At 36.6% G+C, this 144,179-nt stretch overlaps 1 protein-coding gene and 1 non-coding gene across 3 annotated transcripts; one reads left to right on the forward strand and one right to left on the reverse strand.

The window, feature by feature from the left end:
- Positions 1-9,383: 9,383 nt before the first annotated feature.
- On the reverse strand, positions 9,384-120,372 carry LOC149562872 (uncharacterized). Of its 2 annotated transcripts, none has more exons than XM_089826330.1 (7): positions 120,116-120,372; positions 16,407-16,537; positions 16,123-16,263; positions 15,463-15,554; positions 10,291-15,011; positions 10,005-10,199; positions 9,384-9,881 (listed from the first exon to the last, which is right to left on the reverse strand). In XM_089826330.1, exons 1-7 carry the CDS (start codon positions 120,259-120,261, stop codon positions 9,518-9,520), a joined length of 5,790 nt encoding a protein of 1,929 aa, XP_089682456.1. In that variant the 5' UTR covers positions 120,262-120,372; the 3' UTR covers positions 9,384-9,517. The 2 variants fall into 2 exon arrangements, with proteins under 2 accessions (XP_089682456.1, XP_089682457.1); XM_089826331.1 differs by having other exon boundaries at positions 16,358-16,537; positions 120,116-120,350.
- LOC149562873 (U6 spliceosomal RNA) lies at positions 85,950-86,049 on the forward strand. The gene has a single exon (XR_016364315.1). It is a non-coding gene; the product is annotated as a U6 spliceosomal RNA (small nuclear RNA).
- Positions 120,373-144,179: the final 23,807 nt, after the last annotated feature.

The raw sequence follows: 144,179 nt of genomic DNA on the forward strand, positions 1-144,179 counted from the left end.
TTCTTTCATCTTGTTACTCAGTGTAGGTTGTATAGCTCATTACATTACATTATTGTAAAAAAATCAAACCAACATTACATTATCATTGTCCCACTCATTCAAGTGCCCATTGAATACCATACAACTCAATACTTTTTTCGTCAACATATTTTCTTCAAATCATCTTCATCAATCAAATGATATGACACTATATTGAATTAGCATAATGTTTAATCAAGTAAGACTTGACATCAATGACAACATAACAGTTGATATGACTCTTTTATATACATTCATAGCATTATTGGTTACATCATCAATTGGGGGGCTAACAATCCCCCTTTGGCATTGATGGAAACACATAACATATGATTTTACATTACAAAAAATTGCATAAGATAATAAAATGTATGCATTAACAACAATACAACTATTCAACTCTTTGACTTCATTTGGGTTCTCTGCAACAGATTTCATGATCAGGTGTACTCGCTATGTATCTTCAGCAGTAGCAAACTTCTTCAACATTTCTCCCCCCTAGGATATGATCTTCTTTTGTTTAGCAACATTTACTCTCTTTGCATGTTCTCTCCCTTTAATTTAGTCTTCCTATACATACTCTCCCCCTCTGACAGCAATGCCAAAGGTAGCTATAAGGTCCAATGTGAAACTTATAAAACCTTGTAGTTATCCTTGTACCTTGCATGTATTATTTACATTAGTTTCATTCCAATCATTCTCACAACTTTGCAAATGCTCATAAAGTGTGAATACTTGCATAAACTTCACAAAGATATATCTATCATCCACGAATTGATGCAACATGAATCTCTACTTAGTGAATTTTTGATAGGGGCAAGACCCCCAACTTACTTCTTAGATACTCAAAAACATCCTTAGGAAGTGGCTTGGTAAATATGTCTACAATTTTCTCCTTAGACTTCACATATTCAAGCCTAACTTGTCTCTCTTGTACTTGCTCCCTCAAGTAGTGATACTTGATTGATATATGTTTTATTTTGGCATGCATCACCAAATTCTTTGATATACTTATTGGACTAGTGTTATCACATTAAATAGTAACATGCTTGATTATCTCTTCTTACATACCTTCCAACAGCTGTGTAATCCAAACAATATTTGAAAAATTGATTGTAGTAGCAACATACTCAGCTTCAGCAGTAGATTGTGAAATGAAGCTCTATTTATTGCTTAACCATGTTATCAATCTTTCTCTTTAAAAGAAATCTTCATCACTTGTACTTTTTCTATCATCAACATTACCAGCCCAATCAACATTAGTATAGACTTTAAGTGCCAAGTCATCCTCTTGTTTATACCATAGTCCAAAATCTTTAGTTCCTTTAAAATATCTGAATATCCTCTTGACAACAGTCATGAAGGTTTCCTTAGGATTAGATGAAAACCTTACAACAATTCCAACATGTGCAATATCTAGTCTACTGTGCACACCATACTATTATTTAGCAATCATTGATCTATATTGAGTCTCATTTACCTCTATAGTAGTACCCTCCTTTGATAATTTCATTCCAGTCACCATATGTGTACCGACTAGTCTAGACTCATCCATTCCAAATGTCTTCAAGACTTCCTTTACATACTTAGATTGAGTCACATATATACCATTCTTTGTTGATGAACTCGTAAGCTAATGAAAATTTTGATCTTACCAAACATAAACATCTCAAATTCCTTACTCGCTCTAACAACAATTGTTGGTTAACTAAAAGGTGGGGGGTGGGGGTGAATCACTTGTGTCCAGTTATCCTACAGTCCCTTCAAACATTTCAGTACCAAAAAAAAACTTCAAAACCTTCAATAGAAATAACTCAATGATCTCATTTAACTTCACAATTGACTTTTATACTCCATTTACACCAAATTGTTAACTCTTTGTTTCTATTATTACCAAATATCAGAATTATAACTTAATTGTTACCTAGTTGTTACCGAGTTGCAATAATAAGTAAATATCATGAAAAATAATTTGCAACATTCACACATTTGACTCCAAGAATTTTAACATGGAAACCCTATAAAGGGAAAAATCACCTGGGACCAACAACCCAAAAAATTCACTCTTCTGAAGTGAGCTTTGCTAGGAACCAACCTTGTTAAAGGTTTACATACACATTGTTAATGTGAACTGGCTAGAGGAATTACACCAAAAGATCATCTAGATTTTATCACTCCTTGATCATGTCTAAAGAGTGGTCTTCTTTAAAGGACTTACAAACATCACTAATTGATGTTACCATATAGGATTTCACAGACTTGTTAAAATCCACTCGGTTAAGAGATTTTTTTACTAAAATTGTTAGAAAGTAACACTTCAAATAATCTGTTAGGTTTAGCACTACCTTGCTTGTTCAAATCTTTGTTATGGTCGATCTCTTTTTTATCTCTTCCTTCTGGCTAATTTACACCTTTTCTCTTACACTTTGCACTAAACTTTTCTTGATCTTCCTTCTAATCTGGTTGGTTCTCCTTGCTTCTTTTAGCTTCAACAACTTCACACTTTAATCTTCTTTCTCCATACCAATTATCAACAACTTAATCAAAAACCAAAAACTTTCTCAATTATCTCTTTAAATAGTATCTCTGTACTTTATATTCTTCCAAAAAAATTCGCTTAACCACAATCGTCTATCTCAAATTTATACCAAATACAATGAATCTAGACACTCAAAAAATAGAACTTTCATCAAACTTTGTGCTCATCCTTATTCTTCTTCAATTTCCATCAACAAATCTTCATTGTACTTTTCCAGCCTTAGATCTTGTAACAAACTTTAACTTTAGCCTTCAAACTTCTCAAACATTCTTTATTTTCATCAAAAGTTGACCTCAGATTCCATCTTTATAAACTTTTTCTTCTAGTTGTTATTCAGTGAACATAACATTTCACTCAGGAAATACATCACTCAGTTAATATTAAACTTTCTCAGTCAACACTGATCTTTAACTTGCTTTGTCAATTGCTCGGTAACAACTGTAGTCATTCGATGAACATTGTCTTCCTTCTTTGACCTTGTTACTCGGTGTAGCTTGTATAGCTCATTACATTACGAGATTAAATGATTGTAAAACAACCAAACTGACATTACAGTATCATTGTCCAACTCATTCAAGTTCCCATTGAATACCATACAACTCAATACTATGTCATTAACATACTTTTTTCAAATCCTCTTCATCAATCAAATGATATTGCACTCTATTAAATTAGCATAATGTCTAATCAACTAAGACTTGGCATCTATGACAACATAACAATTGACATGACTCTTTTACATTCATTCATAGCATTCTTATTTACATCATCAATTGGGGCTAACATGAATGACTACAAGCAATATTGAGGCATTATAGAATTTGCTAATACAATGTGATTCTCTCTACTTGAACATACATGCCCATTTCTCTCATCTTATCATGAAGGTTTTACTAATGTATTGATTTTCTAATGATGTATGCAAGTTGTTCTGAATGAAGATTATGAGATTTTGAATGATGAAGGGGACTCCAACACAGGTAGAGGAAAGTAAGTGTCAAGCTCAAAGAATGACTTTGATACTAGGAAAAGGAGGGAAGGATTACGGCCAAAGAATTTTAAAAAAAAAAACACTTATTAGAGATCAAAAGTTATCTATTTATAATTATTTTTTTATTTTTTACTTTTTGGTTGTATTTTGAATTGAAAAAAAAAGCATACAAAATAAACATTGAGTAGTAATGAATTTCTATGACAAAAGTTTATCAGACTAGCGTCAAACTTCAGCATGTGAAAATGGAATTTAAAAAGATGAGGGCAATAAGAAATGGATTTTTCATGAAGGTTGGTGTTTGAAAGTGAAAATTCTAGAAACTTGAAGGAGATTCAAAAAAATCAAATTAGCATGAGTACCTAAAAGTTCCACTTGACATTTGGTAACCAATATCTCCACTAGTGTCAAATTATGCAAACCTCCATATGTTCCACACTTAGTGTCATGTTACGTAAACCTCCACCTATAATTAAAGTGGCCAAAAATTCTACAAGTGGAGAAACCACCACCTAGCACATACTTTGATTGCCTCTTTTTTTGTGTCTGACTAAAACATATCCACCATGGATTAAGATGTAATATTTTAATTGTTATTCAATGATTTAATGAAATCAAATTAAGCACTCAAGTGGAGAAAATTCCACATAATGCCAAATATGATAGTTTCCTCTACTTGGTGTCTATGGATGAAAGGCTTCATCATTGATTAAAATATAACATTTAATTTCTAACCAAAGATTGAAGACAAATGGGGCACTTGAGTTTGAGTTTTGGTGCCAAGGAAGGATGAAAACAATTTCATAGTACACAATTTGTCTATTTAGGCATGAACCTCCACTTCATACTTTGCAATATTTTAAGCTTCTTGCCAAGACATCATAAAGAGTTGCCATATCCAGTCTTTCGATAGGCTTGAGAGGAGTCATCCATTGCCTATATAAATAGTGTTAATGATTAAAGCTTCTTCTTTATCAAAAGTCCATGATACATAGTGGTATGTCATCATTGTTTTACAATAGAAATACAACTATAATACTTAAACTAACAAATTTTAACACCATTCAATTATATCCAAGGGAACAAGACAACGATGATGATCATTCATTATCAAATTCTTAGTCTATTTTATTCTTTAAGAAGAAAATTGATTATTTTTTATTTTATTATTCAAATTTCAATCCTATAAATAAAATAAAAGAAAAAAGAGATGGGGGGTTGGCAGTCCAACAAAGTTTTAATGTCTATTTCCTTTCAATTATTTCTATTAGTAACGATTCCATGCTTACCAAATCAATATTGCAATACAATGCCTATTAAATACTCCTTTCTAATTTGTTGTGATTTCCTATTAACAAAACCATTATTCCTAACCTTGATAGTGAAGGAGGGTGTTTTGAATTAGAGGAGTTATATGAACTTGAAATAGAGGTGTTTCATGTCAAGCATGACTTAAACAATATTCAACCAAAGTTAAGACAAGAATTAATCTTGTGCTAGAACCTCTTTTTTTTATTACTCTTATAATTCTTCAACTTTGGAGTTAATTATGAGATTATTCCACTTTTTGGTATATAGTGCCCTAAATATTCACCTAGCTCAAGTTATAAAAGTGTTTTTTTTTGGTGCAAGTGACAAACCACTAATATTTTATTAATATATAATCTAGTTTAAAGGTTTATGGAGGAAAGAACTGGACAAAAAACCTCCAATCGAATGTCTTCATAGCACATATTACAATAAGAGCTAGAAAGCCCTCCACAACAAGACAAGAATTAACCTTGTGCTAGAACCTCCTTTTTTTTCATTACTCTTATAATTCTTCAACTTTGGACTTAATTATGAGATTATTCCACTTTTTGGTATACAGTACCGTACATATTCACCTAGCTCGGGTTTTAAAAGTTCATTTTTTTTGGCAAAAGTGGTAAGCCACTAATATTTTTATTAATATACAAAATTTGGTTCAAAGGTTCATGGAGGAAAGAACCAAAAAGAAAACCCCCAATTGTCACCAAATACAAAAGCTACATTATAGAAATATATGAAGCAACAAAATGTCTTCATAGCACAGATTACAATAAGAGCTAGAAAACCCTCCATAGCAACAATTGAACCAAGATATTTCCTCAAAATAACAACACTGAACATTTATTCAACCAAAATTACTACAAGAATTAATCTTGTGCTAGAACCTCCTTTTTTTGTGCATTACTCTTATAATTCTTCAACTTTGAAGTAAATCTTGAGATTATTCCACTTTTTGGTATATAGTGCCCTAAATATTCACTTAGCTCAAGTTATAAAAAGTTCTTCTTCTTTTTTTGCGAAAGTGGCAAGCCACTAATATTTTATTAATATATATAATTTGGTTCAAAGGTTCATGGAGTAAAGAACCAAAAAGAAAACCTCCACTCGTCACCAAATACAAAAGATACATTATAGAAATATATGAAGCAACAAAATGTCTTCATAGTACAATAAGAGCTAGAAAGCCCTCCACATAAGCATTTGAACCAAGATAAAAACACTCTGATTTCTCAAAATAATGGCAATAGACATTTCAAATCGATAGCCTCTATATACAAACACCAAAAGTACGAAGCATCTGATAGCTAAAAACATCCTGAAACAAGTCTTCTTATTGGTCTATTGATATCAATAGAATGAAGCTGTCGACAAAAGTGTGTCATTATGTAATCCACCTTATCGATGCTCAAAACCCTTCTTATCATGAAGGACTAGCCAAAAACCCTAGTTGCTCTGAATAATCTTCCAAAAGACCCTAATCCAATAAGGAAAAAACCATACATACCCTATTTGGATGAAAGGAGCTACAAATAGGTAATGAAGGCCAGTAGCTCAGGAACCCCCAATTTCTTCTGAACAATCTCGCTAGCTCCAAGGTCACAATGATCCCCAAAAGCATTCCTTAACAGGCTCCTAAGCACATCAATTTTCCCCAAAATCCAAAAATATTGACCCAAATTGTGAAAGACAAACCTAGATTACTCCTCCATGGGATGGACATCCTCATTCTCAATATGTTCTAAGATATGCAACTGATAAATTGCCAATCTAGTTGCCTCAATTTCACCCAACACAACCCGAAATTCAAAACCAAACCAAATATATTGCTCCATATGATGTGTATTATCAAGAATTACTAGAATAGCAGATAATTTTGTATAAATATGTTTGCAAATGTCTAAAGGGAAAAAAGCAACCCACATTGTGTAAGACATGGAAGAAATGGCCGAAATCTTGAAGTTGTATCACTCTTTTCATTCTATCAAATACCAGTTTAAATTCCAATTTGTCTTTTAAAGGCTCATGAGGAAAAAAGACCATCAACCAAAGCATTCCCCTCCCATAGGTCATACTTTGTAATGTTATGAAGCAATTTTATATTAACACAGATTTCTTTTCTAATCATTCTGCCAATCATTTCCTCTAGAATAGACCTAGACTGCACTATATCCTTTATATTAGAGAGAAAAATCAAAACCAATTGCGAAGGAAAAATAAAGTGCCACCCTAATGGCGAAAGAACCTCATTATCAATAATCTTCTTAACAACCCATAAGTACTATAAACAAGAAGGAATGAAAACTTGAGCCAAATGGTCATCTGAGACATTGACTTCAAAGAGCTGCTCCCACTCACCAATATCCAACCTAACTCACCAATTCCTTGGATAATAATACATTTGTGAGTATTGGACACACTGGCAGATGAAACTAAATTTTTGAAAGCAACAATGACAACAAAAGCTTTAGAATGAAGAAACACCCACTTGGCACTGATACCTAGTTGAAGTACTATGGGAGTAAATGCAATTTCAACTAAGGCACATGAGAAAAGAAAGAGATACAAACAGAAACAAAAGTGAATAAATTAGCTTCGCAGAATTATCCCAGCTATTAGTCACTTTGCTAATCAATAATGACCTAAGCTTCACTCATATTTCCAATTTCTTTTTAATACATCCCTTACATAATATCCTCTCACTTGACTCTGATAAGCTCATGAAGTACAATAGGAGTAAATGTATTGCAAATGCACCAAGTGTGAAAATTGCGAACCAAAACATCAACTAGAAAATAAACACACCTGAATACTCCAATGGGCACCATGAAAGTATGTTTTCCTTGCCAAAACAAAGTGAGAAATAAAGAAAAAATGACACCCAAGTTAATAAAATGAAAGGTGAACATCAAATAAAGTGAAATAAAAGATAGAGGACAATCAGTTTGAGCCCTCCATTTAAAGTGATACCAAATATGAAGATATCAATATTTTATTATTTTTTGAAGAGATAAAAATAAGTTAAAACAAATCAAAAAATAAATTAAATGGATACTTAAGATCAAAAGCAAGAACATAAAGAAAGAAAGTATCACCTTACACTATTTAGAGGATAGAGATACAACTAACAATCACACCTTAGGGTGCAATGGGTACATTGAAGACAAAAGGTGAATTGGGGAGATTTTTCCTTTTCATGTATTTGTATAACTAATATGGTCATTTGGTAGACTTTTTAGTTGACAATGTTTGTGTAAGATTAGTTTGAATGGAGAAGTGATAGGTAGACAAATATATTAAGAAACCTCTCAAACAAGAAAATAATCATGTCCCATTACCTTAAGCCTTAACCTTAAATCTTATCACAAACATTAAACCATAATTGTAAGCATAATCTTATTGTAAACAAAATCATTACCAAAACTTTAAACACAACTCTAATCCTAATCAAGACATAAAATTAAACCATTATCCTAGCCTTAACAAAAACATTAACCATAAAATAAACCATATTCCTAAATCTAACCTTAACCATAACCCTAACCATTATACTAACTTTGATCTAACCCCTTATCCTAACAATAGTTGTAACCCTAGATATTATTGACAACCCTACTCTATCCCTAACACTAACTTTAACCTTAACATTAAATCTTAATCCAACTCTAATCCTAATCCTAACAGGGATGCCTTCAGCATAACTACTTTCAATGTATTTCTTTTCTATTATTTTTTAAGCTAAAAAAAACTGTAGCTCAAAATTATCAAAATGTGTTTTACTCAGTAGGGTCATGTTATTTAATACATAGAGTAAGTGAGAATACAATTTGTAGAACATAAGATACCAACACAAACTTCAAAGTATAAGTATGAATCCCTTGTCAGAAAGGAAAGATAAGCATCATTCCACTAAATTTGATATGCGTTGTTGACATGATAAATTACAGATGGTGTCCGACACATACACAATGAGTATATGTCATTTACAAATGCATGGAATTGGAGTTGATGTTAGAATTATGTTACTGAAATTGTAATTGTTCAAGGAAGAATCTAATTAATAAAATTTCTGTTAACTTTGTGGGACATCAATGTTTGAATCTAGGAAGTAACTCTGAATGTTTTGTGATAATTAATTGTCTTCATCCATTCTTCTGCTGGACGTTATTTCCTCGTGTTATGGTTTTTCATGATTAAATTATTCATTGATACAATTCCAAAGATATTTGTTTCAATATTACACGTGTTATTATTTAAGTTAAATCTAACAAAGTTGAGTAACCTCATTAGTGAAATAGGAGTTCTTCAAGTCTCGTGCTCCACCTCTGAGATTAAAAAAATAGGCGTGTCAAATAACTGTGTAAAATGTTTATATTAGTGGGCTTGTTTTTCTTCCAGATTTAAAAAATTAAACCAGGGAGCTTGCTTTGCTAATTTGAAAAACAAAGAATTTCCTCATGACAGTTAATATCTAAGGAATAGCACAACTTAGGCACCTCCATCCGCATGAAAAGTCTTTTCTAGAGGTTATTGATGCACAAGAAACTTGTTTATTATGTTCTCAACAAGAATCAACACATAGAAATGAAGTTTAATGAACCAAAATAGGATAGATGCATCATAAACAAAAACTGAAAAATTACCAGGGGTATATTTGACTGCTAACGCCTTCTAATGCTTACTGGATATAAACATTGTAAGTTCTTCTTCTTAAGAAGAGATTCAAGCTTGTTTCTATTCTTACCACAGGGCATGAAGTCTTCCAATCTTAATTTTGATGCTTTATACATATCAGTCATGGCAGCCTCCCCCCTTTCTTTCTTTACAACATTCAAGACTCTGGTAACTATGTCTAATGCAAGACCTGGTCTTAATAAATCCCCTCCTTCCTTAATTATCGTTGTGCATTCTGCAAATGAAAGAATTTCTGCTACCACAATTTTGCCAAGAATCCCTCCAAAGAAGTCAGGTACCCTGGGTTCATCAACAATAGTGTCTTCCAAGGAGGATAATGAGATAGCTATCCTGAAAATAAATTATGACTCAATTCATTTAGAAAAATTATATCACTTAACAAGTCACAGGAACATCAAAACAAAAATTTCTTATATTTTCTTTGAGATTTTTGGGGGAAAATTTAGCACTGACCCTCTTATGAGTTGGTCATGGTTTAGTACGGAAGGGTTTTTCTTGTTGAGGTGAACAAGTAACTTTGAAAGCAAATCCCTTTCAACATCTTTCCTGTCAAATGAATCTCTCATCCATTGGGACACCATATCTGAGTGAAATGATGCTGCCTTAAGGTTAGTCACACACAAAGCAGCTTCATCCATATCTCTCACGCTGCAGGCCAGAAAAATGCCAAACAAACATTATAAAAACATAAAACTAACGAATATAGCAACTATTAGTGCTCTTTCAAAAAATGGCATACCTGTAATACTCATTTATTGCCATATCTGACCTTTCTCTCAGCCCATGCTTGGCCATCAGTGTCTTATCTAGTGAATCTTGGAGTTGTCTTACATTATTCTCCATGACCTTAGAATTACCATCATAACATTCTTGCTTCCTAAATTTTTCACTCATGGAATTGATAGAATTTCTTTCCTGATCAGATGGCATCGAAGACGGCTCAAAGGAATTTGGAGTTGCAGCAACAGAACAACTGTTTGAGATATATTCATCCCTTTGGGCCAATCCCTCACAATCAATATGATTACTCCAACCTATCATTTGGCCCAAGTTTGCTTGTCTGTTATCCACAGGAGACACTTGGTAGGCATCTGCTGCTTTGTTCTGTTTGAGTGGAAAAGGATGCTCCCCATTTATGACTCCCCTGGTAAGACCTCCCTGAGGTCCAAGTGTCAGAGGAATGTCAGATGGTTTGTGTGTTGACTTCTTATGTCTGGACTTCCTTTCTGAAACAATCCTTCCTTCTAATCTTACATCTTTCCTGCCATAACCCATGTGGCGCTGGGCTTCCTGAATATTCTGAACTGAACCAATTGGTTGACATGAAGAAAATTCTGAAGATGTGAATTTCTGTGAAGCATGGTCATATAGTGAACGGACCTTTCTTCCTGAAGAACCACTTGCATGCCCATGTTTTGAGCGGACACTATGTGCTTGACCCTGTTGAACTGCATCTCTATGCACTTCTTCAATCATTTTTGGACCCTCTACTCTTGTCCTTTGTTGCCATCCATTCTTCCTAAGATCAATCACATCCTTCAACATGAACCTTAGCCTAGAAGGTAGATTTTGATTATTACATAATCTGGTCATTATCTCAAAGTAAACATCAATGCGTTCACGGGTTTTTGACTGATCAATCATGTGCCCAATAGTGCTCATCAATTTGCACAATGCTTCAACATCTTCTTCATCAGGATTCTCATGCTCCCTAAGTAACTTCTTGATGCATTCATGCATGATACGCTCGCTCAACATGCTTATTTTGTATAGTTCACCAATGAACCTTATATTTCCTAGCATCCGTCTCCGTGCTGTGATTTGCATATGTTCTCTGTATTCATTAGATTGTTCTACTTCAACATCTTCTTCAATCTTATCAGCTTCTTCGCATTCCCTTTCATCCCTTTGAAACTCTTCTTGGCACCTACTGAGGAGGACCCGCTTGAAAGTTATTTTTTCATTATTGTCATTAAATTCAGGTAGCTCTGCTGCAAGATTTAAACAAAACTTTGCATACATCTCACAGAATGTGGGCTCCATTAGAGCTTTATCAAAAATTTGAGATATCACTCCAGTAAGAGTAAATGCAGAATCAATATTCACTTCTTTAACCTGATAAAAAAGTTTGTCAAAATTCTGAGGTGTTAATTTGTTCAAAATTGCCTTAATTTGTCTTTGTTTTGAGTTTTCCTCGTCAGAAACTTTACCAATTTCATACTTTTTCTTGGCTCTATGTATTGCAGGTAAATTATTCCAGGTAGGAAAAAAATCCTCTTGGAGAGATACAGAAGAATGCTGCCACCTATCAGCATCACATGCGTTCCTTGGAATGCCACCCAAAGGAACAGAGATCTGCCTTACAGGATCTCCAGGAATACAAGCAGGAGTTGATGGCTTCACTGATGCTCCGTGCACATTCCTTTTAAGTCGGGGATTAAAACCACGCCTTTGTCGAAAGCCACAAGCAGGCAATGCAGGACTATCTTCCATTTGAATATCATGATGTAACGAAAAATATCCCCCTGACCTGATCTTTCTGTTATCAGTAACTAAATTATTAAATACATGTTTAGACTTATTACCACTATTAATTGGCTCATATGAATGCCTAGCAAATCCTGAAAATTTGAAGAGGTGCCCGGCTAAGTCAGCTTGAATTTCATAGTGAGAAGGAAGATTTCTGAATTGATCCTTAAATGTTAACAAGAAATCTCTTGAGTACTTCCTGTATTCCAGATTTCTAGCTTTTGGGACACCCACCTGCACCATTTTTGTTAAATTAACAAACCTATTTTCCATCAAATTGTTTTCAGTTGGAAGTTCATCTAGACCTTCTCTATCATCTAATTTCATTTGGATTTTCTTGACAAATCTAACTGAATGTTTGCCCTTAACAGAAAGCTTAGCAAAATCACACGTGTTTGGAAGATTAACACAATCATTCTGTTTTTCTGGTGCTTTGCACGCATTAGCCAAGTTATACAAGTCACCAGTTGAACAGGAAGCATCTTCTCTGGCTAGACAGTTCTTCTTTTTCTTCTTCTTCTTCTTGCTACCAGTATGCTTCATTCCAGAGCCAGATGAAGGCTGAGAATTGCTCATAAGTGGCACACTTTCAACCTTTGCTTTGCCACTAAGGGTAAGGCCGACAGGCTTATCTTTCAAATTGACACTAGCCCTTTTTCTAGCACCATCTGAAACTTTCTTCCTTTCTGATTCTGTGGTAAAGGGTGCCTCATGCATAAACATTGCTTCTCCCGATTCATGACCAAACTCACAGTGGGTCTCCACTTCATGTGCTGCGACTTCTTTCACCTGAGAAGAATCGCCTCGCTTAAATTGAAGAGTAGTTCCAAGACCATTTTCATTCTCCTTTATACAAGGCTCTTGTAATGTTGATTGTTCATCCACAGCTTTCAAAGAATGTTCTTGAGACATGCTTACACCTGAGTCTAGTTGTTTCCCATTTGGTCCATCAGTAATTTCACTTAAGACAACTGGTGAAATCAATTCATCAGTCTTTTCTGCAGCTGGAGGGAATTTTTCAAGGAAAGTATTAGACTTAAAGACTTCCCTAGATTTAGTAATGGTGTTGGAATTTCCATGCAAAGAGAAAGCAGCAGAAGTTGAATCAAACTTTGCAATGCCATTTCTTTGACATTCATATGCATCAGCTAGATGATTTCCTACTAGCAGAACACCATTGGAACTGATTATGGAGTTCACAGAAAAGTTATCCAGATTCACCATTTCAGCTGCTTTTTCCAACTCTAAATTTCTGGTACTTGCATCTAAATTAAAATTCGTTTGTGTAATTTGTGCCACATCCACAGGCCTCAAATGTTCAATGGACTCATTTACAACTTTATCATCACTAACTTGACAGCAATTAACATGTCCTGCAGTCGGTGTAGTTCTCTCTGCAGAAAGTTTTGAAGCTTCTGCATTGAATGGTCCCACTTCATTCAAGTTCCCTGATAATTGTAATACAGATGGTCTTCCATCACTGGGTGAGTTATTTACAAAAGAATGTGAGGAAATGACAGCAGAGGAAGTAACTAAAGCTTTCTTTGGGTTTTCACATTTTGATGCAGAAGATGACTTCCTCTGAATCTTTGTTTTGTTGCTTTTTTTTGAATGCTCCATTGTTGTTGGGCTCAATGTTATGATAGATTCTCCTTCCTCACTTCTATAGTTGGAGACTTTTGGTCCTCCTCTTGGTGCAGAAACTGGAGCATTTGATGAATCCATATCAACAGCTGGAGTCAATCTTATGGAAACAGCTGTAGATGGAATTGGTTGTTTAATGCCATAAGTAGCTGAATCTACTACAGATCTTTCTATATCACAGCTAAGGGTTGATGTTTCACTTGATAAAGAAGACAATAAACCACTTTGAGTAACTGAACTCCAGTTTCCTGGAGGAAGATTTTTTGATGAATCCAACTGTCCACTGCATGTGACATATGTACTGTTTGGAAGATGAGCATCATCAACCTGAATAAAAGATGAAGAGGCAATTATATTCTTTTCTGCAGGCAGAGGAAGAACAGATTGCACTCTATCATTATCTGTTGCCAAAGAAATTGGCATTACATGGCCATGAAGAGCACTAATCCGTGGAGTCCCAATACTAGTCGTATGAACTAGAGGTTGGGTGTTCAATGCAGAGAATGCTGTGTTTTGCTCAGGAACTCTCAGTGAGCCCATAGGAATAGGAGGCTTTAAATTCTGATAATATGCAGGAACGGCATGCCTATATGATATTTCCTGTGCTGAGTAAAAATTCTGAGTCTGAGAATGGACTGGAGGATACAACTGAGGAGAATGGGTAGCAGCTGTTCTCTGTGGCATGATTGGGGAACCTGGAAATGAAACCACACAACTATCCATATATGACTCAGACTTCTTACACTTTGAATCAAATCTCAACTCTTCATGATTCTCAGGATGAGTGATCTTAATGGCCTTGTTGAGATGCGGATTAATGCACTGATTTTCAAACAGAGGCCCAAACTGTGTACCAGGGATCTGACTAGGTTGCCCACTTCCAATACCAACACTGGTTCTGGAGCTCACAGGATGGGCTATCCGTACCAATTGTTGCATTGGTAATTGAAATGCAATGGGATTAAGATGCTGAGGTGCACCATGTGATGTGTGTAGATGCATAGGCTGTTGTAATCTTAAATATTGCCCCTGCATCATCATGGCCTGTTGTGAATGCAAGGCAGGCGGCTGTAATGATGACAATTTTTCCAGAGTATCACCTGAAATTTGTGCCTGTGAACTAGGTACTGAACAATGCATCTGAGCTGCAACAGACTGAGTCTGAGTCTGTTGAAACTGTACAAAATTTATACCTCCAGCTATGTGATAATGGTTTGACGAAGGGAAAGGTAGTCCATTTGGATGCCCATATATTCTTCCTTGAACCTGAGACTCTTGAAGTGGATTCTGCAAACAGGAGAAGAACAAGTAAAATTATAGAGATGCATTAATATAAGATATTAAGGCACTTGGAAATAGTGCAAAATCAATCTCAAATCACATTTGTGATTTAGAGAGGACCAAATGCTTTAGGGATGCAACATTTGCAGCATCATACTACGCCAGCACTAAGCAATAAAACATAATGCCAAGTTTAGCTTTCTAAATTCAGTAAATATTGAAGCCTTACAGTACAAGCCATCACCACTCAAGGAACTCACATGAAGGAGAAAATAATCAAAAGCCTGGTGAAAAAGCAACCTAAAAATCCCAGTTATATTTCCACTCACAAAAGTCATGACATGCTGAACTAGTTCTCATGGCTATCTGAAAGGCAAGAAAGGAAGAAAAACTAAAATGCATTTTATGCAATCATAATACAGAATAAAAATAAATCTTTTGCAAATTCTACACAAACCTGCATGCCATTCACAAATCCAGGAGATATGCCACCGAACTGAAATGCATGTAGTGGTTCATGTGTATCTCTGTAAACCTCTTGAGAAGTAGCTGTAACATAAACTTGTGCTGTTACATTAGTATTAACAATTATGATAATGAGAAAAACAACTTAGTAGCAGCTATCCTATAATGAATCAGACAGCTAATCATATTTTTTTAGTTAATTTAACGACACAATAATGGTAATGTATTACAAGGTCAATCACATGACATTTATATTTTCCTGAAGAACTTGGTAAATTATATTGCTGTCAAATTTTTCAACTAGCTGCTTAAAGTTCCACCAAAATCTGGCATCATCAGTCACAAAAACCAATTTAGCCTTAAAAAAAAAGAAAAAAAAAAAGTTACCGTAATTTAAGTTGGCATATTATCAATATTTTTTCCTTCAGCATATTCATAAACAGAATTTAGCAGTTTGCCAGGGTAAGAATCTCAAACTGATTTATTTTCATCAAGAAGAATGCATTTAAGTGAAGATTTACTATGAGAAAGTCCGATAAAAATATCATGATAGTGGAGAATGAATCCAAATAAAAAATTCCTTACATGGATCTCCAATCAACAATTTCAATTAACAGAAGCATAAGATCATGTGATAATGTAAACAGCTCACCTCCTATTAACATATGTGATCCTGCTTCAGAAATTTGACTGGGAATCTTTGAAAAAGCTGGCTTTGGGGAAACCCCAATGCTTCCAAGACCAAGTGCATTAGACTGCATTTCTGAAGGTGAAGATGGTAGCTTGAATGTCTCTGCAAAATTTCATTAATGCAAGTATGATGAACAGAAATGATTGCCAAATTGAACTAAAACAAGAAAGCTTGTCAAAATGGAAGGGTTCCACACTTGAGCCTCATCATGCAAGTTGAACTGCTATATTTGCATTAATTCAGACCTGATGATACTGCCAACTCATGCAGGCTTTGTGAAGTGATTTCAATTTGATTCTCGCAATTGATATAAGATCTATAATATCCATGTGAGCTTTCAAATGGTTTCTCCACACCTCTACTTGATTTAATAGCACTGTGATTAACAAATAAAAAAAGATAGCTTGTTAATGGTTCTAACACTGGCGTGTAAAAATATGTTTCCATGTATGCTCTCACAATGTCACACATGAGACCAGCAACAATCTTTTCTATACTGAAGAAAAACCTCCATAAAGCTTTATCAAATTATGCAAAGTTAACATACCCACTACAATTCTATCATAATTTAAACAAAATCAAGTCATTCAAATCCCAGGTCTTGTGCAGTTAACTTGATGGGTAGTTTGATTAGGAGACATTAAATTACCACATTGAAAAACCTATAGACAAGATAATTCAAATGAATTAGTGAATTTTCCAAAATTCTATAGTGAAATTTAGTTATTTTTTTCAGAACCTATATTTGGCAACTAGTGAAATTTCCAAAATAATGTAGCAAAATAATTATACATAATTTGCCTAAATTAATTATATATGCCTAAACTTTGACGTAGCCTATTCAATTATATTCTTTTACTTGAGTTTAGTTCATAACACATCAAGTTACCACAGCTGTTGAATATGTACAACTACAAATCAATTTGGCAAGTCCTAGAAGAATTGATGAGTTCATACTCTTTAAATATGAGTTTCTCACCAAATGGATGTTCTAGATTTTGGTGGGCAGAGAAAGTTTAACTTTTTTTTTTTTTTTATCATACAAAGAAATATTTTGAACAGTAATATTCATAGACCTCTGTGGTTTCTACTAGGTGTCCATGTTGTTGGTATCTCAAAACCAATACCATCCATCAATCTGCCATGTTGAGCATTTCAAATTGTCTCCAATTTCGTTCAGCACATTCAAGGGTCAGCTTTGTACAGCTAAGAGTAATATCCCACCAATAATGTGTTAAGAAAAATCACCACATTTCATATGGTGCCAAGATCTATCTTATCAAGTCTCTATCACCTCTTCAAATGCAATATATTTCCAATTGTGATGTCTACAGTGAGATCAAAAGAAGACATCATTTTCTATAAAGAGAAAAATTCGCTGTCCACTTTCTTCCATCTAATAGGAGGTTCCTATCCCTATCTCTTCAACAAGATCTCATTGTCAAAGCATAAATCCTTATAGAGGTCCCTAAAACCACTAAAGTGATAGCCTCTAAGCCTATCACATACATTGGAGGTATTACACACCCTTTATATTTTAAAGTTTGACACATAGATTGTAAAGTTTCTTACCAGATTTCAATATAAGGCTTGACTGATGCTCGATTTTGTTTGCAGGTTTAATCTCTGATGCCAATGAATTTGATTTGCTTCAGAATCTGTATATATTACTTCAGAAGTAACAGAGATGTCTTATGCTTGTGGTGCTTACTTCCTTTGATATGCCAGCTCAGGTAGATGTATTACATATACATCACGAAAGGGTGTGATTGTGAATGGCCATGTCTCCGAATGGAGACATGGCCATTCACGATCATACCCAATCGGAGTTAAACAAATAGTAATCAATAATTACATGCTCATCATCGATAATGATATTGATAACCAATAAAGTGAGATCACAGCCTGATTTGAAGTATTCAAAACAGTATTGACTCAAAATAAGGATCGATAAGTATGAGATATTACTGTGATACAATATATGATATCGGTTATGATACAAGACGTACAGTATCAATATATGTGTGCGTGTGTGTATCCATATGTATATATTCTGATATCGATTACAGATATTGTCTAACCAAAGCTACAAACTTTAACATAGATTCAACCCATTTGCCCAACATTCGTATTTTCTTGCTATCACTAAAGCATTCCTCTCCATCATTCTCATTTTTGGTTTTGTGGAGCTTATTCAATGGAGAGATCTGTCTAGTCCCTCTAGCCCACATCATGATGATGACTGTAAAATATATTTTCTGTTCCTCTGGAGAGGCCGGTCGAGATTTCTATAAAGAGAAAATTCTCTGTCCACTTTTTCCCACCTAATAGGAGGTTCCTATCCCTATCTCTTCAACAAGTTTTCACTGTCAAAGTATAACTCCTTATAGAGGTCCCTAAAACTACTAAAGTGATGGCCTCTAAGCCTATCACATACATTGGAGGTATTACATGCCCTTTCGATTTTAAAATTTGACACACAGATTCAACCCATTTGCCCAACATTCTTATTTTCTTGATCTCACTAAAGTGTTCCTCCCCATCATTCTTGTTTTTTGTTTTGTGGAGCATATTCAATGGAGAGATCCTTCTAGTCCCTCTAGCCCACATCATGATGATGCCATAAAATATATTTTCTATACCTCTGGAGTTCTTGGCCTTGAGTGCTGGTCGAGATTCCATTGAGGATATATTTCTTCCTTCAATTTCTTAGTTGATTTCCATTTGTCTTGCACAACCCCCACAAAAATAACCACATCTAGCATTGACCATTTGATGATATTGTTGATTTAATTGGCCCTAACTTTGTTATTGTATAAAAAAAAATCCACCTACTACTCTTTTGAGAAATTCTAAGATGTCAAAAAGAGAAGAGAAAGACAAGAATTTGTTCTTGAGAAAGATCAATCTCATCATGTCACTAATCTACTTATTTAAATCTAAAGGTAGCTAGAATTTTTACTTTTGTTCTTGAGTTTCAATAGCGAACCATCAGATTGATGGTTGAGAACTTATTGCAAGCAGCTTTGTGAAAGAGAAAATGATTCACTAAATTCACCTCCAACTTAATTGATGTCATACCTATTAATCGTGAACCTTTGAAGGCATTGCCAACACCCAAGTCAAATTTGATGTCCCCGTAGGTTAAACAACAGTCATAATTGCTATAATAAAGGGTGAGAAGGATCTCAAGGAATCACAAGTGGAAGATTTCAATCTTTTCTGCCACAAATCACAACCATCCAAACACTTATCATCTTTTCCATATGCCTATTCGATATGAAGAGTAACACAATAAGCTTCTTCAAGCAAGAGAATGGATAGTCTATGGAGAGGCCTTCAAGGGCCACCCTTCAACATATCAAACACAAATCGGTGTCCTTCTATCAAATATAAAGGATCACTCTTCTTTTACATCAATGGAGCTAATGGGCATTTATGCTCCCTAATGGCTTGATAAGTTGTCCAATTACTTTAAGTCTCTAGAACATCCAGCTACAATATTAGTGTGATCTTTGCTAGATCCACTTACATCCCTTCTTTGTAAAGTACATGACCTAATAGTGCTTTGAAAGGCATTTATAGATTCACTTCAAATTCAATGTAATCTGCTATTGTTACAATGTTAATAGTGTTGGTGTAAATATCCAAAATCAACAATCTACAAACACAACCATCTTCACAATGTGAGAGAAGCAATGAGGCTATTCTATCATTGAACATTAAATTGTAGTCGTACACTACAAAACATACCAACACCCTACATAAATAGTAGAGGCGTGATGAGGTAGAGACAAACCAATGTGTAACTACCAACTACATATGTTAAATGCACAACGAACAATATTAAATGGTATGCAGCTACTTGCAATGTGATGTTGGCAACCTAATTATAACTTAAGTGTATGTAAATGGGATAAAACCAAATTTACTCCAAGACCTCACCTCATAAGAGACTTAAGTCTTAGAGAGACTATTATGCAATATGAGATGCAACAAGGTCCGAACAATTGGGCCATGTTAGACACCCACACACAACTACAATGTAGTGTAATGCAGTCTCTAACAAGTGGTAAAAAGGAGAAAACCAAGCGGGAAAAAAAACCTTCCCCCAAAGAGAGAAAAGAAACAAAAAATATGATGTATGAAGGACTCAATAGTAACCCCCAAGGATGACATACATCATGTATATACAAGCAAGTACCCCCCATAGGAAGGAAATGTGAAACGTGATATCCCCTCCCCATAATGAAAAAGATCCAATGTCGATGAAGTATGCCTAAAAAGGGATAAAACAATGACTACAAGGAACACATCTCCCCTTAGGAAGAAACAAGTCCACCAAATGATGAATAAGCCACTCCATGTCCAATTGAAAGGAGGAAGGATGTCTCCAAATCTTTGAAAACTAAGGAGTATCTAAGCTCAAATAAGACATCACATAATCATGATCAGATTAAACCACAAATGTGACAAATCAAGTGAAGGAGGAAACTCATCAATGTCAATCTCCAAAGATAATGAAGATGAATAAACAGCCATACTCAAATGATTATCAAAGAGGATAGAAATCCCCTCAAGTGTGTCTCACAAATCTGCAAGATGAGACTCCAAAATCAAGTCCAAAATACTTGCCAAATACTCATCCTACAAAGTAAGATTTGGAGCACTACAACCAACCTGTTGAATAGAAGAACTCAGACCTAAAAAAGTAGGAGGTGGAGGATTAGGAAGCTCAACACTAATCTCAAAAATCACGACGATTCAAGTGACTGGCCGTCTCCTCACAAACACAATTCACCCTTGATGGAAGAGTGTGAATTGATCATCCAAAGGAACATCATCATGTCAAAAAAAATGAGAAAAATAACATAATCATGAAGCATGATACACCACACCTGTGGAAATGATATCTCTAGTCTCCATATCTTTAATGTATACATTTAGGAGTGAACTTAACTATCGTACCTTGTGCCCCTAAAGTGATTTGGTATACTGAAAGGAGATTAGTGGTCAAGGAGGGTGTTGGTTCCCAAAACCGCAGATTGGAAATCCAAGAGCCTGCCACTTCTCCAATAGGATTCCGCAATCAATTCTGGCCAATGAATGGGAATACTTCTTGATTCCCCTGCACTTCAGCCTCCACTACACGTAGGCGGGTAGACCTTCTCCTCAAACCTGATCACCTAGTTCAAAGCTTTTCTAAAGCGAATTGAAGCTTTGGAGTTCTCTGACTGGCAAGGTACTTGAACTCAATTAAAATGAAACTGAATGTTGAGTATGAGAGCAATGTTTCTAGATTAGATTGTGTGAGTTTTTTGAGCATGAACATTTTAGATCATACTACATGATCCATCATCAGGATGTAAGAATGCCAGAATGAAAATTATGCAAACCAAGAACCCTCAAGCACTCATAAAAGGAGGGTGGAGGGGGGGGCACAGAAACCAAGAAGACCAAAAATAAAGACAATACTAAAAAGAGAGAAAGAGAAGAATAAAAAACTAAGAAAGAGGAAGATAAAATATAAGTAATTATATAAGAAATTAGATATGCAATAATACAACATAAGTAAATGATAAAGCAATTATATTAGAAAAATAAAAATTAAATTAACAAGGAACAGGGATAATGACGGAAATAAATATTCAGAGTATGATGGTAACAATATATATATGTCCCCAATGTAAAAACACAAAAAAGGAAAAAGGTGAGAAAACGAAATTACAAATACAAACTAAAAATAAGAATAACTAATAAAAATAATCCAAGGAACAAAATACTGTGTATATATATATATATATACAAGAAAACTAATATATATATATATATATATATATATTTACAATATAACTAAAATATAAATATATATATATATATATATATAAACAACTATAAATGCCAAAGAACCATATAAGAATATGCCAGGCCATGTACATAAGAGCGGACCTATATATATAATGCAAATCGACAACAAAAACAATGAATAGGAAAAAGAGAAAAATCGGCTGTTGCAGAGCACTCCTCTTCCACTAAGCATCACATTTGTCTGGAGAACACCCAAATTCTTTCCAAGGAGGATAACTTCTTCAAAAGAAAACTTATGGAAGCTATTGAAATCTACCATCATCCCATCAACCTCAATTGGGATGATGGGTGGTCCATTAGCTTGTCGTGGCAACCTCTTCTGGGCTCGCTTAATAACCGTCGTCACCCTTGATGCTTCCCGTGTTTTTCTGCTCCCTTGGTGCATTTCTAGGTCTGTCCTCATCCTTCCCCCTTTCTAGTTTCTTCAATTTTTCGGGGGCCTTCCTTTGTCTCTTGTTTCTTGGCCCTGCCTTTAGTTTTCGTTCCGGTGCTCCTCTCTCCCCGGGTTCTCAGAGTTCTTTCTTTGGTTTGGTTCTTGTTGTTTCTCCTTTCTTTGTTTTCCATTTCTTTTCAGCCCTCCAGGTCGCCTCGCCCCTTTGCCCTTCTCCCTCTCTCCTTTCGTCCTTTTGTTGTATCCTTGGGCTCTTTCCTTTGCCGTGGTTTTCGGTCTTTGGGGTTCTCCACTTGGCTGCATTTAGCTGAGTGCTTGTTGTGGTGCATTTTTTTCGTCTCTTTTTTCCTGCGTATTTTCTTCAAGTTCTAGTCCTTTTCCATCTTAGCCCATCTTTTGATTCTTCGATTTTCTTGTCTAGTCTTTTAGATTTTTCTCTTTTTCCTATTCGTTGTTTTTGTTGTCGATTTTTGTTTTATATATATATATATATATATAGGCCAGCTCTTATGTACATGGCCTGGCATATTCTTATATGGTTCTTTGGCATTTATAGTTGTTTATATATATATATATATATATATATATATATATATATATATTGTAAATATAGGTAAAATATATCTATACGTACAATATATCTAATATATATATATATATATATATTCACGTGGTTATTTTGTTCCTTGGATTATTTTTATTAGTTATTTATTCTTATTTTTAGTTTGTATTTGTAATTTTGTTTTCTCACCTTTTTCCTTTTTTGTGTTTTTACATTGGGGACATATATATATATATGGTTACCATCATATTCTGAATATTTATTTCTGTCATTATCCCTGTTCCTTGTTAATTTAATTTTTATTTTTATAATATAATTGCTTTATCATTTACTTATGTTGTATTATTGTATATCTAATTTCTTATATAATTACTTATATTTTATCTTCCTCTTTCTTAGTTTTTTATTCTTCTCTTTCTCTATTTTTTGTCTTGTGGCCCTCCTCCCCCCTCCTTTTATGAGTGCTTGAGGGTTCTTGGTTTGCATAATTTTCATTCTGGCATTCTCACATCCTGATGATGGATCATGTAGTATGATCCGAAACGTTGATGCTCAAAAAACTCACACAATCTAATCCAGAAACATTGCTCTCATATCAAATGGATTGTGGAAATTTGATTATGTTAATTGATACCCTTCATGGGAGGGAAATTTGTTTCAAATCCAAGCAGTTAGAGATGCTTAGAATCAAGCTGATGAAGAAAATTGCAGACCTTGCCTTCCTCAAGCGTTGCAGAGACGAACCACCTTTGGAACGAATTCAACCAACATATCTTTCATCGTGTCGGTCTCTCCCTCCTCAAATCCCTCATTCAGTCTACCAAGCGAGACATCAACCTCCTCAACACCAAGTTGTTCCCCCTTCACCTTGAGCTTTCCGCGGTTCTTCATCCAAACCTTTAGTTATGTTTAGACACCTCCTCCTATGCCAGAGCAGTGGGGTGGTAGGCACAATGCAGCATAAGACAGAAAGCAAAGTTTTTTCGTTTGCTTCAGCAATCACATAGCTATTTTGCCTCCTCATCTCTCGACCCTCCTCCACTCTTTCTAGCACGGGGCTCCTCTCGGCGTTCAATCTCCACCTCAGCTGATTTTGTCTCCTTTGCGTCGAGGGCCCATAGTGGTCATTCTGTCCCTATGTGTAGCGACTTGGTGGCTTAGCTGGCTCACTTGAGTCCCCTTTACAGGGAGGAACCAGATCGGTCCGCGTCTTCTTTGCTCCATGCACACTCCTCACGCGTCGTCTTGTCTCCTCCGTCTATTGCTACTTCGCCTGGCCGTGGAGCTCCAGATCCTCGGCTCGTTATTCCTGCGCCTTCTCCCCTCTTGAGCCAACATGTCCCTCTTCAGGGCTCTTCCAGTCATGTTCCTAACCTCACGTTGGCAGCAGTTTCACGTGGTCAGCTTATCGGCCAGTTGGTCTTTCCTAGTTCGGGTCCCTCCAACACGCAGTTGCAGCAGTCCTCCTCCTCAATGCACCCAACCCGAGGTCCTCCCTCTCACAACAGTCTTCTTTTCTCAATAGGTCTCTTCCAGTTTGCGCAAGTATGCCTTCCAATCGCTCGTCCTCCTCTTTCGTGCAGGATAAGTCTAGCATTCATTGTTCCTATCTTGTTTTGGATTTGTTGGCGTGTCCCTCACATCTTGCCCCTTTGCTTATTCCTGCCAGTCTTGTCACCCGAGGTTGTGTTGACCAAACGTTGGAAGCCCCCCAAGCCAAGGCCTTGGGACTCGGTTCTTCCTCACCAACTTTGTCTTCTCTTAGGTTTGTGTCCCCCGTGCCTTCCCTTTCCGTTGAGCCCTCCTCTCTGATCTCCGTCTAGGATGTCTTGCCCAACTCCGTCCCTTCAGTTGCTCCCCCTGTTCCGTTTGTCCCCCTCGGTATTCCTCCTTCCGTCTCATCGATGCATGATTGGGAGGATAAGCTGGTGGTAAACTTGTCTTGTGCTAGCATTGACCCGTTGTCCTTTAATTTTCTAAATCGTGATCTTAATTTTGCGTGCACCCCTAACACCATCTCGTACGTTAAATTTCTAATTGAGATTGAGAATGCCATTAGTGGCCTCGCCTCAGATGTCGCTGAAGAAATTAGGCAAGATTGTGCGGTTTCCCTGAGGCATGCTAAGCCCCCCAAGCACAACATTCCTAAATCCGAGATGCCACTTGATTCGTAATAATGACATTGTTATTACCAAAGCTGACAAGGGTAATGCCACTATCGTTATGAATAGGCAGGACTACATGTCCAAAGTTCTTGACTTACTCTTGGATTCGAGCAACTACAAGCCTTCTCTCACAACCCTTGCCCGGTGATCCTTAAGAGAGTCATGTCCAGTCTGGCCAAGTCCTCGTTTGACGAGTCAACCAATAAGAAATTGTTGCCTTCTAAAGAGGTGACCCTGCGCATCTACAGGGTTCCAAAAATTCACAAAAGTGGCATCCCGTTGAGACCCATTGTTGACACCATAGGCTCTCCCACTTACTTGTTGGCATCCCACCTTGCAAAGATCATCTCGCCTTTGCTAGGAAAGTCAGACTCTTTCATCAAAGATTCCAACCATTTTGTCCAGTTCATTCAGGACACTAAGTTGGAACATAACGATATCCTGGTTAGTTTTGATGTGGTTTCCCTCTTCATCAAGTTCCCCATTCCTGACTTCGTCCATCTTGTCAAGCGCAAGGTCGGGGATGAGATCGCGGAGTTAGTGGAGCTTTGTTTAAGGTGTACCTTCTTCTCTTTCCAAAATGTCTTCTATGAGCAAGTCGATGGGGTAGCCATGGGTTCGCCCCTCTCCCCAGTCATTGCCAACCTCTTCATGGAGTATTTTGAGGAGATGGCCATCCATTCCATCCCCCTCAAACCCAAATGGTGGAAACATTACGTTGATAACACTAATGTTGGTTGGCCGCATGGGCATGCGAACCTTGAAAAATTTCACTCACACATCAATAGTTTGGTTTCCAACATCTCCTTTACCAAAGATCTCGAGTCAGACCATCAATTGCCTTTCCTAGACATCCTTCTTATCCAAAAGACTGATGGCACTCTTGGTCGTAAGGTTTATCGTAAGGCCACCCACACTGACTTGTACCTCCACGCATCCTCCCACCATCACCCTAGCCATAAGGTTGGCATCCTTAAACCCTCACCCTTAGAGCTTTTAGAATCTATGATGACGAAAACTTGAATGAAGAGCTCACCTATCTTCGTCATGTTTTTATGTTAAATGGATAATCGCACAAGCAGATCTCTAAGGCGATCAACCAAGCCAAGTCCTTCTTTCTTTCTGGGTGTAACCCCGTTCCGGCCCTCGGTCCACCTCCCCGGTTTGCCATCCTTCCTTTTGTTGATGGCATCTCTCAAAAGCTGGCCAAGATCTTATCTAAAAAAGGTCTTCACATTGCTTTCAAACCCCTTTCGCGGTTATGTAATCGAGTCCCTCCCCTTAAAGACTCCAAAGACTCTTTCCTTGGCTCGGGAGTCTACAAGATTGTGTGCTCTTGCGGGGCACCATACATAGGGGAAACAGGTCGCTCTTTTCGCACTAGAATCCGTGAGCATGGTACCAGATTGAACTTTAAATCCTCTGGTAGGGAGACAAACTAAACACAAATAAGGAAACAATTTTATATTTCACAATATCTGTGACGATCAAATTTAAAATGCTAAATGACCGTGTCCACTTATCCGACATTTAAATTGTATATAGAATTCCAAAAAATAATTATAAAGGACGAACCATTTGCAATTTAAATCTCCACGCCATTTAGTAATAAACAAAAGACATTTTATTTTATTATAAAAATAAAATAATAGAATTTATATTACAAAATCATAATGTTGCTCCTTATTCCTCCGTACAAGTAGATGTTAAATACTTCTTCAAAAAATATGAATATGTTCGGATATTGAATTGTGTCTTGGTTTTTAAATAATGGTCTATTTATATTTTGAAAAATAGAACCAACATGACTGCTCAGATTTTAAAGTTGTGCATTAAAAAATAAATCGCAGCCTCACATAACACAATTACTTTAGTCATAATTGATTTTAATCCTTTTAATATATCCTTCAATTGCCTATCATATTTTTTTAATAACTTGGCAAGGATCCCGTCAAGGCTGCTCCCGATGTTTGGTGTTTACCAGTTTACTAACTCTTATTATAGTGCACCATATTTCTCCTTGCCGCTTTATTCCTGCGTGATACATTCACACCTGCCCTATTGATGATATCTCAAAATCGATGACTTCACTGCCACCTCCTTCAGTTTGACTGCTTGACTATGTCGATAAATCGCATGTGTACTTGAGAAATTACAAAGACACCATTCCGTGACCATAAACAGTTACTCCTACACGTACAGGTTCAGTGATTCTCATCTTGCACATCTCTGTTCTGCTGCATACAGCTTCAATTTGTCTGACTGCTGCACATTCTCTTTGCAATGGTATTCATCCCTCATTCCTCCTTGTATATTTACTTCACGTGTCCAGGCTTTGACTTTGTTTTAATGTGATTTATTTCTTAGATGTGAGACGACTTTTGTATCAGCTCTTGATGGTATCATGCTTTACGTCTGTGTTACTGATAATGCCATGGAGATTTTAATATCTTGCTATTTACATTTGTTTCAATTTATTCAAATGTATGTAGTAGAAAACTTCATCAAAAAACTGCTATGAAATTCTGGGTTTACTATGCAACTGAAAGGTCTCTCTGTTTATCACTGATTTGGAATGTATCTTTTGTCACATATTTTGAATATTAATTTTTTAGTATGCAAAATTGGTTTTCTCATTCGACTAGTGACTCTAATACCTCCTCCTTATCAATAGTGTCAATTCATTATTTGACTTCATCGAATTCTTAATCTCCAATGATCATATTTCAAACTCCTTAAATAAATGAAGAATCAATATGTAGTTTTGCTGTATTATATATCACTGAATATTTTGTTATTGGCAGAATTATCATATATATCCACAGTTCCAATTTGCTTGATTGCTGCTGGAGTCTATGACACATCAATTGCTTGTATTTCCATTATGAATCTCCAACATTATTTCTCAAATGGAGACTCTAATCCTTTGCAGAAATTAGAATTCCATCAGAGGGTACACAAAAAACATTACTAAAATATTTCTCTCCCATAGCAATAGATGATTTTCCACAAACCTTCATCCCATCTAAATATTAGGTGAATGACAAGACACAAAAGAAGAAAACAGATCCATAGAAGATGCCATATGATGAGATGCACTTGAAACAAGAAATCACCTCCCATTTTCAAGAATAGTAGAGGCCAAGAGTGCTTTATCTTTCCTCCCATTTACAAATCCAGTGGTATATGACAGTTTGTGTCACAGCCCTCCTGTCTGCTGAAACTTTATTGTGTTTTGGTTTGTTATCGTAGACGTTTATATTTCATTGGAGCAGTAGTTCAGATTGTACAAGTGCAATGATATTATGCAGTGTTCATAATCTTGACTTGTTATTGGATTTATCGTACATATATTATGATAGAGGTGATGATTTTGAATTAACTATTATTCTTGACTTAGTGGTTGTAGGAGATTATCATCCTCTGAGGAGAGAGGGACAGTATCACCAGGTATGGGATGCAAACATGGTCATGAACTTTGAGCTATCTGAGTCTCTAAACTGGTACTTATTGGCTAGGTTGAGGTTGATGTCAACCCTAGAAAGTGGAGTTTAGTTAGTTGAGATGACACTTTTCTTTTGTTAAGATCATACATCTTGAACCTAGACCATTGTTTGAACTATTTCCTTATTTGGATTTATGGTAATAATATTTTCGGTCATAAGGTTCAATGATTATAAACATATATTCTTTTCAAATTATATACATATATGATTTGAAAAGGAAAAAATTTCAGGGTTTCACTCATTCTATAGTTGTCATATTGTATTAATTGTTGCATAATTACCAGATAGATATATTTTAACTTTAGCTTGAAGAATTAAGCTAAAACAATAACTCTGAAAAATATAATAGAGTTTGAGAGTAGAATCAAGAGAGTTATACTTTGAACTTTTTAGGGAATTTTGTACAATGTATGAGAATTCAAAATTCAGTGTCAGGAGTTACTATAGACTAGTAACCAGCAAGGAAAACTCATAGGAAATTTACTAGGGTTTTCCTATTTCCTTTACAACGGTAATAATACCTTTGTTCAAATGTAATTGCTCTTCTAAGGGTTTGAACCAGTCAATTTATTGGAAGTCATTAGAATAGTTTCATTTTATAGCTCTGTTACATTATTGTTGTATTGCCAAAGAAGCTGCAAACCATTTATAAGAGAAGCTTGTTTATGAATACGTCTCTAATTCTGGCAATAAATTTAGTGACTCAACTTAGATGGATAGAGGGTTACGTGACAGGATTGAAGATGGAAATATTTTGTAGAAGAGCAAAGTAGCTGATGCACGTATATGCATGAAGAGGTGCAAATGTAGCACATTTATGAGAGTATAAGTGAAAGAAATGCTTTTGTAACCCTATAGTCACCAGTGTTGACATCAACCAAATGTTTCATGGAAAACAAGCCTAAACTCCAAGTTAATTCATTTTAGAAGCTGTTAACAACAACCTATTGTGTTAAATAACCAAGAACATTACTTCTCTTTTGCATATAGTTACACTGCACACGGGGACGGGGGGACGAGGGGACAAGTTTCCGAGATGGAGGGATAGAGGGGCCTTGATTTTGGGACGGCAAGGGGAAGAGGTGGTGGCGGAGAGAGCAAGGGTGTATATACTATACATATGGTACTTAAAATGCTAGTTATGAAAAGATGTACTATGATTATACAATATAAGATACAGAGATGTAAAAAACTTAAACATTGAACATTGCATTGAAGTTTTCAATTGGAACATCATGATTCATGATCAAATGACAAACAAACAATGAACACTAAACATTGAACATCAGCAAATAACAAATATTAGTCTATATATCAGTCTTTAGATCAATAGTATGAGTATCTAGATTCTACTATCTAATAGTAATCAATGATCATATGAGTCATGACATAAAGATGATTACAACAAGTATCATGTGCCATGAATCATGATCTCAAAATAAGTATATAATGCAAACAAAAACTACAAGTCTCCAAGAGTCCAAATCAAAATGTCAAATCAATGATCAATGATCATCCCCTCGAGGCTGGAAGTTGGAACTCATCGCCACTGGAACTATCAGTCTCACCAAGATCAAGAGCCAAAAAGGGAACACCAACTAGCCCTGTGGCTGGATCTAAAACATCCTCCTCATCAATCTGTGATGGCTCCTTAGGCTCTACATCCCATCGTTATGTTGGACTCTCCTTGTACATAGTTGTCTTGCGGTCATCGATACACAACACACTATGTACAACCACTAGCTTCTCTGCTCTTTGAGAGGTAAGTCTATTCCTCTTAAAAGAGTGGATGAAGCTATATGTAGACCAATTCCTCTCAATGAAGGAGATGTCCTAGTGTCCCCCCGCAATGAAGGAGACTCCTTCGCATCCCCTCGCATCCCCACAATCAGAGACGTCCTTCTGTCTTAGAGACAATGAAGGAGACTCCTTGGCATCCCCCGCACCCCACAATCAGAGACATCTCCCCGTCTCAGAGACATCTTGCTATCTCCGACGGTGATGACGCTCTAACTGGCACCACCCGAAACGCCGAGATGTCATCCCCTTGTCCCGGGGACGTTCCCATCTCCAAGACGACCCAACTTTGGGGGGAGGGGGGGATGCGTCCCCGTGTTACACAAGTTTTGCATAACAAGACATGAGAGATTAGGACTAGTGAAGTTATAAATATTGCACAAATATGAACTAATTACACTAAAACCCATATGAGTTGTGCAACCCATGCTGAATGGGGTGATGAACTTTACTACATGTCTTTAACATGCTTGCAAATAGAAACCTTGGCTAGCGTATACTAAATTATGTTAGAGTTAGTCAGTTCAATTGCTCCAAATACATTATCTGGTCAGAGGTCATACTAGTTAGGAGTGGCTATAGTGTATGACTGGCTAGTTGTTTAGGAACATCCACTAGACTTAGACAACTTATCTCATCAACATGTTCACACCTTTGTGAAGGCTTGAGCTACTTCAAATAGGAAGTTGTGCACAGGGATAAGTAGATCCATGGTTAGATGAGATAAATGCCCTGGTGATACTTTCCCTTAATGTTACACTAGATCTCAAGGAAAATTAGAATAGAATCCAATGCTTGTATACTCACAATAAACTTTTGAACTTAATTCGTTTTTCCTTGTTGAGGTTAATTCGATAAAGATTATATATTGTCAAAAATCTTTTTCAAATTTGCAAATTTCTAGTTCGTTTTAAGATGCAAGTTTAAATTACAGTTATTTTGAAAAATATATAAATTGTTAGTTAATATTAGTTTGCATTGATTTCCAATTGTGTAGGGTTTTCTAGTTACATATTTTTTGTTTACTAGTCTAGCTTGTTACAATTTGGATGAAGATATCATCAATTGTGATACTAAGGGAGGAGACATTGATGAAGGCAGCGAGATATTATTCTTCTCAAGAAGGTGGGTAAGCTCATCAATCTTCTTACTATAACATCTAAGCTCATCATGTCTTGATCTCTTAAAATAGGCACATTTCGTCTTCTTCTTATTGGGCGATTCCACTTTAGAAGTGATATTGGAATCAAGGGTATGTTATGAAGAAGATTCCTCAACTTGCTTGTCACAAATTATCCTTATTTTGTTTCTTACCTTTCCACTTAAAGCCTTTGGATTTGGATCTCTTGTAAGAAGTGCTCGAGACCTTGGTGGTATCAATGTGCCCATTTGTGCCAACTTTATCATTCCCTTGTGAGCTGAGCTGCAAAACCATCAATAGAAGGCATTTTGTGTGCAAAACTAAGAGCATCCATGGTATCATGAAACAAGCTTAAAAAGAATAAATAGAATGAATTGTTCATTTTCTTTAGGAACCCCACATTTTGTTGACTCCAAGCTAAGAGAATTAAGCTTTGTGAAGAAGTCTTGGATATTGTTATAAGGATTAAGAATCATTAGTTCATTCTCCAAATGAAAATATCTCATCTTGTCTAACTAACCAAAAAGACCTCTTGCATAGTCCACATATCATTGGGATATGTACAAGATAGCCCATCATAAGAGGGCCAAGAGCTTCATCTCTTCTATCAAACCCTTTTCTCTTTTCTACAACACCTATGGATTAGGATTAGGCCTAATGTGATTCTCTTCAATTGTGATAAGGATATTGTTATAAGGATTAAGAATACAAGAAGTCTTGGATATTGTTAGAAGGATTAAGAATCATTAGTTCATTCTCCAAATGAAAATTTCTCATCTTGTCTAACTAACCAAAAAGACCTCTAGCATAGTCCACATATCATTGGGATATGTACAAGATAGCCCATCATAAGAGGGCCAACAGCTTCATCTCTTCTATCAAACCCTTTTCTCTTTTCTACAACACCTATGGATTAGGATTAGGCCTAATGTGATTCTCTTCAATTGTGATTTCAACAACAAACCCTCCAAATCAGATTTCCACTTATCATAGTTACATAGAGTTAGAATTCTAATTTAGGCAAATCCAGTGCAAAACAAGTGAATGCAGCAAAATATCCCTCTGTTCACATGAAATAGGGCAAAACCAAAATCGTACTTCAATGAGAAAGAAACCATCAATCAGAAAAACCAATGAAAAATACCTGTACCACCATGCAATTGACAAATCATTTTTTCATCAATAGATTGTTTGTCAATACCAATCAAAAAAAAAAAAAAATTGTTTGCCAAAATTGGCCTCCATTTGTAAAAGTTCTTGAAATACGAAAAAAGGCCTATATTAGGCTCTTTATGGGCCTCAAGAGAAAGCAATCGGTCCCCCTCCATGTGACCATAATGCTCATAGAAGTGGAAAAATATCCCTATTGTCTAAGATCTTGATATACAATATTTTGGTGGGCAACCCATGACACACAAATATCCATAACCCTCCTCGAGCATTAAGCCACACAAGTATCCTTAGCTAACAAGCTGCATATTGGAGTGAGCCTATGCAAGAACTCACAATATGTGAGTGAGTGCATAGATACAAAAGGAGTCGAAAATAGCTTCAGTTAGTCAATGTGGGACTAAAGTCTCAAGCAAATGCTCAAAATCAGCTTAGGGCTCACTAGTGAGTTTGACTTGTACAACAAAATTGAAACACTAGAATGAAATATTTGACTTATGCCATAGCCAAAATTTTAACACTGCTAAAATTCAATGTGACCGATTAAATAAGTAAAGGCAAACAAATTGTCGTGAATCCATGACCAACCGCAACTAATGCGAATGAGATCCTTGTTTCTCTTGTTCATAAATCGAGCGATGCAAGTTGAAACTGTCAGTGAATGTGGAGTTAGATGGATTCAATCCAACAAGCATGAGAAAAAAACTTACAAGCATTTCCCTTTCTGGATAAAAAATAATGAATGACCTATGCAAGAAACAACTAATCCATGAGTTGTGAATACAAGCTTGGAAAAAGTAAAAGACTATTTGGTCTGAGAATTCTTAATCTCAGACATGTTGATCAAATGAAGATCATTAGTCTCACATACCAATGTTGCAAAGACTATAGTAAACATAGTCGTGTCAGTCAGAATGAGATTATCATTCTCTCATCCAAAATATTAATCTCATTAAATTCTCTTATAACATCAAGGATTATATAAATATGAATATGAAAATAAAGATCATATAAATCATCTTTCCTAATTTGTATATAATATTTATTTATTTATTTATATTATAACATGACTCTTCACAACAATAATCTAATTCTTCATTTCTTTATAAAAATAGATAACATAATCATATTATGTAAGAAATGGAATAATAATAAATTTAACATATAGAATATACTCTCTCATACCTTTGAAATCTCGTGAGCAATGTTACCCTTCACTATATAATTGTGGGTCTTAGTTATTGACTAGGGCATGTGATCTAACTGTTAGATCACCCGATGCCCATAACCTTCGTTCGTTGTTTTGTCAAACTGGAACTCCACGTTCGATGGTGATTGATAGTCCAACTTTACAATAATTAGTGAAAATACCTTTGCTATATTAAACATCTAAATCAGGTGGCAAACCTTCAAGTTTGGTGCAGAAGTGTCTGATATTACCCTTGTATTCGTTTGGGTGGCGGTATTCAGCTCTAATTTTTGGTGGGTGTTCACTGCTCAATTAGTTATGTTCTGATGCCAAATGCACTCAATGAACTTTGTCAAAACCTTTCTAGAATGGGACAAAGACAAAACTTAGATAATTTGAATAGGATATAAAAATGATCTCATATAAATTCGTTAGAGGAAATAATGCCATTATAAAAGTTTCGCAACCCATAACAAGGGTGACTCTTCACCAAAAGCTATCATGCAAGAAAGGATGTTTGTGACTAGCAGATTGGAAGAATCTGTGACTAGCAGATTAGAACAGTCCTCCTCAAGCTTGTTGTCAGCAAATATCCACTTTCAGCAATTCTAAATCACAAACATAACATGATGTATATACAATATTTGTCAGCAATCTTCCTTCCAGATGAGTCGATAAGGAATTTAAAATATAATTTCAAGTCTATTACAGCACTCGCACTCATTTAAACTCGTTGCTCCTATGGAAGACAATGCTACATAATGCTCCATTATGAACTCCCGTATTCAAAATGGACAGAGACATTAAGATCATGGTTATGTTTTCACAACTCTTCATAATCACCTTTACCACACCATTTTAGTATTCCATGATCGTTAATCCTTATTATAGTCATCAATCAATAATCAATTATTTGTTTTGATTATTGAGTGCTAAAATGTCGATTGCTAACTATAATTGAAGGCTTCTTCTAATTGCATCAACTAAGGTGCTAGTATATCTCTATATACCCGTTTGCGTTGATCTTCAAATATGGAATCCGCTAGCGCTAAATTTATTAGTCCTTATTCCTTATTAGTCCATTACAATGCTTCAACACTCACGCAAGTTGATCCATCATAGTTCCACCTAAAGTCGCCACAACCAAGCCCAAGTAGATTGTCTGATCCATTTTGTACATCTGAACACACTCCCATTTTGTATTGGGATCTGCAACCCCCACAATATTCATAGGGAAAATCAACCCCTCTTATCTACCTCTGTGCATAATTCCAATCTACAAGGATCATAGGGCAAATCAACGCCTCTCATTTGCCTCTATTCTGACTTGCAAACACAAATATCTCTGCTCATTTAGTGACATTTAAACTAACATCAATCACACTGAGATAATAGAGATTCAACTCAAGAACAAGTTCGGTCCCTGCAATCATGAGACCCTTATTTCCTCATGTGCTTGGTTTTGCACCCATGTCGTGTCCTAATTTGATGACATCCTTTTCTCACATTCAATGTCAATTCCCATATTTGGCAATTCACTTCTTACATTTGCAACCTACTCTAATACCATGTTCAATTTTCAGAGGATCGCTGCAAATGTAATAACATTGCCATGATATTTGGTATGTATTTTTCAAATGCAACATCGTCTCAGATTTATATTGAGAAAAGGTCATGAATAGATTAATATTAATCATAGTTATATATATTATTATTGTTATCTCTAAAATTTGCACCCTAATGCTTAAGTCTTGAAACCTTCAGCAATTTTGGAGCAACATTGGATCAATCAGAGGTTGTGAGTAACCTATGACCTGATTGAACCTCCAGATTCTAGGTCGGTTCCTATCTGATATATCTTATCAACTCACCTATACTTAATAAAAGATGTAAAATTTGCATGGAAAAGGGGTAAAGAGATAGGCTGGTAAATGGAAAACCTAAATGATGAAAACTAAGGTGATACACCAAAACAATAATGGAGATTACTGTTATATTATGTGACACAATGAATGCTTTCAATGGATAACCACGACAACACACCTTGAAGGAAATGTTAATTCATATAAATATTTCAAGAGAAGACTAAAAGATGAATATTACGAAAGGAAATAAATCACAATCAAATATATCACCAAGGAAACACAACTCAAAACCTATGAATAACAGATATCAGACATGGAGATGTAAAATGAGACATTACCCAAAAGGTTTCTGAATAAAACACAATTAGATAATATCAATCACCAAAGACATACAACCAAATCTTTACTCTCAAAAGCTGAGTCCAATGAAAACTGTATTACAATCAAAAGCCCAAAGAACAATATATCGGCATGAAAACTAGAAAAAGATTCCAAGGACAGAAAATCACATATGCATTCCTTTTCCTCTCAAAATCTGAACCCCTTCTCTATCAAAAGGAGAGGTATATAACAACAATGACGCACCACCACCTTCCCACAAAATCATGAAGTGAGGGTCGAAAATAAATAAAAAATGCTTACAAAAAGAGTCTAAAAACTCCCAAATCATGCCACATGTGCTCCAAACTATGCCTTGATCAAATATACATGTTGACAAGTCAATAAGAGACTCCACAAATGCCAAAAATCTCTCCATAATTGACTCCAAAGTCGTGAGTTAAAGCTCCAAGTCTAAAAATAACAACTAATGGCAGTTATAACTTATCATCACTGACCAATTATAGAAAGCAACTCCAAATTTACAAATTTCAACTGAACACCTAATCCTTAAATCTAGGAAGTTGGAACTCCATCTCTCTTTGAAAAACCTAGTCAACTGATGATTTAAAAAAAAAATTATTTGAAAATAAATTCAAATCCTCTTTATTTTATTAGTTTGTTGCATAAAATTTATTATTACATAATTGATTTATGAGCATCAATTAAATAATAATAATTACAATAGAATTTGGCAACCAAAATAATAATAATATATATAAAATAATAATATAACCTTTTATTAAAAAGTCATGTATAAAATTATATTAATATAACAATATCAATTAGTTGAGGATGCAAAACACATGCCACACATTAGCAGACCTGAAATCTTATGAAAAGAAGCCTAATTTCCAAAGGCCAAAAAGGCAACGTGGCGATATTATCTCTCATTTTATTTTGAATCGATCATGCAAAGAGGAAAGGAAATAGGGTTTGTGGAAAACCCTGGTCGCCATTAAGGAGATTCTTGCAGGTTTTTTTTTGAGTGGAAGTGTGGATTTTCTGGTCTCTGGTTAGCCATATTCATGTTTTTGATTGCGGCTTCTCTCCATACTTATGTTGTACACGATGACTATCTCACATGCCAATCTGCTTCTTCTTTGGCATATCGTGACTGGATCTTTGAACTGAGCAAGAAATGTTCATTTATACTTTGCTTCTAGGCACTTGTCTTGTTGCCATGACTACTACTAATTCTTTCTTTGCTGCTTGGTATTGGTGGTATTTTGCACAACATTATGGAATTGTCTTCTTCATGTCGTGGTTGGGTTTCATCTAGGGCTGTCATTTTACAAAGAATGACTTTATTTTGCTGGTATTTGATGATGAATCACATTTTTTTGCCCTTATATGTTGTAGACCTCTCTTTTGCTAGAGATTTTGTGGCCGTAGATAGGTGTTTTGTGGCTGTGACATGAGAAAAGAAGAAGAAATTTTTTTGAGGAAACCCTTAGTCGCACCTTGGAGATCTATTTTTCATGGCACTTGATCTTCTCCACCTACAACAACAATTTGGGACATGTATTCTGAGCAAAATTTGTATGAATCTTTGACATTTTAACACCAAATCTGAAGTTTTGTTGCCTATAAGTGATCTTAAGCCTCTCTTTTTTTTCGTTTGGAGTTTTCATTACTATATTTAAAACCGAGATGGGTTTCCTTGCATATTGTTGTTCTGTCTTCTAACCATAATTTTGAATATGTTCAAAGCCCCAAGTGTCCCTTTTCTCTTGGCCTAAATCTATAGCTCCTTTTGCATGGGTTGTATTTTTCCAATATTTAAGGTGTGGAGGATGTGCATCAAAAATAACACCACAGTTTTATTGCTTCTCTTTTAACAAATCTGACCTGAATTGGATCACCACCTTTATCCTCAAAAAGTACAAGTACAATGCCAGCGGGATTAAACCAGGACCTTGGAACATGATACCATCTCTGTATAGGCTTACCACACTCTGTACTGCATTTATTTGGAGAGAATTTTCCTCTATAGTTGCATTTACTTAGGCAATCCGCAAAAGGAGAGCTAGGCATTGACCAATATCTTCCAATCATATGACCAGTTAACCATGCTTGGCCTTCACCCATAGTTAACATTTTCTATTCCACTTTCTACATAAAGAATCAATTGTTCACTTTTCAACCCAATCTGATACATCCACGCATTTATGGACAAGTCTATTGGTCCATCTTGAAAGCCTTCTATTTTGACCTTGGAAATGCCTAGTCCTACAAAGTCATAATGTGGTCCACCATTCTATAAACCCACTGTCATGCTCAAGAGAACAATGTCATTTTTCCTTGCTCTTAAATGAATAGATTTTTCATTTTTGAATGTGATATCATTGTTTACCGTACAGAGTAAATGGATGTTTATCACATTAAGATATTAGAATGTAACACAAAACAAGATACTTTATTCATATAAGCACATATGCAATTCCAATTACAATGATGACAATGATGATCCAATAGTCCATTCGAACAATGTACATATACTTTCCCGAAAGGGTGACTCAACCATCATGGGCCCTTTCGGATACCAATTCTACTCGTCGGCTATAATAGTTTTTACCAACAACATCATCCCCCCCAAAAAGTAAAGTCGTCTCCAGATGACAAAATAGAGACAAATAATACATCAAAACTCAAAAAATATGACTCAACCACTAATTATATCAGAAACAACTAAGAAGTAGAGGGTTGCGTCCCTAGTCCAGCTGGTGTGGTAGATGCCTTATGTGCTCTAAGCTCGTTCAGTTGTGCCCTCAACTCGTGTACTTGTTGCGTCCAAACATCCAAATTCAGCTTGGCTTGCATCTATAATTCCAGTGCCCTCTTCATCATGTCAACTATCTTTCGGAGCTCTACTTCCTTTGTATATGATTCTTTCTTTGCATCCCCCAACTGAGACACAACTGTTACCTTCTCAGCAATGAGTGTCATGCGCTCCTTTTCCCAAGCCGCCTGTTGAGTGGCCAAACTTGCTTCTACTGAGGCCAGTGTAGTAGTAGTCTACTCCCAAGCCTGTACTGCTGCTACCTGATCTACCTTACTCCTACGCAGAGCATAGTATGCCTTCAGATACACCTGTACTATCCCTTGCGTGAGCTGCACAACTCTGCTCTCCACCACTGGCTCCTAGGTATTCCACTCCTCTCGCATCTCTAGGATCTCTATGCTCGGCCATCCTCTCGCCTCGAAACATACAGAGAACTTCGTAGGACAACCAACTCTCATAAATGCCAAGACCTGCTCTAGCTCTCGTACTACCAACTCCAAGGCGCGTCTCTATGCCAAGAGTACTACTCGTCTACCTCAAATCAATACATCTGATAAGTATGTCTCCATGTCCTCCTCTATAGCTGTCGGAGTGTCAGAGGGTGTGGTGAGTTCTATGGCCATTGTTGTCTCTACGACTTCCAACATCCTCTCAATCATGCTCCCTGTCGGTGGTGGGGGTGGCGGTAGCTCCACGGTAGGATGATGACTTATTGCTAGGGCTGGACGATCTATCACTTCAGGTACCTCTCTCATGGGTGAGATAGTGACAAGTATCAACATTACGAGTCTCATGTTGAACCTGCTACCCAAATACCAACTTAGCTTATGCTCACTTAAGTCGTCCGCTGCAGCCTCTTCATTGGTGGCTAGTAGCGCATCATCTATGGTGACCACTGTGTCAGATCCTACTACCTCCAGTCTCCCCTGTGGTGTTCCCGAACTCTCAGGAATCTCTTGTGTAGGTACCTCCATCACTTCCTCCTCTGTCTCATCGGGTATAACTGCGTGTCTCAGCCCCTAACTCTATAACGACTGGCAAAATCTCTCCAACAACCCCTCTTGGTAACTCTATCGCTACCTCTAGAATGATTGTCGTCATCGGTGATGGATGTGACTCTGTCGTCACAACAGCTACAGCCTCCGAAATGGGTGGTCTATGTAGCTGGTTGCACCGCAACGATAGTCGGAGTCATCATCACTGATTACTTGAATTGACCAAACCCTGGGATATGTGTGCCGTGTGTACCCACCAGAACTAAGTGTGTTGAGGTGTCTCCACTACATGATAGGGGGTTCTCTTGGTGTGAGAGGCTCAAGCTTGGCCTCCAACCTGTCTTGAGGAATCATCCACGTTGTCGCCTCCAAGAACAATCTGACTGTGTAATGCGGCATGTAGAATGTCTTACACTGCAATGTCATAAATTCATACATTCTTTTTGCCAACAATGTTGCTCAATCATACACTCTCCTAGTCAAGATCCCATTCATCATCACGACCTGTGGTAATGAAATGTCGAATGCACAGCTTGATCCTGTGAGTGAACTTTTTACTAAGTCCATCAAACATCGCCAATGCCCTTCCTAAATATTGGATTTCTTCAGTGCTCTACGCTTCGACATGTCCATGAGAGCTTCTTTCTCTATTTGTGTCAAATCCCCACATACCAATTGTATCAGTTGTGTCTTCACCTCTCGACTCAATTTTTTCGTCTTGTTGTCAATTTTCTTCCCACCCTGTGCATGACCACGTATTCCAAATACCCGTGTAAAATCTAGTGCTCTAAATAAAATTACAAGGCCGCACCCAAGATAGGCAAACTGCTAAAACTGTAAATTTGATTATCATGCTAATCTGATTGTACAGATCACACAGATCTGATCTAGCATTATATATATATATATATCTTGCTTTATAGGCATTATCGGGATCTGTTTAGGGATATTGATTATTAAGGATAACCCTAACTAAAGTTAGTTAATGTCTTTACAAATCATATTCTTCATTGAGCACCAATTATGGGAGTTATATTATAGGGCTGACCTAGATAAGGTCACATCCCTTCAAGGGACATGCCCTTTGGTTACCTTATATATATGAGATAGAAATGTGGATAATGAACACAAAAGTAAAAAGAAGTTTGTTCATTAGCATTCTCTCCCTCATTCAAATTAGTAGCAGAATATACGTTATTGCAGAATTATCGTAACAAGGACTAATATTCATCTACAATTGATCAAGACCATCTCCAACATTATATAGGTTATACATTAGTTTGATTTGAAAGCAGAAACCACAAAAACCTTACACGAATGAACTGGTTCAAGAGAACCTATTATACGTCTCTATCATTGTGCACAGGAAACCTTCGTAATCTCGAATGCAAAATACAGGCATTTGTATTGCCCATTCAACATGTGCCTTCCGAATGTTGTTTTTCACCATATGGTTATTAGGTGTCTCCTGCCACCATTTCCTGCATTAGACTCCAGTCAAACCCTCAAACGAGACATTCTATGCTGTGAGATGTCGGTTACAGTTGGTTGTGCTATTTGTTTGCCTTTCTTTTTACTTGCTCCTGTGCTTGTGCCTCCTGCAACATGCACTCTTGATGACAAGGTTTTCACATTTCTATTGTTGTATCTTCCTTCAACTTCTTTTTCCAAGCCCTCTTTCCGGCTGACTACATAACTGTCACTTCCCTTGTCTTTTTGTGTGCAAAAGACAAAAAACAGTTAGGTCCATTGCTGGACCCCTCTGTACAACTTATTTGTTAAATGGTACGGGTCCACTTTAACCTCTCCTGATTGATGTGTTTAGAGAATATTGTTCTACGCACTTGACTCTTCTTAACGTATAGCCACACCTATGGTTTGTACTTCCCCTTATACTAACACAGCTTACCTTCCCCAGTTGTACAGTTTCTCCTTGTGCTCCTTTTCCCAACCCTTATGATATTTTAGAAGATCTTCTGGTTGACCATACAGTGTTCTCTCCCAAGGCCATACGATGTCCTAATGTTGTTCGATGTCCTCCTTTGCCCTGCATCTATACGGAACTGTTGTTTTTGCTTGCGGTTGTACGGTGTTTGCTCCTGTTTGCATTGTGTTTCCCCTACAATTCGTATGGTAGTGTATGTTTACTTGTTGCAACCCTTTATCCTTCCCAGCCATATGGTGGTAGCTGATTTCATTCACTTGCTTCCTTCCCCATCCTTACAGTGATGTTCCTGCTCAACAGGTACAGCCATACGGAGGCAACACCAATTTCTCTTTTGTGGTCCATACGGTATGCAATATTATGGAACTTGCGATTTCGTACACTATATGGCACTCTTTGATTTGATTGCGCCTTAATTCTTTCCTATAGTTGTACGATCTCCCCTATCCATTCTGTGCTCTGACCGTATGGTCAATTTAGCTCTTTAGCTTTTCCTCTAGGCTGTATGACACATGTGATAGGTTGTAAGTCGTAAAGTGAATTTCTTGTTCTTTCCCTTCAATAACATCAAAGTCGTACAATCATACGGTGGACATAGCTTTTTCTTTGCTAAGTTCGTACGGTGTTCAACTCTACACTTCTAACCGAACAATGTGTTTATCTTACAAACATTTTCCTCTAGTTTGTATGGTATTACGACATATATATATATGATAGGTTTGCAAGTCGTACAGTGCCTATATGTAATCTCCTGCTTGCTATAATTTTGTCATTGCTTTATTAACATATTATAATTTTCTCTTTGACTTCTTGACTGTACGGTATCTTTCTGCTGTGTGGCCATATGGTAAATGATATATCCTTCCGTCTTGTTCTTATTTTGTACATATTTATTATAATTATTTATATTTACTTATCTTACATATATACATTACTAATGATTTTTATACTGTCTCTGAGATGCTTGTCCATGAAGGCATGTTATTTCTTTCATGATAGACTTTCAACTTCGACCCATTCATTGCATCGGACACTTCCTTCCCATCGAGTGTCCAATAAAACAATTTTATTGCTCCGTTGTCACCTACTTCACAAATTTTATATGGCCCAACCCACTTCACTTTAAATTTCTCTAGTTTGATCTCATTGCGCCCATTGTACCTCAATACTAGTTGGCCTAGTTGAAACTTGTAGAGCTTTAAGTGCTTGTCATGCCATGCCTTATGTCTACACTGTGCTACTTCAGTGACCCATTGTGCCTACAATCGTCGTTCGTCAAGTTTATTTAAATTATACAATCTTTCCCTCAGACTTTCCATATCTCCTAGTTTGTTTTCAATCGCAATTCTTAAACTTGGTACCATGAATTCCGTCGGTACCATGACCTCCTGTCCATACATAAACTGAAACGAAGTGTCTCGTGGTTACCTTGTATGAAGTACGGTATGCCCATAACACCGATGACAGCTTTTCCTCTCAATCCTTTCCTTCAACCACGCAGGACTTGTAAATTACTGCAACCAAGATTTTGTTCGTGGCTTCCGCTTGTCCGTTTGTTCTAGGATACTATGGGCTCGATAGGGAATGGTATATCTAAAACTCTATGGTCAGTAGTCGGATGACGTGATTGACAAAATGTCCCCCACGGTCGCTTGTCAACTACAGTGGGATTTCGTACCTTATTATGATCTGTTCATAGATGAATCTTGTAGTGCTTACTGCGGAGTTGTCTGGTAGGGCCTGGCCCTCTACCCACTTGGTAAGGTACTTTTTCGCTACCACAATGTACCTGCATCTCTGGGTTTTACTTACTTTGAGGGGTCCGACAAAGTCCAACCCCCAACATTCAAATAATTCCTATGTGTGTGAAGAGTTCAAAGGCATGAAAGCCCTCTTCAGTAGTTTTCCATCCCTCTGACATGTATCGCACGCAACAACCCACTCCTTGGCATCGTTGTGTACAATTGGCCAGCATAACCCTGCCAGATTTATCTTTCGTGCAGTTGTATCTGGCCCCGTGTGTCCTTCTGCAAGTCCTCCATGTGCTTTCTTCAACACCTTTGGTATTTCTTCTTCTAGAACGCACCGTCGTAAAATCTGGTCAGGTCCCATCTTATACATCAACCCGTTGATCAACTGAAACATTCGACTCCTCAGCACCAATTTCCTCCTCTTGTTTATCGGCATTTCCTTAGGAAATTGCCCCGTTGAAAGATATTCCCTGATACTTGTGTACCAGGATGGTAGTACAGCAATCTGGAATAATTATGCGTCAGGAAAATTGTCGTTGACTCACTCCAGTGGTTCTTTCTAATTTGATCCTTGATAGATGGTCTGCATTTACATGGCTTTTCCCCGGTCGTACCACAATTTTGAATGTAAAATCTTGTAACAATAATAGCCATCTGCTTATCTGTCCTTGGATGATTGACTTGTTCACAAGACATAACAGCGTTCGATGATCTACATAAAATATGAATGGAGTCGCTAGTAGATAATGTCTAAACTTTTGTACAGTGTACACCATTTCGAGAGCCTCCCGCTCTGTTGTACTATAATTTTTCTCTTCTTTAGATAGTAACTTGCTCGCAAAGTACATCGGCTGATCCAATCCATGATCACCTGTCTATGTCAACATTGCTCCAATTGCATAGTTTGATGCGTCGACATGTACATGAAACTCCTTATCCCAGTTCGGATAAGCCAAGATAGGTGTTGTGGCTAAGCGTGTTTTTAGTCCTTCAAAGGCTTAATTCTGCTCTGTATCCCATTTACAAGGTTCTCCCTTGTAGGTTAGTTTGTTAAGCGAGTAGGATATTTTCGCAAAGCTCTTAATGAACCTTCGATAGTATTCTATGTGTCCCAGGAACGATTTTACCTCTGTCACATCCCTCGAAAGTGGCATTTCTAAGATTACCTGAACTTTGTCAGGATCCGTCTTCAATCCTGCTTTGCATAAGATGTGTCCCAATACCTTCCCTTGCAGTACCATGAATCTGCACTTCTTTGGGTTTAGTGCCAGTCTTGCTCGTTTGTATCTTTCCATGCATTCTCTAAGTGCGGTCAGATGCTTGTCCTCCGCACTGAAAATTGATCAATCATCCAAAAGTGCCTTGAAGTTTCTGACTGACATCTTATTGAAGATGTGCAAGATAATTCTCTAAAATGTTGTTGGGGCATTACACAGTCCATGTTGGTTCCTAAAACCGCAGATTGGAATCCTACGAGCATTGCCTGCTCGATGCTAGGATATCCAACCGGTTAAGGACTTGACGGGATTGATCGATGTGATCCAAATCCCCTACGCTTCTGGCTCTGCAAAGCCAAGGCGAGTGCACCTCATCCTGGAAAAAACACTTAAATTCATGATCCTTATAGCACATTAATTAGAATGTGAATGCAATGAAAGTCTTCCTACAGCAAGAATTATAGAAAAACTTTAAACTTGAAAATTATCAATTAATAAATAAGTGTGAATGTTTTAAATAAAAAATGAATGTAACAAATGAATATATTAATTCCTCAATAGAAAGAAATGAAACAGTTGCCAGCATATAGATTATGAATCAAGAGTAATACAAAGACCAGTGCTTGATTAAAAGGGCAATCAAAGTCAACATTATATAAGTTGAAATGTGCAACTTTATAAAGTTCAATGTATTTAAACTATAAACAATTTTAACAATTCAGATGCAACAAATCAATTATACAAACACAATTTTAAACTAGTCTAGGATGCGCTTTAACTCTTGTGATATGGAGACAAACTAGGCATAAATATGGAAACAATTAAATATTTCACAATATCTATGTTTATCAAGTTTAAATGCAATAATGGCCTAGTCCACTTATCAAAATTTTAAAATATTTATAGAAAATAAATAAAAATATTTATAAAGGACACAACAATAATAATAATTTAAAACTCCAAAATTTAAAATAAATAATTATGCCAGAAATAAAATCGCAAGAAAGACACTCCTTATAGATGATCTATCTACTGCATTTCAATTATGGAATCACATATAAATTTGCTCGGTAATTCAGAATTTAGGAGCTTAGTTCAAAAAATCATTTCTCCACCAATGAGAAAATAATATATCGTGCGCCGTAAACTTTTTAGAAATGTGTATGTCTATGAAAATTAGGAAAAGTATATCCATTGTAAGATTTTACATCTTATATTTATAGTGGACGGAGAGGTATGTCCTCAACAATTGCACCTCTTTTAAAAAAATAACTAACCTATGTAAAATACTTAATATAATTTAATTTTTCCAAAATACAACCGGTGGTGCCTATAGTTTCCATTGCACATTCTCCTATAGCCTCATCGGGTAGTAATATCCTTCCAAATGTATATTTTTTAACTCACGAGTGCGGGAAATACATGGACAATACAAGAATAAATATATCATTGCGTTGTTGAAATTTCATTCATTTCACCGGAGGTATTGTTGACGCATCTTCCTTTTTCCTTCCGCATAGGCTCTATTCCGTTCGAACTCCATACTTTGTCTCCCACATCATCTCCAAGTTTTTGTCTCATATTCAATGTGTACAGACTTGGTAGACAACAAATGCATGGCTTCCATTTACATTTGATATGGTATGAGGATATTGCGCATTCAATACCCGCACAGGTTCACTCCTAAAATCAGTCACAAGCCCTCTTTGCTCTCTAGTTATTATCTTCTACAAACGATGATGTGGTATCACTAAAAATCTCTTAACTCGGTGTATTCGGCAGATCATTTCAAGTCTTTACTAACTTTCATACACTCTGGCCAAGCGGTGAGACTGGAACAATATAACCATTTGGGTCTACTTTGTTCAAATTTGCATTTAAGCCGACACTCCATCTTTGTGTGTTTATTTATACCTGCAAGACACAAAGCATCATTTAGATACATATCATCAAATAATGATAGGTAAAACTCCTTTCTTGGAACATTTCTACAAGATACAACAACTTTAAAAATGGCAGAGTGTATTTGCTTGATGACTACTTCATCAAGATTCATGATATGTTTGATATCAAGGCACTTTGAATAGTTTTGAAATGTGACATCTGCACTTATATGAACTTCCTTTTCTATATTCTTCTAATCATAACCTTTAAGTGTTATGAAGCATATTGTTTGCATATTAGTAGTGGGTAAGATCTGTAAATTCTCTCTTTGCCATGGTGCGTAGGACTCTAAAATTTGCCAAAATTTAAGAGTTCCATCAGTGGCTCTTGCTAGGGACATATGCCCCTTGTGGGCATAATGAGATTCCAATTACCTCTGGAGGAGCAGACCAAGCATCCATGCTTAGCATGATCAAGGTGAAATTAGGTGGGCCCCGGCCCCCCAAAAAGTGAACATCAGTTCTTTCCTCTATCAAACACTCGATTCTGATTGTGTAACACTTTGAACCTGCAGAATATGATATTATATTGTTCCTTAATAAAATCTGATCCATTAACAAGTGTTAGAAAACAATCATTACATAACATGTGCATTTCATTCATCACTTGTTTAGACTTAAATCTTACCATTGCTTTATCAACAAGATCACTTGAAAAGAAATAAATTTCAGTGTCATTTAATCCTAACGTCTGACCTCTTACCTTATTGATTTGATCAGCACATAGAGAAGTAAATTTTTTAAATGAATCATAATGAAAATTTAAAAACATTTTACTCAGCATATTCTCAGTAAATATGACCATAGAACCATGAAGGATACTTACCGCGATATGCTGCTCGTGTTTCCTACTTGTATCAAATGCATCATCCTTATGAGCAATACTTACTAACTCTATTTCATCAATGCAATCTTTCGCATCTGATTTTTGTTTAGCCTTTGATAAGTCATTAAGTGTACTGTGATCTTTGCTGACTAGAGGATCCCCATGCAGTTGATTTTTTTTACCAGTATCTAGATTAACTTTCTCTGCTCAGACATCTTCTAGCACAAAATTTGCTCGATCTCCATACGCTAGATGTTCTTCCTCACAACAAAGAGGCTTTGAAGACTGCTCACAATCAGCAATTATTACTCCTCTTTTATCAAAAATCTGATCAAATATGACACTTGGAGAACTTTTAGAACCACTCTCATATGTTTGTACTTGCTGATCATAAGATGAACTAATACATATTTCATCTTCTACTTTCACATCATGAGTTTTATCCACTTCAAAACTGTCATCAAGTCTACTATGCTGATTATAATGCTGATATACTTGATTGCGTAAAAGATCTTCTTCAAGAAATGAATTTAAGAATATAAAGATCTCGGGAATATCCTTATGGGAACTTTTATCTAAAACCTCTTCATATTCATATGTTGTTTTGGATGTACTAAAAAATATGTCGCCCTATGAATGCATGCCATGAATTTTATCAATTTCAACATTATCATTAGGCACAATAGCTTCATCATGGTGCTGAGATATTTGTTTGCCTAAAATATCTTTTTCAAACAATGGACTCGAGAATGTAGAATGCTCGAGCATATCTCCATGGGATCCTTCATCTGACATTTCCTCCTATTCATATATCACATGCTGTTCTACTTCATCTTCACAAGATATTCTGTCAAGATTCTTTATTGCTTCACTGCATAACAGATCAGAAATGATTTTGTAGTCCTTCCTGGATGCATCTTCTTCTTCTTCCTGAATGTTCACATTTTCCTCAAGATCTAGAAGTGTACTAGAGCTATACTCTTCATTTTCTTCTGATGGATTATGGAATCTGAATATTTTTTGGAATTGTATCCAAATAAATCTCTTTCTATACTTAGACCAGAATGCACATCTTCAACCAACATGTAATCCTTTTGAGAAATGTATGCCCCTTTTGGTTCATTGTTTTCCTCCTCATGAAAGTGATATGGATTTGACAAGATGAACAGATTTTCTTGTTCATTAAGTGTTTCATAGGACACATCAATTTGTTTCTCCTTGTGTATGGGAAGAAAAATTTGACCACCCTTTCCGACGTACTTTTGATATTCCATATCTAACAAAGTCGAAATCTCATCCGCATTGAGAAAATCCTCATCATTTCCATTTTCTTCACAATCTAATTCCTTACCGGGCTCATCATGATCGGATTCTTCTTCGATTTCTTCTACATTTGAATCTGAAACATCATTATGTTCTTGAATTACTTTAGTATCTTTTTCTTCATCTTTAATAGCTTGATCCCATATCTGAAGAAGAAGCTTTACATCACGGTCCTTTGGAGAGATTCTCAATTTGACAATTTTGTTCAGAAATTCCTTGTAAGGAGGCTTGAAGTTTGATGGAATCTCATGATAAGTGTTCATCATCCTCAAAAACAAATGTGCTGAAGTCTCGCCCTCATATCTTTCCAAACTAAAAAAGGCATCGAGTGGAGACACGTCAAGATCCTCTTGCATGCTACAATTTTGATCTTCATATTGTTCATAACACATCTCTTCTTCATGGCTTGCATCATCAAATTCAGATAGGAACCATCCTTTAAATTCTTTCCAAGACGAGATACACTGTGTGGGTAATGATTTGTATGCTTGCCTTGCATTGTTCTTTAATGTTCTAGCAAACAACTTATTCACTTGATCTTCCAAACAAATCTCATAATCTTCTATAAATGTGTAGAATGCATCCAAATGTCGAATTGCCAATTCATCCCATTCTCCATGGAACTTTGGTACCAGTTGTGAAAGCTTTGGAGATAACTCGCTAAGTTCATAATCAAACTTGCTGAAATCCAATGGCCTGATGCCATCTAGAATAGAAGGCTTTCTTTGAAATGATCGATGCATTTGAAAAACTGTATAGCACTTCCTTTTGAGTCTTCTCCCTCAGCAAAGTCACTAATGATTCAGGCACTTCTTTTGTTAAAGTACCAATCAAAATACAATAGAGTCGCCACCTCCAAATGGAGGAAATGAATAGTCTTCCAGAATCTGAGTTCTTCCTTCTAGCAGAGTATACCTCACCAAAGATCGAATCTGCAGAAAAAGCTTAATGAAAAACATACAATGCTTCTACAAGACCAAATCTTTATAAAGCAATTTAAGATTTATATTAAAAATTATGAGAGATCAAAATCTTCAAGGAAATTAAATGCATTGTAAAAAGCTTATCAATTTAGAATTTCAAATATATCAAAATGTTTTAACAAATTAAATAGAATCTAACTCTTACTGATCTCAAAATTAAAAACTCTTAGGGTTTGTTTTACAACTTTTCCCTACTAGAGTCGCCAATCTATTGGTTCCCAAAACTGTAAATTGGAATCCTACGAGCTTTGCCTGCTCGATGCTGGGGTATCCAACCGGTTAAGGCGAACATGACAAGATTGATCAATGCGATCCAAATCCCCTACACTTTTGGCTCTGTAAGGCCAAGGTGGGTACACCTAATCTTGGACAAAACACTTAAATCCAAGATCCTTATAGCAAATCAATTAGAATATGAATGCGATGAAAGTCTTCCTATGGCAAGAATTATAGAAAAACTTTAAACTTGAAAATTATGAATTAATAAATAAGTGTGATAATGTTTTAAATAAAAAATGAACGCAACAAATGAATATACTAATTCCTCAATGGAAAGAAATGAAACAGTTTCCAGCATATAGATCATGAATCAAGAGTAATACAAAGACCAAGGCTTGATTAAAAGGGCAATCAAAGTCAATATTATAAGCTGAAACGTAAAACTTTATAAAGTTCAATGTAATTAAACTATAAACAATTTTAACAATTGAAACACGACAGATCAATTTTAAACTAGTCTAGGATGCGCTTCAACTCCTGTGATATGGAGACAAACTAGGCATAAATACGGAAACAATTAAATATTTCACAATATCTATGTTTATCAAGATTAAAATGCAATAATGACCCAGTCCACTTATCAGAATTTTAAAATATTTATAATGGACACAACAATAATAATACTTTAAAACTCCAAAATTTAAAATAAATAATTATGACGGAAATAAAATCACAATAAAGACACTCCTTACAGATGATCTATTTACTCCATTTCAATTCCGGAATCACATATAATTTTGCTCAATAATTCAGAATCTAGGAGCTTAGTTTAAAAAATCAATTCTCCACCAATGAGAAAATAATATATCAGGTGTGTCGTAAAATTTTTAGAAATGTATATGTATATGAAAACTAGGAAAAGTATATCCATTGTAAGATTTTACATCTTATATTTATAGTGGACGGAGAGGTATGTCATCAGCCATCGCACCTTTTTAAAAAAAATAACTAACCTATGTAAAATACTTAATATAATTTAATTTTTCCAAAATACAACTGGCGGTGCCTATGGTTTCCATTGCACATTCTCCTATAGCCTCATCGGGTGGCAATATCCTTCCAAATTTATATTTTTTAACTCACGAGTGCGGGAAATACATGGACAACACAACTTCAATAAATATATCATTGCATTGTTGAAATTTCATTCATTTCACAAGAGGTATTGTTGATGCATCTTCCTTTTTCCTTCTGCATAGGCTCTACTCCGTTCGAACTCCATACTTTGCGTCCCGCATCATCTCGATGTTTCTATCTCATTTTCAACATGTACAGACTTGGCGGAGGACAGATGCATGGCTTCCATTTACATTCGATATGGTATGAGGATATTGTGCATTCAATACCCGCATAGGTTCACTCCTAAAATCAGTCACGTGCCCTCTTTGCTCTCCAGTTATTATCTTCTACAAACGATGATGTGGTATCACTCAAAATCTCATAACTTGGTGTATTCGGAAAATCATTTCAAGTCTTTGCTAACTTTCATACACTCTGGCCAAGCGGTGAGACTAGAACAATATAACCATTTGGGTCTGCTATGTTCAAATTTGCTCCATATTGTTTGCACTTTGCATTTAAGCCAGCACTCCATCTTTGTGTGTTTATTTATACCTGCAAGACACAAAGCATCATTTAGATACATATCATCAAATAATGATGGGTAAAACTCCTTTCTTGGAACATTTCTACAGGATACAACAACTTAAAAAATGGCAGAGTGTATTTGCTTGATGACTGCTTCATCGGGATTCATGATATGTCTAATATCAAGGCACTTTGAATAGTTTTGAAATGTGACGTGTGCTTGTATGAAACTTCCTTTTCCATATTCTTCTAATCATAACCTTTAAGTGTTATCAAGCATATTGTTTGCATATTGTTTCCATATATCTTCCAGTAGTACATTCACTCCTGATCCTCCATCTAGAATTGTGTCTGTGAGGATGGTTCCAAGGATAACCATTTCTACTATTACAGGGTGTCTTCCTAGAGTGAGCGCAAGTAGCATTGGGTCTGCCACAGTCATGCCGGTTCCACCTGGTGTGTCTTTTCCTAGCTCTTCTATCGCCTTCGGGGGTGGTGTCATGTTCAGGATTGCAGTTCATAATTGAGGCATTATAAGAAGGTCATTCAACTTCATAGGAACCTCAATTTGCATTACCTGCCGTATGATGTCTTGTTTTGCTTGGTTCCTCCTTGAGGTGCCGACAGTGTCCTTTGTCTGTAATTTTTCAGCCTTCATTTCTTTTTCTAGTTCTACTCGCACTTGTTGCAACCTCCTCTTCTCCTCTTTCGGATTTGGATACGTTATCTTCTTTGCCTGCTCGCGAGTGATAGCTAATATCTCTTCATCACATATTTCTATACTTAATAGGTTCACCCTGGGCTTAGGGTATTTCAAATCCTCATGGTCTTTGGGACCACATCACTTGCACAAAAGCTGTGGTGTTCCCTTCGTGGTACAATCTCTGGTGAAGTGTTCCCAGAGGTTGTACGCACAACATTGTATCATCGGTCATCCACTTGGATCGTACTATATCCGGCTTTGGCCCCCATTATTGTTATTATTATTATTGTTACTGCCCCGTTCGCACCGGTTGTTACAGTACCCTCCCGAGGTTGTCGTATCATTGTTTGTACTCGTTCCTGTTCCTGAGGTGGATACTTCCTTCGTCAGTAATACTTGTTGATGTCCCTTCGTTTTCATATTGAATGGGCATTCCTTGCTGGAATGTCCCGCAATTTGGCAAATATCGCAAAATTATTTTTTCGAACAGGAGCCCTTTGTGTGGTCCTCCTTACAATCCGTACACCACAGTTCCCCTTCTCTCGCTGGCCCAGGATTTTTTTTTATGTTTTTGAATTCCTTCATCATTCGTAACATGTCCTTTTGTAGTGCTTGGACCTTCTTACTTGACTCTTTGTCACTATTGCTGCTTTCGGAAGATGAATCATTTGAGTCCAATGATTTGTTTTTCTTCTTTTTTCTCGTTTTCTACTCACTCTCCAGGTCCATTGCTCGGTTATATGCATCCACGTATGATGTTGGAGGTACAATTTTCATCTTCTTCTTCAGTGTTGGTCGAAACCTTTCAACAAACCACCTTTTCTTCAACCCGTCAACTGGTTGGCTTTCCATTTTTCCTACTAGCTCTTTCAACCTCCTTGCATATACATGGATTGTTTCATTTTTTCGTGCTTAGTATTGTAGATTTCCGCAATCTGCTATGAATTCTTTCCTGACATCTGGCCATGAAGTTAACTTCTATGGCTCGGTATCTAAAAACCAATCAATTACTACACCCCGTAGGGTCGCCGGAAACTGTCGGACCCAGTCATCCTAGTCCGTTACATCGTTCGCCGTCTAGATTGTTTCACATGTTTTACAGTGTCTAACTGGATCGGTCATCCCATCGCCATTAAACTTTGACAGTTTTCCCTTCGGTCTTGTCATTGTTAATTTCTTCTGAATCTATGGTACTTGTTGCGCACCCGCATTGTTCTGCGTACCCGCATTGTTTTGAGTACCCGTGCTTCTCTGAGTACTCGCGTTGTTTTGAGTACCCACAACTGCGCTACTTTAGACAACCGCCTCTATGGACAACCACATTATTCGTTGTAATGAGATCTTCAAACAAAGTTATTTGGTTCTCTACTTGTATCCGTTCGTCAAGTGTATCAGGAACAAAGACTTCACCCCACGCTCGTGCTCCTTCGACACTTCAAGCCGTGTGGTTTCCTTCCCTTTCATTTGGATTCTCTACCCTTGGCATATACAAGTTTACGAACTCCTCTCTTATCTCGTCCACCAAAGTCCATCTCTATCACGTTTCCTCAAGCAAGTCCTTGGCACTCCTCGGTCTGCTAGGTGAATTCACTCCCTTCATCAATGCTCCTTCAACCCCTCGATGTCCATCTATAAGCCGTTGAAACTTTTGTTTGCACTCTGCTTGTTGTGTGAGTATTAATGCTTCCCGTGTTGTGCGTATCTCATCCTCACCTTTTATTTTATTCCTATCCTTATTGAGCAGATTCGGCATTAATCTTCATAACACCTCTTGTATACCAGGTTCAACTGGCAACGGCACCAAATGTTTACTGTACAAGGTAAACGGATGGTTATCACATTAAGGTATTAGAATGTAAAGCAGAACAAGATACTTTATTCATATAAGCACATATGCAATTCCAATTACAATGATGACAATGATGATCCAATAGTCCATTCGAACGATGTACATATACTTTCACGAAGGGGTGACTCTACCGCCACGTGCCCTTTCGGATACCAATTCTACCTGTCGGCTACAATAGTTTTTATCAACAACAATCATCCCCATTAACTGATGCACTTCCATCTTGATATTTTGAGGCTTTCCTTTGCTAGGCATGATGCATTTATATGGAATTCATATTTTTAGATCTAATGACTACAACTGAAAACAATTTCTTTGGTTTATGTTCACATGTACTAAATGAAAAGCATAAACCTTTCCCCTTTTATTCTTTGCTGCTCCAACATCTGTGTTTGATACACCTACAATGCCTATAGCATATTATTGTCACCACTTTCCATATGATGCCTCCTGTGTATTTCTTTTCAGCTCATTCTATTATTCCTGATTTTTGTCTTCTCTGTTGTTGCATTATGAATAATATGCACTTAGCTGTAGCATTCATCAATTCATTTCTAATTCATCCTGTAGCTTTCACTTTTCAGTTTTCTAATTTGCTGATACATGTAGTATATCATACTATGGATTTCTGAAAATAATGCTTCATTTTCATACTAGCTGTATATTTTCTCTTTCAGCACACTTGTATTGTTCTTTGCTGCACTTGACGCTTTCAGCTCTGTTACTCCATTTGAAACAAAAGGTTTCAAGCCTAAAAAGACTTGTCCCTTTAATGTTTTCTTTTCTGCTATTGACAGCAAAAGATTTCAAATCAAAATGACTTGTCCCTTTAATGCTTTTGTCGTACTATTATGAATCAGCCACACACAAATGATTCGATGTGTTATGATCATGCTGCACAGGAAACAAACATGTTAGTAATAATGCATTGTGTCGTGATTGTTTTCCCTTTCTGCTGATATATGTTTTTATTTTGCTAAGATGAGTAGCATGATAGGAATATGAATGTGAGGCGAGGTGAGGCGTTGGTATTGCTTAGATCCATTAGATCTAACAACCTTTTTTAATGAACGCAGGGTTCGGATGCATGGAAGGGACGCGGTTCGAGGCAGAGAATGGATGGAAATGAGTGGATGCAACTCAACCAGTCATTACAGGCAATGACTGGTGCCCATGACCTTTCCTCTCTTTCTACTTCTTTCATGTTATTTATTTTGGTAGAGTAGGAATATATATCAATAGATAGGGACTACTCTCACAGTCAATTGTGTGAGAGAATTTCACTTTCAGCATCTTTTCATCATTTCATGCTTGTAAATATCAATTGTATTATCATGGTGAATAATACAAGAACATTATCTATTCTCTCAATATGATTGAAAAGTGTTTTTATTTTGCAATTCAAAGTATGACTTGAAAGTGATAAACATGTATGCTTTACTCCATTTGATTTTTCATTAATGAATTTTAACATGAGTTAAAATTAACAATTTTATATATATATATATATATATATATAACAATAAACTTATATCTCAAATATAATGAATATATATAAATTATATCTCTTATATAATTATATATATAGGTTTATCTAACCGAAGCTATTAAACATCAACAGTGCTTGTGAAAAGTGTAAGGGAACAAGAATGTCTCTATGCCAATCAATGAGAAGCTAAAGTAGCCTCCCCAAACATCAAAACTCTGCAGTCAAAATACAGAGGCTACAAATTTATCGAGGGTGTTATACATAGGCATGAATGAAATCATGAGCCACGAGCTAGAGGTACGAAGTACTAGCAATTTGGAAACTGATCCTACATAGGTTGAGGTCAATCATTGAAAATATTGTTGTGCCTATGACATACAAGTGTTTTGTTGATGAATATAGAAGACTGACAATGAAGGGCAATCAAATTGTGCCAAAGTCAAAACAATAAGGTTCATAGACCAATAAAAGAATCATAGCAGACAAAAAAAAATGGCAAATAAGACTATTAACATGCAGGAAAAAACTTTTAGGAACTCAAAGATAGACTCATGAAAACTTTCGATGAAAAGGGATGCCAATTGGCTGCTCTAATACAGTGTTGGTGTAACCACCTAGAATTGTTAATCCACAAACACAACCACCTTCATAATGCAAGAGAAGCAATGAGATTGTTTTACCAATGAACAATAAAATATATTGAGATACTACAAAATGTACAAACATGCTGTATAAATATGTAATATCCCTTGCTCATAAATGGTAGGAAATGAGTTTTCTTGCATATGGCTCTCTATCTGAGCTCTCCTTCTGTTGTTTCCACTTGTCACACCGCATTTATTGCGGGAACTTTTAGGCTAGGTTATAATGGCCCCGACCAATGGTGACCCAGTTGTTACTGGTGTTCATGCTGCTGCTTCGGATAGCCATGGCACCTCCTCAGAACAAATGCCCTCGCAAATTCGTTCTGAAGATTTTTCACGAGGTAATCCTGATATCATCCTTCTTTTACAAGAATTTGATGCTGCATGTGATTGGTTAGAACAACATACCTTGATAGGGTATTTTGTGGGTAGGACTCCTCCTGAAGCTATGCTCCGAGAATGGGTTAACAAGAGCTAGACTCCTCATGGAGTCTGCCTTGATGCTATGCAAAACCTTACCAAAGGTTTTTTTTATTTCGCTTCGCTAACCCATCACAAGTAGACGCAATTTTTAACAATGGCCCTTGGTTTGTGCGTTTGTCTCTACTTGTTTTTCAAAAATGGCCGCAAGACTTCACAGTCTCTGATGATAAAAAGCTTAGGGTTCCTGTGTGGGTCGAGTTCCCAAGTTTACCCTTGCCATGTTGGCCTTTTATTGAGTCCATTGCCAATACCCTTGGCAAAGTTATCACAAAGGAGCATGAGAAATTTTTTAACGCTCGCCCATAGAGACACGTTTGCATCGAGGTTGATCTTTCCAAGGATCTTAAGGATTCTATGGATAGCCAGATTGGAGCTCAAACCCTCTCTCAAAAGGTGCTCTATTTGAACCTTCCCAACATCTGCTATAGGTGCCAGTCAGCAGAACACAAGATCAGGGATTGCCCTTTGGCTGCACCTAGGGTCAAACCCCCGCCTAAAGAAGCTCCTGCCAAGCCAGTCGAAGGGAAAAAAGAAGAATGGGTTACTGTTAGGCGCAAGGGCAAGGTTTCCTTGACTCCTTTGGCTCCTAAACAATCATATGTGGCGGTCGCCACGGTTCCTCCTATTCCAACAGGAGCACAAATCCCAGCAAGCTTAGGGACACATGCGGTCTCCTCAAAATCTACTCCAGGTGTCTCACAAGTTTCAAACCCTACTAGTTCGTAAGGGATTAAGGAGGCCGCCAGGGCTGTGGTTCGTACACCTCTTGCTACTTCTTCCATAGTGCCACAGGTGGCCCAACTTCTCGCAATCCTCTTGGACGTGCTGAGAAACCAGAGGTGAAACGACAGGCTATAAGTCCAGAAGATTTTCCTTCTGACTTTAACCAAGTTTCTACCTTCTTGCAGAATAGCTACTCCTCTCTTAAGGATGAGGAAGATATGGAAGAATGAGGAGCAGGAGCCACTCAACCATTCTTCCCTATAGAATGGTAGGCCCACCTGTCTCCATCTTTGACCGGAAGAACCGTATTGAATGCCATCCCGGTCCCTCAACCCAGAGCACACTAAAGATACACCGAGGCCCAGGTGTTGATCGGATGAATAACTCCTTACCGGAAAGAGCAGTTGACTGATTTGATGAACCACCCTTGCTAGAAGACCTGCCTTTGCTCTGATTGCCAGGCATCCAACAAGGATCCTGCAGTGTCACGATTTGGAGGTAGGTACTCCAGCCTCGGCCAACATCTCTTCATGATCAAGCCCGGTCCTTTGCAAGTTCTCCATGATGTAACAACTTGCCTGAGGGTTAAGCCTATCTCTAGTTTAACTACTCGACCTATCCTTTCTATAGATTGTCCTCGCCCATAAAATAGTAGGGAGCAGAGGATCCAGAGAAAGAAGAAAGCAACATTCTTTTGCACCGGAAGGTTATTCCCTACCCTGTGAGTTTATGTAGTTGCAAGACTACCTGGGGGATGGAGCAAGCACCCAACTACAGGAGGGAGGTCCGCCACTTGTCGGGCAGATGCCCTTTTTTCTATAATTTCCTACCTGCTTGGAAAATGCCGCTTCATTTTGAGGCGGCAGGGAAAGGGGTGGAGAGCCTAACGAGAGTTGCCTTCCATCTAGCATTGCAGGCTCATAGAATTGTGGGGCACCCTGCTGAATAGAATAGTGGGGGGGCAGCTTCGTTCAAGAGCTGCCACATTTTCATGAATTTTTTATCATGGAATGTACGAGGTCTTACAGACCTCTCCAGAAAGTACTATGTCCAGGACACCCGCCATAGACTTGGTAATTTAGATTTTCTCTGTATGCAAGAAGTTAAGATTTCTGATTTCATGCTTTCCTCTGCATGTCGCGTCATATGGCAGGATGGCATTATGTTTTCCTCTCAACACAAAGCTGGCAGAGGTGGTGTAGTTACTCTCTTGTCACCTTGTCTTCATTCTACTATTATTTTGCACGGTTCTAACCCCATGCATAGAATTATTTAGCTGTTGCTTTCCATTAACAATCATTCTTTTGGAGTCGTTAATGTTTATGCTTTCAATGATGTTGTGGAAAGATTTTAGATGTGAGGCTGTTGGTGTAAGGAAACTCAGGTGCGGAAACAACTTCCTACACTAATCTCATAAGGAAAGTATGATGCAAATCCTATTAAAATCTTCTACACTTACAGATTCAGTATCATGTAAACAACAATATTGCAGCCAACCATGCATACAGAAAATAGACAGAGAAAGGAACACATAACACAAGGATTTTCCGGTGGGGAAAAACCTTTCGGTAAAACAACCCCACCCCTTCAGAACCTGCACAATGTATTATCTTCAACACGAGGTTACAATACACTTGCAATGCAAGTTCAACATCAACAACAGAAGACTCCAGTAGCTACTCGCAGTACCAACAATACATCTTTTTCACATTGCATCTCTTCGCAACCCTTAAAACGCTTATAACATGCGTTTCACTTTAGGGCTACTCCCAAAGGTAAACCGTATTAGGGTTTTACCATTCTCCGAGAAAATAGGAACCCCAAACCCCACTATTGGGGTAGAGTGTACAGTTCTCAAATATCTTAGTTACCACATGTCTTCACCTGTCATTGAATCTTCCTAACATAGCTCTTACGTGTCATAGGAATCCGTCATAACCGTTTTAGTCATGATCTCCTTACACACAATTCAAGATGTCGACACATCAACATTATTTGCAAGAAATACATTTTACAAAACAAATAATAAGAATAGGAATTATACAAGGTTGAGACACCTTATTCCTAACATTCTCCCACTTGTCGAACACCTTGTAAGAGCAATAGGAACACAACAGAAACTAACCGCTATAGGCCAAAAGGCCCATAGACTCCGAACACCATCTGAACTTCTCAATGCCCACTGGTTTCATTAATGCATCTGCAACATTCTTCACAGTCTCTACCTTTTCCAAATTTACCTTTCCATCTTCCACCATATCTCTGCACATCAATGTGCTTCATTCTGGCATGGAAAGTTGGATTCTTTGCAAGGCAAATAGCACTCTGTCACACCAAATATTAATCTGTTCTGCATCAACACCAACATCAGAACACAATCTCTTAAGCCAAATGGTTTCCTTACAAGCATGAGTAGCAGCCATGTACTCAGCTTCTGTAGTGGACAAAGCAACCACAGGTTGTCGCTTGCTCATCCAACTGATGTCACCACCAAACATAGTGAACACATAAGCATTGGTGGATCTCCTGCGGTCAATATCACCTGCCCAATTTGAATCCACAAACCCATGAATACAAACTGAATTCGGAGATCTAGAAGAGTTACCATGATAACATATGGAGTAATATGATGTACCCCTCAAATATCTGAATACTCGCTTAACTGCATCCCAATGTATCCATCCAGGATTAGCCATAAATCGACTCAGGACTCCCACTGCTTGGGCAATGTCTGGTCTAGTACAGACCATAGCATACATAAGACTGCCAACTGCACTAGCATAAGGTACTCCACTCATGTCCTCTACCTCACTAGGAGATTTTGGACAATCATCTACAGATAACTTTGTTCCCACAGGAATAGGAACACATAGTGGTCTACAATCTGCCATGCTGAACCTGTCCAACACAGACTTCACATACTTACTCTGACTCAACCAAAGTTTTCAGTTAGACCTATCTCTACTGATTTCCATACCCAAGATGTACCTAGCTGCCCCAAGATCTTTCAGCTCCAACTGTGCTAACAACTGAGATTTAAAATCAGAAATCATACCCTTACCCTTCCCAAACAGCAACATACCATCAACATATAATGCAACAATAAGAAGGCGATCATTTTCAATTCTGAAATAAACACAATGATCTGATTTCGATCTTACAAATCCAATTGACAACACAAAGGCATCAAACTTAAGGTACCACATCCTAGGAGATTGCTTCAAACCATATAGAGATTTCTTTAATCTACAAACTAAGGATTCTTTACCTTTAAAAATGTAGTGCTCAGGCTGTGACATATATAAATCTCTTCCTCCAAATCACCATGAGGGAAAGCTGTCTTCACATCCATCTGTTCTATCTCTAAATCATATGATGCAGCAAGAGATAACAGAAATCTAATGGATGTCAACTTTGCAACAGGAGAGAATATTTCACCATAATCTATTCCCTCTACCTGTGAATACCCCTTTGCAACCAATCTAGCTTTGTACCTTTCAACACTGCCATCTGCACAGAATTTCTTCTTGAACACCCATTTACAGCCAACAGATTTTCTCCCTTTAGGCAAAGGTACAAGGTTCCATGTTTTTTTTTTCTCTAATGAAGCCATCTCATCATCCATAGCCTCAATCTAGGAACCTGCATCTTCCATGCCCAAAGCCTCTTTCACAGATCTAGGCTCATCAGTGTTAGTAATCAAAGCAAAAGCACAACTAGAATCTAACATAGAATAACCAAACCTTTCTGGTTGCTTTCTTTCTCTTGTGGATCTCCTCAAGGGCTGAGGTTGAGGTTGTTCTTCCTCTTCTTCTGAACTATCAGAGCTGCAAGAGCTCTCCTCATCATTAGACCCAACATGGTCTCTCTGTTCAGTCTTCTCAGGGGTAGGAGGCAACTAAACAACATCTTTTTCCTTTTCTTTTTCATCTGGTTGTAGCACAATAGGAGAAGATGTTAGCTCTCTAAAAATAACATTTCTACTATACAACACCTTACTAGTCATAGGATCCCAAAGCTTGTATCCTTTCACACCAGCACTGTACCCGATGAAAATACATTTAACAACTTTGTTTTCCAACTTAGATCTTTTCTCCATTGGAACATGTGCATAAGCTTCACAACCAAAAACACGAAGATGTCTAATTGAAGGCTTCTTACCAAACCACACCTCCATGGGTGTCTTACCAACAAGGGTTGATGTAGGAGATCTGTTAACCAGATAGCAAGCAGTGGCCACAGCTTCGGCCCAAAACCTTTGTTCTAAACCAGCTCCACTAAGCATACTCCTAGCCTTCTCCATCAGTGTCCTGTTCATTCTCTCTGCAACTCCATTTTGCTGTGGGGTATATGGAGTTGTCTTATGCCTCTCGATACCTTGTTCTTTACAGAACTGTTCAAACTCTGCTGAGCAAAACTCACCACCATTGTCAGTTCTCACACACTTAATCTTCTTACTAGTCTGATTCTCTACAAGGGCTTTAAATTCCTTGAATCGACTAAAGACTTGTGTCTTACTTTTAAGGAAATAAATCCATGTCCTTCTACTGTAATCATCTATGAAAGATACAAAAAATACAGACTTGGAGATTGAAGGAACTTTTACAGGACCAAATACATCAAAATGAATAAGATCCAAAACATCAGAAGATTTGTGAGAACTAGAGTAAAACTGAACACGATTTTGTTTACCATATACACAGTGTTCACAGAAGTCGAACTTGAGATTGCAATCATTTAACCCCTCAACGAGATTTTTATTTTTTAGGGTTTTGAGACCCTTCTCACCAATGTGACCAAATCTCAAATGCCACAACATTGTCTTTTCTGCAAGAAGCTTTCCTTCCAAAGTGTTTGCACCCTTAGGTACACTTGTTGCACTACCATCAGAACCACTAACCACAATCTTCTTTACTGCTCGTTCAGATGGTGGAGATGAAGTGATAGCTAGTCTCTTCTTTGAAACAGAAGAACTATTACACTGAGAAATGTGTGCATCAAGCTGAAACAAAGTACCTCTCCTAGTACCCTTAGCAAGCACCATAGCTCCTCTCATCATCTTACATCCATCTTTAGAAAAAACAACTTGCACACCTACATCATTCAGCATACTTACAGATAATAGGTTTCGTGCCAAACCTGGAATGTGCATAACTCCATTGACTCCCTTTACTCGTCCATCAGGAAATTTGATAGTGACCCTTCCGCGTCCAACTATCTTTAGGTGAAAATCATCACCCAAGTACACCTTTCCACCATCGAACTCTTCATATCTTGAGAACCAGTTTCGATGAGAGGTCATGTGAAAAGATGCACTCGAGTCAACCAACCACACATCATCAGATGCATGGGCTGCCAAAGCTATGATGAATGCATCGCCATCTTCTTGAGATTTTTCAGAACCAGAATCTGAGGCTTTCTTCTTCTTCTTAGGCTCTTTACAGTCTTTATGGAAGTGTCCAGTCTTATCACAGTTCCAACATTTTGCCTTGGACTTATTGGAAGTCTTTGACTTCCCACGGGATTTGGATCTACCCTTATTGTCGGACTTATTGTCATTTTTCTTCCCTCTTTCCATGGATCTCCCACGAACAGCAAGGGCTTCTTTTTCCGAAACAGAAGCCTTTCTCCGCATCTCCTCTGATAACAGCGAAGACACCACATCATCCATTTTGAAGGTGACTAATGTGCTTCCGAGAGCCATCACAAGATGGTCCCATGAATCCGGTAAAGAACACAAGAGTGTGTAGCAACGATCCTCCTCTAACTTGACACCAGCTGATGTCAACTGTGCAGCCAGCAGATTAAATGCATTTAAATGATCCGTTAAGGATCCACCTTCCTCCATTCACAGAGAATACAACTTCTTCCTCAGGAACAACTTGTTCACCAAAGATTTGGCCTTATACACGGTCCCAAGTCTCTCCCACAAACTATATGCGGTTTTCTCATCTAGAACATTCAGAAGGACTGCATCGGTTAAACATAGTCTTATGAGACCCTTAGCTTTACGGTCTTTGATATCCCAATCTACTTGAGCTATAGTTGTTGGTCTTGTAGCGCTTGTAGTCGCTTCCCATAGGTCACGATCTTCCAACATGTCTTCCATCTTGAGTTTCCACAACTCGAAATTAGTGCCATTAAATTTCTCCACCTCCATTCTTCCATATGATGAACTTGCCATCTCAATCTGCAAATAAAATTCAGGATGCTTTGCACAAGACTCCCCACTCAACTTGAGATTAGCTCAAAAAACCCTACCCAACAACTAGGATCAAAAGTTGATCAAGCTCTGATACCACTTGTAAGGAAACTCAGGTGAGGAAACAGCTTCCTACACTAATCTCATAAGGAAAGTATGATGCAAATCCTATTAAAATCTTCTACACTTACAGATTCAGTATCATGTAAACAACAATATTGTAGCCAACCATGCATACAGGAAATAGATAGAGAAAGGAACACATAACACAAGGATTTTCCGGTGGGAAAAAACATTTCAGTAAAACAACCCCACCCCTTCAGAACCTGCACAATGTATTATCTTCAACACGAGGTTACAATACACTTGCAATGCAAGTTCAACATCAACAACAGAAGACTCCAGTAGCTACTCGCAGTACCAACAATACACCTTTTTCGCATCGCATCTCTTCATAACCCTAAAAATGCTTATAACATGCGCTTCACTTTAGGGCTACTCCCAAAGGTAAACCGTATTAGGGTTTTACCATTCTCCGAGAAAATAGGAACCCCAAACCCCACTATTGGGGTAGAGTGTACAGTTCTCAAATATTTTAGTTGCCACATGTTTTCACCTGTCATTGAATCTTCCTAACATAGCTCTTACGTGTCATAGGAATCCGTCATAACCGTTTTAGTCATGATCTCCTTACACACAATTCAAGATGTCGACACATCAACATTATTTGCAAGAAATACATTTTACAAAATAAATAATAAGAAGAGGAATTATACAAGGTTGAGACACCTTATTCCTAACATTCTCCCACTTGTCGAACACCTTGTAAGAGCAATAGGAACACAACAGAAACTAACCGCTATAGGCCAAAAGGCCCATAGACTCCGAACACCATCTGAACTTCTCAGTGCCCACTGGTTTCGTTAATGCATCTGCAACATTCTTCACAGTATCTACCTTTTTCAAATTTACCTTTCCATCTTCCACCATATTTCTCACAAAGTGATACTGCACATCAATGTGCTTCATTCTAGGCTCTTGGTTTTGGTCCCAATTTCCTGCAGTTTGTGGAGATGCTCTTTGGCGATGCTAATGCTTTGCATTACCATCAATAATTCTCAATCTGAGGCTTTTGGTCTTTTTTGTTCCATTAGGCAAGGTTGACCTCTGGCACCGGCGCTTTATGTCCTTGCTGCTGAAGGATTTGGCTATTTGCTAGCCCACTCTATGTCCTCTGGACTGGTTCATGGCATTTCTTTGCCAGAATCATCCTCCCAATTGGTCAATGGTCATTTTGCTGATGATTCCTTCCTCACTCTTTTGGAGGATGAAGAAAACATCAAAAATGCCTTAATTTGCCTAGACACTTCTTCTCAAGCCTCTAGATCTACTATTCAATGGCATAAAACGCTCTGCTACCGACAGTCATTCTTGCCAACTCCACCTTGGCTTAGCCAGTTTGATTGGAAATGGATCACTCATAGGGAGATTTTCTGCTTTCTTGGCATTCCTTTTGCTTTCCAGGCTTCGCCTGTTGAACTATGGAATGCTATGCTTGCCAAGATCACCAAGAAGCTTGATTATTGGCTTATGAAACCGCTCTCCCTTGCGGGCAAATTCCAATTTTTTTCAAAAGTTCTTACAGCCGCTCATGTCTATTATTCTTCTTGTTAGGCTCCCTCTAAAGCCTCCTACCAGAAATTGGAAAGACTGCTCAAGGATTTTCTCTGGGCTTCTAGTTCTGATCATCATGGCTTTCACAAAGTTGCTTGAGATTTTTGTTGTTTCCCAAAAGAATCTGGTGGCCTTAGCCTGCTTTCCACTCAGAAACAAGGCCTTTCTCTTTGTGCCAAATGGATCATTCGTACCATCATTGGAGATGAAGCCTAGAAGATTTTGGTTCAGCATTGCATCTCTTCTGGCTTTCTCGTCAACAACGCCACTTGGAAAGGGATTGGTTTCCACACCCTTCTCATCATGCGCGAGCCAGTGATCATACAAGGCTCTTTTGTTATCAAGAACATATGGAAGGCTTGGAAAGCTATCAAGCCTTGGCTTCGCTGGTCTAGTGATGAGTTCTGCAATGGCCTCTCCTTGAATCAGTAGAACATTTGGTGGTCTCCCCTGTTTGCCATTAAGGGTACTCCCCTTGCCAAGACTCAAGGTGCTAGTGCTTTGTGTTTTTTCAAATGAGGCGTCAAAACTCCCAAAGATCTTTTCTCTAGGGTTTCCATGAGTTTCAAATCCTAGGAAGATATGCAAGTCCAATACCATCTTATCCATTCAGATCGGCAGACTTTTGACTTATTGCTCTCTCCAATTCCAATTCATTTAATTCATAAAGTGGGTATTCAGTCTGTTAGACCTTGGTGGCATGATTGGAAGTGGTATCCTGCCACTCCTTTTTCCAATTACAAGCCAAGTCTAGGTTATAGATGGCTTTCTCCCCATCTGCCGATGGTGGATACACTCAATCAGAGATGACATTTGCAATCTTCTCTTTCTCAATGGAGAAAACGCTTTGACACTATATGGAGTGCTATTACAGAGCCCAAGATTGCCCATTTTGCTTGGTGTCTGGCCTTTCAAGGTCTTCTCCTTGGACCTTGTCTCAAGCATATTGGGGTTCCAAATCCTAGATGCCCTTTTTGTAGACAACCAGAGTCTTTCATGCATAATTACTGGTTTTGTAGGTGTGCTCAAAATTATTGACACTGGATTCATAACTTAACCCTTTTCTTGGCACATGGTTATATTGGGTGATTCCCCCAGAATCCCTCGAAAATTCACCCAGATTTGGCATACCTTCAGAATGGAGATTTTGTTCACTCTGTGGAAAGATAGGAATTTTGTTCTTTTCACTCACAATTTTCTTGATATTAATATTGCTATGTACACTAAGGCATGCATTTGTAATAATGTAACTATGCAGATTCAAGTTCAAGCTAACAAAGTGGCCTTGGAGGTGGCTCACCTGCAAGAGCTACTGAACCACTGGGCAATGCCCCTTGCACTGTTGCCAAAGTTCCTCCAGATGCTTTGGCTGATACCTCGACACCTTGAGGCCGCCATCCGCAGCACCATTCCTCAAGTTGCTACTTGCACACCCGGCGCTCCTAGGCTTCCCACCACCGCTCTCCCAGTGGTGGTGATGGTGGATGGAGGTGCCCCTCAGCTTCCCCACCCCTTGGTGGCTTTCGCTGGTCCCTAGCTCCTCCTCCTGGTGCTCGGTGGGCACTTTCTGGGAAATGGCCTCGCCTGGATCTGGTGATTTCTCCTCCGCGGCTAGAGATAAAAGATGCAGAGGCTGCCACTGATCCTGCTGCTGATGATGGTTGGACTGTCCCTAGCCCGCCCCCCAATCCCAAAGATGATTGAGGTTTTCATGATCATAATGAACCACCACCCTCAGCAGGCACTACATTGGCCGCCTGAGGTTGCTATTTATGTTTTTTTTTATGAATAGTGTTTGATTCCGGCTACGGCTGTGTGAACTTTCACGGGGTGATCTTTGTATCCCCCGGCCTTTTTTTGTGAATTGTAATCTTAGTATATTAATTATTAATAGAAAAGGACCATTCACCAAAAAAAAAAGGTAGGAAATGAAGAATTTGCACTCAAATAAAAAAGTCAAACACTTCGTATGCATGCTGGTTTCTATTACAACCTGATTGCAATTGATGTAGGGAAACATAAGACAACTAAACATTTGAACAATTTCACCCAAAATACACTCAAATTCTGAAGTAGACATTTCATCAAATACTTGCCATACATGCTTCAGAAAGTAGTCTGAAAATTCAATACTGCAGTCATAAATTTCTGATTATAACTTTAGACTTTGTAAGGTGCAAAACAGTATTCATTTATTCAATACAAGTGACACATGAAAGTACTCTAATCGTTGCCTCTAATTTTTTAACACATGTACTTCAAAAACTAATTACTTCAATGATAATTAGTGCTCAAAACCTGGTATAAGAAGTCAGAATGAATTGCGGACATAATCATGACCCTGCATGAATTTTTCCTGATTTTTGGGGGGCCCTCCAAATGCAAAAACCACCCTAGCATATGTCCGCTTCCTTAACCTTGAGTTGCAGATGTAGAATAAAATAAGCAGCCAGTAAACTCCTCTAAACCACCCTTGAAATGTTTGGACCGTTGATAGAAGTTGTTTGCACAAATACCCTGAATGAACTGATGCTTCAAAGTGAAGATACCTCAAAAAACAATTATTAACAACCTGATAATTCCTCCAAGGTACTCCAAAATGATTGTCATGTCCTTGGCAGATTAATGCTCCAACACCCATAAAGAAATAACATCTAAATAAAGCTACACAAGCAAAAATCTGAATATAGATAACCTCTATGAAAGATTCAGAAAATCTGGCCTTTGGCTACCAAAATAGCACAATGAAGAGACTAAAGTATCTCCAATCGCTGCAATAAGCTAAGCTAAGCTAATGTTTTCACAGCCTCAAAATTGCTTAACCTATGAGAGTTTATGTTCCCAGAAGCTCAATAAAAACTACAAAAACCCTTGGCTCCACCAAAGAACATAGAAAGCAATTGTCAAATCTGGATGCCCAACAATGAGGCTCTCACCTCTATTTATTCTTTTCTTCCACCCCTTCTAGAAGAAATAATATATTATTTAACTGCACTTTTTAGAGGATTCTCCTTTCCAGTATAATAATATTTTATATTTGTGCTTTAATAATATTAAAATATTATTATAATATAAAATGTAAATAAACATTTTTTCATTACAATATAATGTCATCCAAACCATATAAAACCAAGCAAGAAGCCAAAGTTACTGCACAAATGACCCTCAAATCGACTCCTTAGGCTACCAGGGTCCAATGATATGTAATGGTCCCATCTTTTAGCCTTCACGTTCTCCAAAGTCTAAGTGGAGCATAAGGGGAAATTAAATTAATTTCTTATGAAGTCATTAAATAAATTAAAATTAAAAAATTAAAAGGTGAATTTATATTTAATTAATTTAATTAATTATTGTATTACGAGGGAGAAGCTTCTAGAGTGTGTATTAATTATTGGAAAGGTGGAAGCCTCTAGTAATTTAATTTTCTAGAAGCACAATTAATTATTGTATTGCAAGGCAGGAGTTTCTAGAGAGTGCATTAATTATTGGAAGGGGGAAGCCTCTAGCACTTGCAATTAATTAATGTTTTAGTTCCTTCTAGAAGGGTGAAGGAAAAGGATAAATAGGGGTGAGAGTCTCAATGTTGATCATCGGATTTTTGTGCATGACATTTGATAAGAACTTGGATATGTGAGTCACATATCTTTCTTGGCAATAGAGGACGCTCATCCTCTCTTGTAACATTCTAGACGTCATTCCCTTGGGGTTTGGCCTTTGGAATACATGGCTTTGTACTTGATTTTATCATTTTGAGAACTAATATAATTTCAGCATCAGTTCAATCTTCAGTTTGCATAAAAAATCTATTTCAGCAATTGGTTCAGTTTTTGGGCATTTCTAGGGTGCCCATTACAGTGGTATCAGAGCCCATTACATTACAGTGGTATCAGAGCCGTTTCTAGGGTGCCCACTACAGTGGTATCAGAGCTATAAGTCCTACCATCCTGTGGAGATCTTAAGCATTTATGTTTGAGCATACACCAAGGGCTTTATAATTTCCGCAATACCAGAGCAAGACAAAGTAGGAGTTTAGACTTACAGAATGAACAAGGTAGTTCATCCGTGCAAAGGGACATTCAATTCAGTCATACAAACACAAAGGAGATATTCTTTGAACAAGACAGCAGTATGGGTGACCGAGATGATAGGAATATTGGTCCAGATCAAGAAAATGTAATGTTCAGGTTATTGGATACATTAGAGGAGGGGCAGTGGATGCAACAAGAGCAGAATAGGCGAATGGATATGATGTTGCAGCTAATGGCTAGACAGATGGGCATCAATATTAATCCAGATGATGCCAACAATGGAAACAACAATAATAGGGGCAATGATAATGGAGGCCGAGGCAACAGTAATAGTAATAATGGACATGACAACAATGGGAATGAGGCTGATAACTTTAGACATGTTGCATGCCCAGCTCGAACAATAAGCTCGAGACCTCTTCTACCCACCTTTCCACCCAGAGATCTAGTTCAACTAGTTAATGAACCGCAGATTATGGAGTTACAGGATCCGTTCAGGAGGGATTGGGAAGCTAGTGGACCGGAGTTTCAGGCAGACATTTCTCTCAGAGATTACTTGGACTTGAGGATGAGACACATGCCCAGATCAGGAGGAAGAAGTCAAAACCTTGAGTTAAGAAAGAAAGTTGGGAAACTTTCTTTACCTTATTATGATGCTTCAAGGAAGATGACCGCACGAGCTTGGGTGCAGAAGATGGATACATACTTGCAGCTAAATCCTATGCCTGAAGAGGAGGCTATAAAGTATGCGGCTATTCACTTGGATGGACCTGCACATGAGTGGTGGCACCATGGCATGGTAACCTTGGGACATAATCGGATCACATCTTACGAGGAGTTCACTAAGAAGCTCATAGAGAGATTTGATACCAGGGATCCTGAAGTACAGTTTAAGGAGTTGGCACAACTTAAGCAATGGGGATCAGTTGAGACGTATATCAGTAAGTTTCAGAGGTTAGCTGTGTTGGTCACAGATATTTCAGAGAGGAGGTTGGTAGTGTTGTTTATGGATAGACTCTCAAAACCCTTGCGAGGATGGGTCAAGGGGCATGACCCAGCTACATTGCAGGAGGCCACTAAAAAGGCTCGTGACTTAGCACCTGCTTCATTAAGGAGTAGATTTCAGCACAGGGATTCTTATATGAAAAAGGACAAGGAGAAGGACAAAAAAACTTTTCACAAGGATGCTCAGCCAAAAAGAGATAAGTTGGATAATGACACCTTGAATGATTTAAGAAAGAAGAAGTTATGTTTTCATTGCAGAGAGCCTTGGGATTTATCTCATAAGTGTCCTTTCAAGGCTAAGGCAAATCAAATGGAGTATTTCTCAGCAGAAGAGTCACAATTAGAGAAGGAGGATCAACACTCTGATTCAGATGAGGATAGCACTACAGAGGAGAGCAGCATTCTTGAGGATGAGAAGTCATTAGCACAATTAACGAGGGCTCAGAAGGTAATCACATTTAAGGTTAGAGGTATTGTCCAAGGGCAGAAAGTGATCTCACTCATTGACACTGGGGCTACACATAATTTCATATATGCACAATTGGTAGCCAAGAGAGGTCTACACGCTAGCTAATGGTGACAAACTATTATGCACTCGGAAGATATCTAATCTTCACATCAGGTTTGGAGATGGCTATGAGTTGTAAGATGAGTTCTATGTGGTAGACATGGGAGACTATGATGTCATCCTCGGCATGGTATGGATGGCTTCACTAGTAGAGTTCACACTTAACCTAGCGAAATTGGAGATGAAGTTTTAGCATGAGGGAAGAACTATTGTACTTAGAGGACTTTCAGATGAGAGTTGCAAAGTAGTTTCTGTGAGGAGAATACAAAGACTTTTTCGGCATAACAACATAGAGTGGGCAGCAAAATGTTTCACTATGCCAACTTCACAAGAGCCACAGGTGAAGAGTCATCCACCAGATATCCAAGAGATACTTGACAGGCACACTAAGTTATTTGGCAAGATTCCGAATGGGATTCCTCCTAACAGGGGGATAGAGCATGTTATTGAGCTCGAGGAGGGATCCAAACCAGTCATGATTACTCCCTATCGTCATCCTAAGAAACATAAGGATGAGGTAGAGAAGGCAATTAAGAAGTTGCTAGAAATAGGGCATATCAAGCCTAGTAAGAGCCCCTTTGCTTCAGTAGTAGTGTTGGTAAAGAAGAAGGATGGGACAATGCGCATGTGCATCGATTACACAGCATTAAATAAGAAGACCATTACGAATAGATATCCCATCCCACGAATAGATGAGCTGATTGATGAGTTACATGGTGCATGCTTTTTTACAAAGATTGATCTACGGTCAAGGTATCATCAGATCAGGATGAGGGAGGAGGACATTGAGAAGACAACTTTTCAATGTCACTATGGCCACTTTGAGTTTTTGGTTATGCCATTTGGGCTGACCAATGGGCCTGCTACATTCCAGAGTTGCATGAATCAGGTATTCAAGGAGCAGCTTAGGAGATTTGTCTTGATTTTGTTTGATGAGATTTTAGTCTTTAGTAAGACTTGGGAGGAGCATTTACAACATCTACAGATGGTGTTGTCCACTTTGGAGAAAGAGTCACTATATGCCAAGGAATCTAAGTGTGAGTTTGGGATGACTGAGCTACTATACCTTGGGCATATCATCAGCACAGATGAAGTTCGGGTAGATCCTGAAAAGATTAGGGCTATTGTTGATTGGCCTACTCCTACGAATCTTACACAGCTTAAGGGATTCCTTAGTCTCTGCAGATTTTACAAGAGATTTGTTAAAAGATTTTCACAGATCGCTACACCCTTGACAGACCTTACCAAGAAAGGGGCCTTCACATCGACAGAGGCAGCTCAGAGAAGCTTCGATCAGTTCAAGAAGGTGATGTCATCATGTCCAGTACTTGCTCTACCAGATTTCACAAAGCCATTTGAGCTTCATTGTGATGCGTCAGGAGATGGGATTGGGGCAGTCTTGATGTAGGAGAAGCATCCCATTGTTTTTGAGAGCAAGAAGCTCTGTGGAGTGGAGAGGAGCTATTCCATCTATAATCAGGAGATGTTGGCTATAATGCATGCATTGGCTAAGTTTCGTCCTACCTAGTTTGGAGAAAGTTTGTTATCAAAACCAATCACAACAACATCAAATACTTCATGAGCCAACGTGATTTGAATGATAGACAACAAAAGTGGATTATGAAGTTACAGGCCTATGACTTTGACATTGAGTTTGTCAAAGGTAAGAAGAATGTGGTGGCAGATGCTTTATCCAAGAGACCTCATATTTGTGCTCTAGCTGAGATTACAGGAGATTGGAGAAATAAGATCATAGAAGAGTATGCAAGGGACACTTAGGCTTCTGGAGTAATTGCAGACACCATACATGATGATCGTTATGTGGTGATGGATGGATTGATAAAGTTTCAAGGTAGGATATATTTGATTCCTTCATCACAGTTTAGGGAGGTAATACTGAAGGCATTTCACAATACACCTACAGCTAGACATCCAAGGGTCTTTAAGACCTACAGGCAAATCCGTGAGCGGTTCACATGGAAAGGGCTCAAGGATGATGTTCAGAAGCATGTCAGGGAGTGTGCAATTTGCTAGTAGAATAAGGGAGGGCACACATATCCTGCAGGGTTGTTACAGCCTTTGCCCATTCCGGATAGGAAATGTGAAAGTATTTCTATGGACTTCATCATCGGGTTACCACGAGTACAAGGGAAAGATTGCATCTATGTGATAGTTGATCGGCTGACGAAGTTTGCTCATTTCTTTGCTATTCCATCCACTTACACAACAGCATAGGTGGCCGATCTTTTCTTCAGAGAGATATTCAGGTTACATGGGCTACCTAGTTTCATTATCAGTGATTGGGACAGTAAGTTCATGAGTACTTTTAGGTAGCAACTGTTTAGGTTGTGTGGTACAAATCTTACACCTAACACTAGTTATCATCCAAAGACAGATGGGCAAATAGAGATTGTGAATAAATGGGTGGAAGGATATCTGAGGAACTATGTGACTGCACAACAAAGGGCTTCGGTCAAATGGCTACATATGGGAGGGTGTTGTTATAACACCACTTATCATATGTCCATCAAGATGACTCCATTCATGGCACTGTACAGTTATGAAGCACATAGTTTCATGGATCTGGTTTTGGGGGATAGTAGAGTGCCCAAAGAAAAACACTTCTTGTAGGATAGTCACGATATTTTGAGGGTGCTCAAGGAGAATATATAGCAAGCCCAAAATCAGCAGAAATTGTATGCTAACCAGCACCGGATAGAGCGTAGTTTTGAGGTTGGGGATATGGTTTATCTGAGGCTACAACCATACAGACAATCATCACTCAAGAAAAGCGGAGCAGAGAAGTTGAAGCCTAGGTTTTATGGCCCCTACAGAGTGATTTGCAAGGTGGGCGAGGTTGCTTACGAGATTGAGCTTCCAAAGGGTAGTCAGGTGCATAATGTGTTTCATGTGTCAAGGCTTAAGAAAGCCATCGGTCAGAGAGTTGTGCCTTCAGCAGAATTACCACCATTAGATGAGAAGGGAAAGCTCATATTAATTCCTAAGGCTATTCTAGATACTAGGGAAAGGACTCTACGAAGTAGCTTGATAAAAGAATATTTAGTCAAATGGAGATCTCTGCCAAAGGAAGATGCCACTTGGGAGAGTGAGCAGGTGCTACAGCGAACAGGATTGAGATTGCTTGAGGACAAGCAATTTCAAGGAGGGCAGACTGTAATGACCCCATCTTTTAGCCTTCACATTCTCCAAAGTCTAAGTGGAGCATAAGAGGAATTAAATTAATTTCTTATAAAGTCATTAAATAAATTAAAATTAAAAATTAAAAGGTGAATTTATAGTTAATTAATTTAATTAATTATTGTATTACAAGGGAGAAGCTTCTAGAGTGTGTATTAATTATTGGAAAGGTGGAAGCCTCTAGTAATATAATTTTCTAGAAGCACAATTAATTATTGTATTGCAAGCGAGGAGTTTCTAGAGAGTGCATTAATTATTGGAAGGGGGAAGCTTCTAGCGCTTGCAATTAATTAATGTTTTAATTCTTTCTAGAAGAGTGAAGGAAAAGGATAAATAGGGGTGAGAGTCTCATTGTTGAGCATCGGATTTTTGTGAATGACATTTGATAAGAACTTGGATGTGTGAGTCACATATCTTTCTTGGCAATAGAGGATGTTCATCCTCTCTTGTAACATTCTAGACGTCATTCCCTTGGGGTTTGGCCTTTGGAATACATTGCTTTGTACTTGATTTTATCATTTTGAGAACTAATATAATTTCAGGATTGATTCAATCCTCAGTTGGCATAAAAAATCTATTTCAGCAGTTGGTTCAGTTTTTGGGCATTTCCAAGGTGCCCATTACAGTGGTATTAGAGCCCATTACATTACAATGGTATTAGAGCCATTTCTAGGGTGCCCACTAGATGATAGGCCAAACTTTGTCAAGTCTGAGTACTACTAAAAAGGGACATTAAATTCTGCCCTCCCTAAAATTGCTTGTCCCCAAGCAATCTCAACTTTGGATGCTGCGAAATCTCCTCACTCTTCCAAGTAGCATCCTCGACCGATAAGTCTCTCCATTTGATTAAATATTCTTTGATAATTCGTCTCCTCAGTTGTTTGTCTCTAACATCCTAAATAGCCTCAGGTACTAGTATCAACTTACACTCATCCAAAGGTGGTAAAGTAGTGGAAGGGATCACATGATGTCCTAATGCCTTCTTGAGGCATGACTCATGGAAAACATTATGTACTCTACTATCTACCAACAACTCAAGCTCATAAGACACCTCGCCCACATGCGTAATGACCCTAAAAGGCCCTTAATATTGTGGCTTGAGCTTTTTTGCTCTTCTTCAGAGTCGACTGTTTGTAAGGCTGCAACATCAAATACACCATATCCCCAATCTCAAAGGAGCGCTCAACTCTCTTTTGATATGCATACTGCTCTTGTTGATTATGTGCCTTTTAGACATTCTCTCAAAGAGCCCTCACGATATCCTCATGCAATAAATCTTTAGCACTAGGTACTCTATTGTCACTCATTGGCAAGTCAAGAAAGTAGGCACCTCATAACAGTACAAGGCCATGAATGGTGTCATCTGAATAGAAAGATGGTAAGTGGTATTATAGCAATACTCACAAAAGTATATCCATTCAATCCAAGCCTTTTGTTTTCCTGCAATGTAGATTCGTGAGATATCCTTCCACCCATTTGTTAACTATCTCTGTTTAACCATCTGTTTGTGGGTGATAACTAGTACTTGGAGTGAGCTCAGTTCCACAAAGTCTGAAGAGCTCCTGGCAGAAATGGCTTATGAAATGACTATATCTGTCATTGACAATGCTCCAACGCAATCTAAATATCTCACAAAAAGAAATTATGCTACTTTTGTAGCTGAATATGTAGTGGTGATCAGAAAGAAATGAGCATACTTAGTCAAATAATCCATTACCACATAAGTACAATCTCTACCCTGGACTTTTGGCAAGCCTGTAATGAAGTCCATAGATATGCATTCCCACTTCCTATTAGGAATCGAAAGTGGTTGAAGTAAGCTTGCAAGGTGTATGTGATCCTATTTATTCTGTTGGCAAACAAGTTACTCCTTCATATATCGAAGAACTTTTGATTGCTGTCCCCTCCAAGTAAACCACTCCTGAATCTGTCTAGATGTTTTGAATTACCCAGGATGTCCTGCCATCAACAAATCTTGAAAGCACCTTAACACCATGTTCTTCACCTCTAATCCTGGGGCCAAAAAGATTCTCCCTTCATAAATGATAAGATCATTGACAATTGAGTATTGACTATCTTGAATTGACCCCTCAATAATGCCTTCGACCCAAGAGTTCTTGACATATTTTTCCATAATCAAATGCCTCCAATCCTCTGAAACCTCGGCTATAGAGCTCAAATGTGGATGGTGAGATAAAGCATCAACAACATTTTGTGTACTTCAGCATTGCAACTTGCTCACCCATTTTCATTGATGATCATTAAGATATTGCTGCCCTAGGAAATGTCTCAAGTTTTTATGGTCCATTTTAACAACGAACTTGCTATCCACTAAGCATTGCTTGAACTTGGCCAATGCATTCATAATGGCCAACATTTCTTTATCATAAATGTTATAGCTCCTCTCCAGTCCTCTCAACTTTTAACTCTCAAATGCCATCCGATGCTTATCCTGCATAAGGACTCCAATCCCCTCTCCAAAAGCATCATACTGCAACTCAAAAGGTTTAGTGAAATCTAACAATGCAAGTATTGAACAAGTAGTCATAAGTCGTTTGAACATCTCAAGCATTCATGTGCTTCAGGAGTCCAAACAAAAGCCCCGCTCTTTATCAAATTTGTAAGTGGAGGTGCATGTCGTGAATAACCATTAACAAAACTACGGTAGAAACCACAAAGTCCCAAAAACCCTCTAAGTTGTGTGAAATTCTCAAGCATAGGCTACTCAGTGATAGCCCTAACCTTACAGGATCCACACGCACTCCCTCGACACTGATGATGTGGCCTAAGTAGAACGACTCTATCATGCTTAAGTCACACTTGGGTTCCTTGGCATACAAAGACCCTTGCTGAGAATAGCCAAAATTGTATCAAGGTGTGCAATATGCTCCTCCCATGTTTTGTTGTACACCAATATGTTAGGATTTTGTCATGACCCCACCAAAAGGGAATCCTATAATTATAATTGGATAAAATATAATGATAGTTCATATACTATTATCGATTATTCACAAAAGAAATAATATTGATAAGCTATATAGATAAATATTTATGATCTATTTATTCTACTTAATTATTTATATTATTCATAATAATATAAATTAATATTATTCATAATAATAATAATAATAATAAATATAAACATATTAGTAATATACATTAATTATGCAATATACATACATTAATAAGCCTAAATGACGAGATTATAAATATTTAAATATAATCTAATCTAAATCATTTCATAATCAAGCCACCATTTATCATGTCAAGGGACACATCTGCTTGTACCCGAGTCGAGGGTATTTATGAGGAAGATGTGTTCGGCTGTTCATATATTAAAAAAGCATTTTTTTAGTATCCCGCTCACCATTCAAAGGCTTGGAACGAGCATTGCAATGGACGTTACCCAATCACATGATGGAAGCATATTAAAGGAGGTACGAACATTCAAACCAAACTCCGCATCAACATTAACAAAGGAGAAGAAAACCAGCGTTAGGGAAGGGAATGGCATTGAGTTCACCAATACAAAGCATAGAATAAGTAAAGTCCAGAATTGGCATCAAGTTAGGACATACACCATCAAATTGCATTAAGCAAGCTTGGAGCAAAGGATCAACACCGCAGAGAGTGGGAAGATCTTCGTCGGGGTCTACGCCAGTGTAGCAAGATACCAACCACGAAATTCGAATAACATAGGTCGTCAGCGCTCATATGAAAAGGGATTGGTACATACATAATACCATCATTAAGTGTATACATATCCCAATTCAAGGAATAACTAAAGTGATCAAGATTATCGATGGGAGGGGAATATTAAAGTTGATTTACCAAAGAAGCATAAAATTATTAATAAGAGAAAGAGTATAAAGTTAGATATACAATTAGGAGAGACTTCTGATTATAAATATATTTTTTCTTACATATATATATATATATATATTTCAAGAGTTTGGAAATCTTTGAAATTAAAAAGACAAATTTAATATATTTTCCAACGATAGAAAAATACTTGAAGCTATTCATAAGGTCTTAAACTAAAACTAAGAGCAATTTGAGATAGAACCCAAATCGGGACATTACAAGTGGTATCAGAGCATCTTTCTTGCCAGCCTATGGAAAATAGTTAATGCAAAAACACCAGAGGGATCGGAGAGCATTAGAAAGGGAAGGAAGGAAACAATCCACCAAAATGAAGAATCAAATAAGTAATGAATTAAAAGCTTTCATGGAACAGACGAACCGAACTACTCAAGCACTCAAGGAACAAACTAAAAGAAACGCTCGAGCTATAACCGAGCAAAGTGAAACAAATCGGCTCCTCTTTGGAAGCCCTTCATAATATAAACAAAAATGGGAGAGATACAAATTGTCACCAATCTAAAGATGATAATAATCAGTTGCATATACCAAAATCAGAGCATAGACCCACAAGACCCCCCTTCCTACCTGGAGAAGAACAAGAAGAGGAGGATGGATTAAATGAAGTAAATAATATAAATGACATTATAAATGAGTACTCTAGAATCGATCCTGAACTTAGAAGGGAGATACCATTTAAAGACTATTGTGATGCTCAGATGAAGTCACTATCTAATAGAAAAAGACAAACACACCAAGAGAAAGGACTAAGAGAGGAGATAAATAAAGTGAGTCTCCCAAAATTTGACGGAACAGAAAGAACTACAGTATGCTAATGGGTACAAATGTTGGATACATATCTTTCCTTAAATCCAATGACAGAAAAAAGTGTTATCCAATTTGCTGTCCTTCATTTAAGAGGAGTAGCACAAGATTGCTGGCAACATGGCAACGTGGCCTTAACAACCAGGGACAAAAACAAATTAAGAGTTATGATGAATTCACCCAAAAACTCATAAAGCGATTTGATCAAATAGACACAGAATGGTACTTCAAAAGATTAGCCCAACTTAGACAAGAAGGGTCAGTGATGGAATTTGCTAGGGAATTTGAAAAGTTATCAGCCATGGTACCTGAAATATCACAAAAGAGACTCACCTATTTATTTATAGATGGGTTGAAGGAATCAATCAAGAGCGCAATGGGAGCACATGAACCAAAAAAATTAGAAGATGCAATCCAAAAGGCATTAAAATTTGATATGCAACAAATAAAGGATAGGTGCAAGAACCATGCACTGAGCACACATTCCAGACATTATGAAAAAGAAAGAAATCACTCCAACGAATTCCAGAAAGATGAGTTATGTTACCATTGTAAGGAACCATGGGAATGTGGCCATAAATGCAGAAGAGAGCTAAAAAGCCATCCTGATGAACTAAAAAGAAAAAATTTATGCTTTCACTGCAAGGAAAGTTGGGAACCAAACACATATGTGGAAAGAGAAGCCCAAGTTTGAAAAATGGACGCAACACTTGACGAGGAAGTAAAAGGAAAGATGAACAAGAGACCTAAATATAATCAAGAGAGTAATGAAGATGCGAAGGACCGATAAGAACTAGATGAGCTGCAATTTTAGTGGAATACATATATATGTAATAAAATGAATTATAATAATTAGTGAATCAAGTTACCTCCTAAGTAGACCACCTTAATGGATGCCAAGTGCTGCCATCAAGGCCGAGAGGGCCAAAGTTTCGCTCTTGGGCTTAGGTAGGGTATCTAAGAATTTTCATCTAAGTAGACCACCTTGATGGATTCCAAAGTGCTGCCATCAAGGCCAAGAGGGCCAAAGTTTCTCTCTTGGGCTTAGATTGGGAAAAGAATGTTAAGATGAACATCTAAGTAGACCACCTTGATGGAATGATAAAATATTTCCATCAAGGCCAAGGGGGCCAAAGTTTCGCTCTTGGACTTAGATTGGTCAAACTAAGAATTTCACATCATGTCAACTTAATCTGCCAAGTAGGCCACCTCATTGGATGACTGGTGTCTTCCATTGAGGCCAAGGGGACCAAAGTTTCGCTCTTGGGCTTGGTAGGGTATTGGTTTAGAACTAATTTATCACAACTCATCTTTTGTTATGAGATATTATATACATGTGCATGCTAACAAATACTTATTCTTGCAGGGTTCATGATCAATAAAAAGCATTAGGGAAGTATATTTTGTAAATCATTTCCTTCACTTCATTGTGAGAAACAAATTATAAAGAATCAATAAATAACATATGATGTGTCTACATTTTGTATGCTTCATGTCTTCATCTGTCTGCATTGTGTCTGCTCTGTGTTTTCATTCATTGAAGATGTATGTCTTATAAAATCTTCTAGGCCTTTTGTATGAAAATATGTTTCTTGTCTATGAAAGAGCTTGTGCATGAGTGATATTGCTTGAGGACAAGCAATTTTGAGAAGGGGAGACTGTCATGACCCCTCCAAAAAGGAATCCTATAATTATAATTGCATAAAATATAATAATAGTTCATATACTATTATCGGTTATTCACAAAAGAAATAATATTGATAAACTATATAGATAAATATTTATGATCTATTTATTCTACTTAATTATTTATATTATTCATAATAATATAAATTAATATTATTCATAATAATAATAATAAATATAAACATATTTAGTAATATACATTAATTATGTAATATGCATACATTACTAAGCCTAATCGACGGCATTATAAATATTTAAATATAATCTAACCTAAATCATTTCATAATCAAGCCGCCATTTATCATGTCACGGGACACGTCTGCTCGTATCCAAGTCAAGGGTATTTATGTGGAAGAAGTGTTCGGCTGTTCATATATAAAAAAAGCATTTTTTTAATATCCCACTCACCATTCAAAGGCTTGGAACAAGCGTTGCAATGGACGTTACCCAATCACATTGACAGAAGCATATTAAAGGAGGTACGAACATTCAGACCGGACTCCACATCGACGTTAACGAAGGAGAAGAAAACCAACGTTAGGGAAAGGAATAGCATTGAGTTCACTGACACAAAGTGTAGAATAAGGAAAGTCCAGAATCGGCATCAGGGCAAGACATACACCATCAAATTGCATTAAAGCAAGCTTGGAGCACAGGATCAACACTGCAACGAGTGGAAGGATCTTCGTCGGGGTCTACGCCAATACAACAAGATACCAACCACAATGTTCGAATAACATAGGCTGTCAGCGCTCATGTGAAAAGGGATTGGTAAATACATATCCCAATTCAAGGAATAACTTAAGTGACCAAGATTATCAATAGGATGGGAATATTAAAGTTGATTTACCAAAGAAGCATAAAATTATTAATAAGAGAAAGAGTATAAAGTTAGATATACAATTAGGAGAGACTCCTAATTATAAATAAATATATTTTTTCTTACATACAAGGTATATATATATATATGTCGAGTTTGGAAATCTTTGAAATTAAAAAGAAAAATTTAATATATTTTCCAACCATAGAAAAATACTTGAAGCTATTCATAAGGTCTTAAACTGAAACTAAGAGCAATTTGAGATAGAACCCAAATCAAGACATTACAGATTCAACAAAGAAGACCAACACAAACTGGCTCAACTATGAATGGAACACCTTGTTCATTGTAGACTAGAAAGAAGCGAGTGCATTAGTTAGCCCAAATGGCATTACCAAAAACTCAAAGTTCCCACAATGACACCAAAATGTTCTTTTCTCAATATCCTGCTCCCTAACACAAATTTGATGATACTACGACCTTAAATCAATCTTGGAGAAAAATTGGGCACTATATAATTCATCTATCAGCTCATCAATCCTAGGGATAGGATACCTATTTTTGATAGTCCTCTTCTTCAACAACTTGTAGTCAATGCACATTCACAAGATACCATCCTTCTTTTGGACCAAGACCACAAATGAAGCAAAAGGGGACTTACTTGGTCTGATGTCTCCCATAGAAAGAAACTCCTTGATAGTTTTTCCTATCTCATCCTTGAGCTGCTTGGGATGTTTGTAGGGAGTGAGAATCACATGCTTAGCACCCTCCTCCAACTCAATGATATGATTAATCCCTCTATCCAAAGGACGCCCTAGTGCAATATCACTAAACACCTTAGTATGCTTAATCCACAACTCTTGTATGTCTAGATGGTAAACTAGTTTCTGTTGCTCTTGTGCTAGCATCAACACATTCAACTGCCCACTCAACAATGTCACGTTGAATAATCCACTCCATCCTCCTGAAAGATATAACCCTGCAACTAGTGTCTCATAGGGCTTTCAACGCATATGTCTTCCCATCAAGCTGCTCCATAACTTGGAGGGTGAACTCGCCAATGTCATTAAGCCATGTCATTCCCAAAACCATATTTGTGTTTCCCATGTTCACTACATAGAAAGTTGTTCAAGCACATGTGAAGATTTGAGATCATCTTGTCGCACTTGAGAATGTAACCATTTGCAACCTTCACTCCAATTCCTTCAAAGTCCTCAGTGCATATACCACAACTCTCAACCAACCTAGCATCAATGAAATTATGTGTGGCACCAATATCAAGGGAATGATCCTTTTTCCAACAAAGAATCCACGCACCCTAACAGAACCCTCACATTGTATGCTAGTAAGATGTGCTTCCTTAAGTTTGACTTTTGTTTCCAGGTCTCCCTCATGCTTAGACTTCTCTAATTCTTTGTTTCCATTCCTCCCTCATGCTTAGACTTGTTTGACTTAGATTCCTTATTATATGTATCTTGCTCAAACTCTGAGTCCTCATAAAAAGCCCACATAACTCTGTTTGCCTCCCCCTTAGGCCTCAATGGACAATCATGACTTGCATCATATGGCCCTTTGCAGTAGAACCACAATTTCTTCTTTGTCAAATCATTAAGTGTCTCTCAATCAGGTAGAGATGTCAATTTTCCCTTTGGGTGTGCCTTGTCCTCTTTCTTGGGAAATATTTTATTGTTCTTGTACAAAGATGACCCCTTGGCTGAAAACTTGCTCTGTAGGACTGTAAGTTCCATGCTTTTGGCCTTTTTCATGGCTTCATGTAGTGTTTGGGGATCAAAAGCTTTTATCCAACCTTCCAAAGGTTCCATTAGGCCTTCAATGAACAACATCACTAATCGCCTCTCTGATATTTTGGGAAACATGACTGATAATTTTTGAAAGTCACCAATAAAACTCAAGTTCCCAATATGTTTGAGTTGAGCCAAATCCATGAAGTATGTTTCAGGATCCTTCCTATCAAAGCGCCAAATCAACCTATCCACAAACTCCTGATAAGAAGTGATGCAGTTATGCTGAAGTGTGATAATCCCATGATACTACCATTATGTGCTACGCCCTCCAAGTGTAAAGTGGCATATTTTATTCCATCCTCCTATACCACGGATTGAAGGTTCGAGAATATGTCTAGCTTGTGAACCCAAGAATGAGGTGTGACCTTTCCATTGCGCTCAAACATGGGTAGTGTGAGCTTACTAGTGGCTTTCTTGAGGTCTTTGTTTTGGCATCTTGGTCTCCTCTCTCTTCTTGCTTTGTAATGCCCCTTTGACTTACAAATCTTTCAAAGCTTATGCATTCCAGAACCTATGATGTCAACAACTCCCACTCATCATTTCCTGCCATAAGATCATCAGCAAACATTGACCCACTTTTTTCTTCCTCAGGTTCATTCCTTAGAAAGGTAGGGCACGTAGGCCTATTAGTGGTACGGGTGGGAGCTCTCTATGCAAGACTTTTGTCGTCATTAGGTATATGGTTTTGTCTTTCTTGTGGGTGCATTTGTTGAATCATGGTAGTAAGTGCATGCAAAGCATCAACCACTTGTTGTTGTCTTGTTGTCATGTTCCTGAAGAATTCTCTTAGTTCAATTACTTCATTGTTTCTTCTTCCATTTCGTAGTGCTTCTTCTCCTCCCCTGTCACCCATGCCTTCTAATGGTATGTCCTCTAACTGAATTTCCTCTTGCTCTCCTCTCCTTCAATTGTAGTACCTATAATGACCTCATTGTTGTGGCTGCATATGAAGACTTCAACCCTCAAGGATGGCAGGATCAAAGCTCTGATGCCACTGTAATATCCCTTGCTCATATATGGTAGGAAATGAAGAATTTGCACTCAAGGAATATTGTAACACTTTGTATGCATGCTGGTTTCTATTAGAAACTGATTGTAATTGATGTAGAGAAACATATGACAACTAAATATGAACAAATTCACCCAAAACACACTATAATTCTGAAGTAAACATTTCAACAAACACTTGCCATACATGCTTCAAAAAGAAATCTGAATATTTAATACTGGTATCATAAAGTTCTGATTACAATTTCAGACTTTGTAAGGTGCAAAACAACATTCATTTATTCAATACAAGTGACATATGAAAGTACTCTAATGTCTGCCCCTGATTTTTGAACACATGTACTTCCGAAAATAATTACTTCAATGAGAATTAATACTCAAAACCAGGTATAAGAAGCCAGATGAATTGCAGATGTAATCATGATCTCACATGAAATTTTACTGATTTTTTGGGCCCTCCAAGTGCAAAGTTGACCCTAGCATATGTCAGCTTCCTTTCCCTTGAGTTGCAGATGTAAAATAAAATAAATGCATCCATTAAACTCCTCCGAACCACCCTTGAAATGAATGGACAATTGGTAGAGGTTGTTTGCACAAATACCCAGAACGAATTGATACTTCAAAGTGAAGATATGAGCAAGACAATGATGCCAATGATGCCCTAGAAACAATATAGCAGACCTCTAGAAACAATTATCAGCAACTTGATAGTTTCTCAAAGGTACTCCAAAATGATTGCCACGTCTTTCTGGGATTAATGCTCCAACACCCACAAACAAATAATATCAAAATGAAGCTATACAAGCAAAAATCTGAATATAGATGACCTCCATGAAAGCTTCAGCGAATCTGACCTTTGGCCCTTTGGCCACCATATTAGTACAATGAAGAAACTGAGGTATCTCCAATCGCTGCAATAATCACAGCTGATAGTTTCACAACCCCAAAATTGCTTAACCAATGAGAATTTTTGTTTCGAAGGCTCAATAAAAACATCAGAAACCCTTGGCACCACCAAAGAACAAAGCAAGCAAGTGTCAAATCTGGATGCCCAACAATGAGGCTCTCACCTCTATTTATTGTTTTCTTCCACCCCTTCTAAAAGAAATAATATAGTATTAAATTGCACATTCTACAAGATTCCCCTTTCCAATATAATAATAGTTTATATTTGCACTTCCATAATATTAAAATATCATTATAATACAAAGTGCAAACAAATATTATATTATTAAAATATATGTCTCATCCAAACCGTATAAATCCAAGGGAGAAGCCATAGTTACTGCACAAATGACCCTCTTATCAATTCCTTGGCCTACGAGGGTCAAATGATAGGCCAAAGTCTGTCAAGTCTGAGTACTAGCAAGAAGGGGACATCACAAAACAACAAAGGTGTGACAAGGCAGAGACAAACTATGTGTAAACTAAAAATACTAAATGCACTATGAACAATGTTAAATATTATGAAGCTAATAATTAACAATGTGATGTTAGCAGGAAACAAGACTGTGAAAAGAATGAAAGGGTATGGAGAAAAACAACTTTGATGTCTCTTTAGAGACATCCGATAAAATTGGAATGATATAGAGAAGATTAGCATGGCCCCTGTGTTGGGTTCACTATTTAGTGTGTTGGTTAAGTGGTATTATTGTTGTTGCCCCACCCATTTTCAAACCTTCATCAAATCATTGTGATCGTGGGCTTGTGCCTTTGTCGATCCAATGTGCTCATGAGTTCAGGCCTCAACTTTGTTATATGGGGGCAAGGTCCCCATTAGTGGCCTCATTGGTTCATAGTTCCAATTCAAAAGAGTTTCACAAAGACTTAGAGTGCATGTCATGCCAACACCACCGCTCACGTTACAAAGTTTGCCAAGTACTTATCTAAAAAAACACTTTCATACAAACAGCGAAAAAATAATTTTTAAATAAAAACAATAATAAGGCAGACATCCTCATGAAAATGCATCCTCCCAAATACATTCAAGGTGTCAACCGAATTCCCCTTGGTGGTTACCAAGATTATAGGCAAAATAAAAAAGTAAATCGGCAACAAGTTGGCATAATAGAATACGATTCAAATTCCACATCAACAACTGAAACTGATGAACCAGCATTTGCGAAAAAAACAAGTTGAATTATTAAAAACCAACACATTAATTTCAAGATTTATCAGAGATAAATCAGGAAAAATATAAATAAGGGAATGGATAGCCAAAAACTAGGGATTAAGCACAAAATAATGTTTCCTCCCAAAATTTTCTTTGTTGTAACCCTAGATTCAGAAATTGCAAGAATAAGATCATAAATACAACACTATGGTGGCTTGATGATAAATTAGTGTATGTATAGAAAAGGGTGTGAAACCTCAACCCAAAACTATCATCACGAATAGAGTGTGCTTCCTTGATCTGTATGAACAATCCCCTACTCAAATATTAGACAGGATTTCCAGCACTTAATTGGGTCCAAATTAGGAGTGGTATTGGGGTTGGAAATGAAGAGAGGGAACTCAACTCTTTTCACATGAGTAAAGCTACTCCCTTTTGAACTAATTCCAAACTAAATACATCTGCATTAGAGTAGGAATATGGAAACAGTACATTGAAGTAGAACCAAAATTCTACTGCCTAAATTGCAATAGTCGGTCTCATCCAACAGATAGATGCTCCAAAGTCCAAACACTTTAGTGAAAACCAAAGAGTGACAAAAGGCTAGAAGAGGGGTAAAGTCTCAAATGAAAAAAACCAAGACAAAAGGAGATTGAAATTACAAAAGAGGCAATAATTGAAACTAACAGAGAAGCTTAGAAGATTTGACAAAAATAATGGACAGTATATGAAAGTATGTCATAATTCAGACCCCTACATACATTATGATATCAATCAAAGATGCTGAAGAATTTCGAAAAATAGATTCAAAGGAAAATCAAAAGGAAAAAAGAAGATATGTGCATAGCAATACCTTTAGCGTAGGAAGAGGAGGTAAATCCAGAGGAAACGAAGTAGTAACCAAAGATAGAAAAGGATGCAAATTTCCTTGCAAATCCAAGCAACCAAAAAGAAACTCCAAAGAAAGAAAAATCATATTACACAATATTAGAGGATGATTTGGAGGACAATGATGGGGAACCAATTGAGGAATTGGACATTTTGGAACACGGTGCTTCAGTCAAACAACTGCAAACATTTTAAACAATGGACCTTACAAGAAAGGTAAGCAAAGAATGTCATACAAAAAAAGAGAGAAGAGGAAGTGCTCCAAAGAGAGTGCATATCTACTCAGATATGTACCCAAGGAAGGAACCCCTCTCCCTTGGAAAGCAATGAAGATTCTCGCATGGAATACTAGGGGCTTAAAGACATGGCAAAATCATCAATTAGAAAAAATATTCAATAACATTATCCTAATTCAAGAAACCAATTTCAAAAACAAAGAATCAAATCAATTTGTCAAACACTACAAACAACGAAAAGGACAATTTCTAGAAGTTAAAAGAGTTTCAAGAGGAATAGGTATCTTACGGTGACCCAATCAGGTACAAATCGATAGAACAACTCTTAAATAACTAGCAATTGGCAAAACTTAAGAGTGAAAATACACCTCTATGCTTTTCCATTTTCAATATTTATGGCCTCGTCAAAATTGAGGATAAAAACAAGCTATGGACAGAAGCAAGTCTCAAACTCAAATCAATTCAAGATAATTACATATTGGGAGGTGTATTTCAGTGTCATCTTAGACTCGAAAGAGAGATATAGAGGAACTGAGCGAGTTAATCAAGTACAAAAAAAATTTCAAACATTTGTTACAGACAACTCACTAATTGACTACCAACCTACAAATGGAAAATTTGCTTGGAACAATGGGGAAGTGATTTCACCAATACTGAAAAGACGATAGACCAATTTCTCCTATGAAAAGGATGGGGTCAACGAGCCAATCCTTCAAAATTCTCTAATTCACCCAACACCTATATCAAATTATTATCCAATTGAACTATATATACTAGAAGACTCAAGCAAACCAAAATCACAACTCTAATTTGAAAAAATGTGGCTTTGACACCCTAATTTACTCCCATATGTAAAAAGTGTGGTGGAAAGTACCAATCAACGAGAACGGAGCTAATATACACATTTTTCATTAAAATTTATAAAAAGCTCAAAGAAAAAATAAAAAGCATTGAACAAATCAATATTTGGTAACATCTTTGAAGACAAAGCAAAATTAGAAAATGAAATTCACCTAGCAAGAGAAGAAAGCTACTGGAGATCAAAATCCAAGGAAGTATGGAATTTAAATGAGGTGACCTAAATAAAAAATTATTTCACAACATTTCAAAGGTTTGATAGAACCTAAACAAAATCACCTAGATTGAATGAAGTAACAAAAGTATAACTAGTGTGTTGGTAGTGAGCCAGCATCCCTCAACAGATTCGTGACATGGTTTAATAGACTTCTATGTCTTCTATAAGTCTAGTGGTTGTATCGGGCATTAACTGGTCGATCTTTTGGTGCAAAGGAACCCCTAGCAATTATAAAGTGGCATCAAAGCTTGGCCAAAGGTTCAAATCATTATAGGCCATGCCAAGTAATGCTAGGAGGAGGATTGTTGGTAGTAGGCCAAAGTCTCTTGCTGAATTTGTGACACTATTTAACATGCTCTTGTGTCTTCTATAAGTCTATTGGTTGTAGAGGGTGGGGGCCCTAGCTCGGTTGGCTAAATCTTCCCTGTTGCAGGGGGTTGGTCACGGGTTCTAGTCTCCTCCGTCCTCGTGGTACTGGTGGGCGTGTCGCGCCAGCGCTACCGGTCACGTTAAAAAGTTTACCAGGCGCACTGCAGTTTATAGGGGGGCCGTGTTGCACCGATTCCTACAATCTAAAAAAAAAAAAAAAAGTCTATTGGTTGTATAAAGCATTGATAGGTCGATCTTTTGGTGCAACGACAACCGTAGCAGTCTAGCAGTTAACACAGTGACCCTCAAGAAATATACAAATCTGGGGTAAATTATTTTCAGAATGTCCTTGAGGTCATGGGGAAGTGGACACATTACAAAATGCATTTGTGCAAAACATAAAATCACTCATCGTAAGGGAAGCCAATAAATTTTTGATGAGATCAACATCAATCTAAGAAGTCTAAAAGTAGCCTTTGAGATACACCCTAAAAAGCCCCTCAACCTGATGGGTTTATAGAATTAATCTTTCAAGTGTGTTGGAAATTCATGGGAAGAGACTTACGCAACTTAAATTTTTTAAGCCAACATAGCATTAATTCTAAAAAAATAGATGACAATTTTTGTAGATTACAGACCCATATCACTATGCAATGCACAACCAAAAAAAAAAATCTCCAAAGTCATGGCAAGTAGGTCAAAATGGTATTGCTAGAACTAATATATGAAGAACACATCAACTTTGTGACTAAAAGGAACATTACAAATGACATCATAGCAACTCATGAAGTGCTTCGCTCAATTCATAAAGTGAATTTGAAAGGTATGATCCTTAAATTAGATATTAGTAAAGCATATTATAAGGTAAAATGGTGCTTTCTTATTCAAATAATGGAAAAAATTGGTTTTAGTCAAGAAAGGTTAAAATAGATATATATAGTTGTATTTCAACACCTAGATATTTTGTAATTATAAAGGGATTGACTCAAGGCATCTTTCAAGGAGAAAAAGGATTGAGATAAGGGGGTCTACATCTCTATTCCTATTTGTTATTATGGCCAACACATTAAGCAAGGCAATAAATAGACAAAAATAACAAGGCTTATGGTAAGGAATTAATATTCTTAAAGAACTACCCTCCTCCCACAAGTTGTTAATTGATGATACATTGCTATATATCCACCACCACAGAAGTAGAAAACATAAATACAATACTAAACGAATAATCAGAGATGGTAGGAGAAACAATAAACGTAAACTAGTCAAATGTATTCTTCTTAATGCACCATAAAGAATACAATGTAGAATCAAAACACTAATTGGGTTCAATGAAGAAAAGATCCCTTCAAAATATTTAGGCATGCCACTTTTTAATGATGCAATTGAGGAGATCTTTGGAATGCAACATTAGAAAAATGCACCAAGAAAACATAAAGTTGGAAATGAAAATGGCTGTCCTTAGCAAAATGCATCACTGTGCTAAAATCAATAATATCAAGAATACCTATTTATATCCTGTCAAACTTAAAGCTCCCAAAAAGCACATGGCAGAAGATAATTTCAGCTTAGAGTAAATTTCCATGGCAAGGATCCAATGAGAAAAAGAAAATTCCATTTACCACATGGGACAATGTAGACACTACGAACCAAATAGAACATTAACCATCGTCGGCCCCCATGCAACTTTGGGATGTGGAATTTCATAATTTAAAGCAGAAATTTGACCGCAACTCATTCAAGCTAGAAAATCGAAAATGGACAAAGCTTTGTTCTGGGAGGATTCATGGAATAGACATAGGCCCTTAACACCATCCTAGATCTTGCACAAACAATACAACAATCGTCACAAACTTACAAGGACAAGGTTAAAGATTACATAACATGGTAATCAAAAAAAATATTCCATATTGTCTATGGAAACATTTCAATATGCTCGAACCTAACATCCAAAACATACTAGTTAAAGAAATAAAAAAATATTAGTGTTAATCTCAAACAAAGTAGATGAGATAATTTGATGCACAACCAAATCAGGAAACTAGCCAATAAAATTAGGTGATGAAATGGCCCAAAATGACACTTCGAGCAAAGATTGGCTAACCAAGATATGTTGGGGAACAAACGTGTAAGACAAAGTAGGGGCATTTTCTTAGAAAACCCTTCATAAGAAAATCCTAACAAGGGATAGGCTTCTAAAGATAGGTGTACCATCCTAAAAAAGTTAGCACCCATAATTGGAGGCTCTAGGACCTATTAGACCCCACTTTGTTGATTTCAAGATCCAAATGTCTTTTATGCTTAAATCCTGCATCTTTCATTTTCTTCCTCTGAAACTTGTCGCACTCCACTAGACCTAAGCAAGCTTTGAGAAAATTGAACTAGGTTGACCAGGTCAGCCTTGTCTTGGACTAGGTCAACCAGGTCATCCTTGTCTTGGACTAAGTTGACCAGGTCATCCTTGTCCTAGAACATTGTGCTAAAGTGGGCTCCAGGCCCAATGGGGGGGGTTTTCTTTCCAAATCTTTAATTGTGATCAGCCTAACAATACTGAACCCCAAAATGAGCATAAAAGGACATCAAAGCCTCTAATTTTAAGATCCACGAGTATATGCAATAAATTCATTATTATCAAGTTATTGGTGATTTCAAGAAAAGACAATCTTCCCTCATTGATGTAAATTTATCTCCCCTTGATAGCCAAGTAGAGGAATTCACAAGCAAGTAAGATGATTCATGCATCAATTCTTCTTCACTCTCCTTCTCCATTGAAAATTTCAAGCATATCAACATTCAAGATCTAGGATTGGCAAGTGTAGATCTTACCATTTGTGAAGGCATCCTTGATTCTACAACACATTCCAAGCATATATTCAAGCATCTTCATGGTTTGACTAATTTCTACATCCATCCATGATGGTTTTTCATGCAAGGTAATTTAGACATTTATCTTGTTTACATTATTTTCCTTATGCAATTTATATTTCATTTCAAGGTCGATTCCTAAACAAGTTTTTGACCAAGGCAAAAATCCTTTCCACAACCTTTTTCCCTTCCTTTTTGCGTGTGGGAATGAGTTTCAAAGTGTCGGGTCCAGATCAAAAAAATTTGTCACAGCTACAAGTCCTTTATAAATTTTATCAATTTCAGAGTTGAAAGGGCTAGGTCAAAACTCTAGAGCATAGTCCCAAGCTAGGTCGACCATGTCAACATTGTCCTTTGGATTTGATATTTTCACAGACAAAAGTTATAGACATCAAAGTTCCAAATCCAGAATCTTACTTGATTCTAAAAGCTCTATGACAATCATAACCATAGTTACACCACCCTGAGGGACGGGGGGACAACTTTCCGAGATAGGGGGACAAAGGGGCCTTAATTTGGGGACGGTAGGGGGACGGCAAGGGATGGTGATGGGGGACCGGGGGGGTCGGGTGTATATATGGTACTTAAAAATGCTAGTTATGAAAAGATTTATTGCAATATAAGATATAAAGATGTAAAAGAGTAAATACTTGAACATTGCATTGAATTGGAACATCAAACATTGAACATAAATAGTCAAATCATCAAATAGTTAACACCAAGACGTCCCCCATCCTCGGCAGAGGTGGTGGAATCTGGTGGCAATGGTGGCATGAGGGAACAGAGTCCCCAAATCCCTAGTTCGTCCAAGTCCCCAGTGTGTGGGGCAAAAAGGGGGGGGGATGCGTCCCCGTGTTACTATGGTCATAACTAGATCTAAAGGTCCATTTGCCTCTTCTTTCTTCAAAGTAAATTTTCTCTTGTTATTTTCCTCTTTGCATCAAATCTGATATGATACCTTGTTAGTTGTCGATTCCCTTTATACATTTTACATATTTTTTTAATCACATATGTATCATTAAAAGAACCCATCCCAAACCACCCCATCCTTGAATCTAGATCTTCCATTAGCATCCCTTCGTCCTTTTTGGGTTGTGCTAATCTAATATGGTTTGAGGGTGAGACTTTTTAGGGTGTTGCTAATGTTATCACACGCACAATTTAATGAGTGATTTCCACTCATAGCATTGCTCCCCATTTCTTATGATACAATAGGTTTTCCAGGGCCACATAGATGCGCACTTTGTTAAGAGAAAGTAGAAAACAATAGATCATCTCTACTTCTGCAACAAGTTAGGTTGGACTAGCTCATTACAAAATTATTTAATGAGAATTCTCAAAGCATGGTCAAAGTTAAAGAGAGGGAATCTATGGAAAGGCATTTATCATGAAACACCAACACAAATAACATGGAACCTATGGAAGGAAAGCAACCATAGGATTTTCAAACAAACAGAAACCTCAAATGACATAATGATATTATACAAAAAATTGAAATTGGAATAAGTGAACATATAAATGCCAAAGTAGCAAAAAAATAATTCAAGCAATACACACAATGGGATGACCATATCACAAATAATTGGCCACATGATAATACCAAAGGGGAAATTCATAAAGAATAAATCAAAAAGAAGTGAGACGAAATAGTATCCTCCAATTAATGGAAGATTCAAATTAGCATTTGAAAAACCTCAAGAGGCAATCCATGATTGTTAGGAGCCAAATTTGCAATTAGAGATGAGAATGGAAATTTAAAATGAGTTGGTACAATTAAACTTCAAGAAGGAAAAAATAACAAAGCTGAATACACATCACTGCAAATTGGGATTCAAACTTGTGAAGAGAAATCAATAAAAATATTAGACATTGAAGGAGACCGGATGATAGTTATTAATGCCATCTCCAAAAAAAAATTCACCAAGTTGGAAAGCTATGAAATGGATCGAAAGGACAATATCGATTCTAAAGCAAACACAAAATACTCACTATCCCACATCATGAATCTAATGGAGTCACAGACTACTTGGCAAATAGAGCATTGACCAAAATCATCAATTAGTTATTTCCGACAATGTCAAAGAATGGCCCGATCTAGACAATTTTATAAAAAGATTCCAGTAGGACGAACTCTCTAATCAAAACCTCAAAGTTGTAATAAAATTTGTTCAATGCACAATAAGTGATAAACACATCAATGGAAAATTTGTAATATGCTGTCCTAAGGCCAATGGTTTTAAGATACTGCAGGACATAGGTGTATATAATCTATGAACCAAAAGCTTCAATTAACCCTACATTTCCTTACAAAATTGTAATCCTAATCTTAAAGCAAGGCTAACAAAACAATGGCAAGAATTTTTGGAGTAACTTATAGGTGTGAGGATGAAGATCAAGAGGTGAGGATGGGTTGGAAGTTCAAATTTTCAAATGATCTTCCAGCAAAAGAAGTAGTAGTTCACGTTCTAGGAGCCAATATTTGGGCCCAAGATTAGGGGCATATGCATAATGGGGAAATACTCACCAAAGTGATCACTCTCTTCATCCAAGTAAAGGAAAACGCAATGGTCGGGGCAAATGTTGTTAGAAGATTTGTTGCTACAGAATACTATGAAGCTGCGATAGTTAATGTGCATATTTTGCAAGTGATTCCATGTACGGGTGAACTAGCAACTATATTTAACTTGGAGGCTGAAGGCAAAAAATTCAAGATGAAGAAAGCATGGACCCTTTTTTAAGAAAGGGATTGTTAAACCTCATATGGAAGAGCTGAATATTTTTCTAACTTTAAATGAGGACCTCCTATTGCAGCCCAGCTGGAGAGGATATTTGAGCTCAAAAATGGAATGATCTTCCTGATCCACCAGATATGGCTATCTCTATACTGATTTAATACTTTATATTCAAATAAAGAGAGCTATCCCTTAGGTAGAAGTTTATTAAAAAAAAATATGAGGACATCTACCTAAGTGAAACTTAAGCCTATGTAAATGGGATAAAACTACATTACTCCAACAAATAATAATGTGATTTGTGGCCTAGATCTGCCTAGACTAAACACATTGATATGGGATTCTAGTGAATGCTAGGGTGGAATAGTGTCAATATTAGTTATTGTGTTACACAAGGAGATTTTTCTTGAATAATAAGACACCATGCTAAAATTGTAAGTCTGAAATTTTGCATTATGATAAAGTTCTTCACAAACTCCAATAGGTTGGCTGTACACCACAAGCTTTATACTATTCTTTTTCACTCCAAAGAATAGCTTTATTCATTAATTTATGGAAGATGAGGGTATGTCAAGGTCACTAATGGAAACATTTGCTTGCATTTAAATCACTCAATTTTTTAACTTTTTGTAAGCATTGCAGAAGATAAAGCTATCACTATTGCAGCTATGCAACATAAATGAAGAGTTGAGATTTATAGTATGAGCAAGTTCTAGGGTAGGTCCTAAAGCTAGTGGTGTAGAAAAGATAGACTGCAATGCACCTCCATTGCACCACAAGTTGATCAAAGTGCTATATCATCTCAACTCAGATTCCATTCTTGAGAAGCAATCGTCACCATTGAAAAAAAATGAAGAATATGTGGAAAACTTTTCACACGTGTTTCAATGAATCATTTTTCTTGTGAAAGGAATTACCTACTTCGATCATCTGGTAGAGGAATTTCTTGAATCCTTATTTCAATGACTTGATCTTCTTCTATTAGAACACTACTATTAATCTACACAATTCTTTGGGATCACAATGTTTGAGAATAATTCATTTGATATACAAAATCTCATAAGTAAAATATTTGAAAATCCTAATCTTTATTTTAGAGAGAATCACTAGCATATTTTCAACTTGTACATCAATGCATTAGATGCAAAATATGTCCACTCTATCTCAAACATGGTATTCAATATATCTTCTTATATCTTCATCGAATGGTAACCCAAGAATGTTCTATTGAATGCATATTGCTTCCACCATCCACATTTCTTCTAAGAAGGATCACTAATATTTGCTTTGCTCAATAACCAAAAATCCACACAGATCCGTATGTGTCCCTCTTTCTTAATCTATATCATGACTAGGCTTTACCAATCTTATTCATTGACTTGAAAAATCCTAAGCTTCCATTATCTTATCAATTTATTCCTTGTCTTTAGAGTGAAAGCTGGGGTTCAACTAATATGGCCTCTTCTCTATATGTTCTAAATCTAGTTTCAACCTAATCTTTACCTATTTTAGACCCTCCATTCCCTAGTAAACATCAAGGAAAAAGTTAGCATAAACAACAAATGCAAAGACTTGGCTATCTCTAAAACTATTAAGTACATTAATAGCATCTCTATCCTAATGTTTACCTACTTTGTTTTCATGGGATTGTTATAATAATCTTTGCATTATACATACCCAATCCTGCACATCAGCTTTTGGGTGGACCACTTCTTCTCTATTCCTTCATCATTTCCATTGAATTTTTTACATTTCCTCACTTGCATAGGATGAATCAGCATACTTACATAACAAATCAGTAACATTGGCCCTCTCTAAACCTACATAACTGACCAATAACAACCATCCTCTATCCCAATATTCACCTAATTCATTTTCATGTAATGATTGTAGTAATTTTTTGTAACTTGTTCACCTTTAGTTCCTCTTCCTACACAACAACATTTAGGTAGACCAAATCATCTCCTATTTTCCCTTCATCTTATCAAATTTTGTAGAATTATTTGGTGTCATCGATCCACATCTCCATTTTGTACCACTCACTCTAGGAATTTTCTCTATTGTGCCTGCACATCTTTTTTTTTTTCACCTCTACAATTTCTATTTACTTTTGTTTCTAGCACTCCCTATTGATCCGAAAGAAGTTAAAGCATCCGATTGAAACAGTATATTTGCTGGAAAACTGGTTTTGAGCTGCTTTTATTCCTGTGGACAATATTAAAAATTTGCTGCAAAACTGGTTTTGAGCTGCTTTTATTCCTCTGGACAATACTAACACTTTGAAGGAAAACTTCATTTTTCTTGACTGTTTTGACTTCTTGTACAGGAATGTGGTGGACAATGTCATGCCAAATAGTAATGCCACTTGGTATAAAATGTTGCTGGCTGTTAGCTTCTGATTTAACAGACTTATAACTACCAAGAGACTTAACACAAATATGCCTTAAGGACTAGCTAATTCCCATGATCAACATATCTGATAAGAACTTGGACCAACTAACAAGGCAACTTCACCTTCTACTCTTTGAGCTCTGCAAAACACAGGTGGGTACACCTAGAATTAGTAATTTCATCCTACAACATCACTTCACACCTAATCCCAACGAAGCAAATAAGACCTCAAATCTTCTATGCTAGTGCAACAAGAAAGGAGATGCAGCAACTACTTAAATGATCTATCAACCCATAAGCAAAGTGAAGGTCTGCATTCTAGCTCTAAAACATAAAATAAAAATAATTTTGATTATAAAAATTTTGCAGCAAGACCATGAAATGAGACAACAAAAACCATAGTAAAGCCCCTATAGTTGAGATCAGTGCCTTATCTCCATTGGGCACCTGAAATATGAGACATAATACCACTTGCATAACAGAGCTTCAAACAATAGCATTAGATCTTAGAAATGTTGCCTTACAACACTCTACCAGCACTAACAATTCAGCCTACTTATCAAATCCATGAAACACTTCATCAATCTGTGTTCTTCACTAAGCAACTTACTCGATTCTTTGAACCAAAACAAAACAAAGAAACACATATCTCATAATAAGACACCAAAAGTGCTAAATCCTTGTTTCATTAATTTGAAACTTGATAAAGCATTACAATGGAGAGATCTGAACAATAGCATTTTATTTATTGAAAACTCACAAGCTATCTCTGATATACAAAGAACCATGACTCAAAAGACACAAGAAACCCTATTGAAATTCAACATGAATCCATTATTTCTGCTCATAAGAAACTATACAGCTGCCGCTCATTTACAATGACGAACTTGTTGGAAACGAATCACAGATTGGGGCCTCTCCAAAATTAAAAACCAACCCCAGAAATGAGATGAGAAGAAAAGAAATAGGAATGAAGAAATACGGATCTGATCACATTGTGTCATTTGTCCACTTGAATTGTATTCCACCTGTAGCAAAACAACTTCATCTCTCATCCCTCTTCAACTAAAAATCAAATCCCCATCATTTGCTTCGACAAACTTGAAAATATCTTCCCCAAATGATGAACAAACAAACTCTATAAGAAAACCAATCTGTTGCCAAAATCATTGCCAAAAACTCCATCAAAGTGTTGCAATGGCAAAACAAAACTGCTAGAGGAAGCTCTGCTAAGTTTGGAGACAACCCAGTCGAGGGATTTGCTAAAAAGTGTCATTAATTGCCATGGAAAAGCCTCCTGTAACCACATTTTTACTCTGCTATGTAAAAAATTCACCGGTAAAATATCAACGGTCAAAATGAAACATCCCATTATTATTTTACTCTTTTTATAATCTCTGTCATGCCCCAGGTCCATTTATAATTTTATGCACAGACTCCTCAAAAATAAAATTGAGCAGATTGCTAATGATTGGTCCATCTATTGATTTCCTCTTTTAATTGGCCATCTCTTTCTCATTGTGGACCCCACACCCTTAGACATATGCAACCTTTAAGATTTTAAAACCTTTTACTTTCATATACATGGGCATTATTTTAATTCCTCCCAAACTTACTTTAGCCACAAGTAGGCCCCATCCCCTTAATTTGAGCGATCAATTCCTTTGGAGTGAATACTTTAATATTTCTCATAATCTCTCATGACCTACACACTAACTCCTAGAGATAATACTTCAATGTTTTATTTTGTGACCTTTGATGTCATTTTTCGCTCCTAGATTTTGGTCAAACCTGTTTGACTGCACAAGGGGCACCACGTGGCACCTCATGATTGTCTTATTATGCCTACGTATACGCCCAATCAGCTTGCTTCGTCATCATCTTGCCACATCATCCCTCTGACCCACAACCCCACCATGTCATCGCCATGTGTCAACATCTCATAATGTCATATTGTTTAATAGTCGAGCACCTCTCTTGGTGACAATGCAAGATGTCGCCATGTGTCACCTAGAGCCCACTGAAATGCTCATTGTTTAGTGCCATCTGGACTACCACTTGGTCGCCATGTCAACTACTTATTAGGACTCACCTGCCACATGTCCAATTTTCACATTATCGCTATCTTTTGTGCTGACATCATCATTTTTTAGCGATGAAATGATAGCTTGCCATGTGTCGACCTCAGATTCACCCAAGCTACCGCCCTATCACCAACTTGACTGCAACCACATTGTGATGAAGGGTGCTCCCCTTAATACCACAACAAACAACAGAAACAGAGAACAACACAAATTGCGAAAACAAAATATGGGCTTCCTATTATCACCGCAAATGCAAAATTAGAAAATTACAATATGAAAACCCACATGGATGCCTTCCTTACAATAGTCTACACAACAGAGCTGCGACTATCACCCAGAACTGCCCTAGACAACCTACAGGCCTTCCTTACGTAGGCACTTTTTACTACCCGAGAAGGTTCTAGACACTGAGCCCTAACCCTTGAGGCCAACCAACCTCATACTATATTATTTCATTACACTTTATTACATAAGATCAACTCAAGACAATTACAAATTACATTTTTGGATGGGTCCACTTCTGGAGACCATAACTAGCAAACCATTGACTCGATGGACTATTATAACCACATTCTAGAATCCTCGGCTAGCAATCTATGGCAGCAAATTGCGCAAGCGTCCATCAATCAATGTTTCGCCTCATTTCGGAGTCATTTAGGCCTTTATCGCTGGACCTGAAGTTTGGATAGCCAAAATTCATACCGAAAATCTGCAATAACTGCACCAATACATATGATATGACAATTAAACTTATCCAGTAGGCTGATATGTCAAAGATGAACCTCCATATATGAGACTAGAACAATCTGAGCACATAATACCAACTTAATAAAATTAGCAAGCTCTCACAAACAACTCTGTACAGGAATAGCCCTTATTAAAAACACAAAAATTAGAAAATTGGATATAGAAATATTTTTGGGTGATACAAGATTGCCCTTACACCCACGATGCTCCTACATTAGACACCCAGGGTAAATTGAGAAGTGATCCTATCATGTCTCAAGTAGTCAAAAGAAAACCAAGATGGTCAACCTCCTCGCATGCTAACCATGACAAATCCTCCATTGGCCTCCCTTTCCATTTGACCAAATACTCATCATATGTTATGTTATGTTCCTTGTGCTTCTTCCCACACGATTATCCAATATCTCCTCAATCTCTTGTATAGCTGAAGTAGACACTGGAATACTCCATTGTGCTTTTGCAACTTCATCTCCATCACCTCCCTCATAATATTCTATCAAATCTAAAATGTTAAACACTAGTGAAATATTCAGTTCAGCAAGCAACTCTACTTCATAAGCATTTCCAGAATCATGCTTTTTCACTATCTTGCACGGTCCAAACTTCTTCATTTTCAACTTATTATATGTACCTATTGGAAATCTCTCCTTCCTCAAATGAATCGTGACTTCATCACCAATCTTAAATTCCTTATACCTCCTTTTCACATCAGCCTTAGCCTTATACTATGTATTCATCTTTGTAATGTGCTTCCTCACCTCCTCATGGATGTTCTTCAAATGTTCAGAAAATCTTCTACTTCAGCACTACTTATTTCTCCTTTATCCAATTGCCTCAATTCATAAGCATTTTTGGGACTGCTCCAATATACAATCTAGAATGGTGATTTACCAGTACTCCTATTGATAGAATTATTGTATGCAAATTCTTCCTGTGGTAAAATCAGATCCCATCCTTTTGGCTTATGTCCAACCAAGCATCTCAGCAAATTCCCTAAACTCTGGTTCACAACTTTTGTTTGTCCATCAGTCTGGGGATGATGGGATGAACTAAACTTCAAATTTGTCTTCAATTTCTTCCATAATGTATGCCAAAAATACCCAACAAACTTGGTATCACGATCAGAAACTATACTCTTTGGCAGAAAATGTAGTATCACTACTTCTCTGAAGAATAACTCTGCCACATAAACAACATCACTAGTCTTCTTACAGGGAATGAAATGTGTCATTTTTTAAAATCTGTCAACCAACACAAATATCGAATTATGCCCTCCCTGTGTCCTTGGTAAACCAAGAACAAAATCCATGCTGACATCTTTCCATGGTTTCTTAGGTACACAAATGGTTGATATAACCCTGTATTTTGCTTCACTCCTTTTTCCATCTGACATACTCTGCAACACTGCACAAACTTCTTCACATCTTGTTGCAACTATGGCCAATAATAATTCTCAACAACCAAAGAAATGGTTTTATCTCTACCAAAGTGTCCATCCAATCCTCCACTATGCTTGTCCTTGATGAGATTCTCTCTCATGGAACGTCTAGGAATGCACAATTGACTTCCCTTGAACAACATACCATCTTGGATTATGAAATCTAACCATTTTGGTCAAGTGTAACAAGTTATTCACAAGCATTACAAGCCTCACCAAAATCGGGATCCTCTGGATATAAACTCTGGAGTTCCTTGAACCCAACCACCTCAATCTACATTTATGTCAGCAAAAGTTGTCATCTACTAAGAGCATCTGCAACTCTATTAGACTTCCCACTCTTGTGTTTCAAAAACTCAACCCATTTGAATGCCTTTGATTCAATTTTCCCAGACTATTTAACTATTGCAAAGCTTGATGATCAGTATACAAAACAACCTCCTTAGGAAGAAGATAGTGTCTTCATTTCTTCAACGCCTGAACTATAGCATAAATTTCCTGATCATAAACAAAATACTTTCTTTTGGCATCATTCAATTTCTCACTAAAATAAGCAACAGGTCTACCTTGTTGTCTCAAAACAACTCCTATTGCAATACCACTAGCATCTCAATCTACTTGAAACACCTTATTAAAATATGGAAGTGCTAAAATGAGTTGTTCTATAACTTTCTGTTTCAACAAATTAAAACTGTTATCTACTCCTATAGTCCACTTCAATTCCTTTCTATCTCCTCTCAGTCAAAGGTCCACAAATACTGCTAAAACCTCTAATAAACTTTCTGTAAAAACTAGCCAATCCATGAAAAGATCTTACCTTTGTTGCACTCCTTGGAGTAGGCCATTCAAGAATAGCTTTCACTTTCTCAAGGTCCATTTTCAGACTTTTTGTTGATACTAAAAATCCCAAGTACACCAACTCCTTCACAAAACTACACTTCTTTAAATTTATCAGCAACTTTTCCTCCCTCAACTTGTCAAACACCTTACGAACATCCACCAAATGCTCCTCCAATGTCTTACTAAATATCAAAATATCATCTAGGTAAACAATGACAAACTTACCCAGGAACTCCTTCACTACCTCATTCATGAGCCTCGTGAAAGTGCCTGGTGCATTGGTTATCCCAAATGGTATGACTAACCACTCATATAATCCTTCCCTTGTATTGAAAGAAGTCTTCCACTCATCTCCTTCTCTGATGCGAATCTCATGGTACCCACTCTTCAAATCTATCTTGGTGAAATACACAGCTCCACTCAAACAGTCCATAATATCATCCATCCGTGACAAAGGAAATTTGTACTTGATTATGATCTTGTTGATAGCCTACGAATCTGTACATATCCTTCATTCTCCATTCTTCTTAGGTGAGAATACTGCTGGTACAACACATGGACTCGTACTCTCTCAAATCAACCCCTTCTGCAACAACTCATGCACTTTTTTGTTCAACTCGACCTTCTGCTAGTGTCATTTTGTGCACTGCCTTATTTGGAAAACTAGCTCCTGGAATCAAGTCCATCTAGTGATTGATCTTCGTCACTGGAGCTAATCCATCAGGTACATTATCTGACACAATATCAAGAAACTCTCCCAACAAATCTACAACTTCAGCAGGTACCTCCTCTACTTCTTCTTTAACATCTTTTGGGATTATAGCAAAACACATATGCTAATGCCTCATATCCTTGAGAAACTCCTTTCCATCAACAAAACATATTCTGACAACACTACATACTTTTTCTTCTTCTTCCTTCAATGACTTCAACTTATGTTTCACTTCATCCTTTGTCAAAGTATAGGTATTTGCACGCCCATCATGTATAACATGCCTGTCAAATTGCCACGACCTACCCAACAACACATTGGTATGATATCACAAAGCACCTCATCCTAGTAGCTTCCAATGTTGAACTTCACTAGGCACTGCCCATTGACCATGACCTTGTGGTCATCCTGCACCCAGGCAATACGGTATGGAAGCAGGTGTGTCTGTCTTTTCAGCCTTAACTTTGTGACTATCTTTTCTGACACCAAATTGTCAGTACTTCCTCCATCAATGATCACATCACAACACTTATCTTCACATTTGCACCTTGTGTGAAACAAACTCCTCCTTTGATCAGGTTCATTCTCACCACTCAACAAGACTCTTCTATTAACTAGGACTTCTCCTCTTTCAACATCTTCATAATGTGATGATTTGGTATCTTCATCAACATGCGTTACTCTGGCATGGCCTTCAATTCTTCTATCAGTCCTTCCTTGGTGCTAGGAACACTCAAATGTTCTATGTCCTCCTCTGCAGTGAAAACATTTTCAACGAAAACCTCCTCTTCCAAATCCTTGCCCTCTTCCTCTTCCTCTTTGATCTGTATTGCTTTAATCATGGAAACGATTGGAATTGTTTCCCCTTTGGCTACTACTGCTGGCCTCATCGTTGTTCTTCTGATCATCATTTTGGCCTCCATAAAATCATCTGCCAGAGCTTCCACCGCGACCTCTGCTACTATTTTTGTTATCAAACTTCTTATTCAGCTTGTCCTCAACTCTTAGGGCCCGTTTGGTTGATGGAATAGGAATAGAAAAATTGGAATACGATTTTTATTTTCTATTGGGTTCATCACTTGGAATAGGGAATAGGAATACGTATTCCCATTTTGCCTCTAAAATGAGCTTATACCCATTCCAAAAAATAGATGTTATTGGAATAGCCATTCCTATTCCCAATATTACGTGCCTATTCTCCATTCCTATGCCCGCGGCCAAACAGGCCCTTAGGGAAAACCGGTATGCCTCTTCAATACTGGTCATTCGAACCAAACTCAACTCCTCCTAAACGCTTGGCCTCAACCCATTAAGATAACAGGCAACTTTCTCCTTGTCTGCTTCCGCATGGCCGGTATTGATGAGAACTCGGTAGAACTCTTTAGTATACTCTTGAACAACTCTTCCTGCTTGCTTCAACCCTTGCATTTTCTTCTACAGATTAAGCTCATAGTCTACAGGAATGAATTGTCGCTTCAATTTGGCTATCATCCAATCCCATCTTGTGATTTTGTCTTTTCCTCTACTATTCCACTCCAATTGGATCTCTTACCACCAGATCTTTGCATGACCCTTCAATTTGGCCTTTACAATTTTCCGGATGTTCAATATCTTCATACTCAAAGTAATCCTCCAATTCATTGATCCAATCAATCAATTCCTTCAGGTTAAGATTTCCCAAAAATGTGGGAACCTCAAACTTGGGTCTTTTCCCAATCTTGGAAATGGCCCTAAAAAGCCTCTCTTCTTTTGGGTTCAAAATGGCCTCTTCTTCAACATTTGCTTCTTCTTCTTCTTCATCCTCACTTTCATCTTTTACGGCAAGATTTATTCCTCTATGCATTTGTTCTTCCAATGCTTGCATCTGTCTCTACAAGGCTCTAAAACCCTCAGGTGTAACAACCTACGACTCTTCCACCACACTCTCTTTGTGGGGGCATTTTCACACCTCCACTAATACCCAAGTGCAAATTGCCTCACAATCAGCGATCTGTCCACACGCCCAGCCCAAACCATAGTCCCTTGTGGACTAGCTTGTAATATTGGAATGCTGTTCTCAAAACTTTAATTCACAAGAGACTTCTTCACAAAAATCTTCAAATATATGAATTTAGTTCTCTCAAAACTATGAGATATTTTTCTTATAAAGATAGTATTGTCTATTTAACTTAAACCATCACTAATTATGAACCACTACAATTTCTAATATTACTTCTCCATAAATAATTAGAGGTGTAATGTATCGAATGTATGTTGTTGGTAAACTTCCCAAGTGTGATGCTTCTGCTTACAATATGATATAATCTACTAACTTATATCCTCTTATTTCTCCTTGATACTTGTGCAATGTCAGTATACTGGTCTATGATTAAGATTATCGTTTCTTTCCTATATTCTCTCCTTATTTGTTTCATGCTCTGGCCTCCTCTATCTGCCTTAACCTCTGAGTCCACGTCTAACTATCTGATGTATACTGGTAATGGCGATGATCTGGTTTTTTTGGAAATCATTAGATGTATATCTTGATGCTTATGTGTTGCTAGATCCTTCTCTTTAAATATTCATTGAGATGCTAGAAAGACAATATTCTAAGATATTCATGTGTGTTTCTCCAAATGATAACCATTATTCATACCCTGGTATATTGATGGATAATCTCTTTGATTAAGCTCTGCAATTATATAGTTCAATGTTTATAGTATATACTAATAACTGGATAATGTTTCCAAATGCATAGATCACATTAACCAATGACAAGGAATCACCTAGGATCTGCACACATAATATCTATTGTATATCTTCTAGCACTCGAGACTTAGAGAATTGTTCCAGTGAATAGATATGTCTTATATACTGAATTATTCCACGGTTCGTAACGTCCTTGCCAACTGGACTACTGATTGGTTCAACAGACTATGATAAGGGAATCACATATATTCCTCCTTACATCCATACAACTATAATGGTAATCATATATATCTCCTTCATCGTATCCTTTTCTAACTCTATTTCATACAATGAATTCCTCTATCTTTGTTGCCTTAATTCACGTCCACACTCTAAATTCTCAACTTCTGTGCATATGACTAACTTCTTGAAATAATGGGTTATTGGAGACTCTGTTATGCTCTGACTTATTAATCCTGATGGTATTCTTTTCTCCCTTCATAGCTCTCTCCTTTGTGCTTATGAATAAGGTAACTCCTATATTCTCTTGTGTTGTCACTTTCTGTTGTTTTCCTAATCGATGTCGTTGATGGAGATCTTTGTGTCGTTATTCTAGTTTGCTAGTTGCTTTTGATAGTCTAGGATGATATCGTTGTTTTTTGCTAATTCTTCCTGTATGTATTTTTTCCTAATGCCCCTTTATGTGATCGTCGTAAGTCCTTTATACTTGTGTTGGATGGAAGAGATAGGCACGACTCTTCAGAGGTTGTCATCCATCAAAATTAAATTGCATTTTAACTATAGGATTACTTATATTTATCATTTAGAAATTATTATATATCTTTGTTGATATATTTTATAATATATTTATATTATAGATCTTCAAATTATGTTAATATTTATTATAATAGTGATGGTATTTGAAATATTATTTAATATGTTATATATTATTTATTCTTTGATTATATAATTCTTTTGTTATTATGATAATAATAATTTAATCAATTATATTGTATTTAGTATTAACTATTTTTGTAATTATATACACATTTTTTATTATTTAATCTTATATTTAATTATTATTATTAAATTTTGTGGTGAAAAGGGGACATTACACCACGGTCTCGGTGCAAACCACCTCCCAATCAATGATCTGTTTATACACTCAAGAACTCCCGCTCTGATGCCACTTGATGAAGGGTGCTCCCCTTAATACCACAACAAACAACAAATACAGAGAACAAAATATGGGCTTTTTATTATTGCCACAAATGTAGAATTATAGAATTACAATATGCAAACCCACATGGGCGCCTTCCTTACAACAATCTGCAAGACAGAGTTGCGGTTATCACCCAAAACTGTCCTAGACAACCTAGGGGCCTTCCTTATGTAGGCACTTTTTACTGTCCAGGAAGGTTCAAGACACTGAGCCCTAACCCTTGAGGCCGACCAACCACATATTATATTATTTCATTACACTTTATTACATAAGATCGACTTTACAAATTATATTTTCGGATGGGTCCACTTCTAGAGACCATAACTAGCAAACCGTTGACCTGATGGGCTATTATAACCCCATCACGAAATCCTCGGCTAGCGATCTATAGCAACAAACAATGCAAGTGTTCCTCAGTCAAGGTTTTGCCTCATTTCGGAGCCATTTAGGCCTTTATCGCTGGCCCTGAAGTTTGGATAGCAAAAATTCATACCAAAAATCTGCAATAATTGCACCAATACATATGATATGACAATAAAACTCATCCAACAAGCTGATATGTCAAAGATGAACCTTCATATATGAGATTAGAACAATCTAAACACATAATACCAACTTACTAAAATTAGCAAGCTCCCAAAAAGCAACAACTCTATATAGGAATAGCCCTTATTAAAAACACAAAAACTGGAAAATTGAAAAATAGAAATATTTTTGGGTGATGCAAGATTACCCTTACACCCAGGATGCTCCTGCATCATATTGACATGTCACCACCCACCAAGCCGACCTCACCACGTGTCATCTTCTCCTATCATCGCCATGTTTCCACTCAGGCCCGCCTACTTCCTTTGGCGATAACTCAACTACATGACACATGTCCTTCTGCCCACATCATCATCTTGATATTTGTGCCAAGTGTCATGCCTCCACTAGTTGTCGGGTTCTACATCATTGCTGAGTCATTATACAGTAGTCGGTATGGTGGATCAAAATATGCCCACATCAACGTCCAAATCATTAAGGAGGTCTGTGTGGGCAAGCACCATCATCAAAAATTCTCAACGCTTTGACATATGATTCTTCGAGTGACATAGTATAAAAACATCTAAATATACGTTCGTAACACCAATGTGGGACAAAAGAAACTGCAGGCCTCCATATACCAATCAATGTGTACTATCATCAAGTGCAATGATTTTTTTACACGACAACACTCTAAAAAATGATGCTATCACTCCAAAATAGACGACTCCTGATTCGAACATCTAGATTGGGACTAGGTAAAATCCTAAAGGTATCCTCTTAATAAAATAGTATCCCTCAGGCTTGATCAACGCTCCAAACTTTGGATTGGTGCCCACCATATTCTTGGCCAAAATAGGCCCCTAGGATTGATAAGGTACGCCCCTGCCACATTTACATCCGACACCCTCTACTTCCAAAGACCATTGAGCTCTCCAGTCTTTTTAGTGTTGCTTCTCTCAAACTTACTCACTCTCAGCAAAGATAGTGATCTGAACATACGCGCAAGGGGCTTTGCAATTATAATGCTTGCAAGCATGACCTACCTGCAATTTAAATGGCAACCTGACTGCTAACACATTTGCATATGCATTTAGAAACCGGCACCATCAGGCACACCATGCGCTTTTCTTTCCAACTAAAATGGGACCCTTGTTCAAAATAAAAAAGGTAGGCCTAACAAATTGATCAGGCCTCCCTCTGACTTTGGTCAACACTCCCAAACAGTGTTCCAACCATAGCTTAGCATCCATGCCTCTATAGCTTCTGAAGCTTCTACACACATCCCCATCTTAATCGGTATCCAAGCTAATTCATTTCAAAGTAAAGCCTAATTTCTCACTTTGCAAATCATGGCCTGATTAGCCCCTACAACTCCACCTTATGTCAATGGCTTTCTTTTGTTACAAACGTAAATGGCAGAATACTTGCTTGATTAATCAGAGATCGAAACGATCAATATATACAAAAGGACGATAGAATAGAATAGAAACATTCTATTCTACACTACAACTAAATATTAGAAACATTCTAATATTTACAGTAAACTATAATAGTGAGCATTAAAGATTATTCTAATACCCCCCCATAATGCTCAATCTATTTACTACACCAATAGATCCCCTGAATTTAACAAACTTGTCAGGACCAAGGGGTTTTGTGAAAATATCTGCTGGTTGCTCTGAGGTAGGGACATAGAGTAACTGAATAGTTCCATCTTCTACTAATTGTCGAATATAATGGCAATGAAGCTCTATGTGCTTGGTTCGTTCATGAAACACTGGGTTTTTGGCGAGTTTGAGTACTGCCTGATTGTCTGAAAACAAAGAAGTTGGACCCGCTTGAGAAATATGCATATCTGCAAGCATCCGACGGAGCCAAACTGCTTCACAAGCTGCCTTGACAGCTCCTCTATATTCTGCTTCTGTAGAGGAGAGGGCATGTGCCTATTGCTTCTTATTGGTCCAGGTAATTGCTGCAAATCCGATACTGAACACATAACCAGAAGTAGATTTCCTGTCATCAACTGAGCCGGCCCAATCAGAATCGGCGAATCCACGGAGCTGAGGAGTAGTACTCCTTGTATAACAAAGACCATAATCTGAAGTACCCTGTACATAGCGTAATACACGTTTTGCTGCAATCCAATGATCAGTCTTGGGGTTTGTCATGAACCGGGAGATGTAGCTGACTGCAAAATTGAGATCAGGTCTAGTAGTAGTAAGATAGATGAGACTACCTACTAGTTGCCTGAAGAGTGTTTCATCTACAGGAGGAGAATCAGATTGTGCGGACAATTTCAGACCAGTCTCCATAGGAGTGGAGGCAGGTTTGCAATCCTGCATTCGAAACCTGTCAAGCAAACTTCTGGCATACTTGGACTGAGACAAAAAAATACTGTTGTCAGTCTGCCAAACCTCAATACCTAAACAATAATGAAGCAATCCAAGATCGGTCATGTCAAAAGTTCTGCATAGATCCTGTTTGATATCTGAAATCAAATGTTCTGAACTCCCAGTAATGATCAGATCATCCACGTAGACAACAAGAAAAAGAATTTCATTACTAGGGTGTTTAATATACAAATTACTATCTGACGGGCTGCGCTGAAATCCCTGAGTAACCAAGTACTGATCAATCTTTATGTACCAAGCCCTAGAAGCCTGTTTAAGACCATAGATGGCCTTCTTGAGTCTACATACTTTTGGTTCTAAACCGGCAACCTTAAAACCTGGGGGCTGTGTCATGTAGACTTCTTCCTGTAATTCACCATTGAGAAAAGCACTCTTCACATCCATCTGATGAACTTTCCAACCATACTGAGCTGCAATGGCAAGAAGAATACGAATAGTACTCATCTTAGCTATTGGAGCAAATGTCTCCTCATAGTCAATGCCTTCACGTTGGGTGAATCCTCGAGCAACAAGTCTGGCTTTGTATTTGTCCAAGGTACCATCTGCATGGTACTTGACCTTATAGACCCATTTACAGCTAATGGGTTTCTTCCCGAGAGGAAGATCTGAAAGAACCCAGGTGTGGTTCTTCTGAAGACTTTGAAGCTCAGCATCCATTGCATGTTCCCATTCTGGAATTCCTTTGGCCTCTGCATATGTCTGGGGCTCAGGGATACTATGGATGTTTGCCATAAGAGCTATATTAACTGTGTTGTGCTGAATGCTCTTATTTATGGAGGTTCTACCCTCAATGAGTTCATCAGGACGAAGATCACTAATCGTTTTAGCCCACCATTTTGGCCGAAGAGTCGAGGAGCCAATATCAAATGCTGTCGGGATAGCTGTATTATCAGGAGGTGGCTGAGGTGGTGTATCAGTAGCATCAGATGACTCATGTAAAATAGAAGAACCCAAGTCAGAGATTGTTGAAGACTGAATCTCAGAATGCAGTGGAGAGTCAGAGAGCGGAAATGGTCCAAGTTCCTCATCAAACACAACATCACAACTGAAGATTAAACGATCAGTATTTATATCAATCAACCGATAGGCCTTATGTGTGTAACTATATCCTGTAAACATAAGTTTTTGGCTTTTGGAATCCAACTTAGTGCGTTTGACTTCAAGAATCCATAAATATGCCAGAGAGCCAAAAACTTTCAAATGGTTGATCTTAGGTTTGCGACCAGACCAGGCTTCCTCAGGGGTTTTATGATTAACGGCAAGAGTGGGTGACCGATTAAGAAGATAGACCGCTGTGGATACTGCTTCTGCCCAATATTTTCTGGGAACATTTCCATGTTCTAACATAGCCCTAGCCATTTCTGTGATGGTACGGTTACGACGCTCTACAACACCGTTTTGTTGAGGAGTGTGAGGTGTGGTGAGCTGACGTCTAATGCCGTGAGTAGTACAGAAGACAGAGAAAGCAGATGAACAAAATTCCCCCCCATTATCGGTCCTAAGAGTACGGATGGAGGAACCAGACTCTTTTTCTACTAGAGCTTTAAATTGCTGAAATACAGGAAAAACATCTGATTTTTGCTTAAGAAAATATACCCACATTTTGCGACTAAAATCATCCACAAAGAGTAAGAAGTACCTGTTCCCGAAAATAGGAGTATTCATAGGACCACATAATCAGCGTGGACCAACTGTAGCACTCTAGATGCCCGCCATGATTCGCCATTCGTAAATGGTGTCCTATGTTGCTTCCCTGCTTGGCAAGCTCCGCAAACGCGACGGTTTTGGGTCTGGATGTTAGGTAGGCCATGGACTAAATTATCCCGAGCAAGTTGTGCTAGATATTGCATGTTCAGATGACCATATCGCTGATGCCAGAGGCTGCTGAGAGCGGATGATTCGGCGATGAAGGCATGCTCAAGAGAATCTCCTGAATCTAGAAGTCTATAAATACCATGATCCTCAAGACCGATAGCAAGGATAGTGCGAGAAGCACGATCAATAATTGAACACTTATTTCCACTGAAGACGACATCCAACTGAGGAGAGTGCTTCATAATCTGACTAACAGACAGAAGATTATGTTTCATGCCAGGAACATAACATACATTGAGAAACATGAGTTTTCTTCCTCCAAACTGAATCTGAACATTGCCTTTTCCGACAATATTGTATTCTTCGCCGCCTCCAAAGATGACTGAATCAGAATAGGGAGTGAATTCAACAAACCAATCACGCCTATGAGTGAAATGTCAAGAGGCACCAGAATCGATGTACCAGGCAGAAGATTTCGCATGATTTGTAGGTATGCTGGCCATAAAGGCATGATAGAGAGATTCTTTCTGCTCTGAGTGCTAGGCAGCATTGGCTTGCTGTTGAATTGAGTTTGACTTCTGATGTTGTTGATACAGATGGTCATAATATGCAAATGTCTCAAATGGCACAAATTTCGAGGTGAGAAAATGAATGACCCAAAAAAAATGGAGAAGTATACGGACGAGAGCTTGAAAAACCCAGAAATAATACGCTGTCGGAATTCGGATCCGCTGGCTCAAAAATCGAGGCACAAAAATCGAGACACCCACAAAAATCTGATGAAGACCCATTAAAGATCTCGAAAAACCCACAAAGAATCTGCAAACAGAAAAATTTGTCTAGACCCACAAAGTAAGGTTTCGGGCAAAACCCTAGTCGTTGGCTTTGAAGGTCGATTTAGCAAAAAAAAATGGTGGTTTTACAGTCGACCAGTGCTGGAAGGAGGTCACGGCAGGATGGAGGAGGTCATACGAACACCGAAAATCAGAACAACGACGCCTGGAGGTCACACAAATGGGCAAAAAACACGACCATAAACCTGCGAACGTCGAACCTCCAATAAATCGCAAACTTGCAAAAATAAATGGCGGATTGACGTCTTTGCAACCAGAAGATATTTGTCTTGATTGATGTCAGTCGCAAGCATAGACCAAAGATCCGCCGTTTGTAACTGAGACGCAGATCACCAAGGAACAAGAAACGTGATTTTTAAAAAAACCAGCGATTTTCAAATTTTCCAGAGCCGCGATTTTACCATAGAAAAATGTGATTTACAGTCATCCAAACCCTAGCTTGAACTAGGTATAACGAAGCAAAATTATTTAGGAAGAAATAATTTCGAAAACCAGGTTCAGATAATTTCAATAAGAAATTATTATTTTCAAAGAAAATTTAACCTCGCTCTGATACCATGTTACAAACGTAAATGGCAGAATACTTGCTTGATTAATCAGAGATCGAAACGATCAATATATACAAAAGGACGATAGAATAGAATAGAAACATTCTATTCTACACTACAACTAAATATTAGAAACATTCTAATATTTACAGTAAACTACAATAGTGAGCATTAAAGATTATTCTAATATCTTTTTAGCTCCACAAGGATACGAAATAGGATCTTTGTATTTTGTACATGACACAGGTGAGTGCCAAAGCACAATGACATCTTATGTTTGGAAAGCTGGTCCATCTCAAGAAAACAAACACCCTTGAACATCAGTAGAAACCGTGGAATTTATTTGAAAATGGGCCCCCTCCCAAGTCAATGTGCTAAAACTGATTTAAGCATTACTCTATTGTTTCAAACATGCATGCCCCCACAATAGCATTTATTTTATACTCATTCAAAAACTTTGGCACTTGCATGGTTAAGAGAACAACTTTCAATCCTTAAAGAACACCCCTATGATTAAAGTATCGCACTTTCTCACAAGATAAATGTCTGATCCATATTTCTTGTGACTACATTATTTATATAATAACCCTTCTGACATCATTCCATTTACTCATTTTATACCATGAGTAACTTTAGATTGGAGACCCATTATTAATCCAACTCTCATCTATCAATTCAATGGTTAAATCAAAAGATTTAAAACACTTAAACACCAATGCTTAGTTTGAAAGAATGAAAAATAGCTGAAGCAAGTTGGGTCCCAGGTGGACCCGGCTAAAACAATTCAAACTCAAACAACTGTACCTCTAAGAAACCATTAGGCAATTCAATCTGATCAATAACTTCGTCACTTTTGATTGTTTAAGACATTAGTGCAAACAAATTTTAACAAGGTTCCAAATTGGAAGAAACTGCTCAATTTAGAGGCCTTAAAAACTGACAAAACCACATAACCGGACTTTGGCACCTGATAGGAACGTTCCTTGATATACATAGATCGATTCTACAAATTATCACCTTGCAAAAAATATCCTAGTCAAAAGCAATTCAAAACTGAATATGCTTACTTCAATTAATTTTGCAGCTGAATATGCCAGGAAACAACGAACTGCATCTGGAACAAGCCTCAAAAACAAGTCAAACGATCACTTGCAAAACTGAAACTCTGGGAATAGATTCTTCCTAACATGAAGAGTATGAGACCACAATTTGGGCTCATGACGAACAATTGGGCACATTTGGCAAGTGTGCAAAGTTGGCCAATCAAAATTACAGAACTAAACAAACTTACAAGATAGAGATTTTTGCAAATGAAATGGGTCAAGAAAAGTTGGCAAGTGGATTGGTCAAGACTTGAAGACTTGCAGAGGGAAAGTATTTTATGTGTAGAGTATAGGAGTGTGATCAAATTGAAGAGCACATGATTGTACTAAGAGGGGGGGTGAATCAATATAATGACAAATTTGTCTATTTAATTTTTTTATCCAAACAATTAACTTCAGCATGCTGAACTGAACAACTATGCACATGAACACAATAACACAAGATTTACGTGGAAACCCAATGCAGGAGAAAACCACGACAATAAATGCTTTTATATAAAGTTAAACTTTGTTCTTTTATAATGTATTGTAGGCTTCGACCTGCTAGAGGCTCCAACCCCTATGTTTATAAGCACCAACTCACTGGAAGCTCTAACTCCCACACTTCGGAGGCTCCGACCTACTAGAAGCACCAACTCCCGCTTTTATCTTCATGAGCACCAACTCACTACGCACAAACTTTCTTTCCACCTTGGCGATGTTGCTTTACTCAACTGGTGATGGATATTTTAGCACATATTTTCTCTTCTTAAATTCTATCTTCTCTTCTATATACTTCTCTTCAAACTAATATTTATCTCTGCTTTAAATCTACATTCATTTCTGCAATTATCCTTCTGTATATTGTCTGCAGCAATCCTTCTTATTTAACTTTTCTTTTATTAGACTTACATCCATTCATTATATATATGTCAGATCATTCTTTGTTTTCATCACAATCTTCTATTTTCATAATTCTCTAGTTACATATTCTTTTTATCACTGTTCTGTTCTTTACCATCCACTGCTGACTTTTCTCGCACTTCATAAATATTTCATTCTTCATTCGATTGCTCCACACTCTTTCAAACTGAAAAGTCGTTACTTTTATACACTAATTATTTTCATCTTTAACTACTTCAAATCTGAAGCGATGCCCTTGATCTTGTAACAAAAATTACTTTTCTTTTATGATTATCTTATACCATGTGATCGGTAAGAAGCTTACTTAATATATAACCTTATATGCACGAGCTTTATCACTTTGAACAAAAAAACTCCCGTTGGTACATATAGGTTCCCTCAATATCTCGCTGCTATACATATTTCACAATTTATTAAATCCATTTTTATTGGTTCTCCACTTCAGACTTTCCACAATGGATCCTTTTGGATGGTTGACGTGTTTTATCTGAACTTATATTGGTCAAGCGTCTCTCACATATGCTATGTCTTACAATGATGTGCCAATTCTGATGTGGCAGCTGTTTGACTGTTTCTATCTTTGAATTCAGATGGTCATGCTTCCGTCGTCCTACTTATTGCTCCTATTTGTTCGTTGTATACATGTCTTCTTCATATTATCGAATGTTTCTAATTATTTGTCTGTGTTGTGTGACTGCTCATCTTCAGAATAGATGTCACCTTTTCAGCAGGATGTTTACCAACATAGAATCGTGCCACGAGGACTTCAATATCTCGCCATTGAATGTAGCTTGCTATGTCTTTGTTCTCTCACTGCGTCTTCCAAATCAGTATTCGCATATGCACGAGACATGAATTCTCTTATGCCTTTGTTCCATATTACTGATATCCCAATTTAAATTGGTCAAACCTTCGATCATTGCTCAGATAAATTTTATTTCTCTCTTTTCTATATACCATATCGGTGACTTGGATTTCGTAATATAGTCTTTTAAAATAAATTAATTTCTGCTACCATCATTGTGAATGTCTTCAAATAATTCTGCTATTTCTTTTAACCAACAGCACTTTGGTGGTTCGTATCATACAAGTGTGTTGTTTTACACAAGACTCTGCCTGCTCCAAGATTCATGACACCATCTGAAGATTATATTGAGTTTGGTTGACTTGGATATCCTATACTTATTTGTATATTGTACGATGACTACAGGCATGACTAATCACTGACTTGCTCTGTTCAGAATATAACATACTCTTACGGTACCTCCAAGTAAACTGTTGCTTCCCTGCTTCCCTCCTTTGAATGTATTTCATTTGCTATTAATTTGTTTCCTTCCTAATGGCTCCAACATCACTTCTCCATATTCCACGTGACCAACTGCAAACAGAGGTTGGGCCAAGTGATATCTTTGGTGTTTAATGAATATAGCTGCACTTCATAACTACAGCTGCTATTGAGGATATCTTTACGGTGACGTGGAGTCTTCAGCACTCAACTCTATATTCATATAATTTGACACTTATTTCAATGTTTTGATCATATATATATGTTTCTGATTTTTGAATGTTGATCAAACAATCCAAGCTCCTGAAAGATACATGTCCTTCTTGGACGGGAATTTCATCACATCTTCCAATTTCTTGTTATTGATTTAATGTTTCATTTTGCTGCTATTACATTAAGAATGAGCATGATTATCTGCCGGCACAATGTTCTATATACAGTTAGCTTTTTATACTACTGTTAGTTACTACTTTGAATATTAGTAGTTTTCTTCTAAATCACATCAACTTTATTGTTTATGATGCTCTCTCTCTCATTGCATCAACTTCACCTTTCATGTGGCTATGTGTAGAGTGGTTATCTTTCTTTATATCACAATATATGTCAATTGTAATATGATTTCTAGAATTGATCACATAGTCACTGCATCTTTTACTATCTCTATATACTGTTGGCTTCTTTGTAAATCTAAAACTTGTTTACACATCATAGCTTTGACTACTTGTATTTCCATACCTTTGACATTGATGATAGTCGTACCAACAATCTTATTCATGCTAGTGAATTCATTTGACATCAATGACAATACTTCCATCACAAATTTGTCCCCTCTATCATGGATTTCAAGATATGACATCACAAACAGGGCTTCCAATAACTCCACAAGTCTGATCAGTATTAAAACATTAGAAATTGCATTTGGATTTTCGTTAGAAAGCTGATCAAATGGATTGATCAAGGGATAGAAATCTGAACATATAATGTCTCTGACCCATAGAACACAGTGGAGCAGGAATTTCTTCATTTGGATTAATTGGGAAAAAGTTATTCTCAGTCAAAAAGGGCAACTTGGAATTCTGAACAGAGTGATACAGCAGGATAAATCTGAACACCCAACTTTGAGGGATTGGTTAACCTATCAAAACTTGTCATAATGAACTGAAATCTGAAACATAGGTTATCTGATAAGCATACTAAACATCCCCAAAGAAGCAAGCCATGACACATTAACAGTACACAAAATATTCAAATGCAAACTAGGCCTCTTACAACAAATTGACACAAACAAAAATATGTAATTTTGCTTCTGGATTCGATTGTGTGAGTGTTTTTTAGCATCAACATTTCGGATCACACTCTGTGATCCATCATCAGGATGAGAGAATATACCAAGTGCTCAAAATGGCATCTCACTAGATGACTCGAAATTGCAAGCTAACAACCTGAGATGCATGGATATACCAAATGAAAAGTGTGGAGCACTTGAAACTCATTATAGGCATCAAAACATCAGCAGGGCAAATAGGCACTTAAAACCTCAAATCAGGCTTACTTTCGCAAAGCATGAACATGGCACTCCACAATTTATGCAAATTTTGAGAGTTCTCACATCAGCACTGGCTTTCACTGTTTTAAGGTGTCGAAAAATTTCATAGAAGACTGAAATCTGCTGATATTCATTGGAATTCATCGAATATGCCACTGGAAACCTTTGCACAAACAAGCTTGCCTCTGTTGGGAATGATAAAGTTGAATTGCCTTGAGTTGTAATGATGAATGCCATGTGTGAGGTTATTTGAATGTTTTTGAACACATTTTTATCATATTTTTCAGTTTTGGCCGGCTAAGGAAGAGGAGAGGCAGAGAAAGCTAGTTGGCAAATCCAATGACAAAATCACACCAATCTTAAGTTGTTTGATATGATTTTAACATGGGTGAGTTTTTCCGATGGCATGCCATCATCAAAGTACTAGACAAATTTTAGATGGTTCAGACACCACAGCACTAAAAGTATTTGCCATGTTTCTAAAGCCTTCAGCACTAAAAGTGAGTGGAGAAACCCTTCAAAAAGTGCACCAAATTTAAGTCCTTTTATATGCTAGAATGGATCCTTATGAAAACTGCCACTTTTCATGATGCTTGGGTGGAAGTGTTAAATGGCAAAGCCACTTAAAAGTGCTCCTTGTTTGAGTTGTTTAAGACCTTTTATTTGAGCATTGATCACTCACCCTTTTGCTGTGGTTTTCAACAAAGTTTAATAGTATATTTACCCCTTAAGATATGCACCACTTTTAGGTTTCATACTCCCATTCTGACTGAGTGTTGATCACTCATTATATTGCCATTTATGTCCTAGGCAGAACTTTTAGTGGCTTTTGCCACTCAATAATATGCCCTGTCTTGTCTTTCATTTCCCCTAAAAACTTGGCTCAAGCATTTATGATGTCTGAACCAACTTTTCTCATTGGTGCACTTCACTTGACTGGCTGCCATATTTGTTCACTTTTGGTGCAAGAAACAAGTGGCAATACTATTCAAATTGTAAATTTGGACTCTGAGCTGACTTAATGAAACCTCTCAAAAGCACACTTTACTTACAATTTTGTCACTCTCAAGTATGATTGGTGGAACTCTTAAGCGGCATTCCACTCCAGCAGTACACTTTTAATTGGCTGTTCTATCTCTCTTTTGGCACATTCTGGCATTTTCCTCTGTTTTGAACATTCTTTGGTATGTCTAGCTCATGGCAAAACCTTCTAAAGACGCACCTCTCAATTTTTCCTTAGTGGAAGTTGAAATGTTGGTGCATCAGTGACTTCATTAACAACCACCTTGCAATGAGATTTTCAATTTGTCTTAGTATTGGCATGAACTCCTTTTCCTTTTCCTTGGCAATACAAATACCAACTCAAAAACAAAAGATAAATATTCAGATTACATGGATTCACATAGAATAAGAGCCATGTAAAGATTTCCTTTACTATCTGTTAAACAAGTATGAAATACAATGAAGTGCCGAACACCATTGCCAGAATGGCAAAGAGCAGCTAGCATACACATCTGCACTACCCACTCCTCCAACCTATCTTTCAGCACATCCGATAGTGAAACATTAAACCCGCCCATGAACCTGATATTTCCCCAGTGGTCCTTCTTCTTCCAAGTCTACATTACATGCCAAGAATCAATCCAAGATTTTAGATTATTTATATTACACAACCCCCAGATATAATAATTGCGTAGCTGCCAGTCTGAAGAATTCAATTTCGCTACAAACTTGAGTAGATGATTGTTGCCTCCAATAATTTTCTATTAAATTCTGTGTGCATGTACAGTTGTTTGTTTTGTTATTAGCTTATTCAATGTTAGTTCAAAACAAGATCACCCTCACTAGGATGGTATCAACGGTTATTATTGAGGTTCCACTTACAGATACACAAGCCTAAAAAGAGAACTAAACTGAAGAGATAACATTCACACTATAATTCCTAGAACACTAACAGAAACAAAATCATGAATATATGGTGGCATATGACAATAGCATTCTCAATTGGGTATGCTGCCCATAAACAGTAGACAGAGCAACATAGGCAGCTTGCCCAAAATGTAATAAGTCACACAAGCAGAACCCCAATTTACAAGCAATCAACCTTGTCGACTGCATTTAACAGAACAAGTGGAAAGATCAAAACTTAAAGCCAAACAAAGTTCACGATGTCCAAAGATTTATACTAGGGGTACAAATTGCTTTATAATGAGGATTTCACTAGAAAAGCAAACCAAGTTTAATTTCCGGTAAAAACCAAAACGGAGTACTTCATGACAGATATAAAGTTTCCCTGTTCTCCACACATAAAAAAAAGAGAGGATGAAGATGAAGATAAAGCTACTGACCCTCCATTAGTATCGTACGAGGGGGCGGCTGCAGCGCCACCACCCGTGATTCCTCTGCCTTCACCAACACCAGTAGTGTATATTCTGTTTTCTCTTCGGTCACCCTGCGCTGAATAATCTTTGATTTCTTCCTGCCCAAGGAACATAAAATCTGAATCCTCTACTCCACTGAAGGATGAATTTGATTAGTCCCACTATCACTAACCGAATTTAGTTACCATGTTGCCTTCTTATTGAAGTTATGCAATGAAAACCATGAGGAATATGTAAAATTGGGAGAAAAGAAGTCGTTACAATTTTTTCTTGTTCGATGGTGACAGCCATGACGGCATCTTTTCCTTCAATTTTAAGGTACGGTTTTTCCCGTTCAGTTTCGGTTGTTTTTCCTTTCAAATTTTTCTCCTTGTAAAATGAGAATGGTACATTTTTGCTGGGTTGCTTCTTGGAGTGCAAAAATCACACGGGTTTATTTATTAGTTCCATTCAATTCAATTTTTGAGTTCAATTGACCACTCAACTCATAAAGTTTAAAAGATTAAAAGAAAGTTGAAATGTTTTTTTTTTTTTTTATTATTATTATTTTATAAATCATATTTTTCACTTATTTTATGAGAAAATTCAATTTTCTTCTAAAAAATACAAATATTTTCTAATAAGTCATGCATTAATTACAATTTATCTTTTTCACATTTGTGACAAGTGGATTAACTTTTTAAAAAATAATCAATTTTATCTTCTAATTTACAAATTAATGTCTAATCAATATTAATTACCCCTATCTATTTTTATTTTTCTTAGGAGGTTCAAATATAGAGTTAAATGTTTTATATTTCTTATTTAAATATATTTATTAGTTTTACATTGATGTTTATTTTTGTCATTTATAAAATGTTATTAGTCCCTACCTATCATATAGGTAGGGAACTAATGTTCCCATTAGCGTGCTCCAATTAATTTTTTCAAAAATTGATTTGTAATATTTTAAGGTTTACAACGATTTATTTTTAAAATATTTTATGTGCATTAAATACTAAATTGTTATTGGTCAGAGCATATTTTTCCAAGGGTTACTATGTCTAGGATCGTGCCAGAGAAGCGTAAGAAAATCGAGATTTTTGTTTCCTAAACTAGGGTTTCTGTCAATTAACTGTCATTGATACCCTCTCCATTTGTAAAGCGAACTGTTGGGAGAGGCGAAATTGCTATTTTTTTTCACACTTCTGTTCAAAGGAAGAATTTAAGCTTAATTAAGCATTTCAGATTTTTTTGTGTAGGCGATGCTAAAAAAATTTTGCACACAGAGCATCTTAACGATGATTAATGTTGAGTTTTTTGAAGTCACATGTTTTCAGGGAAAAGTCTTTTGCTTAGTTATAATAGAGAATATGCATAAATGCGTGAGCAAGAATGTTTTTTTGTATTTTTCTAAAAGAACCTATGAAATAGTAATTGGTAATTTATGTGGTTTTAATGATGTTTTGCTTGTTTTACTCTTTCTGGTTTTTAATCTTTTCCTCTACAGCATATGTTATGTTGTAATCATCATTGTCAAAATTTTGTTTAATTATATTGTAGATGCTCAAAAATGGTTCACATCTACAATTTCATCACTTCCTCATACTGATTCATCCCATTTTCTCAATCCACTAATTTTGATCTTTTGGCCAACTTGATCATATCTCAACAATGTATGTTATCATTCGTATCCTCTTTTACATCAATTTCACATCATTAGAAACCATTTCAAATCAACTCAAAACCATTTCAGATCAACTCAAAATCATATCAAGTCAACTCAGAATCACTTAGAATCAATCTTAATCATCATGAAACATATCAAACATCCCAAATCAATCATCATTTGTCTGATCCTAGGCATTGTTGTGGCTTTCAGTGCCTTAGAAACCTATCAATCTATCAAGTCTTATCAATTTGACCTTAGTATTGTCATGGCTCTCAGCACTAGGTCAAACTATCATTCATGTCATCTGATCTTTGACATTGTTGAGTCTTTCAATGTCGGATCATGGCCTTATCAACAATTTAATAACATTGACAATGTCTGTTGATATTATTATAATCAACCATGTCAATCAATCTCGATCCTGTTGCATTTGCGATATCGGTTAAATGTTACATATCTTTAATTCATGTCATGTGTCCTTGACATGTTATCAATTTTGATCAATCAATCAATTTGACCATGGCTTTGGTCTACCTGTCGTCATCCTATTCAATCCATATCATCATCACATTTTCATCAAAGGATACTATCGCACTTATCAAATCAAACTAGCCAATCATCTACTAATTTTCTCTATAAGATTAAATAACTCATAATTTAATCCTATGTCATTTTACTAATTATTCTTCTTAACTAACCTTCTCAATTAATTGATATTTTATTAATTAATAGGTTCATCATTCACAAACTATGGAAATTCACAATTTCCTAAGTCATATTTTCCTCCATTAAAGGATTTTTAATTCAAATATTTTACAAAATATTGACATCATCATGACACATGGGTATGAAACCTCATGGATTCTCCTTTGACACTTGGCTAAGATATGTCATATTTCATATATTCTTATTCTCTTACACACATCCATATTTGGCTTCCTTCATCATAGATTCTTGGCTTTAAGTGGGTTTGAGGTGTCATATGATGCGTCATAGATTCTCTTCCCTTTTTAGCCAAGTTTGACTTCCAAGCACCATAGAATCCTACACTTGGCATCTTCTCTCATATGCATCATGGATTCTCCAAGGAATCTCGTGCCAAGTTGCATATCCAAGGTGATAATTCCAATGCTCTCATCCTCCATGTTGATTATAAAATGAGCATTCTTTCTCTCATTTTCGATCCTTGGCTTTTTGGTATTTTCACTCCATCTCTCACACTAAAATCACAACTTCAAGTATTCTCATAGCACCATCATTATCATAGACTTTTTCTTCAATATTGTGTGCATTATAGGCAATTTGGAGCTACATCACATGGAGAAGAAAGAAGGACATGGGAGCTACAAATGAAAGAGGGAGTTTTAACATTATGTTGCTTTATTTTGATTCATTTGGCTTTTATGGTAGACTAGAGGGTGTTAACATATGTTATTGGGTTTGTGATTTGCTCGTAGTATGTTAGACATTAGCCCATTTTCTAGATCCTACATATATCACTAAATTTTTATATATGTGTGGACGTTAGTGGCAGTTTTTAAATTGAAGAAAGATGAAAGGCAAGATTGGGACACGTGTTTTCATAGAGGACAGATATGTAAAAAAGGGGTGTTTTCATAGAGGAGAGATGTTTGAAAAAGGGGAGAGTAAAAAAGGGGTGTTTTCATATAGGAGAGATGTGGAAAAGGGGAGAGTTAAAAAGGGTGTTTTCATAGAGGAGAGATCTGTGAAAAATTATGAACTTAGATCTTTATGCTAACATGATAAAATTACATTTTTATACTAACATGATATAATTAACTTTTTTTAGGAGAGTACTTGGCAGCAGTGCCCCTATCAACTTTGGTTTGTATAGGAGAGCAGGCCTACATGCTCTCCATGGTCTCAAGCGAGTCCTCTTGAGCTGTATAGAACCAGGTAGCTAAAATAAGAGGCAACATACCACTACTGCTATTTTCCTTGGCCAATGCAGAATGGACCGACAGTAGGCAGATAATTAAGAATTTTATGACAGCAAAATAATTGTTCTGCTTACAAACCCCCTGAGTCAGCCCATGCTTACCCAAGTTTGAAAGAAAATCTGTGCAAAAATAGTATCTGAAGCCCTTGAAACCACAAAAAAATTGGTGAAAACACCATCAAATTGTGCCCTAATAACATTGTAAATTGTGGATTCGTTGTTGGAGGTGTCTTGCCAGTGATGGATCCCTGGCTCCTTTGTTTGGAACTCAACTCTTACTCAATTTAAGTTAATTTTTTATACCATACATGTTGTGTTCATCCAAACTCTCCACCTGCCACGTCTCAACTCTTAATACACAAAAATGGAATAAATTTACCTTTCATTTTATTATACTTAGATATTTTTCTTTATTTTTCGCTTTACAATGCTTCACATTGTTTGTGGTAGTGTCTTATTGTCTTTTGTCTAGTCTTTTCTTTTGGCTTCGAAAAAGTGAAAGTGTAACTTAAAGCAATATGGACGGTATCATATTTGTAAGGATGGTGCATCTATAAATCATTACTAGAAAATTCATAATCATAGTCTATTTGTGCACTTAATAATGGTATGGCTTGATGATGGCTATTCTATATCAAGCTCTTTGAATCCTCTACAATTGAGCCTAGCATTCAGACCTTTCAAATGTTGTCCAACAAAATACAAACTAACTTAACAATTTTGTTTTAAAAATATTAATCTTACAAATGATAAAAATAAACATTAAATTTATAATTAAAAATAAATTAATTTACACAATTAACATATTTATTTAGTTTGATTGCATATAAAATAATTATTTTTTCCAAAAGTTTTTTCAATGAGAAATTTTGTATTTTATTTTATTGCATAACTCTTCTATCTATTATATATGCTTATAAATATTAACAAGTATTGGAAAAACAAATCTTATATTATATAAATTAAATGAAAAGAAAAAAATTATTGCACTAAAATATGTCAATATTCATACTTATATTATAGAGAACCATGTCTATAATTGTTAAAATGCTTTCTTGCTATGAAAATGACATAGAAAGAAATGAGGTTGCACTATGCCTTTCAAGCTCTTATCTTTGAAATTGATATACAATAGAACCAGGCTTATTTTTATCTTTCAAACTATTTATCTCTTAGCCACAACCATAGACCCAAACAATATATGTCCCTTTGTAACTATTCTTTGGGTTCTTTATCTTTTATATAGATATCTTATTTCTATGTACGTATTTGTCCTGATCAACCAAAACAAAAATTCCAACTTATTATAATTTTAGTTCAATTTTAGAATTCAAACATATCACTATAGGTAGGGACTCCTACTCCAACAGAGCTCTTGTTTATTTAAGTTTACACTATATTTTACTAGCTATCATTTTACAATATTACTCTAATTTTTTTTATACCATTTTACAAATTGTAAAACTAATACTACCCCTCAAACTAATTAGATGTTTTAGTAGTTTGAAATGAATTAATCAACATTTTTTTTTTTAAATCAAATATTTCAATTTATAACTAAATTGGTAGAAATGACTAGTTTATTCATATAATATAATTTATATTGTTATTTATATATTTCTTAAAATAATATAATTATTAATATTTTTTAAATTCCCTTCAACTCTCTCTATCATTCTACCTTTACTTATCCTTATAATAACATACCATTCTCTTTTTTAGCTCTCTCTTCATATCCTTCTTTCATACTTATAAATCTCTATTTTCCTCCTCCAATTATTGGCAGGAACTTTGACGCATTGCATCTCTTGTTTAGATGTATAATTAGGTATTGTAGTAATAAAGTTTTGATAGAAAGACAAAGGATTTTTCAGTAGTAATGTTTAAGAGAGGATATACGAATTTGAATATTTTAGATAGAAATTGTGTGAGATTTGATTTTTTTAATGAAAAATATAAAGTGATTTTTTTTTAATTGAGACAATTAAATTTGAAAAGTATATATTTATTACAAATATTAAGAAGTGAGTATATTGAACTTTTTGGAGCTTTGAGAGGCTTAACACAAGGGGGTCTTTTTCCATACCTAGTTGTTTTTATGGGAAGGACTTGAAAGACTCATTAATTCTAGGGTGAGGCAAGGTTTGATTCAAGGTTGGGATTGAGACAATGGTCGTTCTCCTTCCTTTCATGTTCAATTTGTTGATGATATAACTTTAGTGGGTGTTGCTAAACTCTTGCAAGCTACTAATTTTAAGAAGGCTCTTCATATCTATTTGGCAACATTTGGACACCAAATTAGTGATGATAAGTCTCTTATCTATTTCTTCAACATGCCTCTGTCTATTCAAGCTAGAATTGCCAAGATTCTTAGATTTCAAGTCAATGTGCTCCCTTTTGTTTATCTTGGGATACCTCTATCTTAGTGTCCTCTGGATAAAGGATTTTGGCAAGTCATTCTTGATAAGCTTTGCAAGAAGGTGAGTCATTCGAAGTATAGATGGCTGTCCTCAATGGGGAGATTAACTCTCTTGAGTCTCTAGTACAAGCTCTCCCTATCTACAAATGTTTTGTCAAGACTACCCTTGTAATTTTTATTCAAGAGTTTGACTATTTTTCTAGATAGTTTCTCCCACAGCAAAGTGGAATTGGGTAAGATGGGACCCTATTTGTAGACCACTACAATATGGTACTCTTGGTCTTTGACAAGCTGGTATGAATCGTTGTGTTTCAGATGATAAGATTTTTAGGAGATGGTGCAGCTATCAAGAGCATAAATGAGTTAAATTCTCAATTTAAAACATTTACGAGGAGAGGATAGAAATGAAATTCCTAGATGTGGCACAGTGTGACAGGTAAGGGCTAAATGAGATTGAGCATGGGTTTTCAAGTAGGGACTTTTTTGGATTTGTAATATAAAGGAGATTAAGCTCATTTTTGGCATGACACTTCAGATGGATTTCCTTGGTCCTCTCTCAATTCCCTCAACTTCAGGCTATGGTGATCTTTTTATTGAAGTTAGGTGGAATCGAATTCAAGATTTTAAAGTGTATCAAAGCTTTGGATCATGGGAAGTGGCTACTTGGAAAGAACCACATGACTAGCCTTTGGGAGGATCAATTGAAGATTGGAATGAACTAGCAAGGATTTTGGCAAGAAGGATCAATAATTCCCTCAGAGGATGGGATGTTCTTTATTGGGTGCCTAACCAAGAAAAAAAAAATTATGTATCCTCTAGATGCTTAGGGTTAGATACCTCAACTTATGGAAAGGTGATTGCTTCTTGGTGGAAAGGGGTTTGAAATAAATTCTCATGGCCTGAGTATAGCTTCTTCCTTTGGTTGGTGGTTTAAAATAGATGCCTAACCATGGAGAATCTTTCGACAAGGGGATTTCATGGACCCTCTAGATGTTTTTTATGTAAGAACAATGAAGAGGGCACTTCTCGTCTCTTCTTTTAGTGTGACTCTTCTAGAATAATTTGGCTTTACTAGTGGGGTGCTTGGAATTGTACTTGTGTTCATGCTAGCATCCTTATAGAGTTATGGAACAATCTCATTAGGGCCCCAACTAAAACCTCTTCCTTTATATTGTTTGGAACATTGATCTCTCTATTATTATCTAGAAAATGTAGTTAGAAAGAGATCATGAGATCTTCCAAGATAAGAGGATGTTGGCTTAATAAGTATGGAAAATAATTATTATTGTGTTGCAAAAAACTTTAAAGGCAAGTTGTGATATCTCAGTAGATGTGAGTCTAGGTGATAGTTTTGTTATTTAGAATTTGAACATTTTGAGGAATTTTATTAGTGATCCTATTTTGAATAGACAAAAGGTTAGCCTTTTTCTTGCCAAGGTGGTTCTAAGAATGCGCAAGTGGTCTCCATCCCCTAGATTTCTTAGGATTAATACTGATGGATCTTCGTGAGGAAATTCAAAACATGCAGGAATTGGAGATATTAAAAGAGATAGATTTGTGAATGTGGTCAATATATTTTTAGTTTACAAGGATCATTACTCTAATAATTTGATTGAAGCTTTGGTTGTTCTTTATGCTCCAGAATGTGTTTGCACACTTGGTTGGAACAAGGATATTTGTGAGTGTAGTTCTCAGATTGTTCTGGACATGTTGAATAAATAGAAACTGGAGGATGTTGACTAACATTTGGTTTTATTTGGAAGAAAAATTTTGAGTTTGATGGATGTTTTGGAGTTATTCTCTTGCTTCTATATTCCAAGGGAGTGGGATGAAGTAGTCGAGTGTCGAGCTAAGTGGGCTTCTAAAAAGATGATTGGTTGAAATGTTGGAAGCAATGTTGATTTTCCCCATGATTATGCTTGGATTCTAGATGTGATTATTATAGATGATATGATAGGATAATTCTTGTGGCATTTCAGGTCACCTTTTGTATAAATTACTTGTTGCTTCATTTCAAATTAATTTTTACCCCTCTTTTCAGCTTTATACGATTCTTAGCTTTATGTTGGAGTGGGTAATCTGTGATAGCTTTCAGATTAGCTCGGTAGAAAACTATCTCTCTTATCTTTAATTTAGTAGTATTTGTACTTATTAATAACTTCAAGAGAATTTTTTTACTATCATAAGTTAGAGTGAAGAAGGTTGAATGTTTTAATCAACAAACATTTACTCTTTGTATAGACAAATTTTCTATTGAATGTATGTGTTAGTAAAATATAACAAAGCTTTGTGGAGCAACTCTTTATTTTGTAGGATTTTTAAGTTAATCATCACAGGAAACATGAAAGATCCAAAGATAATATTAACCAGGAACATGAAGAGTTATTTAATATATTCTGGTGGATGTAATTTTTCTCTTCATTGTAATGTAAATCCTTAAAAAGGGATACAAAGATAAAAGAGAAGCATATTTCTGTTAAAAATTAGTCGTGTCCTCAATGTAATCAATATCTTTAAAAATGATGAAGGATATAACTTAATTGTAACAAAGTATAAATGACCCTGGAGTGTACTTAAATTTTGTAATGAGAAAATTCCTCAATTTTGTCCTACTTGTTTAAAACAAGGGATATGTACTATAATTTATTTGGACTCTAGTCATGTTGAGCATCAAAATTACATGATGACAATGACATGAATTTGGTACAAATTCCTCTCTTGAAAGGACAACAAAATTACCCCCAATGTTCCTTTAAGTTGTTTGTCAATCGCCTGGATAACTCAATTGAAAACTAATATTTTTGTTCACAAGGAGGCCTTTGTTGGTTTGATGAAAGAGATCGGTAAACTTGAAAAAAATAAGAATGATACATGTTTTCTTTTGTTTTATCTTTATGATGAAATGCAAATTTTATCAATGCAACTAAGTCTATCCCCTGAAATGAATTCCTAAATTAACCAACGTCATAAATAAATTATAAAAAGGGGTTAAGGTAATAAGAGCTTAAGCAAGTTATCAAAAATGTAAACTTATATAGACATAAGCTATCGATAAATCATCATGTGAATTAAACTGCTTGGAAGACAAGAGAGAACTCACATAGCAAGGAGCAACTCAACCCCCAAATTTTGTAGATGCAATCACAAGGAAAATTGTGTAGACATATTATCCATCAAAATTCATTTGATTGTGAGGCTATTGCAGATGTATGCACATATAAGACGAATTTATCTTAAACACAATAGCACAAATAATTTTCTAAATTGTTTGTCACAATAAGAATATTACAGGAATAACAAACTCCAAAATATCTAATGATCACAGACATTAGTCACAATAAAATAATTTGCTCTTTGAAATTCACAAATTGGCAATGCTTAATTCATAAACTCACACAAATGGGAAAAATATCACACCATGAGTGAAGCACCAATTATATTATCTTTATTATAAAAATTGTCAACATTTATTACATTGTACAATTATGATTTTATATTATTTTAACTTCTAAACTAAGAAACTCATAGGTAGGCTTTATGCTACACAAAACATGAAAATACCATGCAAATACAATGATTTGTATGTACAACTACTCCTAAACTAGTTGCTAACTACTATGCACACTTTTAATCCATCTTTATTGTACATGTAGTCATTACATCTCAACCAGTCTAAAGAAAATGAAGAAAATGAAGTGCAACAAAAACTAGTCTTCAACATGGTATCTGAACTTCACTTCTATCTGTATGGATGAATCAGTGTATGTGTATGTATCTCATGATATGCAACTATTAAATAGTCCTAAGGCATGTAATCTTATCCAAAATCCTCATAGAAACCTTCCAAATATAGAACTAGCATCAAATAATTGAAAATGTGTTACTAGCTAAAATCATTAGAGCCTAACTCCAACTCCAAAACTCTAGATGCAAAATTCCTTAAGTGATGAGTACATTTAAAAGTTGTCAAAGTTGTGGAGTTGTCAAATGTCTAAAAGCTCTCAAATTCTAAACAACAAAATTTCCTATGTCCATAAAACTAAATTTCTAGCTTCTAGGTTTGTTCCCTTTTTATTAGATGGGCATCTGGATGCTTGGCACATAACCTATCACTGATCTCATCAACTTCTTGTACATGAATAAGAGGTAGATGCTTGAGCCTTCTTTGTTGTTTATTCTAAAACCTTTTGATATATAGTGTAAATTATTCGAGCTCATCAACTTCCTCCATGGCTTTTTGAATAACCTCCTTGTTTTTAAACAACCATTGGAGATCTTCCTCACTAGTCATAGCCTCAAATGTTCCCTTAAATTGTTGGATCACTGTCTCTATCGGTTATAACAAAAAAAATTTATCATCTTGATATTTCAAGAATAACTTTGCTGAAAAAGTTGCCCCCCTCATTTATCCACTTCACTGCCTCTTCTCTTACCCCTTTCTATGTCATTGAACATTTGGAAGAGCTCATGTGTTCTAACCTCTATGTTCTCAAGATACCCATAAAAATTATCAATCTATGCACTTTGATATAAGTTGAACAAATTTTGGAAGGCTTTCTTCCTTATTCTCCTCAAGTTAGACCTTGCTACCTCCTAGGTATGAGCTTGATCTAATATTTTGTTCACCCCTTCCACCATGAAATCAAAAAATCTTGTATTTCCAATAATGAACTAATGAAATTGTAAAATCATCCCAACACACTCCTCTGCTAAGGTTGCAAAATTAGCCTTCCACTGTAGACACATATTTACAAAAGAATCAGAAAGAATGTCTGGTATAGCTCACTTTTTTAGCGCAACCTATAATGTAGCCTCTAGATTATTAGGGTCAATGTGACTGACTATCTTTTCAAAAAAAATCTTTCAAGACCTCATCCTACCTTCTCAAATTTTGAATCTAAGTTTCACCATAGTTTATGCATTTAAAAAGATGCTTTAGACCCACAATCACTAATGTCTTTGCACTTTCTTTGGTTGGTTGTTTCAAATCTACCTCATTAGTCATGTAATCCTCTAGTGTTATATATTCAACGTTAGCCTAAGGTAGAAGAACTTCAATCTGTTATTTCCATCTTCTAGCTACATCTTGTGTCACATAAGATATCCTTTCAGTTGCCTAGCTAGATTGGGGTTGGTGGAAAGACTTTCCTACAATGAGCATGTCCACATCCTTGTTAGTTATACATGTTTTATTCCTTGACTAGACCACCTTAGAAAACCAGATGAGCTTTGTGGACACATGCAAAGGCTCAAAGGAGATTATTGGATTCTTACTAGTAGATGGAGCCTCTATTTTCTTATTTTTCTCTGTGATCTCTACCTTTCCCTCTTCCTTCTTATGGCCATTCTTCTCTTTCCTTGCTGGAGATGGCAGACATTTGTCCATGGGACTCTTTGAAATCTATTGTTGATCCTTAGATACCTATTTGAACTTATCACCCTTAGACTCCTCCATTTCTTGTGTCTCTATTATTTTTTCATCCTCAAGGGTTTTACCTTGCTCTTATTGTCTTTCCTTGGTGATCTCCTTCTCAATATCTTGTTCTTCTGCATTTATACCTTGAGAAGTATCCATTTGCATTTTTTCCTAGATAACATATTGTGTTGTCACTTCTTCTACAATCTTATCCACTCTTTGTCCTTCCACTGGTTGTTGAACATATTGTGTAGCCACCTCGGTGGTTTGGACAAAATCTAGGTTGTGGAATACAATGGAAGGTGGAGCAAGAATTCAAAATATGACACATCAAAAATATTTGAACCAAGTTCCTCTCCAACCTCCTTTTCTCCTTCATTAGACTTGTCCACTTGGATAGTCTCTCCTAGTCTCTAAGGGGAAGTCACAACCACTACTTCTCCCTTTTAGCAGCCTCAAGAGTCAAAATTTATTGTATCCTCCTAACCATAAAAGTTTCTTCTTTAGATTCTTCCTCATCCTATTCCTAGAAGGTACCCATATATAGTGAAGGAATCATACTTTTGTGCTTATACACCTTTCCCTTCTTCATATCCCCGAGTTATTTTGTTCCTATACCCGAGGCAGATATGGATCTAGAATTATGAGTTTTTTCCCACTTCACTAGAATGGACTTCTTTTTAGCTATATGAGATTCTTCGTCTTCTTGCACCTCCTCTTTAGTGGGAGCCTGATGCTTATTTCCCTTCCCCTTTCTATCATTGATGTTAACTTTATAGGAAATTGGCCCCATATGTCTGTAAACTATTTATGGCTTCAAAGGAGCAATGGGCTTCAATGTAGGGATATTTATCTTCCTTCCTTTTCCTTTCTCAATCTTTTATGGGGTTACAAGATAAGGCCTGCTTGATATTGGGTCCAACTTGAATGGTTTAGAGATCAACCTCAAAGTAAGATCTGAGATATGTTGACCTCGCTAATAAATGTAATCATTTTTTGGGCAAGCCACCTCAATTGTCTCTAGTGTCTTCTTGAAAAAATCATCATTGTATAAGGGATCAAGAATATTATTTGAATCCTTATCCTAGTTACATCTAGGAATGTCATTTTCTAAGGAAAGTTCTACCAACTCCAAGTTCATATGGTAGTAATCCATAATATAAACTTTATAATCATCCACATAATTGATCTAATGATCCTTTAGATGAGGTGTTAGAGTAATTAGAAATTTTCTAATTAACTCTAGTTTTCTTAAGCTAAACTTTAAGCATCTAATAATTAATTCTTTTATTAATTATTATGATACAACCTAGATTAGACCTTTTTAGGTTTTTTGATTTCCTTTATAAGGATGATCTCTCTTTGTAATTAACCAATTCATTGTTGATAATAACAATCTCTATTTTTGCTCATTAAGAATGTCTCGTTTATGGATCTAGCAATTCTAGCCTGCATAGCTTTTTTGCTTCTCTCTTTTGTGATAGGTGTTTGCATGTAGGTGATTCTTGGAAGCTGTGGAGTTGATCTTTCATCAACTTCAACATGGTATTAGAGCTCCAAATCTTCATGCCTCTTGTTCTATTTGTGATAGATTTGGCATCGATTTTTAGATCTAAGCTTTCAAGATTTTTTTATCAAATCTGGGGGGAGGGGAGGGAGTCACTAATTTTTGAGTCACTTTGAGAAAAAAACAAACATCACCGTTGAGCTCAGAGTGCTCCAAAACCCCCCATTTTCATATAAAATATGTCACATTTGGACGCTGTTGAAATTTGGAGCAAAAAAAAAAATTCACCTAGGCCATTTTGACCTAGGCACGCAAAATGAGGCAGAAAAATATTTTTCTTATTAAAAAATATTTTAAATCACTTCTAAATTTTTATCAATTTTTTGTTTGGGTGGTATGCATGATTTTTTTTGGACATTGTCTTTGTTTTTTGAAAGACACGCCTATGCTCCAGTCCCCAATGTGATCTTCATTCATTGACCTTGAAGATAGAGGTTGAAGGTTGTGCATTTATTGTTGTGCCTCGGGCCCCATAAGCCTACGTCAACGGCCCCAATCATGATCTTTTGGAAGGGTGCAATCGATGGTATTTTTGACTTTCGCACCTCTCTAGTACAATGTGGCGAACTTGATTTATTGGGAGCAAGTCCTTTCTATAGGCCCCTTGTCTAATCAGTTATTAGCCCTCATTGTGTCTTTAAGACATTATGGCTACCATTGTGCGATTTATTCTAGCTCTTAGTCTTGGCCTTGACCTGCTTTCGACAAATGGTAAGGAGGCTAATAGTTGTCTGTGCCCTTCACTCTCAGAAGTTATGTTCACTTCATTGGAGGAAGATATATATGTGCTCAATCCACCACCTCTCATCAACCCTCCTAGGGTTATCCAGGTTGATGATGTCTTACAAGATAAAACCTTGGATTTTCTATAGTATAATGGCAGCTACAAGGTAATGTTGTTCCATGCTTCATGGTGTCCATTTTCAAAGTCATTTCAATCTTTGTTGGATATTACATCTTGCAGTCTATGCCCACCACTCCTCCTTGTTCACCATTTCAATCAATACATTTTGTACCCTTTCCAAAAATCTCAGTCTGATTTGATGTTATTTTTTGGCATTATTTGTGGTGGAGACTTTGCCTTTTTTGGTTGGTGCTTCTTCCAAGTTCGTACATACCATGCGAGCCCTCCACTTGGACATATCATAATTCGGGTGCCATGTCATGTCATGTCATCATAATGTGGGTGCCATGCTTCTTCCAAGTTTTTGCATACCATGTCAGCCCTCCACTTGGACTAAGCCCATGATAGGTGCCATGTCATCTCCCACATTACTGCCAAATTTTGTGTTGTTTGACTCTTATTTCTGACAGCTGATTTTTTCTCCAGCAGGGATCATTTTTTGGGCTTTTTTTTTGCCTCAATGACCATTTACCATCAAATTTTGGCTCGTCACTCATTGGCGTTAGTGCCATGTCAGCATTGCATCAACACTTATGTCACCTCTTCAAGCTATGTTTGGACCTACCTTCATTTTTTTTTCTCATATCTCGAGCATACGGACTTCATTCAAATGAGATATTGTCAAAAAGCTGGTTCTAAGACTGTCATAGTGATATAGTTATTTTTCAGTTTTGATGCTTTTTTCTACTATCAAAGTCAGGGGTATAGTTTCACAGTCTGGGAGACATATCTTGAGCATCTAATCTCCAATTTTGGAATTCTTTATATTGTTGGAAAGGTATTTCTGAGCTCTTTCTAGTGATGCTAGTTATTTTTTCAGATTCTTCTCCACGAATATTCTATTCAATCTTTTGCATTTTTTTCATTTTGGTGGATATCTTGGTTGTTTCAAGTTTGAGGATCAATTTTGTTGCTTCAGATGATTTTTCATGACTTCTACTATCTATCCTATTAGTATTTCTCTCTTCTAATCTAGTTAGACATCATTTGTATGCATTCTTGTAAACACACTGAGATAAAGTGCAATATTGCATCTATATTTTCGTATCAGTTGTTCTGCCTTGTTTTTCCTTCAAATTATTGTATTCTTGGGATTCACCATATCTTGTGTCTTATTTACATACTCATGTAGATTATTATGTTCTTAGGATTCACCATATCTTGTGCCTTATTGTACATGCACTACTCATGATTAAAGTGCCATGGGGGGTTGATGTTTTTCCTTTGTTTCCCATCTTCTTTTGTCTAGTGAGCTTCTCTTATGTGACATTAGCCTCATGATGTGTCTAATATTGATCACCTCAGTACACACATATGTACTCTATTGTGCATCTTGGTCGTGGTTCCTTGACATGTAGTTATTTTGGCCCACTTTTCCAGTTTCCTGTCACCTCACCCTTATCTGCATTGGGGGGGGGGTCTTCTATTGTTTCTCATGCTTCTTTGGTTCAATAGAGTTAGCTATGTATTTGGTTTTTGTTCCTATAAATCTCTTTTATAAGGATGATATCTCTTTGTAATTAACCAATTCATTGTTGATAATAGCAATCTCTCTTTTTTCTTGTCAAGAATGTCTCATCTATGGATCTAGAAATTCCAACCTCCATAGTTTTCTTACTTCTCTCTTCTGTGACAGGTGTTTGCATGCAGGTGATTCTTGGGAGTTGTGGGGTTGATCTTTCATCAACTTCAACATGAGGCTCATGTATGTGCCCCTTTCCTTTGATCTTGTTGAATAACCCACCAAGATCATACATGGGACAAATGAGTTTTAAATCCTCCAATGGATATTCCTCCTGCTCAATATTGAAGGTTCTAATAGCCTTATTATATGTGATGGTGCATGCACCAATGGATATGGGAAAGTCCCAACAATATTTCATCTTCTCCTTCACATTGTTATAGGCACTCGCTAGCAAACATCTAATCCCAATAATCACCAACTTACCTTAAGTATGCCTTGGTAACTTCTTCAAGTATACAGTACAACTCTTGACCTTGATATATGTAAAAGAGTGAAATTAGATATAATATGCTTCAATCTAAGCAACTCTTGTGACAACTTCAACTGATTACCTTTTGGCATGATCACCCTCAATGTGATGGATGACTATGAGAATAAAAGTGAATGTTAACAATTTTAAATTTAGGATTCCCCTCAAAATTCTTCCTCAAAAGTTGTGGGTATACCACTTAAGGCCATGACTATTTTTCTTGAATAGATCTATTCTTGGTCAAACTTGGATACTCTTCCCCTGTAGCCAATAGGTATACAGCATATGAAGTCATATAAAACTTGGGATCGTCTTTCACCCCTTACAACTAATCATGGATGCAATTGCTTATAATGGTAGCCCAATCAATTTGATTCCTACAACTCTTGACCTTCCCTATGAAATGGATCAACCATGGATCCAATGCTCTTTTAGAAGGTAGACCCACCATTTTTTTATAAAGCACAATGGTCTATCTAATATTATCAATAATATAACATTTTCTCATGTTGATCTTCTCCAATTGTTTCTTGGGAGAAGACTTGATCAGATATTTCTTAGTAACCATCATAAAATTTGCATAAGTGTTCTCTTAGAACCACGTGTCTTCGCTCTCCAATACAATCTTTTAGAAGGTGTTTAATTTGGGGATGTGGGACACATCCTCTATAATATTAGGCCTAAGGTCTAATACAACTCATCCTACTAAGTTCTTAACCACCTTCTCATCAAGCACATAATGTTGTACGTGTTTCATAATGAGGTTAGATGAATACACCACTATTGGATGTATGACTACATTAACCAGAGCTACTAAGACCATCATTGTACATATCTCAAACCTTTCCCATGGGTTGGCATACTATAGAAAGATCCCAATCCAAGTTCCTAACTCAACATCCCAGATCTTAGCATGTCAATTTATGAACCTTAATACAACCTTGGTTCCTTAGTACTTGTATTTAACATGTTTAGGAGATGTCATTTCTTAACCTACACAATAGAGGTTTGACATAAAACTTTTATTGAAAGCATCACATTATACCACATGAATAATAAGAAATCAATTATAACAGAGTTAAAGATTCTAAGACACTAAGACACAATCGATGATACTAACAAAACTGACTCAGAAGACTAAGAAGACAAAGCTTCAGACATATTAGAGTTGCAAAGTGTGAAGAAATTTTTAGAGTGTGAAAGCACAAAAAGTGAAAAGAAACACAAATTTGGGCTCATTGGGTTTTATTTTAGGCATTCAGACATGTCAAAGTCAGACATGATGAAAATTTCTAAGTACTAATGTACTTGGCATTTTCAAACTATACAAATAGGTGATTTTCATATATGTCAAATTTTACAGACTTATCAGACATTGAAATATAGATGACAAGTCCAAAACTATGATGTAATTAGTTATTTTTGGGGGGAAATAGTAATTGTATGTTGATGAGTTTAGAGGTGATGGGGTTATAGGGGTGGCAAACTCTACAACTCTAAAATTTTGAAGAAATTGGGACTTAAACACACAAAGGACTAGGAAAATTTTGGAGTTCTCATATTTTTTAAATTTTGAAAACTCTAAAAGTACTTAGAAACTATAGGACTTGGATGCAAAACAAGAGATGAGGGTATCAAAGTTTATAAACTTTTAGAGTCTCAAAACTCCAAATATTATGAAGAATTGAAGATAGGAAACTCACAAAAACTAGGGATTAAACCTTAAAATGCCTAAATGACCTTATACTCTAAGAACTTAACATCAAAGACACTAAAAAACTAAATGAAGCGTAAGACACATAACTATGATTTCCCAAGACCATGAAACACATCTAGGGTACAACAAACCAAGAAGGGTTTGTAAAATAATTTGAATATCTAGTTGACCAAATGCAAGCTACCTCACAATTATGTCAACACAAAATGAAAAAATATGCAAAGGTTGCTAGACCACATTGAAGCAATGAAACTCAAAAGAAATAAGAATCTCTAATACAATAGAGATAACTAATAACTCAAAGATAAAAATTGTATGTGAACACAAATAACCTCCCAAACATGCTTTTAAAAACCTAAATTTGTTATGATGATAGCAATAATTTAGACCAAACCCCAACTTCTAAGTTTTGGATTCTAAAATCTCTAAAACCTAGATTGAAAGATCATGAAGGACCATACTTTTGATGATGTTGGACATGTGAGAGTTCAAAACTCCAAATACTAGACTAACTTAGACAAGACTAGACCCAAAAGGGCCTTTGGACTATCAAAGTTCTAGGACATCGAATGTCCAATGAGTCCAAAAATCCTAGAATGAAACCAAAAAATAAAGGAATAAAAGGGCAATCAAGCTTTCAAACTTTTTAGAGCTTTGAAAAGACAATAACTCTAAAACTCTAAAAACTATTTTGATTTAGAGAAAAAGAAGAAATAAAAGGGAAAATTTGACAATTCTAGAAACCTTAGAAACTTAAAAGACCAAAAAGGACTATTAGGGATCACCTGAGGCTATGCCCAACTATCAAGGACACTCAAAAGTGAACACAATCTGGTGTATCAAGAAAGCAAAGGTAATTGAACCTAAAAGAAACCAAAAGACTTGAAAATAAGAAAAGGGAATCCCTATATTTAAATAGTTCTTGAAATGGGATGTGTGTTGTGAAATTAGAAAAAAAGTGCCCCGATAAAAGGAAGCAATGAAAAAAGCATTTCTCTATCAACAAACACCCTCTACACTTTATCTTGCAATCAACCAAACATGAGCATCCCTTGTGGAAATAGTGCATCACAATTCCAAGTCTTGTAATACGAGCTTTCACATCCAATGTGTTTTCATTATTCATTCTCTTAAACCTTAGATGAATATGATTCAAGTAAGTAAAACCAAGCTTCATTGGTTGATATAAACTTCTATGGCATCAATCTAACCATAATGTGTTTCCACATAAGCCTCATAACTCCAATAGAGATTCTAAAGTTGCCCTCTTCTATCCTCTTGAAAAGATGTGACATTTCATTTAGAGGGTTCTAACTTGTCTACAATATCATTTTCTTTTCTCTCATGTATTGAGTGACTTAGATGAGCCATTATACTCTAATTTGGTCACTTACTTATTCTTTAGTTAAAACTCCTTTGATGGGATCAAAAAGTAATTAGGCTATGCTACCTTAACATTTGATTTTATTTAAAAAAAATAAAATACCACACTACTACATTTGGACCTAAATTTTGATGGAAAGTCATTGCATTGCGACAACCATCCGTTGCCCAAGTGACTGAACCACGAATTGGCTCCTGTCATATGGGTATCAGACTTTTGTTGTCGCAAATTGTGATAGTAATGGCATCTGTCACTATTACGGGAGATAAAATTATCATAACTTGGAAGAAGGAAGGGGCAAGAGTTCATGTTGATGTTGTTGCAATTGCAACGTCCATGCGACACATGTGTTGTGGAAGCGATCTTAATCTATTGGAACTAGTCATCATAATGGCGATATTTTTGTGATATCTTTTTCGTACAAGTGACGGCTAACCATCAGAACATTTCATCACAATTGCAATAGCTAGAGAAATTATTATAAAAAAATTGTAAATTCATTTGATACCCCTCAATTTTATTACTAGATGTTCTTCCACTGAAATAAGCATATTGTGCCATCTTGAATATTGCAGCCTGCAAAAGCTAAGTTGTAGAATATATTTATAAGAATAGCTCATAATTAATAGATGAAGTTATTAGAGTTTTCTAGCCCCACGTATTTTTCTCTCTATGTTTCTTGGCTGCCCATTTTATTATCTTTTTACGTAAACCCTTTTTTGGTCATCTGCATTTTCCGCATTATATTTATTTTGAAGGAGGTTGTGAAGTGTGTGGAAAACAATAGGGGAGAGAAACAAAATTTGATATTTTATATTAGGAAACTACCATAGGCTAATCTTAACACACATTGCAACCATTTTGACCCCAATTTTAGTGATGGGTATTATGCTTGAAGCACAGGTCAAGAAGAAGACATGAAAATGTTTGTAAACTACATGCCCAAAAAGGATGCCTAGAGTTTTACAATGTCAGGCAATATACAAAGAAGTTTCCTTAAAGTGAGATCTGATTAAGTTAAAGTCTAGTACTTAGTGTAGGACCAAATATCTTCTTCAAACTACATTTACAATGCAAAATGCTAAGCCAAGATAATACACTTGTGTTGCATGTTAATTATGGAAGCATTCAACAATACATGTATAAGTCTCATAAATAGGTGACATGTTATTCAAGAACTAAAACTAAATTCACTTTTCTAGTATCTTCTAGTCAAGATTGGCTAAGGACTCTAACATACTATAAAAATTGGTCAATAAATCTAAATCACATTTAAAGTAACATGTATTCATATTACATTAATTTCAAAGCAACACAGAATAAAAGTCTAGCAGATCACATCTTATACATGCCTGATGCATGATTGTCTAATGTTTTAGTAGGTGTTATATTTTAAAACCATTTTTTTATTTTCTAGATGACCTAGAACAACAAGTAGAAAAATAAAAAAATAAACAATCCACATGCTTTATTTGTTCAAATGCAACTATATGGTGGATCAACATATCAAGAAATATAATTCCATTGCAGTGAATCATTCTTTTAAATTTGTTATTTGTAGATCACTATTTTTTCCAAAAAAGACTTTACTTGCAAGATGATAATGTTATTTATTACATTAACGAATTTTAGTTCATCCCATGTTTTCATAATGTAGAAAAAACATTTATGCATTAGAAGAACATATTTGGCTACTTGACAAGGAAAAAAAAGAACGAAAAAAAGAGTAAAGGGAGCAAAAACTTACTTTCAATATAAGAAGAAGTTGAAGAGGACTCTCATGGAGATGCTACCCAATTATCATATACTAGGTACATGCAAATGAGGTGGAAGCATCCAAAATAATACATAAAGATATACCTATGTCATATGGTTAGCTCTCAATCTTTTTAATGGAGGGTTCTATATTATCAAATAATATAATGTCAGATTGGAAGAAAAAACAAAATTTAGTGACACTTCCATTGTTATTCAATAAACTATTGAAAAAAAAATCTCTGATACAATCTAATATAGGAACAATTGCAATATTCACTTTCATTATTTTGGCTAATAGAATCATCTCTCTTAATACATACAGCCTAACACAAAAACAACATGAAGATAGGTGACTTGAGGATAAAATATAAAAGAATTAATAACCAATAGATCTACATAAAGCCATTATTTTTTAAATGCACATCTACTTTCAAACAAAACTACCAAAACTTAGGCAATAATGCACATTGGACAAGGCTAGATCATGTCTAAATTTAGATAAGATTGGGATAGAAGGGCTACATATCTATTTCTTTGCTACATAAAAATTGCATGAGGGCTCACATAAAGCACAGGGACTAATCGAACCATTTTACCACCTCTTCCAGGTCATTTTTTCCTTACCTACAATAATTTAGGTATATAAGGTTAGCCAATAAAATAGGCTGGTCTAGAGATGCAATGCATTATTTTGTATTAAATATGTTTACTCACATAAAACCAACCATCTGCTTCATATTCTATTTCAACTTCCTCTCCAGTTGTTAAGTTTATTTGCAAGTGCAACATCAACCAATAAAGAGTTAAAACAACACTCGATCACATGTATCCATTTCAAAATAGGAACCCATAACACTATCAAATCTTTAAAGACAAACAAAGATACTCATGTGGGAATCTAACTAGTTATCTTGGGATGGTGAAATTGTTGAAAGGTTACTTAGTCTTCTTTGTCCAGGTACAAACTTATCCTCCTAGTCAAGTGTAGCAGACATACATTAATGTTCCTTTCAATGTCCAAAGCTCGTTCTTAACTATTATGTTTGCAGTATTTAAAATTGTAGAAATTTCATATTGACCAAAAACTATGGCATATGAATTAAGATTGCATATTGAACTATGGCCTCCTTCTGCACTACCTGAAACCAAGAGATTCACACAGTTAGTTGTCATGCAGTCATAAGTTAATCTTGAGCTTCACTTGGTTACGAGAATAGTTTAATATTCTCTACTAATCAAGGTCAACCATGTGAAGGTGGAAGCTCATTTGGCCCCACCCCCCCTAACATCTAAATTCCTCATTAACATCTAAAATATTTAAGAAAGGATCAATCTTTAAAGTACAAAAAAATGTTCTAGACCTGCAAAGTGACATCATTTTCCCATCTTCTGGTGCATGTCATTTTTCCATTACATCCAAAATAAGATTATGCCACTCTGAATCAAGAATGCATGTGCAGTTGCATTCTATATGCATGGACAATAGGCAGAGCTCAAAAAATTCACCATGATTACATTTATTTAATAGGTCTATTAAGTTTTTAAAATTATAGACCATCGTGAATATTAGAAATCTAGTTGCTATGGTTGAGGCAATGTCCTCAACAAGCCAACACATAAGAAGTCTTGATTTTCTTGCATGTTGAGGAAATTACCCTTGCCTATAAGAGTCAAATTTGCAATGTTCATGATGGTATATAACTTAAAATACCTAATTAAAGACCTCTAACAAAAATGCAAACCTGTTGCATTTTTCAGCTCCACCTAATGTCATATGCATGTGAATTGAGATTGCACATTGAACTATGGCCTCCTTCTGCATTGCATGAAACCAAGAGATTCACATAGTTAGTTGTCATGCAATCATAGGTTAATGTTGAGCTTCACTTGGTTTTGAGAATAATGTAATATTCTCTACTAATCAGGGTCAACCACGTGAAGGTGGAAGCTCATTCCCCGTTAACATTTAAAATCTTTAAGAAAGGATCAATCTTTAAAGTACCTAAAAGTTGGGCTACTCTCAAAGGAAGTCCATCTTCATTGGTCATGACCAATTCATCACAATTATTTAGTATTCTCGTACATCTAGCATAGGTACATCTAGGAATATCCTCATCACCTCGTGCATAAAATAAATCCAATATTACGAAATCCCCCCTAAGAAATAATAGTTCAAGTGAAATAAACACATGAAAAATTGATGGAGAGCTTCTTCACTCTAGAGCTTTCTTGATCTTCCAAGGCTACACCTAGTCTACTTAAGGTTCATATTTCAAACCCCAACCTAGAGGACTCCTTCCCAATCTCCTTCCACCAAGAAACTCACCCAACAATTTAGTTTTCCATCTACTCCCTTCAATTCAACAACTCTGTATTATTTGGATTAGAATGCCAAAACTTATCCAAGTGCATGAAAAATGGCCAAAATAAAGTCTTAACCATCTATATGAGGTTCATGATGCATTTCTTAGCATTCTTCATCATTCTTTCAAGTTTCACACTCATACAACTCCAATTTGTCTAGTTAGCCCTTGTAGCCCTAAGAGCCCCTATTAGCACTCCTAGAAACAAGGGATGTGTAATAACTCACAAAAACACTTAACAAGGCCACCTAGTGTCTTCATGACTTTGTCTCCTATTGATCTAGACTTGAATATTTTTCATGTCTTAGGCTTCTGTGATGACCATACAATACAATTTCAAAAAACCCTCATTTTAAGGGTTTCAAAGGCAATGTTATTGAATCCTTCCCCAATGTTTTCACACTCCACTTCCAATGTCCTCCTTTGAGTTATGAACCATTAATACACTACTCCTTCATTTCCTAATCAATATTAGCTCATTCCAATCCAATATTTCTCTTAAAACTCTAATTCAAGCTTTTATTGCACCTTGCCAAGCTTACATTGCTTGCCTAGGGCTCGCTTGAAAAATTAGCTTCTTGACTTGCACAAACCCAAAAATCCATATATAAACTAATTAAAAAGGTTATTTCTTGGTTTCCAAGAGCCATGTTGTTTTGACCAAGGAAACTCAAGTATAACCATTTTCATGATGGCAATGCAAAACTGGACATCAAGAACACCAAAACAAATTGATTTTCTAAATCCTAAAAAATGAAAGATTGAAACCAAAACAAGTATGTATAGATTCAAAACATGATTCCAAGACTTTATTCCATCCAAAACAATCATTTATTCAATCCAACTCCTCTCTTCAATCCTAAAAAACCACGTTCATGTTCACAAAATTGCTCTGTTA

The sequence above is a fragment of the Cupressus sempervirens genome, chromosome 4 (assembly GCF_028749045.1).
Source record: "Cupressus sempervirens isolate cs-2001-9-10 chromosome 4, ASM2874904v1, whole genome shotgun sequence".
Classification (NCBI taxonomy): domain Eukaryota; kingdom Viridiplantae; phylum Streptophyta; class Pinopsida; order Cupressales; family Cupressaceae; genus Cupressus; species Cupressus sempervirens.

Coding starts and splice junctions, on each gene's coding strand:
- LOC149562872 (XM_089826330.1), bottom strand. CDS start 120,261: ATGTTCCTTGGGCAGGAAGAAATCAAAGATTATTCAGCGCAGGGTGAC. Junction 16,264..16,406: donor TGAGTTGGCAGTATCATCAG/GTCTGAATTAAT, acceptor GAAATTTTGCAG/AGACATTCAAGCTACCATCT. Junction 15,555..16,122: donor ATCACATATGTTAATAGGAG/GTGAGCTGTTTA, acceptor TTTATGTTACAG/CTACTTCTCAAGAGGTTTAC.